At 42.0% G+C, this 144,179-nt stretch overlaps 2 protein-coding genes across 4 annotated transcripts in view; both read left to right on the top strand.

Moving 5' to 3' along the window:
• PLCXD2 (phosphatidylinositol specific phospholipase C X domain containing 2) overlaps positions 1-9,386 on the top strand; it is an 18,685-nt gene extending 9,299 nt beyond the window's left edge. The window contains 4 exon segments of the mRNA XM_050915112.1: positions 3,263-3,549; positions 3,551-3,724; positions 5,502-5,743; positions 8,492-9,386. Coding sequence (XP_050771069.1) covers positions 3,263-3,549; positions 3,551-3,724; positions 5,502-5,743; positions 8,492-8,654 — 866 coding nt within the window. The 3' untranslated portion in view covers positions 8,655-9,386.
• A 70,737-nt stretch (positions 9,387-80,123) lies between these two features.
• On the top strand, positions 80,124-140,887 carry PHLDB2 (pleckstrin homology like domain family B member 2). Of its 3 annotated transcripts, XM_050896736.1 has the most exons (18): positions 80,124-80,215; positions 83,623-84,971; positions 94,038-94,421; positions 96,753-96,896; positions 97,770-97,907; positions 108,332-108,460; positions 112,862-113,017; positions 113,778-113,888; positions 114,646-114,735; positions 118,243-118,386; positions 120,093-120,233; positions 120,823-120,922; positions 128,346-128,553; positions 131,724-131,814; positions 132,261-132,407; positions 134,936-135,155; positions 138,233-138,318; positions 139,060-140,887. In XM_050896736.1, the coding sequence occupies exons 1-18, from the start codon at positions 80,167-80,169 to the stop codon at positions 139,198-139,200; spliced, it is 3,828 nt and encodes a 1,275-aa protein (XP_050752693.1). In that variant the 5' UTR covers positions 80,124-80,166; the 3' UTR covers positions 139,201-140,887. The 3 variants fall into 3 exon arrangements, with proteins under 3 accessions (XP_050752693.1, XP_050752702.1, XP_050752711.1); XM_050896745.1 differs by lacking the exon at positions 108,332-108,460; XM_050896754.1 differs by lacking the exon at positions 118,243-118,386.
• The last annotated feature ends 3,292 nt before the right edge of the window (positions 140,888-144,179 follow it).

Raw genomic sequence — 144,179 nt, 5'->3', positions numbered from 1 at the left:
CTAGCTCTTACCTCTCAGCCCAACAAGTATCCAATGCTGTTGCTTCAGGTTTTCAGTTTGTGTTTCTCTCTTACTGGAGTAAAAATGTTCTGGGTCCAGATTTGGCCTAGATATTTCTCACAGTTGGTGGCTGGCCTTCTGTAAATGACCACTGAAAATCTAATTGAACTTCTGCTGTGTCTTTCCAGCCTCAATATTGATGATGATCCCCTGTCCTTCTTAGGAGGTGGTCTTCTACCAACTGTGAAAAGGAGAGCTTGTTTTTTAGATGCTCCAGCTCATGTTCTGCTTGGTTATATTTAGGTATACATGTTGACTTCACTGTAAATGAGAAGTCCAATTTCCTAGGCTTTTAAGCAGAGGCACAGGGCAGGAGTTTTAAGGATCTTCTCTAACTATAGAAGCATGTCACATAGTTCAGTTTCTCAAATAGCTGCCCTGTTAAGGAGCACAGTTCTTGAAGTATGTGTTGAAAAAGTTGCAGTGTGCATGTGGCTTGTTTTCTTTCTTGTTGCTTTCTAGAGCTATAAATAGAATTTGGTTTGTGATAGTGCAAGGAGAAATTTGCTCTTTGTATCCTTAAATGTGCCTTGTATGTGCCAATCTGCAGAGGAAAGGCTTTTGTAGCTGTAAAGTATGTGATCAGGCTTAGGAGAACAAGCTGTTTCTTGGCTCAGATTTGCTTAGGCAACTCTGAGTTGACAACAATATATTTGATGCCAGGTAAAATTGTCATTCCTTCATAAGGCAGATTTATCAGTGACACTGTCTGAGGGAGCATAATGGTGCGAGTGACTTCTGTAGACAGCTTGCTAGAGGCTGCTGCATGATCTTAGTTAAAACGAAAAGAAAATGTTTCTCATGGCCTTGTAGCATGTTAAACAATTTTCTACAGTGACCTAAATAGAGGAAGAAATTAAAATGGATAGAATTGAGAACTTAACCCAAACAAACACCCACACAAAGAAAAACAAAAACACCCATGACTTCTTTGTGCAAAGTGAGTCATTCAGAGGCAGAAGACAAGCCCATTGCGATTGAAGTCTACTTTCCATATATTGTAGAAGCTTGAAAGGCTCATTCTGCTGTATGGGGAGGTGTGTGAACCTCAAATGGCTGTGAGTTGCAGCTTGCAGTATGAGCCAGGCCTTATATGGCTTCTTCTGAAATGTCTTTGCTAGATATTTGATCCTGTATTTTGTTTGGGGTTACACATTTGGAGGTGGGAAAAAATCTAGGTGTCATTCCAAAACTGACAGCTACTTTTTGATGTAGTTTACTGATAGGTACTAAATAGCTTCTTAAGCTGACCTATTTTAAAAACAGCTTTTTTGTTACTTGTCACTTCTTTCCAGAAGACTAAATGGAAAGCCACATAAGAAGCACGCTTTTACAAAAGCTGTGAAGAATTCATGAAGAGTTGATCAGAATTAGTTTTAGTGTTCATTTGTAAAGCCTGAAAACTAACCTTCATGGTTCCTTTTCAGTACTTTTGAACTAGTTGAAATTCATGGAGAAAGAGTGCATTTAAGGTTGTTATGAACTGATGTTTGGTTTGTGCACAGTCTCTTCTTCCATCTGGATTAAAAAATCCTGACAAGATAATCCAATAGAGATCATAATCTTGTTTATAGCTCTGACCTTGCATCACAGGAAATGTATCAGTCTTCAAGTGAGCACTGGTATGCAAATAAAAGGTTTGGGTGAAGGAGGCTGTGGACACCTCAAATGTCGTCTTAAAACTGGAAATGACAAATCAGGGTGGTTGTTTTTTAACAGAGTTGCAGACTGAGGTAGAGGAGGAAATTCTGGAGAAGTATAGTCCCAGAAGCAGGGACAAGAACCCTGGGGCATGCAGGAAGGGAAAATGTAGATGCTGGCAGCATGGTGCAGGGTCACTGTAGCCCTGAGGCAGCTGGAAAAGGAGCTGCTTGTGGTGACTGGGGGTGAAGATGCTTTCCCTGTACTTCAGCGAAGCGGGGGTGCAGGAATCGGGTGGGGTTTGGCTCAGTAGGGAACCTCTCATCTGCTGTCCTGCAGAAAAAAGGGAAGCGGGGCTGTTACAGCTCCCGTAGTGTTTTTTCTAGCTGGGGCTTCGCAGGGAAGTCATGCCTGGAGTGGTTGCAGCTTCTTGGCCAGAATGCTGGTGCCTGGTGTAAATGGTTAGAAATCCCTGGTGAACCTCAATCTGTGGTAGATCAGCTTCTGCCCGTCTTTGCTTTATGCTGCTCTGGTACAGTGTAAGCTGAGATATACTGCCCTATTACTCTTTGTTCTGTTATTGACTTGGCTCAGCTAGGGATCTTTCATTGACTCTGAAGCTGTTATTTTGAAGGAGTTTTGTTATTTCTCAGTTTTGTTTCCAATTACTACTGAATTTCAGTTGGAGGTTTTTTCCCTAGTAAGCACAAATTTTATACTGGAGATGCAGTTTCTCTGCCAAGGTACAGGTTATGTTACAGGAGCTTTGTCGGACGTGCATTATTTTGGCAGGGACTGGCAATTTTGATTGTTGGTTGTCTTTTTTGGTGAATTTTATATTCACCATATCTGTGGTGACTCAAAGGCACTGCCAGGTAAAAGACACATTCATGAACTTGTTTAATGTGAGCTTGGTATCGAACCACACAGTAACTGGTGGTGTACTCAATTGTTCCACCTCTAAGTTCAGCCAGTCGTTGCCCACTGTTCAAACTACTAATCGTTTATTTACCATCTTGGGGCTAAAGAGATGTGCTGGTAAGACACATGCATGTACAGATCCCTCTGTCCGTCACATGAATAATGATATCTGTTCCAAGAATTTTGGTGCATTAGGTCACAATTGGATTTATCAGGTAGAATGAAAATAAAGCCTCAGCTTCTTTCAACAAAGCTGGAGTCTCATCTCAAATCAGTGATGTACCAGGCTCTGGGAAAGCTTTGGAGGTAGATTGATAGTTTGTAAATGAAGGAAGGTTAGAAGGAAGTTTCCTTTACCACTGATGATTATCTTATGGTCATGATTTTCAGAGTGCATTGAACTTGGGAGCTCACACAAGAAGACAGTTCAAACCGAGAACTTTGAGCATAGCTCTTGTTGTACAGTTAGGGAAAATTAAGGTGTAAAGGATAGTCTGAAAGACCCACACTTGAGCATAACTCTTCTGCGACCATGCCATGCATGTTGCACTTTTTTCAGTTTACAGGGCGCATGGGTGTGTGTGTGTGTTTTGGGGCAGTCAGTTTTCTAAAACTAAATATTTTTGGCTTTTGTTTCTAGGGTCACATGATTCTTTCAGTTACTGGGTTGATGAGAAATCTCCTGTGGGACCAGACCAAGCCACAGCCATCAAACGTTTGGCCAGAATTTCTTTGGTTAAAAAGATCATGAAGAAATGGTCAGTGACTCAAAATCTGACTTTCAAAGAGCAGTTGGAAGGTGGGATCCGCTACTTTGATCTTCGTGTATCTTCCAAACCTGGGGAAACAGGACAAGAGATTTACTTCATACACGGTTTGTTTGGCATCAAAGTATGGGATGGGCTGAAGGAGATTAACACTTTTCTTCGAGCAGCACCCCAAGGAAGTAATCTTCTTGGATTTCAATCACTTCTATGCCATGGACGACAGCCATCACCACTTCTTGATCAACAGGATCCACTCAGCCTTTGGATCCAAACTTTGTTCCGTTGAATGTGTAGAATCTGTGACTTTACGGTACATGTGGGAGAAGAAACACCAGGTAGGGAAAGGATGTGTAATGTTTTTTCAAACCTGAAAGGTTAAGATTTAAATAGAGAGGCCAGATGTGGTTCCCATTCAGAGCTGTTGGCCCAAGGACACTGCTGACAGCCAATTTAAAGCCCACTAGGGCCGCCTTTATGTAGCGTGCATGTTGCCCTCCATTTATTTGCAGCTGTGTAGCTCCTCCATCCATGGTGTGGCTAGACTGTGTCCTGCTCCCAGGCATGTTCCTTAAATCATTAAATGATAGTATGCTCAGGCCCTTGTGCTCCTTACAAATGGTTTTCTTTTCTGGAAGAGCATGTTGTGCTGACTTGTGGTGAGGATTTGATAAATTGTTGCCTTTTTGGCAAGTGTGAAGCGCATAAGCTTTAACATGCCTAAGTGTTGTGGTTTAACCCCAGCCAGCAACTAAGCACCACACAGCCGCTCCCCCCTCCCAGTGGGATGGGGAGGAGGATCAGGGAAGAAAGTAGTAAAACTTGTGGGTTGAGATAAGAACAGTTGAATAACTAAAGTAAAATAAAATATAGTACTACTACTAATAATATAATAATAATGGTAATGAAAAGGAATGTAACAAAAAAAAAGAAATAAAACCCAAGAAAAGACAAGTGATGCACAATGCAGTTGCTTACCACCTGCTGACCAATGCCTCAGTGGCAATCTGCCCCTCCCGGCCAACTCTGCCCCCAGTTTATATACTGGGCATGACATTCCATGGTATGGAATATCCCTTTGGCTAGTTTGGGTCACCTGTCCTGGCTATGCTCCCTCCCAGCTTCTTGTACACCTGCTTGCTGGTAGAGCATGGGAAACTGAAAAATCTTTACCTTAGGATAAGCACTACTTAGTAACAACTAAAACATCAGCATGCTACCAACATTATTGTCCCACTAAATCCAAAACACAGCACTGTACCAGCTACTAAGAAGAAAATTAACTCTATCCTGGCTGAAACCAGGACACTAAAGTACCTACAGAATTTCTTAGCTCCTTTGCAGCCATCCAGATCTATAGTGGCAGGATTAAATGCTGCTTCTCTGTGGTAACCACTCACATGTACAGACACAAACTGAGAACAGGATTTCAGTGATGGCACGTAATTTGTAAACTGTAAAATAGGTGAGGCTTTGAGGAATTCCTCTGAGCTGATGCTGTCAGTGCTAGGGTCCAAAATGAATCACTTGTAAGTTTGGGTGTTAATAAGTGTTGCAACTTTATGTGCTGCCCTCTGATAGAGAACCACCTCACAAGGCATAAAATACAGACCTCTGATTTAGAGAAGATTTTGCTGACAGCAAGACTGGCTTTGGCATCTCATACAGTAAGTGTGAGTGGAATGCGGTTATGCCAGTCAGCCTGGTAAGCTTTAGCCACTTAGTAGGAGTTATGCAGAAGATGGCAAGACAGCTAAAATCTTTAACTTCAAGTACAGATGGTAATGTTCTCTGACAGTGCTTTGAAATGCTCTTAAGCTGAATGCTTTGAATGACGTTTTGGTATACTCCTGGCAACTTTTTAATTTTAAACTGATGGCCCTTAAAGCTCATAGCTAACCAAAATGATCTCAGTCTCCTTTGTTGGCAATAGTGCAACAAATTTACTGACACTCATGACTCAGGAGCAGCTTCTTTTTCTTGGTCCTCTTTTCACTGCTATGCTAGCTGCAGCAGTACTGTATAAGCATAAACCAGTGCAACTTCCTGTTTAAATATAAGTAACATAGTTGTGAATATTTGTTTATTTTTTCTCCTTTTTCTTTGTTCTGTTAGGTTCTCATATTCTACCACTACCCTTTGTATCGGGAATACCCCTTCCTGTGGCCAGGGAATAAAATGCCGGCACCATGGGCTAATACAACCAATGTGCACAAACTGTTACAGTTCCTGGAGACCACTCTTGAGGAACGAAGTCGTTATGGGACTTTTCATGTTTCTCAAGCAATTCTCACGCCTCGAGTGAAAACTATTGCACGGCATCTAATTCGTGGTCTGAAGAACACACTTGTTCATAGGTAAGGACTTGTCTTGATTTCTCAGTTCTTTACTTACCACGTTTCATGTTCAAAGAGGCACTGAGTAAGCAAGAAACTGCGAAATGTTTGCTTAGAAGTAAGACTTGGTGAAAGCATGCAGTTTTGCTTCATTACTATTGCTTGTGAGAGATATTTGCAGTCATTAAAAATAAAGAATTATTGAAAATAATAAAGTAACAGGGTGTATATATATAAGTGTGTTTCCTGGTAACTGGAGCTCTTTCTGAATGTGGTGTGATTTCATAAAACGGGCCAGACATGTTGTTTCAAACCAGTAATTCATTCCAAATTGGCTGAACTTGAATTTGGGGGGGGAAAGCTTGTGCCACAGGGGAAGATTGCGTATTTGTGGGCTCAGTTTTGCATTTGTCTGTACAAATCTGTCTCAGTAATTTCAGTAATGGCCAAAGATGTATGACATAGGGCAGTATTTTATCTTGGGGTTTTTTACCAAAAATTAGATTAACAATTTGACTTTTTTTATACCACTGACTGTTGCACAAATAATTTGCCCATGAGTAAGATCATTAGAAGAGGGTTTTGCTTTGAGTAGTGCAGAGTGCCAGTGATTTTTATTAGTGTTAACAACATGACCAGGATAGGATCCATGTGACTTTGTTTTATGGCATTATCACCTTGTAGCCTGTTTGCTAAAAATTGCTAGAACTGTAACAGTCCTGGTGGGATCTGGTCTCCTGGCTCACTGTTTAATATTGCCTGTTTGATGTCACTAACAGTTTATCTTACCATAATGATATTAAGTTCTAAATTACACTTGTGTAGGTGATCACAACTGGTCTAATTTGATCAGCAACTGAGCTTAATATTAAGCAGTGAGATAAACATGCACCTTCAGCAGCCAGTTCATGTTCCCTTTGGGAGAATCACTGGTCACTTTAGAAGTAATTACAGTATTGTTATTTTGAAGCCAAAGTCAATATAACTTATTTTTTTTAAAAAATCCTTTCTAAAAAGAGCAAGCGTTGTGCTTTTTCAGTCACAAAAATTGTTGATAGAAGTAAGGAAATTCCAAGTGAAGTATAAATCATGAAGTTTTCAGTCTCTTTCCTGTTCACAGACATTAATCTGGCAAAAGATAATTAAATCCAAATGATGTTTGCCACAATATATTCAGGTCTCCACTCTGGCTTGCTCTTTGCCCGCGTCTGTGCAGTCAGCATTAGACACTAGATGGTGCTCAGGTGCTTTAAGACTGGCGTTTGCTGTCACAAGTTACACAAATGTAAATGTGTATGGTTGGTGGGGATACCTAACAGAAAGCACAGATGTAACTTATGTCTGCATACTGTATATTGAATGTACTGTTGTCTCATGATTAAAGGAAAGATCATGCTGAATTTCTATTTTTAAACTATAAAGAATCATCTAATTTCATGGAATGGGCAAGCAGTTTTGTTTCAAGCGAGTCCTGGCACAGGTCTGGGCTGTAAGCCACTGGTAGGCTGGAAGCCTGCCTTTGCTCCATCCCTTTCCCTTGGCCCCATCATTGCCACTTACTGGTTTGAAAGTAAACTGTGAACATTTAAAATAGATGCCACTGTTTGCTAAAGCATGATTGCTTGTATACATTTACACGTGCTAGCTGACTTGTATGTGTAAATCTGTCTTTGCAGTTCTGTGTAGATGTCTGCCTTCTCATATGGAAATTTTTCCCTGAATATGAATATTTAAGTGTTCTTGAGCTCTTGCTAAAGGAGAAATGTGCAACATTCACACTTAGCTGGCTAAAGTCTGGTTTGTCCCTTGATAGGGACAGTAATTATGCCTTTACTCAAGTTCTCTCTTCTGTTGGTTCTTGACAAGAATTTTTTACTGGAACAAGAGCTGTGGGGTGTCTTTAGGTTTTCTGGTTTTTTGTTCTCCATCCTGTTAGCTAATTTGCTCGCCTACCATCTTCTTATGTAATTTTGTATGCATATTATGGCACTAATTTAAATAATTCTAATATATTTAGTCATTTGTCTCTAACTGTGCTGAAAACCCTGGGGTTTGCATGTTAGAGTGCAAAAAAGCTGTGCAGACTCCTGACTTGCACTCTGACCAAGAAATGACTGAAACTTCTCCCCCTGTAGAATTTCTAACTCCATTTAACTCAGTTCCTGACAGACCTCACCTTTCTCTGGTTAGTGATGTATGGTGGGATGCTCAAGCATTACAGAGCTGAGGGCTTGATTCTGGGTTTGGTGTCCCTGGTCCTGTTGCTCTGGGTGGGTCTAGAGGCTGAAAGAAGTTTGGTAGAAATGCAGTGTGCTGCCCCCAACAACTTCTCCTCCCCACCCCAAGGCAGTGGGCAGGGGAGCATCTCTGGCCCGATATAGCCTTGCCTTGTGCTACACTGAAGCATGCTGTGAAGTTAAGCTTTCGGTTCAACATGTTCTTGGGCAAAACCAAACCAGGATGGAAGAAGTTGTAGTGCAGCATTAAATGCTGAAGCACAGTCTACTTGGTGAACATAGAGTTCACAAATGTTATTTTGTATGCATGGTAGTTTGTTTGACCGATATTTCTATTTGATAGCTAATGACCGCATGCTATGCTAAGCACTTTTCTCATCGGGCTAGCTGCATTTTGGGTGGCGGTTAGGACCTGATCACAAATGTGAGATAATAACATAATTTGCAGACAGCATGTTGTATTTAAAGTAGAGTGTGTATAGAGGAGAGTCTCTTTTAAAATGTTTAATTTTCTTTATTTCACTTTCTTTAGGAACCTGCCCATGATATTAAATTGGGTGAAAGCACAGAAACCAGGTGTTATGGGTGTTAACATAATTACATCAGACTTTGTGGAGCTGGTTGACTTTGCTGCTACAGTTATTGCATTAAACGACCTTCTTTTAGAAGAGGATGAATCTGCAACTACATCCTGATCGCTGTGTCCCACTTGTGCTCCTTAGCGGACATCGTCGAACTATGCTAAATGTTCTATTTATTAAGTGAAACCTATTGTAATCTCTGTTTATTTAAAAAAAAAAAAGCTTTCTAGCGGAAATGTGGTTAAACATCACATATGGGCGGGTCCCTTCTCCCAGTGATGTGTGGATCTGAGTGGAACAGAAAGTGCTGTCTGAGTGCTGCTGCCTGTCCGTCTGTGGCTACGTGTTTGACTAAGTTATGCACACATCTGCTGCAGTCTGGCGCGGTGTCTGCCTGCCAACAAGCGGCTGGCCTCCGGAGCAGATGTACCCGATTATGGCGCGCGTCTCCCTGGTGACTGGACTCACCGTGCCCTTGTGCGCGCATCCTGCTTATTTCTCAACACCAGGGCTCAAACCGAGGATTGCTGCTGATCCCTTAGCAGCAGTGTGACCAGGCCAGCTGAGATGGTATTGTTCTTGGGCCACCTCAGGCGTAGCTGGGCTCAGCTGGAGGCTGCTGCTGTGTTCATTACGCTGTTTTAGACACTACCTCTGACTTACTTGAAGAAACAATATTGCTGTTGTTCAGGGCGAAGTTGTTACACTGTGTTGAATATCCAAACTGTCCTTTGGGCCTGAGAGGCGAAGGCTTGGCACACTCTGCCTCTTTGGACTCCAAACTCTTCTTCTGGACCTCTGTATTTTACTTTAATACTTTAATACACTTATTGCAACCACGTTTAAGTGTGTTTTATTTGGCATTAATTTGGAGAATATTTCAGTTTTCAAATATGAGGATCATAACTCACAAGTCTGAATTCCTGTTGTGAGACACTTGAGAAACCACGGCACAACCTTTCTCTTTCTCTTTCGCTTGCTGGGCACTTGTTTTTTTCCGTCCATTGAGTTTTCTCTGGGGAAGGTCTCTCACCCAGATGGCCTTTCTCTGGAAGGAGGTGGGCTAAGTGGGAGTTTGCTTGGTATTCAAAGAACTGGAGCTGAGAGGGGCTGCTCAAAATGCAAATATTGAATCTCTGTGATTTGCAATGTGACAGCGAATTCCAAAATCAGACCCAAAAGTTGTGTTTGTCATCAGAGAGCCACAGCTATGGGGGAGAAACTTCCCCAGCCTGTACCCGCTTGTGACAAAGTAAGCCATAGTCACACAAGCACAGGCAGGCGTCAGTGCTGCTTCTTTCTGTAGTCATACTCATTTTTATGTTGATTCACAACAGGATGTGACCATGTGTGCTTGAGCCAATGCAGTCACATGTTGGTAGTTATCAGCACTTAATTGACTAGCTGATAGCAGTCCTACAGTCTGATTTATATTTGGTTTAAAAAAAAAAAAAAACAAAACACAAGTGACTGATTAGCAGATACTTCTCTGCTCAGTCATCTTCCTAAAGCAACTGTTGGTGCACTAATTATTCGGTGATTATGGATTTGTATTAATCTCTAAGCTATTTATAATAGAATGGATCATCTTTATTTTATTCAAAAGAAAAGTGAATCTCCAAATTTATTTATTTGGTTACCATATCCTGTGTCTGCCATCATGGTCTGACAGCCCAGAAAAATCCAAAACCTCTTTGCTTGCTTGTCACAAACTCTGAAGTCAGGACAAGTTTATCTAAAGGTTTGCAAACCTTCTCTGTGAACCTTGGCCGAGTTCTGAGCAGACTGTAATCTGATTTATCTGTTTGTTACATGGTTTTCATTAGAGTTCCTTGAATTTTTTTAACTGAATCCTTTTTCTAAGGGAGTTGGGGGGGAGATCTGTCTCTCAAGCTGTCTTTTTCCTTTCCTCTTGTGTTTCAGTGACAGGGGGTAACACATGAAAATCAGTTTTTGGGAACTAAACCGTGGATTTCTAGTTTAAAACTTCGGTTGAAAACCCCAGCAGAAGGTTTTTATTATTTTTGGTATTTTTTTTCTTGTTGATGAAACTGTTGGAACCTGTTTTGAACAGCAGTATTTTGTTTGCAAAGTTATTTTAAAATACCCAGATTTTCCTTAGCTGAATTTTGTGTTAACCTACTTTTCTCATAGCCCCAACTGAAACTCCATGATAGTGTTAAATGTATGTGTTTGGTTTCAGTGGTCTTCTAGCTGCAAATTGTCTTAGAGCTCAGAAAAACTTGGTTTGAATGCTGATGAGGCAGAAATAATCCATTTGCAATGTTTCCTGCAGAACTGGAGGACAAGGTGAGAAGGTGAAGTGAGTATGATGTTTGCATTCGACCCTTAATATATTTTGTACTGTATATATCTACCTCAAAAGAGATTTATTGGGCTTAACCAGTGTTTGTATTGTGTGTGCAGAGTAATGACTGTTGTTAGTCCTGTTGTATTTATTTGAATAGAGATGTGATGGTTGTAACTCAGGGCTTTGGTTAGGTATTTTTAAGTACAAACTCAGAATTTTCTTGTAACATACTTGCTGTTAGCTGTTGCCTCTTGAAATAGGACAAAGGCATGCTAGGTGTTAAGACTGTTAGCAGAGGGAGAAGAAATGGAAAATAGCTTTAGGATTAATGAAGTGTGTGTGGGGAGGAAACCATTTCTGTAAGTTTGGCCTGTCTGAAGAGACTCGTGTCATTTCAGAGCAGTGCTTGGTGTTACGCCTCTCTGAGGAACCCGACAGTCTCAATAGTGAGTTGGGCAATTGGCAGATACAATTGCCTGCGACAGGATATCTCCTGTGGCTACTCTGGGCAACATTAATGCTGATGTTTTGAATTGGTTTTAGGGTAGTCCTTAAACCATCCTAAGCAATATGAACTACTGTTCTTCTGTTACACATTATAGCCCATAACAAAGCTATGTGTATAATAGGCTTATCTCTGGCACAGTGCCATAACATATCCAGATTCCCTCACACTTTGCAAAACGGAGCTCATCTGGACTTGGACTTTGGGCTGTGGACTCTATTTTTCCGGCATTAATAAACATAAGAAGGTGAGCTAGGCAGGAAGGTAGAATCAAGGAAGTAGGGTAGTAGTTTGCATCCAGTGCCCACATTGAAGGTGTGGCAGTGTTTAGCCAGGTTTCAGGCAGCGGCGTGGAGCAGGTCTGGCAGATGAGTGACAGTGGCTGCAGCTCGTACTGAGAAACTCTGCTGAGAGTCTGACCTCTGAGTGGACTGCAGCTGGATAGAGTATGGAGCAACTAACAGCCTGCAAGGTCGTGTACGTATGAGCCTGAGGAAAATAGAGATTGGCATGAATGCAGGAGAAGGCTGGGGGTTCCTTGCTGTTGATGTAGACCTGCATCTGTTGAATACAGTGATTGTCTTGCTTCTATCATCCCCAAGCAGTAGGGTTCACTTTTAAACAGTTTAGGTGGAAAACTCCCGCAGAAGAATTGTTCTGAGGACTTGACCATTCTGTAGGTTCTGGGAGAGGAGAAGCCAGGAAATTAGTAGCTGCTTGAGGCAAAGTACTTATTTGAATTGCATATTCTTGAATAATTACTTGTATGGTTTGTTATTACAGATTCAGGTTACTTATACGTCGTTTTATGACTGTTTGTTTCTTTTCCTAATGTGCAATCACTGAATGCCGAGCGCGCTGGTGGTATGCCCATTATCCTGGCACTGATCGCTGCCATGTGCAATTCAAGGGCATACCTGAGGCACAGGAGACCTCTGTATGTATCCCTGATGGGAAGCAGCAGGGAGAAGGTTGTTAGGAAGCATATATGAGTCTTTAGCATCTTACTGTATGCTTGTAGGTAAAAACAAAGGGGAGTTGCTGTTAGATTTTGCAGACTATCAATCGCTCCGCTCCTTATTTGGGAACTACTGTCCTAGTATATTTAACAACTGCGGAGCTGGGCATCGTAATGTTGATTTTTTTTTTTTTTTTGAGAACAAAAGACAGATTCCTACTGTCCCAATTTTATCCCAAGAACTGAAGGGACACCAGCTTGCATATGCTTTGCTGTCTGTGATGGAGAGGGTCCCACTGGAGACGGTGCTGGCCTGGCAAGTTTCAGGGGTGCTGTGGTCAGTGAGAGGTGTCAGACTAGGAGTCTTTAGAGCAGAAATGCTGACCCTGTTCTGCTAAACAGACTCTTTGGAGTAGAAAGAAATAACAGGAAAATGGTATCTTTGCTCCTGACAAATGCTGTTTTCTGCTGTGTTGGTACTGAGTTAGTATGTTGGAGTTTAGAAAGCACCTGTGCTGTAAAGCTGAAGAAGCACTTTTGAGCAGGGATTTTGGCTCAAACAAAAGTAGGGCATCTGCCAAGATGCTTATCTATTGTTCTCATCTGGCTATGCCTTTGGAAATATTTTCTTTGTGTACCTGTCTCAGGTGTCAGAGTTCATTGTTGTATCATCTAGCAGACCAGGGTTTAGGACTTCTGTAGATAAATAGAGGACATGGCTGTTTTGATTTAAAATCGGGTTACCCATGGGAGTCTGACAGAGCATGTGTGACCTGAAGTTTACTTGAATATACAATATGTAACAGAGTCCATATGCAGTTTTAGTAAGACTTTCATCTAGACTTGAGCATATTGTTACAAGTCTGTAATAAGCAAATTCTTTGGTCAGAGGACCACTGTTTGGGACAAAACTTCAGGCAAATTTTCAGTGGTTGTTTAAGCACAGAGAAATTGTCTAATGTGAAGAACAGAACTGACCCAAAATTTCATTCAAAATTCAAATCAGGTCAAGATGTAGTCCTTTCAGCAGCGGAGAAGATGATTTTTTTGCTTTTCTGTGTCTGACAAATTCTTAATCCAGCTTTGGTTTTTGACTCAACAGACGGGTAGAAGAGCCAGAGCATATGCTGAAGAGCAAATAAATTTTATGCGAAGGACATGTATGTTGGGCTAACTGTGGTACGAGTATAGTGATTTACTTAGTCACACCTTCCAATGATAATCCTATTAGCTGTTTGGTTTAAGTTGTTAAATCAGTCTCTATTTTGTATTAAAAAAATCAGTCCCACTGATTCAATACGTGTATCTTGTTGAAGAAATGTGTATATTTCTGTAAGCGTATTTATTTCTCTACAAGTCTTACCAAGTAAACAAGCTTTAAATTTTAATTGTAGGGACTGGAATAGGCATGTCAGCTTTAGAACTGTTTGCTGAATCTAATTATATTTTATGTTTCTGAATATTTATGTATTGTGTGTTGTTCATTGAAACGGTACTTCTCTTACCCCTTGTTAGACCTGTGATAACTTCTTCTGTATCTCACTTAAATTGACCTGCAATGTATTCTTAATTCTGAAAAAGGTATTGATCAGTACATCTTATATAAAAATAATTTTGATGGTTCTTTGATTTTGCTCAATGTCAAACGTATTTTGCAGTTGGATTTTTTTATTTGTGCTATTTATACTGTGGAAGGGGGTAGAGGGAGCCAGGTGAAGAGGAGTTGCCTATTCTCAATTTATATTTTGTGCAGTTTCTCTTCTTGGCAGTTTGTGCTTTACCCATCTGTCCAATTCAGTTTTGTGAAACCAGGAAGCCTCATTTGAACTGCAGATAAACTTGGGTTGACATCTGTTTCTTTCTGCTTTAATCTGCATCTATATCATTGGGGTTTTTAATCCTGAAAATAAAAGTACACCTTGAGTTAATCACCTTTACTGCGTGTTCTGTACTGCTGATTGTTTTGATACATGATGATTACATTGTGAGTCAACATCAGTTGAGCTCAGTTACTTTTCTGATGCAGAATGGTGTCATTGAAGGTTGTTTTTTGAGGTGCCACATCTTGCTGCACTTGTGTCCCTCCGGTCAGACCTGGACAACATGCTTATTTTTAGGATGTGCTGAGAACTTCTCTGTGGAAGTAGTAGTGCGAAGTGATTAGAAAACTGTGTGTGCTTGCACTCGCATGCATGCACAGTTGCATCTCTGCCTGAACACACTGGGATAAAAGCATGCTAATGTATGGATCCAGTTGTATCTTGAAAGGCAAGTAAAATTTTTGTGCAGCCTCTACTGCTGTAATACAGGTGATGAAGCTCCATGGTAACACTTGTCAGGAAACAAAATATTGATAATGATTCCCAGAGCCTGGGCTAATGTTGGATGCTTGTAACACAGTAAGATTAACAAGACCCTTTTGGGTTACTTTCAGCTTGCCTGTCTTGAGAATGTGGAGTATTGGGGCAGGGAGAAGGGGAGAATGGATGACCCTGATTTCCTCGTGTTTTCAGACACTGGCAACTGATGGATGCTGTGTTTGTAGATTTTTTTTTTTTTTTTTAATCCTAAAGCTAGAGCTGGGAGTTCAGAGCCTAATCACTGCTGTCCCTACCTGTAGTCTCAGACCTTGAGGTAAGGGTTTACAAGACGGACTAGATTAACAGTGACTCATGTACATAGCTAGCCAATGGTTTCAGTAGTCTGTCTGAAATGTGCTGTAGGCAGGGAGTGTGCCACTAGTTTTTACAGAATATATACCTATGCAGCATAAGTCTAATGTGAACAGCATAAGCTGCCAGTGTGTGTGTGTGTGTGTGTGTAAAAAAAAAAAAAAAAAAAAAAAAAAAGTTGATGGTTAAATAGCTTGCAGTAGCAGTGTTACTTCCCCCCGCCCCCTCCAGATACTGTTTCCCCAGGCTGGGAATCATATACCTTAGAGGGGACTTTGGGCACAAGAGTGAGCATGATTTCATCATACTGCTTCCCTAGGGGGTTTAATAGATTTTTTTTTTTTAGTCTGTGTGCCTTTCAGCAATGCTGCACAAGGACACACATGCATATACGTGCACGTATATGCACAAAGTAGATACCTTTTATGAAGCATATAATGAGACTGCAAAAATTAGACACGTGTTCTGCAACAAATTTATGCATGCCCTTTATACCTAGTTTCGCTGTTGCCACAAACCTATGATTAGCTGTTCAAACAGAATCATTCCTGAATTGCACATGGCTTAGTATTTGCTTCTTAGGAGGTACTGCTGAACTTGCATGCAGATTTTTAGCAGTGGAGGATAAACTCTCCCATGCTGTCTGAAGGAAAGCCAACTTGAAACCCGATGTATGCTGCCAACGGCTCTCACTGCACGTGTAGCTGGAAGGTGAGCAAAATGCTGGCAGGCTCTGGAGCTGAGCAATGGTAATGTCACCGATTCTTCTGATCAGTTAGGTGACACATCAGTCATTTGCATAGACTAGAAAAGCATTTGACAAAAAAGCCTCTCTCCAGTTGGAATGTAGTAAGCAGGGTCAGTTTATTGAGTTCTCAGGTGAACAAATGCTGGAAAAAGAAACCAAGTGATTTTTGAACTGCTGCTGGTTACTGAGTCTAACTGCTCTTCTCGGGGATCCAGAGTTTGATGCTTGTTTCTGCTCTGCACAGCTGATAGCAGTGCCACCACTGCCTGAGTCCAGACAAAGCGGAATCTTCTGGAGAAGATGGTGAGAGTGACCAGGATCATTAACTTGCTGTACGGATAAACTGTTAAGATAATCATGCTTAAAATCAACTTTCCCTCAATTTAGAAATTTGCTTTAAATTAAAAGCAAAGGTTGCTCAGAGTAGAAAATGGCTGGTTGTTTTTATGTCCTTTCTCTTATATCTCTTATCTGCAGTAGAAATAAATATACCTTGGGGGAAGAACTGCAGGATGATGCAGGGTCTGCTTGAGGGAGAAGCTACTGTCAGACACCTAGCTGTGTAGGTTTATATCTGTAGGTTCAACAAGAATTTGGCCTCAGTGAGTAGGTACCGTTCCTTTCAGCGACCAGTGAGAACATGTGCCTGTGGCAGAACTGTTTACATGGCTGAATTCATGAATTAAAAAGTTTTCAGCATAATAATGTATGGGCTGAAATTGCATACAGTTGTGAATTAGTAGTATTTCAGAGAGGTGAATGCCTTTCTTGTCCACTTTGTAATTTTTTTTTCTTTTCAGTAGTTTAAAAATAAACCAAACTTGTTTGTTGCAAGATACCATTGCTTTGCCTGGTATCTAATTTAGAAATAGAATTGGTACAGGGGTGATTTTGTGCTGCCATATCTGTAGTGAGCAGTTTCTTGGTGGAAGAAAGGAAGTGACCGGCAGTACCTTAGGCACTAGGGCATCAAGGTAGCTAGCCGGTAGTTGCATGAAGTGGAAACTGTGTGACACAATGTCAGCGCAGACTGTCCCTTTATAATTGAGGCAGACAGCTGCTGGATGAACTTTTGAAAGAGTTCTGGTGACTCAGGAGATGCTGAACAACGAATGAGTTGGTCTTCATGCAAAGACTTGCAGGTTTCACTCAAATGGCCTGAAAGCTTGACTAAAGCCCAGATGGTATCTCATGCTTGGGTTTGCAAGGGTAATTTCTGTGTTTGATCAGAGTTGTAGATGTCTTTGGTGTTTCATCTCTGTTATAATCACGAGGAAGTTTTGATGCTGTTAGTGGCAGATACTGTTTGGGTTGTTCAGCAGAGGGGCAGACAAAACAGGCCCAGCCATGTCCCCCCAGCCCCTCACTTTGTACTGCAAACAGCACCTTGGCACTTCAGATGTTTTTGTAACTATAAGACCAATTCCTCTTGGGTTGAAAATTTGGGAATGCAAAGTACAGAAGAAATTGAGAGCTGAGTTGTTTTCTATCGTGTTGCTTCTTGCAAATATGCTTTAAGAAAAGGGAAATAAAAGACTGCCTGAGGGGGATGTTCCTCCCTGCATCAAAGTCGTCATCTGGCAGACTGGGTGGAGAAAAACATACATTGTTTGTTTGGTGAGCTCTGTGTAAATGAGAATGAAAGATGGTAAAATTTTTTTTTAACTTTCTGCTACTGAGCGTTCACTCTTCTTTTTGCTCGTACCAACTGAGCAAAGGGTTGGCTTTCGGTATTCCTGGGTTTTCTTCCAGCTTGAAATTGCAAAAACTAAAATCATGAGTGCGAGAGAAACAAAAAGCATCCTCAGAAAGAGAGGCTGGAGCAGTGGAAAGGGAGGAGGAAAGGTATGCAGTAGAGATGGTGCTGCAACTTGCCCTTTGGAACAGAAAATAAAGCTCTTTTGGTTTGGGGCTTTTTTTGTTTGAGACAGAACAAATTATTACACGAAGTTCACTCTTTGAATCGTATCCAGTACAAAGTTCATCTGATATGCTAAATGCAGTTCCACGTTTACAAAAGTGCTGAATTTGACTTGATTGCATCCTTTGAAAGACTACACTGGCAGCAAATAAAATACAATGTGCCAGGCATTTCTCCTGAGAAAAATAAGTTGCTAGTATTTCAGCCTAAATATCTCAAATGCCAACAGTTTTTTCTCTAATTTTGCATTTCTTAGAGGAATCATGATTTGAACTCTGAAGCATTAGAAGCGGCCAACTCGTCCTGTGTGATAATGCTGGAAAATGTGGTCATTGCCAAAACAAATAAAAGCGTGTATCACGAAGATAATCCTCTTCTGGCCCTCCATAAATCTGTCTTGAAAACTGCACTTAGTAACAGGATTGTCTGAGGATGAATGACACAAGCTGTCTCACCACATTGCCTTCTTTATAAACATGTTTGCAGTGTGCAACAGTGATGAACTGGTATTTCTTAAGACTGATTTTTTTTTTTTCCCCTGTATGCTGGATATGTTCACTGTGCAGCCATGCACAATGTTGACAATAACACTTGAAACCAGACAAATCTTTACAGGCTTTAAGATTCAAAATGAATCCAAAACTCAGCATAGGTTTGCTGAAATGGTATGTCCACAAGGGAAGAGCAAGGCTGCTGCAAGGATAGCTTACACTAGTAACAGCTAATGCAATTTAGAGGATGCTAGTAACTCCTACCAGGTAATAATTTGTTTTCATAGTACTACATCTGGAAAGAGATTTGGCAGTGCCATCTTCATGCCACCTTCATTTTGTTCACAAGGGGAATTTCGTTCTCAGATGGTTATTTGACTGCCATCTCCTGGAAAGAATTACTAAAAACTAGACTACTAAAATTCTTTGTTTATGGCAATAAACTAGATAATTACAATCTTTTCTTCTTGCATTTATTGCCAAGAACAAGGACTTTTGAGTAGCTTAATTTCCCTTCTTCATTTAGTTCCTTCCTCCTGTCTTGGGGCTAGGTTTGTTCCCTTTCCAAGGCTGAAGGATAATGGAGGCAGTGTTAGTGACATACACCAGGGAACTGGCTTCTCAAGATCATGATTATAGTGAAATTCTGTTTACCCAAAAGTGAAATGAAAGAATTGGCCAGTGAATTTGTTCTCTGCTGTGTTACTATACAGCAACTCTCAGAGCAGAAGAGGCTGTAGAAGCTGTAACAGCAATGCTTTTAGCAGAGAATGAGGGGAAACTGGCTGAAAATCAAGCCTCCAGAGGACACTGGAGCTCCCACTAAATGCATGTGCTTCTGTAGATGGCTAACAAGCAGTCAACTTGAAATCTTTGTTTTCCTGCCCCACTGGCTCTGAGTAATTGGTTAGGGCGCTTCAGAAAAGATAAGAAGGAAAATCCTTTTTGCTGTTCTTATGCCCATTGAAATGTAATGTGTAATGGACAGGTATGTACTGCTGTCCCCCCCCGCCTCCCAAGGGCCACTGGTCAGTAGATCCAGAGGCTCACCAGTGTGGTGTCCCAAGTCTCTACCACATGCTTTCTCATTGTTAGAGATGTGCGGTTGCCCTGTCCCATTCCCAGGATCTTGCTTTGCTTGGGTCTGTGTGGTTTTAATGGTCTTCATGCACCCTTAGGGCCTGTGGAACTGATAGGTGGGGTTTCCTTTGTGGGTTTCAAGCCTTGCCAAAACTAAGAAAAGTTCTGAAAGTGACAAACTGAAATAACTTGTGTTTGTTGTTTGTTTAGAAGAAAAATATGACTGCCTTTTAATATGCTGAAAATTACAGTGGTGATCGTTATACCTGCCCAGATCACAGAGGTGTTACACTACATTCATTAAAGCTTGAGAGACGCTCCTGCTGTTGTACTGAGAACTGCGAATATGTAGACCGACACGGGCTCTAGGCTAAGCAGACCGAAACCCAACTCCCACGTACAGACTCAAGAATGCCTTCTGCAAAGTGCAGGGGTGCACGTCCCACGTGGCTCTTCCTGCGGGTGTGAGTGTGACACACCTCCCTGGGGAATGTGGACCCCCAGGGTCAAAGTTAGGCTCAAGCATATACTCAGAGATACCATCTCTAACATTTTAGGGCACCACACCTTATTCTTCTCTTCTTGAAGACTCCCGTGCGTGGTAGGACAGGAGAAGAGAGGCAAGTTGGTAGCTTCTCATGTTAGGAATCTCAAGCCCGTGCTCAGGCCTCTCTCTTGTCTCTGTCTTGCTGGATTCCTGTTGGTCAGGACGTGTCTGCTCTGCAGTGAGTCTCATCATTAATGCTGGTGCTGTTGTTTTCCTAACTCAGAGGTAGCTGGCGCGTGTAGTCGTGTTCCCCAAGAGAGTTTAATTAGATTAGGTATGGCTTTCTGGCTCCAGGTTGAGACAGTGTTCAGACTGACTATTTTTTTTCCAGAGCTGATTGGTCTAGGACTAGTGTTGAAAGCTGCCTTTTAGTTTCAAAAGCACTTAACAGTCCTACTGAATTATTAGCATTGGCGAGATGCCACCGAATGGGACAGAGTCCAGTTCCAGGGAGGTGGTAGAGCTGTTCTCTTACTTTGTTGTTGTTCTTGAATAACAACCACAAAAGACCACCTAAAACTCATCAAAGTTTTACCTCCTGATCTGATGGGAGCAGGATGTATTAGCATTGAGTCTGAGGGAAATGTGGGCTCTTGCTTCCTGTGTTTTTCTTTTGTGTGTGTGTCAAGTAAAGGAAAAGAAGAATTCAGAAAATGCAAGGAATTCTCATGTCACTTTTCTCCCTGCTTGTTTTTAAGTGCCTGAGAATGAGAAGCCGATACCTTAGCAGGCTTTCCAGACATCTATTCAGAATATAATTACTCCATGACAGATTTCATGCTGGTTTTGGTACCTGGGGAGGAGGCATCCTCCCCCAGGGGTATTTTGGACTCCTGTTATCATCCTGCTGGATGAGTGGATTTGCTGGTGTTTGTAAAACTCCATTTGCTGTCCTGTCTGTTAGCTGTTCTGTTTCAACACACCTTTAGCTGACCTGTGCTCTAGACCACTGTTAAACATTGCAGGCATGCCAAAGGAAGGAAAACAATCTGTCTTTTAACTTGGAGTGCAGCACTTAAACTCACTGGCGTGGCAGAAGGAGCAGTAGATGCACTGTGGGAGGTGCTAAACTGGTTTGGAGAACTGGGAATGGCATGAAATGTGGAACTATGAACTTTATACCATGGTAGGATGGATAAGTTAGCATCTACCTGCTGGCAGACCTTTTTTTTTTTTTTTTTTGGGGGGTGGGGGTGGTATTTAGAGCTTTAAAAGTATTGTGGGTTACAGAAGGAGCACTTGGAAAGAGTTTGAGATTGACCTCCAGTGTTGCCTTTGCCTTGCTCAAGGAGAAGGTCACCAGAGATGGTTGTTAAAGCTTTAGCTGCTGAGCTCACTAAACATTCTTCCAGTTCAATGGCCTATACAGAATGATGTGTTTAGTCAATGTTTAATTCCTAAGCAACAAATGGTGATTGTCATACTAGAAGGCACTTGTGGTGTTGACTGAAGCAATGGAGGCCAAGGATTAAAAAGGTCGTGCAGGGAGATCTCTTCTGCAGCCTCAAAGCTCTCTCCTCTAGGTCAGGTCCCTTCACAGTGGGAGAAAATGGGGAGAAGTTCATGCTGCCTTAAGGCCAAAAAAGGCTTTCCAATTAGAAAACAAACTAGCCCTTGTTTAAAAATAAATAAATAAATAATTGGCTGTAAGGAAAAAACAAAAGGAAATGTTAACTGTGGGATGATTGAGAGAAGGTAGGGGAAAGCAGTAAATCGGGAGATATTGACCCTTGCCCTGATGACAGGAGAGGAGCATGTAGCTGCTGCTTTGGTGGGCAGGAGAGGCAGGCTGTGACTGACAGCAGGAGGGGAAAGGTGCAGCAGCTAATGTGGCAGCAGTTGTCGAGGAGGCTGAGGACTGCCTGTACAGCTCAGATCTGGAGAGGAGATGCAGAGAGAACTGCAAACAGTGCCCTCACGGAGCGGAGGAGACCTGGGTGGGATGTCAGGTAGAAAACTCAACAAGCTTTCTTGTTGGATGGATCAGAAATGAGAAGAGCCCTCTCTCCTCTCAGCTGAGAGCCTCTAACCCTGCCTCACCCTTCTCCAAGATCTGCCTGCTCCTAAATGGATATCCTACCTGCCCTTTTAGCAAATACCGTGCTCTTAAAGAGTCACAGCCCTTGTGTCTGCACAAAGCACAGACTTCAATGCATGTGCAATGCTTCCTGCAGAAGGTAACTCAACATTACTACCACACATGCCAGAGTGCTTATCTTGTGTTGGATGACTTAGTACTGAAGAAGGACTGTCATGGCCAGGCCCGTGGGCTCTGAGCAGTCACCAGGGCTGCTTATCCTTAAGTCTGGCCTGTTTTTGTCTGAAGCTGCTTTTTCCAAGGACTCTGTTAGCTCAGGCTTCATGTGGGGGTATGACACTCCCACCTCCTATGAAACCGGCTCAAAGATTTGAAGTTTACAAGTCTGTGTATAAAGTTTGGCCCAGGTCAATGGGACTGGCTTGGCTGTTTTGGCACATGTGCCAAGAGGATCTACAGGGGTTCACTTCTGCCTAGGTGCTAGGAGGATCAGTGTGATTTGTCCTTTATTTTCTGTGTTTTATACATCAACATGTATAACAGTAACTATTCTGTGTTCTTCTAATTCTGCTGGGTGAAGTACACTAGGATTTTGTGGTACAGACAAAGAGCAAGTGCCGTTCAAACCACTGCACCTTCCAGATTGTGACTCAGTATTTGGGATGGCTTTGTCTTAAAGGCAGATAGAGCTATTACCAATTTTTTTTTTTGTAGGCTGTTACCAAGCCTGGACATGTGTAATACAGACCAGAGTTCTGCTTCAGTTTTAGAAGATTAAGGCAAGACTGACTAGATTATTTTTGATCTACAAAGACTTCCACAGCTTAACTACTAAGAGCAAGACTGCAAGCTAATGGCAGGGCTTACTTGTGGCCAGGACACACTACCCCTTCCATCCTAGATATTGACTTCAGCAGTAATTTAGTGGGCACCAGGAATAAATTTTCACCCATGCAATTTCCAGCTGCAAGGTAGGTTTAGTACTAGATTACTGATCTGTGAGTATTTCAGTTGTGGTGGTGATTTATTTTGCTGATGAGTTGATGCTCTTGTAAACATGTAGGACAGCTGTGCAAAAGTCATTGTTTGAGGTCTTTGCTTTATATTTTTTTAAATTTCATGCTGTTTACCTTGAGAATGAAGAACGAATGCTGTATAAAAGTGGCATGTCCTATGAACCAGTATTACTTCGCTCAGTGTATCAGCAGGAGCAAGCTGTTCCAGCAGCCAGGGTGCACATTCCAAAGCAATTAGAACAGTTTCATGAGTAAATACTGCTCAGCAGCTGATAAAATGCCTTTCAGATGTCTTCGTAAAACAGATTCAGGTGACCAGCAAAGAACTACTTTCTTTAATATTTGCAATCAAATGTGAAAATACTTACTTTGATTTTAACAACTTCTTAATTTTAAAACTGCTGTGAATTGAAAGTAGTTCATTTGTTTTGTTAGAATAGCCTGCAACTGAGTCACAGGGAAAAGAAAAGGTGATGATCAGATTCACCAGGGTCCCTGCCCTCTCTGAGCATAACTACACATGCAACTCATTTGATGCTTGACTCAACTGGGAGGATGAAAACTTACAAGGAGGAGGAACAAGTCGGGGGATGGAAACCATAAAAGGAGGATTTCCTCTGCCTATAAACTGGCATGTACGTAACTGCAATTCATCTGGGAAGCTCCGCAAACTCTAAAGCATGCCTGTTTGCTGCTCAGAAGGAGCATGGCAGCAAGCTGCAGCGCTGCTTCCCAAACTTTTGACCAGCAAACCCCTTTAGTCCTCAGCTTTTCCCCATGTTGTCCCTTGTCATAGGGCTTTGAATTCCCAACCTCACAACTGTGGTGTGGTCTCCTCACAAGCTCACCAGCTCTATGTATTCCCCAGCTGTGAGAACCCCTGACCCAGAGTACCCTTTGGGTATAAATGTACGGAGTTGGCAATTATGTACTCCAAGCTGAAAGCTAAAGATCTTTTTTCCAGAAACATGCTTTCAGAAACTAAACAAAACAGTCTTTTAGATGTGGGTTGTTTTTTTTTTTTTTTCTTTTGTCTCCCCTGTTTCCCTGGTTTTCTTTCTTTCCTATCCTTCATACCTCTTGGCTAGTGTTACTACTTTCTCTGGATTGATTCCTTTCTCCACATTGCCTCTTTGTGAAGGATGGATAGAAACCTATGGCAGGATAGGTTTTTTTCAAACACTTTTGCTTCTGGAGAGTGTTGCTGTGATGAGTTGCACGAGAAGGCAGGCAGTGGGGAAGTTATCTGGGGCACCCCCTGGAAACTCCCAACGCAAGGACGAAGGAGGCCAAGCATGTGAAGAGAGAGGAGCACAAACCCTGTGAGGGAGGCTGAGCGCTGAGCCTGGAGAGAAATAGGGAATGGAGGTGGGCCTCGAGCAAAGCCAGCTGAAGTTCAGCCTGGACAGTGTGTGAAGCCAAACCCCAACTCTGTTTGCTTTGACTGGGTAAATTAAGACCTGCACTTGGATGCTGTGGTCCAGACCCTGGCCAAGCGCATAGAGCATTAGCCTGCCTGAGTATGGGGAAGAAGTCGTCATATTGGTCAATCTACAGTCCAAGCCTGCCATATGAGCACGCCCTGAACTTCAAGCATGTGTGTAGCCCTGGTCCTAGTACAGCATTTGAAAATGTGTCTTCACTCCAGTCCTTCATCCTGATGAAGAGAACAGGATTTATAGAGAAGATTTTAAGCATAAAGTTGCCTTTTTGTTCTGCGCTGTACTGAAGCACACAGATAGAAAATGTACACAAAGCTCTGTTTAATTTCATTCACTCCAGCTAGCAGAAGTAGGACTAGCATTGGTTTGGGGGTTTTTTGTGTTGGTCTTGTTCTGTTTTGATGTGGCTTTCCTGGGGAGGGTTGATTGTGATGTGGTAGCATGAGAAATGTAAGTCAAAGAACTGGGCTTGGCAGTTTTCTGTGGACATCCCGTGGGGTTGCTGGTGGCACATACCTGGCAAGGTTCCAGACATGACCAGCTATAGGAAGATATTTCTGCTGCCTCTTGCCTAAACGCTTTCCACCCCCCTTCAATCCTGCTTCCAGAACAGCAGCTCATGGTTGCACTTGGTGGAGCCTGGTTCTGCTGGAAACCGTGGCCAGCTCTGTCCTGGACCTAGAGCCTGATGTGGCATCCGGATAAGTCCAAGCCACTTTTTCTCTCCATGTCTCCCAAGTCTATATATAGAACCCATATTTCCACATGGCCTTTTTTTTTTTTTTTAAATCCTGAGTTAGACTAAATAGAGAAACAACTGTTGATTATGTTATGAAGCCTTATTTATGGCATGGTTGTCTTCCTCAGCTTGACTCAGTTTAAAAAAAACAAAAAACAAAACCAAATGCTTCCAGAATATGAGATGACTGTGGCTAAAGCTTTCCAACACCTCTGGGGCCTTCAGTTCACAAGAAGTGTCCTGGGTTTGGTTTGCTGTGAGTTGAAACCTAAACAAAATCATGAGCTCAACCTTATTTCCACCCCTGAGCTCCACTACATTACAGGCAAATGTACAAATTTTACCCAGATGATTTGAAGAGCTTTTTACAGGACCTCGCTCAGTTTTAAAACCTTGTGGAAAAGCAAGAGGAAGGTTCTATAGTGTTACATTTAGTTTCAAGCTGCAGTCAGAGCCTCTGTAGTATTTCCTTGCTTTGGCTTGGAGAGGGAGCTGCCTTGGCCGTCAGCCAGCTGGCGGAGGTCTAGCTTTCAGGCCTCCCCATGGAGCCCTGCTCTCTGCAGGTCAGCAGCCCAGCCGTGGGCAGGAGGGTTGGGTCCTGGCCAATTTGGCATGCTATGTCCCTGCGGGGTGAGGATGCAGCAGGCCAAGACCCTAAGCTCCCAGAAACAGGGAGAGGGTCTGTATGACCCTTGGGACCTGGTGCTTCATACCAGCATTAGCTCTCCATCACGCAGGACTGGATGGGGGGGATTTCTATGTCTCTGTTTTCTAATCCCACACTGAGTGGAACAGGGCTGAAATCTGCTGCAAAGTTAGCTCTGAGCCCGTCAACTCTCAAAGTAATATTCAGACTCATAGCTTTATCAAAATCATTATAGTAATTCTCACCTAGAGAGCATTACAGTACTCTTCAAACTGAGAAGTGTTTTGGCTGAGGAAGGCCCCAAAATCAGGCAGTGTTCAGATGGAGGCCTTTCTCTGTTTTCACAATTTTGACTATTTAAAAAAAAAAAAAAAAATCACCTGTCATGCTTCTTAAAAATCTGTTCCTACCTACTCCAAAACTCTTGTGTTGGCATGACCAACAAGTCAGGCAAGTGGGCCCACATGACGTTCAATGTAGTTTGCCCATAGAGGAAGAACTTCTGAATTCCTCTTATGTTGACTTATCCAAAATTCATGAGTTTGGATTAGAGTTTTCTCTCGAATCTTTTAATCATTTGAAACCTGGATAGTACTGCTGCATCAAGACAGCTGTTTGGGTCATTGCTGTAGGCCACGGTCCTGGCTTCAGGTACAAAACAGTATGATGAAGTCTGCAGTTTTGGGAGTCTGAACCCAGTGACCCTGGATAAACCTGGCCTATGTCCCCTGGTGTCTTGTATGCTACGTGGAAAAAGGTACATCTTTCTCACTTTTAAACTTGTTGGTTTTCCACTTTGCCAAATTTCATTTTGAATCATTTCCTGGAAAAGAGAACCTTTAAAGCTGCTCTTTCACCTTTAATTTGAGCAAGTAGGCTGAGTGCTGCTAATATGACAATGCTTAAAGGGATTAGTTAGCACATTAACAGTTTCAGTCGCTAATCTCCTGTAGAACATGGGGGTTTGGAAGTGAATAACTGCTTCTTTTCCCTAATGACCTTCAACTGCTTGTTCTGCATGGATACAGGGTATTTTCTCAATATCTGCATGAGATCAGCAAGCAGTGTGCTGAGAACTCAAATGGTATGGTTCCTCCACAAAAATTAGTAGTCAGCTGAGGTGCTGAGTCAGCATTAAAGTCACCTTATGGAAGACTATACTGATGATGATCAAAAAAAGAAAATGCTTCATGGTATGACCGTGTCTTCATTTCTCAGGGAAGCCAAGAGAAGCTTCTCAGTCACACAATGCCCACAATGCCTAATCACTTCTCATAACTCCTCACTAAGTTAGAACAAGTAGCAAAAATCAATTTTTCTGAGTTTCTGCTTTCACTTCCAGTTTTGTGGAGAAATTTATGCTCCTTCCACCACCTTGAATGAGGATTTGGTCCAGGTATTATTGTCTCCATGGTGGTTTTCTTGCACTTGTATGTAAAGCTAAGTAACTCCAGCATACATGTACTTCAGCTGGAATGGTAGGATGCTGCTTGCTTTTCCCATGTCCCAGATGCTTGTAGTTTCGATGCACGTTCATAATAGGGATCTCGATCTCTGGGTTCCCATGAAACAGCTGTATGCTTCTCAGATGTGGCAGGTTGTGAAGCGTAGAGTGCTGGAGGACAAGAGGTAATGTATTCGTGGTTGAAGAAGCACAGAGGAAAACCAAGTCAGAGTTCCTCCTTAGGAAATGTTTGCAAAGATATTTCACATGTAGTCACAGAATATTCATCCTATCTTTTCTCCTGTAAATGCTGACTAGTTTGTCCCATTAGAGAGACAGACATCTCTGGCTACTCCTTCAGAAGGAAAGTAGTGAAGTTCAACGAGAGGCTAGAATTAAAATCCTCAGGGATATTCAATATGTTACATAGCCTACTGGATTCCCTCCTGTGTGCATTTCAGAAGAGTGCTTACCTCTTATCTGGAGAATGTCCTTTCAGTATCTGTTGGCAAATCACACCATTTTTATTTCGGGTGAAGCTTTAACATTGTTTTCTTCAGTATCACTTCCCATTGCTGCTCTCAGCCTTGATCTCCCACCACTTCATCTCCTTAAAGCTCACTTGTGTTCTAAAATATTTTTTTGGAAGTTAGGTATTCAGGGCAAAGTAATAAAAAGAAGGCTTTGCAGCATCCTCTGTTAAGCAAAAGGTTAACAAATTCAAAAATAGCTCCTCAAAGCTGTGGGCGATTTCAGGCCAGGTTTGCATTTTTCAAATTCTTGCTTTACCTTATTTGGCCATGCAAAATGGGATCCAGCGGTCCCTGGGGACTCGGCTGCGAGGAGATGGGGCTTTGTTAACATGAAAGTATGTGCTTTTTACTTTGGAGACACATGGCTAAATATGGGCTGTGTTAATAACAAATGAGTCTGTTTTCTGGCAGAGTTACAGCTTCCCAATGTCCCTCAAGTTAAAAAGGCAAATGCATAGCAGCCCTTCAGCATCAAGCTTTGTGACTTTGACAGCAACTGTATTGGAAGGTCGAGGGGAACGGAGGGATGTGCCAACACTGACAGTGACGAAGCTTATTTTGATTTCAGTGAGTAGTTTGGGTACAGGATAGCTGGAGTTGTCTAAAACAACAACTTGAAACCAAGCGGGCCAGAGAATGAGTCGAGTATTTTTTGTGAGCCAAGACTGTATGTCTTCTTTTTTATTTTTTGCTATATTTTTCCTTTTTTTTCCCCAGTCCTTTTCCTGTGAACAACTACTCTCCATCTGAAAAATACAAGGAGACAAACCATAAGATGGCCAAATAATATGCATACTTTTAGGGAATAAATATTGACTTAGGATCTGATATTGGTCAAGTGATACAATTGAGGTGTGTCTTATAAAATGTAGCTCTTGGGAAAGGAGCGGTATCAGATTAAAAAACCTCTTCTGGCTGCTCACTTTATTTACCTGTTCACAAGTGTTGTCTAAAATATTGCCCCTCAGTGCTTTGTTAGGTATGAAACCTGTTGATGCTTGGGCCGAGGTGAAGAGCATAAAGTGGATAGTACGGATGTATTAAAGCATGTGTTGCATAAAGCATTAATTGTATAACCACTTTTTAAAATCTAACAACAAGGTTGGGTAATTATTGCAGGAGCAAGGGGAGGATATAGCCAGAAGCTGTCAGGGAGCCGTCAGGCCCAGAGCAGATGTTAGAAAAAAGGTGTAGGTAGTGAAACAGCTCCTACTGCTTGCTTGGGCACTGCTGATGGGACAATATAAGCTAGATCCTCATGCTAGTTAACAAAGAGATTTAGCTGCTCAGAAATAATTGCAGGCCAAAATCCTTGTAGATGGTTCTCTGCCCAAAAAAACCCCAAAAACCAACAACAAAAAAACCCAAAAAACAAACAGCAAAAGTTTAACTTTTCCATTAAGTGGGACTTCAGGTGAATCTAGGAGGAAAGGCTGAGAGGGTAGGTCCCAGTGAGACTTTGATTAGGAACACATTACATCTCAAGCTCAGTTGCTTCATGAGCTTACTATGCAGGTGATGAAAATGTGAATTGTCCGAAATGGTTTTTGGAGATGTTGAAAACAAGACAGCCACAAGAGCTTGCAGGCATGCCAATGACATGGTGCCTGTCAGTGCAGCTGCATCATGAGTAGAAGCAGATGGGGGGCTAGTTGCACCATGGCTGTAACCCTGTGTTGTTATCTGTTCTTGAGAAAGTAATTTTAAACTTGCCACAGTCTCCTCGTGTATTTATATATTACCACCTGGATTGTACAAATATTTTTGAGTAGAGCTGATTGAAATTTTCTTGTGAGAAGAGTCTTACAGAAAAGGATTTTACTGAAAAAGAAGAATTTCACATGAAAAAGGAAAACTCTTCCTGGACAGTTACTTTGGGGTTTTCTTGCTCTCTCTGTTCAAAATATTTTCCATGAAAAGAAGAGAAGGATTTTAAAGTTAAGGAGTCTTGCTTTCAGACTTCCTGTGAATATTTGTACTTTGTGGTGGATAGAGGAGAATATTGGTTCCCATAAGTGTTGTGCGGATTAAAGCCTCGGCAGTCCTCTGAATATGTGAAGTGTTACAAAACCTCTGTTATTTTTTATGTGAATGACATTCTCAGTCTTTTCGTAAATGGTTTTGAAAGCCAGAGAGCAAAGAGCTTCAAAAAAGCCAAGTGCTGGCATTCTTACTCTAATGCGTTTGCATGTCCAAGGGCAACATATCTTTACTGACCACTGATTTTTTTTTTTTTTTTTAAGTGCCCAGGTTTGTACCTGAATATTTGTAGGAGTGAATGACTTTGGTTGGAGTTGCAGGTGGTTCAGGACTATCTCAAGTTACGCTCGAGGCCTCTCAGGCTCCGTACCAGGATTAGGGGCTTTCTCCTGGAAGTTTTGCTGCAACTTTTTGTCACAGCTGGTGCTGTTTTTACCCCACTGTTGCATGATGATGAGCTGATATTAGGAGAAAGTGACTGCTGAGGACTGATTTCACTTGTCTGTATGATGGTTATAACTTTGAAATGTGTGACCTGTTCAGGAGCCTTCTAGACTGAAGTCCTGAGGTTGCTGGAGAAGGGGCAAGTGAAGGACTGAGAGCTGAATATAATCGAAGTCCCCTTAAAATGGTGGCTTGTTTTACTCCCTATGGCCAGGTACCCAAGGCTAGTGATTTGAACTAGTTCTTCTGCACTGTATCTAAAGACAAGCTATAGGATTTTGATCGGGTGTATCTTCTCATGCACTCGGAGACTGTCAAACTATATATCTGTGCAAAGGTGGGGATGCAGCAGGCTTGTAGCATTTCACAAGAGAAAGATCTGGGTAGGAGCCAATCTGTTCCTCTAGCTTGGGCAAAGCACGCCACAGAAACGAAACCTCTCCTGCAGCCCCTGTGGGCTTTTTAGTGAGTTTCAGTAACATAGTATTACAGAAATCTGATAACCAATGTTATCGCTGTTCATGCTGCCTCTGTTTTGACTCCGAGCACCGCCTACGTTCTCAGAGCATGGAGATGGTTTGCGAGGCTTTCTCCACGCCAGCTGGCTGTGCCCACGTACCGAGGTACGTTGGGACAAGGCTGGGATTCATGCCTGAAATGCCTGGTGCATACCAACAAACCCACTCCCACTGCCTGTCTGTTTGGAGGAGGCACCGGCAGACCAAAGGGCCCTCATGGCCTCTGATAAGTTAATTACTGGTGGCTTAAATGTTTGTGGGATGGAATGTGCCTCCCATTCAGCATCTGACCTGTGCTGAGAAGCTGCCTTTGACGCATTGTTTTGTGGGTGAATGGTTTAAAGTGTCTGTGCAAAGTCAAAAGTTGGTTGAATGATGTATTATCAGTGCTCCTTTATAACACTGAGGCTTCTTTACTGTCTGTTTTAAAATATTAATAAGCACAGTGCATTGGAGCTGGGCACATAAGCTCATCAGGCACAAGGGTTCCTATGAAGCAACCATGTAGCCCCCTCAAAACCGGTATTTTGTGTGTGTAATTGCACTACTGCTAATTACAAGGTAGTCATTGTTTATAACCTCATGTACCCTTCCAGCTTCCTCTTGGAAGGATGGGCACGGCTTCATCTCCCGAGGCAACCGGAGGCAATGTGCCGCGGCTGACGGTGGTTGGCCACACCAGCCAAAGCATGACACTTGAAAGGGGAATATCTGAGCTGGGACCCAACACTTGCTCTTCAGATAGTCCTAACTGAGAGTAGGACAGGGAGGAACAGCCTGTCATGTGGAAGGGGAGGCTTGCAGGATGAGCAGTAGCTTTAGGGAATGAGATCTTGTCCAACATACAAAAAAAACCCCCTTATTCTGTAGCAAAGTAGAATATGAACTCCAGGCAGAATAGTTCATTTGAAACAACTCCATGGATAAATGAGTGTTAGATTCTTGAATCAGGCAATAGGGTTTTTTTCAGGAAATGAGAAGAAAGAAGGGAAGCATGCTTTTCCTTTGGAAACAATAATGTGGGATTTGGATTATCAGATAGCAGCTGTATTGATACAGACACAATAGCTGTCTGTCAAGAGCGTGCAGACAGCTTAAGGATGAAATTGCAATGCTCCCAGCTCCCCGCAAAGACTGGTATCCACTGTGGGAGGCATTGCTGATGGCCATGGATGAGGCCCTTCCCAAGTGGAAGGTTTCTCCAGCATTACAGCTCGACGTGTGTCGTGGTTTAACCCCAGCCAGCAACTAAGCACCACACAGCTGCTCACTCACTCTCCCACAGTGGGATGGGGGAGAGAATCAGAAGAGTAAAAGTGAGAGAACAGATGGGTTGAGATAAAGACAGTTTAATAGGTAAAGCAAAAGCCACGCATGCAAGCAAAGCAAAACAAGGAATTCATTCACCACTTGTCCATCAGCAGGCAGGCATTCAGCCATCTTCAGGAAAGCAGGGCTCCATCACACCTAACGGTGACTTGGGAAGACAAACGCCATCACTCGGAATGTCCCCCCCTTCCTCCTTATTCCCCCAGCTTTATATGCTGAGCATGATGTCATATGGTCTGGAATATCCCTTTGGTCAGTTGGGCTCAGCTGTCCCGGCTGTGTCCCCTCCCAACTTCTTGTGCACCCCCAGCCTCCTCGCTGGTGGGGTGGGGTGAGAAGCAGCAAAGGCCTTGACTCTATGTAAGCACTGCTCAGCAACAACGAAAACATCCCTATATTATGAACACTGTTTCCAGCACAAATCCAAAACAGAGACCCATACTAGCTACTACGAAGAAAATTAACTCTACCCCAGCCAAAACCAGCATAACATGCTTGGGAAAGTTTTGATGAAAAGGTTTTCTGTAGGATAGAGAATGCAGTTTTATCAAAATTAAAACACTTCCTATGAAATTGTGGATCTTGGGGGGAAAAATATTTGGCAAAAATTGAAGTGATGAGTTTCGTCTATTTGACTTCAGCTGGACAAAATCAGAATATCTCATTTTGAAATGAAACATCTATACCTAATCAATCATGTTATGGGAAGGTATTATGCGTCATTTGGCTTGTTAGAGTATATTTAAACCAAACTGTATCTGATATTTTAAGACACATTTGAAAGAAAGAATGTTTAAGACGACAATAGTTCCATTTACGGAAATCAGAAATTTGCATCTAAAAGATTTTTATTGGTCTTAACTTAAAATAGGGAATTTTTCAGCCTTTCATTCTTGTTAAGACTGAACTATTCTTAAACATCAGAATGTTTTCTGAGAACAGAAACTGATTCTTGACTGGCTTATCTACAATAAGTAAGTAATTCAAATATCTACCTAACTGCTAAAGTGCCTTCAGGACACTCATCTTTTCATTATTTAATTTAGGCTGTTAACTTCTAAACTTCAAATAGCATCCCCCTCTCCAGTCACAGCGTTTCACCAAGAGCTTATCGTACCATGTGGGAAGAAGGAACAAGCAGAGGAGACATAACCAGCCCAACATCACCCAGCACGTCTGAGCTTGACTTGGTTTAGACTCCTAGGAAGAAAAAAAAAAATGGTACACCATTTTTACTGGTGAACCGGTAAGCTGTGCAGGCTCAAAACCCACGTCCATGTTAGTGATCACAGAGAGGCAGATGGCGGGAGCAGCTTTTTGTCAGTGCGGCTGTACTAATGCTTGCATGTCCTGGGCCCTTTGTCTGCCATTGCTAGCGGGTAGATCTGCCCGATGTGCCATGTCTTGTAGGGCTGATTGATGCGGTAGGCATGAAAGAGGGGAAGAGGGAAGGAGGTGGCTGTAAACACTGGAACACCACCCGTGGGAGGCCCTGCGGATCCGTGACCTGCCTTCTCCGCTCTTCTGTGAAAAACGACGTTTGGAACAGGTTGATAGTTATATTACTGTTATTGCAGGGCACCGGCGTACAGACCTCACGGTGCAGCTCACGCTGGGTGGAGCTGTTATTTTGGGCTTTGTGCACATCTTGCTGCTGAAAGCAGGGGGAGCAGCAACCTTAATGGAGAGCAGAGCCTTTTCCAGAGCTGAACCTCGGGGGAGCAATGCAAGCATCTGCCAGAGGTGCTGCTGGGGAAGAGGGAGGAGTGTGAACAGGACTCTCCTTAATAGCTTCCTGCAACATGAGGGAACATACTTCAAAATTATCACTTTTGTGGACACCTCTTGGTCTGCTTGGTAAGCTCGTTGTCTTCAGAATCATAGCCAGGATAGCAAGGACACTGGTGTTGGATTATGCTGTAGTGGTCCGGGAGGATACCAGGGTCGAGTGGAAAAACTATGAGACGGAAAGATTCAAAGTATGTTTTTGATGGGGAAATGAAGTGTGAGAAACAAAGCAGTAGTGGAAATGAGAAATCCCTGACCGGCATACCTTGCTTTAGAAGGAGTCAGCAGAGGCACCTTCCCCGGCAGCGGGGCCACTGGCCTCCAGCAGATTGGAAAATTATTATGGACTGAACATTAAGCAAAACACAGGGCCTGGGAAAGGGCATGTTCTTCAGTGGGGTTTGAGAGCTGTTTCCCTCTGTCTATTCTTGTCTTGCATAAATATTCTAAACTGGCACCAGTCTGTAGCCAGTTGCAGCCAGTGTTGCATATTTTACATGTACCAGCTTTTTGTAAATGTGACTTAGAACTGCTTAGATCTGAAATTTAGGTTTAATTTTAAAATGGGAGGAATGGCTTATAAGCCTTTGCGTGAAAGGAAATGTTTTAGTACACAGTTATTTTTAAACATGTTTTGGCATTACAAAGTGATGCGAATCAAGCACTGATTCTCACGTTGTACCTAGAAATAGGAAAGGCCGTATGGAAGAGTCAAATAACACTGAAATTTAAAAGGTTAAACTAGGAGCAAAAAGAGGGTTAATGTAAGTAAAAAATAACATGATTTCTAAGGACGCAGAGCTGTTTGACCAGACCTGCTACTGTGTCTGTGTGTCTTTTTCCGCCTGAAAAATCTTTCCATCTGTTGTCCAACTTTAGTTAAGCGTTGTAGAGGGAAGAAGGTACTCAACGTAATTAAATTTTGCCAAGGTTTATGAAAGCCAATGAAAGGGTGGAGAAACCATTGCTGTCCCCCAGAGAGAGCTTAGAGGTGATTGCAACCTTTCATAGGCACCAGAGAATCCATGCAGGGGAGTCCTTGTGAACGCCTCCGCTGCAGGGAAGCCACCTTGGGAGGTTGTTATCCCCCCCTCGGGCTTCATCAGCCCCCACTGCTTCGGGAACTGCTTCTAGTATATCTAACAGATCCCTGTGTAGTAAGAGGGGAGCACAGGCAGTGTCTGAAGAGATGTGGAGATGCCATAAGGCTTTGTAAAAAGCAATTTAAAAAAATTAAATAGAAGCAATAAAAAGAAGCAATTAAAAAGCAAGCAGCTATGTGTGTAGTCAGTCTGTCACTATCTCTGCCTGCCTCCCTTGTGTCTGTGGCTAGTGGCTCCGTGCACTTGCCACCACCACTTTGTCACCCCACTGGTCAAGGGAGAGAGAAGCAGCCAGTTGCTTCCACCTTTGTACTGGGGGTAGGCTCTACTCTTTTAGCATATTTATGGAAAATACTTGTAGTGGGATGGTCACACAATGATGTGCTGAGCAGAGCCCTGTTTGTTGGAGAATGGAGATGGTAGAGTGTGGCAATGGTGATGGGCGCTGTCCCCTCCATGCAAGCCCAAAGGTAATACATACTCAAACTACTATGAACACAGAGCTGAGATTACTCAGTTGTCTGAGCTCCTATCAGCAACATGCTGGGGGGGAATTGTGCCTCTAGCAACAAATGTGAAGTCAAGATGTGCAAATTCCCACCCTGGGGATTGTTGCATTAGGGTATGAAGCGGTTATTAAATTGCAGAGAACCTGCTGGACTCTCCACTGCTTGCTGTTTGCAATTTCAGACACACGTTATTAAGTTAATGAAGATTATTAATAGGAATTCTATGGCCCACATTCTGGGGAAGAGGATAGATTTAAGGCTACCTCTCTCTTTAAAAATTCTGTAAATGTGTAAAAAATTGAAAGGAGGGGGGAAAAAGAGAATGTGCCTTTTAGAAGGTTGCATTTCACAGATGCAAATCGTAACATGTTTCTGCATGCTTTTCCTAGTACTGCTTTCCCAGTACTAGATGGTGGAGTTGTTCACTGGACCTGCCAAAGAGAGGTGCAATTTAGAGGTCCTGCATAACTTGACTCTCAAGCATCTCATTGCAGTTCTTGGTTTCAGAGCACTCATTTCTTCTTGCCACAGGGATTGGCTGTGGTTGCTTTCATGAGGCATGTGTGACTGCAGATTTTCAGTGGGAGAGGGTAACTCTTTGGGAAGGGTGAAAAATAACTCCTGCAAGCTTGTGGTGGTTTGTGTGGAGCAGGCTCAGTGCTGGATGATGAGCCTGGTGTTGGTACTTAGTCTTCCTTACAGCTGATCTAAGTCTCGTATTTGTGCTTACAGGGAAGAAACCTGCTCCAAAGCATCCTGCAGCCTGTGTGAGGGTGGGACGTGACAGTGCTGGGACGATGCTCAACAAGAGTGAACTTAAAGTATCCCACACTATGGTGGCTGAGTTATGGAATGGCGTAAAGCCTGCTGTTTAGCAAGCAGAGCTTGCATATTCCTGATGATGGCCAAAATAGGAATATTTTGCTGTGGCAGGAAATCCTGCTAAAGCAGTAGTACAGTGTAAATGGCAGTTTTGCTGCTGACGGTTTTCGCTGTGGAAAAGCTGTGCTCTCTTAAAAGATTCTCATAAAGACCAAATTACTGCTTTATGGTTTGTTTCCTATACTGTGAAAGTGATGTGCTAGCCATATTATTTTATGGAGTAATACGTAATGGTGTTCAATTTTTGGCTTTAGCAAAATAGTAAGATTTATGAAACATTGAAGTTTATAAGTGAAGGAAAAATCACAGGGAATTGCAGTAGGCAGTTTTTAAATCTCTTTGAAACTGTAATGTTCTAGAAGTTTTCATTATGACAAGGTGCCTCTCAATTTCCAGCTTTAAATGCCTTTTGAAGACAAACATAATTGTTTTTCACGCAAATCAAATGACCATGCTCACTTTGGTCTTCAAAGTGAAAGATCCACTGACCAGTGTTAATGAGAAATGATGCTATTAGAGTCAACAAGGAATAGTTTCTGCAATGCCGTGCTTGACTGTAGAAGAGAATAGTACAACTATGAGCAGTAAAAAAGAATTTTGCTGCAAAAGGGTTTAATTTAGCAGTTTTGCAAATCCAGATTTTGCGTTTCTCTGAGACTCGGATGATGGAATTTTTTTGTGTGTGTCAAATAATAATTTTAGATCCAGGCCTCTTAGATCTCTGGTTTCATCATGCTATTGTATTCCCCTTGGAAATTAATGGGAAATCAAACTGAGTATGTGCAGAACATGTTGATCATTGACACTATCAGCTGATGTTTTTCAAATTAAGCTGCACTGTATTTTTGGCACTGTTCCTTTCCTATTCTTTTTATGTTCTTTTTGGATCCTGGCTTTGTTGAAACTGGTTGGACCCTAAGCCTTTACACTTACGGGTGCAATTCTTCTTTCACTCTGCCTTCTGCAGGGCGCAGGAAGCAAAGATATGTTTTTGTTCCATCCAGCACAAACACCAGACATAGCCTGGCTGTGCGTGTGTGAAGGGGAGCGGGACCTGGCGTGCAAAGGAGCGGTGGCTGTCTGTGAGGCTGGCTTATTCCTTGCGAGCACTGCAGGCATGTCCTTGGTCTGCAGTTAGCGTGGGCTTTGCTGTCAGCCAAAATCCCTTGAACTGGGAAAAAAAGGAGTTTTTGTTTGATGCAGCAGCAAATCAAACCTCTCTGGTCCGCTTGAAGAATGATGATTATGATGAGGGTGGTGAGACACAGGAACAGGTTGTCCAGAGAAGCTGTGGATGCCTCATCATTGGAAGTGTTCAAGATCAGGTTGGATGGGGCTTTGAGCAACCTGATCTAGTGAAAGATGTCCCTGCCCATGGCAGGGGGGTTGGCTGTGTGGTGTGAGTTCATGAGGTCCCACTCAGTCTTGTGCTTCTGCGATCAAATGGAGTGGGCGAGGGGGGAACTCTTAACCTGTGGTGATTCAACACTTTGGCCAGTGCTTTCTTCTGCCTTTCTTCAATCCCATGCTTCCAATTCCTGAACTTGAACTCTTCTTCTTTGCTCTGCCTGCTTGTTGACGTAAATTATGCAGCAAGTCCTTTCAGGTAGGGACTGTGTTTACCTGCCTATTTATCTGGCATCAGTGGGGCTCCAGTTTTCACTGGAGCTTCAAGCATAAACAATAACCATTGTCAGAGTAAATTATTCAGAGCAGAGCAATCTGAAGTCATTTGGTTATGAAAGGCTCCCCAGAGCATGAGTGCTTGCTGTGACCCAGAAATGTTGGCATGAAAATCGATTACATGGTAGGATTTATGTGGCATACTTGCAGTTCTTCCTTGTGCAGACAGCACACAGTGTCATGGAGATGGCGCCTATTGTGTGAAATGTATGTGCAGCCTTCCTAAAGGGAACACAAACTCTAGCCATGGGAAAGAGGGCTGAAGGAGCCTGTTTGTCAGGAAAAGGGGTGATGAAGCTGGTGAGAGTGTGTTTGGCGTTTCTGAAGTGAGATGACATGAACAATAATTGCTGGGGAGGGAGTGAGATATAGGGGCCAAAGACGCAGGGTATGAAGTCGAGTGACTCCCTTCAGACACCTTCTCCGAAGGGATGGCAGCTCTGTTGCTTGAGCACTGAATAAACAAAGCACTGAAGAATATACAGCTGTTTGAAATGGGCCAAAAGTCCTTTTCCTCTTCCATTTCTCTGCTCTGCTGCTGTGTGCCTCTGATGAACGTTCCTGCCAATTCCTGCTTTCTTTTTGGTTGGCGGGGAGAAACCGGGCATAATTATTCATATCATCTGCCCTGTTTCAGACAGCTTTGCTGCTGTTACTGCTGCAGCCTGGCAGCAGCTGAAGGTACAGCATCTCTTGAATGGGGATTCAGGCCCTGGAAACCGTGGTTATGTTCCCCACCAAAACTGTGGGAATTGTTGAGAAGGTCTCCAGCTGTTTTACCTAGTGGGTGTCAGAGCTGTTAAGGACAGCCACCTGGGCAGACACACTGTGGGGGCACCATGCAAACAATTCTTAAAACAAAAATTTGGATTTCTCTAAAAATAGTTTTAAAATGCAAAATTTGTGCTTCAAAAAAAAGAAGCAAACAAAAAAAAGCCAACCAAAACCCCCAAAATGGCTAAAGGTCTTAATGGGGACTGTGTTAAGTCTTAATCTGAAACAATAAATCTGCCCCAAAGACTAAATGCAGGAGAATAGCTCTGAAGATGATCAAAGCCACTCTTCTGGTGCATTTTAATTAGCACAGCAAGGGAATTTCCTAGCCAGTCATTATTAGTATGTGAAAGTGCAATGTGTTAAATATCTACAAAGTATGCTCAGCTCAGAGCAACAAAACTGTTGTCTTGATTTCCACTCTGGACAAGTTTCAAAAATACAGAGCTAGCAAAATAAAGCAGCAAGGAGAAGATGTGCATGTCCAGCATCCACGCCTCCAGTCGTGGCAAATACCCAATTCTTGAGACTACAGCAAAGAAACCACTAACAGAGCTATGAACCTGTGTGATAATTTCATATGCAGTGAGACACAGTGTCTTTCCTAATCCATATGGTGATCAGTTTAAACCATGAAGTGTGAAATGTGATTACCCTTGTCCAGTGTTTGAATTAGGGGGCTGTAAGGAAAGGCTCATTGCTCTGGCTTGCATGAGGGAGGGGAAAACAGGCACAGAGACCAAGAGCTGCTTCTGTATGTCTCTCTGAGGCAGCGCAGAAATAGAGTCCTCTTCCATTTACTCACTGAGATTTAAGTATGATGAAATAGAAGTGTTAAAATTCTCTCAGGAGGGGTTTAATGTGGATCTTCGGTATGGACAACAGCTGCTATGGAGGACAAATGAATGACATGTTAGTCTTTCTCCACAAATTAGAAATCAATTCTTGGGAAAAACATGACACTTGGAAATGAACGTTTAGCTAGTGCCAGGCTTTGTGCAGATCATAACCACTTATGCCATAGATATGGTCACAGTCTTATCTTAGCTTCACCTGAACATCTGTTAGTTGGCACAAAAGTCAGAGTGCAGCTGCCTGTGAATTAACCTGCATTCGCAGAGTTTGGTTTTTCCCCCCCCTGGTAACCTCGTCCATTTTGAGTGGGCCTGCTGGTTATATTAGGAGAGAAGTTGATGGGAACTTTTGTTTCATTTTTCAACAGTTGACAAGATACTGTGTCTGCTTTGGCACAGTTGTGACGCTGCTGTATCCGAGTAGGAGCAGTGATGTGGAAAGGCTACCGCTTCTTCTGTCTGCTGTACAACAGAATTGGGGATGCCTTATGGTAACGCTTTGAACTGACAAATAGGTGTCAGTTTTGCACAAAAAAGCATTTTACACCATGTCTAAATGAAACAGATACATGTGTGTCTACAGAAGTACAGAAAATAGTACTGACAGTGGGCTTCGGTTTGCAATGCACTGACTTGGACTGCGCTTCCCCTATCCTGCCCCGAAAGGTTTCTAGTGCTAATTAATAGAAAACCTGGTGTGCTTTGCTGTTGATCTAACACTGGTACTTTTCACACCACGAGGCTGGGAAATTCACTTTGGGGTTGGATAATCTTTCTTTTGAGTCTGTGCTGCCATTTGAGCTGTTAGCTTCATAGAAAAGCCATGGTATCCACTAAACTGTGTATGTCAGGCTAGAACATGTAAATAAGAACAGCTGAAAACTAGCGGTGGTTGTCATTGAAATACCAAGTGAAATTTCCTGTTGCTTCTTCACTTGCTTTGCTTTTCTAGACTGAATTTCCACAGTTATCTAACCAGTTATGGTAGCTTTCTAGAGTCAGAAGAGTTGCTGCCCTGCTCTGGAAGCAGCTGTGTGAAATGTTTTGATTTTAACACTGTGGTTTCATCTTAGTGCACAGGCATCCTGCGATTGCCTTTAGAGAGACAAATCCCATAAATACCAACATTCATAGTTCTGTTTCCTGTAATTGGCTGCTTGGAAGCACTTGACTCTGCTTGCAGTTGCTTGGCCTTGGACGTGTTATAATATTCATGAGATATCGATGGTCCGTATCAAAGGAAAAAAATCCATTTTGCTAGCCAAGCCAGGAAGCTAGACTCAAAGAAATCCACACAGTACAAAAAAAATCTCAGCTTTAGTTTGGTGGGCTGCTAATATGTGGTTGGTCTGAGGACAGAATGGTGTTGTTCACCTGCCTATAAAATGCTCCACAACAAATACATTAGAGTAGTAAAGACTAATAGTCTTTACTCTTATTCTTTCTCTGGTCTTTGAGAACAAACTTTATTTTTATCTTTTCAATATTCACTTCACACAAGCTATTGTGTAGACTACTGGCACGCTACCTACAAAGAGATGCCATTCTGGTCGCATGTCGCCCTTTTCTATCACATTATTGACATATTAATATATTTTCAAGCATAAGTCTGTGCGCTGAGATGTTTCAGGGCTTTTTCTTCCCAGTCTGCTGTGTCCTTGGGGAAATTCTGGAGGAATGTCGGAGAGCTGTTGTCACGCTGGGCAAGTCTCACCACTGAGCGCAGAGATTTTCACTCGTGAGCTGAAGCCTTTGACCTGCCTCCTTGACCCAATTCAGTGGCTTTGCTGCTCAAAAGGAAAAGGCAGTGGAGGAAACGGGGTGGCTTCAGGCTGGAAGCCAGAAGAGGTGGAAAGATCCCTGTGTTTGGCCCACTGTGGATTCAGCTGGGGTTCTGGGGTGCCTTTAGTGAGCCCCCCTATTCAGCAGCAACAGCTTTTTTCATTCATGCCCTGTCCTAGGCTTGAACTGCCAGCATGTAACTGCAAGGCTGTGGATCCCATGCCAGTTAGGCAGTATTTAAAAGGTCCATTATTTATTGTAAAATAAGCAAGTACAGATAGGAATGACATAGCTTGAGCTATGAATCACGTCTGACTCACATTAAACGTTACAAGTCCAATTCTGCTTTCATCTGTATCAAGTGCTGTTCTGCTATTGGTGCTAATACATGCAAAAACAGGCGTTAGTACAAGAAAGCTTTTAATATGAAGTATTCATCTTATCTTGTTTCAGACTAGGTATTTCAAGTGTGTCATCGCTTGTATTTAACAGTTGTCAAAACAGTTGAATACGGCAGAGGGGTTGTTTCTCATCAGCAAACTTTGCAGCCTCCCTGACTTCAGATAACAAATTCCTTCTTAGCATGAAATGTTTTCCTATGGAGAAACCAGTTATTAACTTTTGCCTTCGTCGAAGTTTTAATAATATGTTGCGTATAGGAGATATCTGTGGTTCGGATGGGAGAGAGACAAGGAGAAATGTAGCAATTTATATTTACATATTAGGAAATATGTCTGGGTGATGGGGGATGTGATAGAATTAGTTATGTAGAGCTGCAGTGACAACTAAAAAATGGAGCATACAAATATGGACGTATCTCTTGACTGTTGCTGGTGCTGGCCACCACAAATAATAGTGATTATGAAGTTGCCCTTGCTTGGTTAGTTCATTATTTCAAATTAACTCTAATTTCCTCCAGATGTATGCGGCATTAGTCATTTTTGTATGGTATATATAGTTTGCTTAATAGTTTTTGGATTATTTGCTATTCTTACTCTGGGCTTGGTTTAGTAATCCTGATGATGCTATTTCTGTTCCCCCACTACATGACTGAAACACCCTGGAGAGAGCATTAGGGGAAGAAAGGAAATGTACTTGGGCATTCTAAATTTCATAATCTTGTTAATATTGATCAATGTTTTAGGAGCCACAAACGCTTTTACAAATACTTGGCAATCTCCAAATACTTGCAAGCAATTAATATTCTGGTTGGGTAAATGAACACTAACTAAACTATGGGTTTAATTTTTTTTTTTAATTTGTTCTTTATTTTTAGCTTTCTTTTCTGCTCCCACATTACTGTATTTGATGAAATTGGTGCTAGCCACTGGGGTTGGTTTGTCGCAGGGTATCGTTTTCCGCAGGAAGTTAAAAGCCTTTGGGTTCATGAGGCAGGGAGCTCTCTTACTGCATTGCTGTACAGCACTTCGCTCTGGTGGTCTCTGCCATAAGTAAGGCCATGCTCACAATTGCTTCGCTGGCTTCTTTTCTTTTTTGTTGCTATTACATGAACTCAGCTTAGTGCAAGAAATGCATTTTTTGACATAGGCAGTCACTCTTATGGTCCTGGTCCTCGTGCCTACTGACTGCTGCACAAAGCACAGGAAGCTCCTGACCAGTGCCTCCAGGCAGCTCTCACGCCTAGTATCAGCAAGCACTGCCTTCCCACAGAAATCCTTTATCTTCCTGCTGGAACTCCCTCTGCCCTCCACCATCTCCTAATTGTTCATCGCTGATGCTAGATCTTCACTTAGAAGCGTGGTTCCCAAAACTAGTTTACACCAGTATTGCCACTGGTAACAGCAGCAGCTGGCAGCAGCTCTGGGCTCTGTACTCTGTGCGTGAGCAGAAGGAGGAGTTTCGGTACATGTGAAGTATCTGGCATGCAACTTGTCTGGGAAACCCTAATTAAGACCATTCAGGTCCTGCAGCATTGGTCATCTGTGGCTGGTTGTAGAAAGTTGAGGAGATGTCATGGACCTACCCCTACAGCCTCAGCTGTGAGCTGCCAGAACTCAAAATATTTTCTGCTTTTCTTGCATCCTTGAAAAAAGTTAAAAAACAAGTGACATCTGTCTTGCACATCCCTTCTTGGCATGCAAGTAATGGATCTAATGACTACCAAAGGAGACTTCAAGAGTGGAACGGGCAACAGAGAGGCACAGGCTCAAAACTTTGCAAGAATTTTAACCGTGTAGCTTCTTGGGATGTTTGTTTCGTTTGTGTGGCTTGTAAAATTTAGGGTTAATTATTTGAAATACAGGCTAAGCAGGATATATAAATATATAAGTCCCTTAGTAGCCTCTGGAAATCAAAATTGTTTTGCTGTTAGGTCCTGCTAACCCTGGGGGGGAAAATACAGCTTTATAATATCAGGCAATAAAATGAAACTTTACCCTAGCTGAGACCCTAGCTTTTTGGATATTTGTACAACTGTGCACAATGTTTTGGAAATGTCTGATGTACATAAGCATAATAAATCTCCTGCTGTGTCTCAGCTGTAGGCAAATGGCAGCTCCTCTGAATGGTCCATGCAAATGGTTTGCTATACTTTAGGGGCAAATTGTATGATTAGGCAATTAATAGTAAAAACTTCGCTCTTTCCCGCTGGAGTGCAACAATGTTCAGCTGAATGTATTGCTCATTTTCTCCTTGAAGTTCTTTTTTGCTGCTTAAACAGTCAGCACTGGTTGAGCAATCTTTTCTCATATAAGAAAAACAGCTCTGATTGCAGAGTCACCACTTTCTGTAGTCCCATACTGAATACATTTCAGACTCATTTCTCCTTTTGGGCCTACGTGTAGAGGAGTCATCAATACAAGATACTTAGCAATTACCTCTGCTTGTTCAGAGAAGGCAATTAAGCATGTGATTCTTCATCTTGTAAAGTGATGCTTTCTCTTAATGGATGATTTTGCAAACAAATTTTGATGATGCATTGAGCACACGGGTTAAAGTGCCGCAGTCTCATGCTGAATAGTGCTGCAGCCACAGGTGGTAAATAAGGCAAAGGGATATATAGGCGGTAGCAGTCTTTCCATGAGGGTGTATGATGTGGTTCAGGGAGAAAATATTAGCACTGGGGAAAAAAGTAATCTTCCATCCCTCACAGAGTCACTGGTATCCAGAAGTAATTACATCACTGTCTCAATCTTTCCAGTGTCATCAGTTTTGATAATATGTGCCTGTCTGTAAGGAGCAGTAGCACTTACCTAAAACGGAGCATGTCTCTTTGGCAAGCCATTACTTCTGCTTGGAAAGGATTATGTGTATTTGCTGACTCATTTGGCATAGGTGTGTGATTATTTTACTTTGTTAGATAGTATTTGAAGATGGTTTTTCGAGACTATTTGATTTGTGAGCTTAAAGAGCCCTGCGACTGGCACAGGGAGTAAATAGACTGGAGGAGGATGTTTAATCTGCCATCATTTTTCATTAATAAAGCAAAATCTAAGGAAAAGAGTGAGGAAGGACTCTAGTATGGCTGAATTTGGTCTGGTACTGAGAGGTATTGCCTGCTTACACTGTCTAGCTTGGGCTTCTCTGGTCTAGCATATGTGAGCAGAACCTCTGCCCAGTGCCTCCCAGCTTCTAGGGATGGCTGCTTCTGATCAATTAAAAAATATATGTATTAGTCACGATTAAAGAGTCAGTCAGAAAAACAGTCTTTTCAATTTTATAAGAACTTAAGATACGCCTGCACATAAAGCCTGCAGCCGACTTAGGGTTTGAACCACTAGGAACATTCCTTAGGCTATTTCTGCTAACAGATGATTTTTGTATAGGAACAGTTCTTAGCTTATACAAGATTGGTTTTCAGTTTTGAATCTCATTATTTTAGCCAGCTTTAAACACTGACACTTCTAATACATTTATCTTCTTAATCTGAATCTTCCCACTCCACCTCCTTTCCTTCTCTGCACCTCCAGAAGATATTCCCAATCTTTTCAACATGTCTGACCATACTACTTGGACTCCTGGTTGACATCAGTGAACATGGGAGCCCTGGTATATGGGGGAAATAGAAAAGGATGTGGCTGAATGCCCCCTCTCACCCTGGCTTACAGGGCAGGGATGGTCTGGAGCTGGGAGAAGACACCACATGCATGCACACACCCATGTCCGTGCCTGGCTTCTTTACAGCCCCTCTGTCATTTTGAAGGAGGTGAGCATGCAAGGGCTGTCTGCGAGGACGGGAAGGTAGAACAGATATGAGGGGTGGTGGGAGAGGCTGAGACACCCAGTAAATCCCTGCGCACGTTGGATGCTGTGAAGGTCAATGACTACACTCCTGAAGGCAAATGTCAGCTGGCCAGAAAATCCAAGACTTGGGCTGGATGTCTGCAGGGGTTTTATATCATCCAGCTGAGTGCCAAGGGCACTCGGGCCACCTAAATAGTGGGGCAAAGCTGGGAAAGCCTTTCCTCAGGCAGGCAGCTTGGAGCAGGAGCATTGCTTCAGTGAAGGACCTGGCCATTCCCTACATCCTAGAAGTGGTGGGCAGTCAGTAGCTGTTGTAGCAGCTGGCTAGGGGTGAGTACTCTCACGGCAGCCAGCGGTCCCGCGGGGTTCACGTGTAGGGTTCAGGCCATTGCTGCCCCAGGCAACCTGTGCCATGAATGATCTGCAGAGGCGGCCACCTTATGCTGTTGCTTCCCCCAGGGAATTAAAATTCCCCTTGGACCAGAGCTGCCCCCATCTCATGGCACGGGGCAGTTGGACGGGTATCTGGTAGCTCACGAATGAAGCAAAAAAGGGTTCTTGTGACACAGCTCCCAGGTACTCTGTGGTCCCTTCTCCAAAGGTTTATTGGTGTCACCATTTGCTTATATATCCCTGATGTGAAAGATCAAAGATGAAAGAGGGCGCATGAGGAGACTAATCCTGTAATGTAACCTCCTGTGGTAGGTCCCTCAGTTAGATGGTGCAACTACCCCATCCTTCCCTTGGCAATGAAAACAGCTGTTTAAAATTTACTTTGAGTATTGTGACCAAAACCTGCATGTGGATCATGGGTGACCCACAACGAAGTCCCTGCTGAAGGCACAGGCTGAAATTGCATAGCATGATTTTCTAAAGTGCCTATTGGCATTGTCTTCCCAGTGGTATCTTCTTAAAAGACACCATGTAGGATCTGGGTTTTCAGAGGGGAAGTCCTCAATGTTGTCTGAAAACCAAAGCCTTCTGAGCTGCTCTGTGTGTTGCATATGCAGAATGAAAGAGGTCCAAACTCACAGTTACTTTAGAAAATATGGACTGGAATATTTAAAAATGAATTCTTCATCCTTTAATTTCCAGGAATAATTCTGTTGACATCACGACTGACGTAGAAATTGTCAGTCTTCCAATTTCATTACCGTCGCTGTGGGTACCACAGCAATGGAAGCATTATAATACTTCTAACTCTTATAATGCAGAGAAAATCCCAGCCTTTTCTAAAAAACTTGTTTGGTTTGACTGAATTCAGAGAAAATCCTAGCCTTTGCTTTTGTTTGGTTTGGGTATCATAATTAGAAGTTTGGTTAAATGGTGACTTTTGGCAATGTTTTTCTGCAAATCTAGATTATTTCTTGTATATCACAAATCAAAAACTAAGTGTAGCAAGACTTTAAAATATTAGCTTTTCCAGATGTGACACTTGAGCACAAGATGTTCAAAGAAAAGGCTTTTGGCTTTCTACCAAGATGTCAAAGACATTTGGGATGAATTACAATAAATTTTGTTAATTGCCAAAGACTAAATGGGAAGAAGAAAACATTTTGTGCAGTGATAGAAAATTATTCTGACTCCCTTCCATTACACTGTTGATAAGGTCTAAGTTTCCTATTCAGACTGATACAGATCCATAACAATTCTTCCGAAATCAATACCTAACCCATATTTACACTGCTGTTTGGGCAAGTGAGCTGAATATTGCTCAAGTACTTTCTGCAACTTTGATAAAAGATTCCAGTTCTCTCAGGTGGATCACCTCAGATTAAGCTTTTAAAAGGTTTACATTAGTCTTAAAATGTATGTTTATTGGTTCATAATTTCAAATCGAAAGAAAGTACTGAGCAGTCTGTTCGTGGAATATAAAACCATGTTTTAATTGATACTGGTTACATCCTGATAAAATATTTTCTGAAATTTAACAATAAGTGGAAACCTACATTTAAGAAAAAGAAAGAAAATAAAAGCTGCTTATTTGGAGATACATGGATGTATAGTATACCATGAATTAAATTTGTTTTAACAGCCTAGTTGCAGGCATGGAGCATTAGAAGTAGCAACCAACGAGAAAGAAGACTTTAAAATGGTAATAGTGAAGTCTCATTTTGGATTAATCTCCAAAAGGACAACCTGCTAGTTAAAAACAAATAGAAAATCTGCTATTCTTTTACAAAAAAACCAAAACGAAACAAAAAACCAAGACAGGTAAAATACTGGATGTTTCTCCCATTACAATCCTTACAATGGTTCCTAGAAAATGGGAGTTACTTGCTTCAAGCCAGTCCCTGATTGCGCATACTATCACTTTATCAAATTTCCCAGACCCGGCCGGATACACCTTGAGCTCATGTGCCGAGATAAACGATAACATTTGAAATTCACCTAAACCACATGGGATGTCAGCTCGTGCAAACTGAAGGTACCCTGTTGATGTTAATGTTTCTCTGGGGCCAGTCCTTCGTGGCAGAATCCATGCTTGGTCGATTGCCCCTTTCTGAGCAGCAGCACAGTTGTTTGGGTGGCGTGTGTCAATGCTGTTTGTCCAAATGGTTCCTGCTTAAAGATAATAAAAATCAGAGGGGTTTGCTGCTGGAGATACTAATATGGAACTGCATCCTTCTGAAATGTGACTCTAATGGACTCTGAATGAGCTAGGAACTGTTAAAATGTCATTAATTTGCCTTCTAGAAAGTGAACCTAAAAAGTTTCCATGGTTTGCTTTTCTTTCTAATAGCATGCATTCAGAAGCCATCAAGAGGAGCACACAAAACTAACTTGTTGGTCCTTGTGCTCTTTTGTATTTGGCCTAAAATGGTTTATCAAATTTGATCTGAATTTTTGCTTTTAGTTCCCACAAACCTGTGTATTTCTGCGAATAAATTTGTCACTATGTTACACTAATACTCATTTCTATTGCTAATACTGAGTAAGAAAATAATTTTCTTTGTGCATCAAATTTCATGAAGCAGGACTGCAGAGCATGCTCTGGGGTTAAATTATTAAATATAGTGTGTAATACAAATGACATAAATAGCAGGGTAAAGCACTTCATATATGGTATTTATTGTATATTAAACAAGAAAAAGATTTCAGTCATGATTAATACAGGAGTATTAAATAATAGTTTAAGTTAATGTTAAAGGAATATTAAATTCTTTAAATGCAAATCCTATCTCCTAAATCGCTCCCCCACCCCCCACCCCAGTCAAAGGGACAAATTCAACAATAAAACCTTATCTTGCAAGCAGAAGGTTTAGAGCTCTTCTCACCAGGCCTCCAGTTGTGTTCCTCCAATAACATAGCTATATGCCTACCTTTGCATGGGCGCTTTGAAGGCAGAAAATGCATCACAGACTACTTTAGCTTCCGAAAAAATAATCTAATTGTGCAGAAGAAATGACAGTACTGAGTAAAGAAAAAGATAGAGAAATGTTTTTATTGGCCAGTGAAGCTCATTACACCTTCATTTCAAAATCCGAGTACTTCTGTGATTTTGTGTTTTGACCTCTTTTTGTGGCGCTGAGTCTGGGAACGTGCAAAGTGGAGAACTTCTGTGAGCCTGGTTTGCTATAAGCATTTCTGCCTTTGGCAGTGGCTCTTCTGCTTGCTATTCTCTGCAGCAAAAATAATGGGGCATTTGTTAAAACGGGAATCTGAAAGCAAAAAGCTGATAGGACTTGTACTGGTCACTGGCTGTCACTGGATTTTGAGAAGCCAAAATATGCTACTTAAAATTGTAAATATGCACACTGTAAATTAAATTCTACAATTACGATGCAAAACCCTGATATGAGGAAGAAATATATCTTAGTCTTTCCCATTAAGGTCCAGGTAACTATTTGCAGCAAGGTGAGCAGAATGCATGGTATCTTGTAGGGTGAACTCTAAGACATGCTGATATAGTTTTAATTTTGGTATCATTTCACCTGGGGGCAACATATTATAACATGTTAATAACGTGGTGATTCATAACAACTTTCAGAGGGGGGAATGCACATTTATTAGCATTTCCATCTTGCATTATGAATAGATGGCTGGCTTTTTTGAATGACTGAGGTGACAGCACCTTCTTAGGACGTGTTGACCAAAGTGTGCTCTATTTTTTTGTTATTATTACCTCACTGCTATTGTGTCACTGTTGAATCTGATTAAAAGTTTAAAAAAAAAAAAAAAGGGCAAATGTCTGTGGAATAGGTCATGGTCGGAGAGGAAACCAATAACTGACAATCAATGGCTGACATAGTCTTAAGACTTACAACCTATGGCTCCTGGAGCCCCAGAACTCATCTTTGGAAGGAACAAGTAAGGTCTTTCAGCGAAGCTGTGCTGGGTTCCCTGGGGTCCTAAAGGCTTGAGAGCTTCTGGAAATGTTTCCTGTCTTGGTGCTGTTTGGGTGTCTGTTACTCATGATTAGGTTTCCAGACCACTTTGTCATTATTCATGTTTTGGAGAAATCTGAGAATAAAAACCAAATACCTCATCTTTTGTTTTTCATTTGAAATGTTTTTATAGAAACCAAACGAGCCTGCTTTTCATTTTTAGCTATGGCAGAAGCCGGACTTCTCTGAGGGACAAAATAGGACAGCATGAGAAATGGCATGTTTTAGTATTTGTTTGTTTTACACTAGATAAGGATGACAGATATCACTTGTTTTCACTTAGAAGCCTCCTTCGGTTAGAGCCACCCTTGTTTCAGTGTGGACTTTACCCTTACACAGCAACTTACTGTATGAAATATTAATTCATTTAAAATACACAGTTTGTATTAAGGCTGCACAGAATTTACAGCTTCAGTAGATTTTCCTGTCTTAATGGTTTTTAATCTGAATCTTCAAAGAGTCTTTGACCTGGGCAGTCTATCTCTTTATTCTCCTCTTCTTTATATTCAGTCCAGTTTTCATTCCATTTACCTTGCTGCCTCACATAGATACTAAAACACATACTATTCTTATTTACCTTTGGCTGTGATTTCTGTATCTCTGTGGGTTTTTTTTCCCCACCCTCAACCAGGAAACAAAAAACAGGGTATGCTTTTAAAGGCAGGAAAGTAGCTTTAAATATCCTGATGGCAGAGTTGTGAGATCTTCTTTTTTTTCCCTTAAAAAAAAAAAAAGCATGATTTTCTTGAACACTCTCCAAATTTGTGGCTTTGTGAAGTGTTTATTTTAGAGTCTCTTTCCGAGTCAAGAAGTGAAGCTTCTTCTAACACCACAAGCAGGACTTCCTTTTCTCCTCTCATCCCCCTGCCTTCCCGGGGCCTTACAAATAGCATTTTTCCTGTAGAATAAATAACTTCACCGAAATAGATATATAAACCCTCTGTAAAACTCAGTCTGTTTATAGCTGAAATCCAACTGTTATTTTGCAGCTGGTCTCTGTAGTTTATGCTGAACCTCACAGAAGGTCATTAGCTTCTCTGAGATCTTTGTTTTGCACATCAGTTCCTTTTGAATGAGAAATCAGCCTTGTTCCTGACCTTTCTTAATGCTCATTTCTACAAGCAATAGGTACAGGAAGGCTCAATAAAAATAGCTGGGGCTTTTTGAAGGCTTGCAAACCGTTCACCATGTACGCTTTCCTAACTGGAAGCTGCACCAGACGCAGGAGCTGGTGTCAGGGCTGGATGCGGCTCTGGCAGCCATTGAGGGGAGCAGAGGAAGGTGGTGACCAACGCAACTGCATGACAGGCTGCCCCTGTGGTGGTCCCCAGGAAGGTGGTGTGAGTCCTGCCAGCATACCTCTGCTGCTTCCCTGCCCTTGGCCAGCAAAGGAAACAATTAAAATTGGGTGAGCCAGAGGTCAGAAATCGTGTCAGACGAGAGAGACTTGTGTGGCACCTGTCCATGGCGAAACACCAAGGAGGTGCACATGTCCCCAGGCTGTGTCTCGTGCGGTGAAGATCATTAGTCACGTGCTCAGTAGTGGAGCCCATAAAGAGTATCAGTAGCTCAGTACCAGACTTCCTTTGCAGCTTATTACTTAACTCATTTGAGACAAGTAGCTTAAGCTCATACAATGATACTTGTGTTGCACGGTCTCATTTTGCTACGGAGCATGCGGAAGGGTTCAGCCAAACAGACCTGGTCCCCTGAATGCTCCTTGCCTGTAACAGAGCTGGGGCCTTGCAGTGCTGAGATAATACAAACCAAGCAAAAGCTCCTCGTAATTATCGTTATTCATGCTCTACTAAGCTATGTTGCTTTGCTTTTTGTGTTTTTGAGGTGGGGGAAGAGAGACAAAGACAAGATTTAATGAGGTAATCTGTGCAGGACTTTTTGTGGGTAAGTTCAGGACAGAGCTAGCATCTTCATTTCATAATAAACTGTAATTTCCAAGCTATAGGTCATGATCATAAAAGGTTCATGATCCTGGAGGTGATGTTACGTGCCTAAAAGCACGAATAAGAAATGTATTTACAAAGCAAAAATTTTGGGAAGCAGCCCTCTCTTTTTGTTGGAGCTACTCTTAGGTTCTGACCACAAGAAAGCAAAGTGTGGAGACAACTGGAAAATTTTGTTGCTGTTCCAGTTCAGGTGGTGTTGTCAGAATATGCAAGACCTAACAAGATTAGAGCAGTTTTGCCCTTTAATTTGAACAGATGCAAGTTGGAGTCACTAGTAGATTTGCATCATAACTCTGGTTCAACCCTGAGTCATGGGATTATTTCATTCTGCTATATTCATTTTTGATGAACCACTTTGCTCCTTTTTTTTGTGAGGGTGGGTTAAACAAATGCTAATTCCTCAATGAAATACTTCTCCCTTGTTGAAACTTGAATGGGATATTTTCCAGAGTGCAAGATCAGAAACCACCCTTCACATAACAGCTGTGCCAGAAATGGCTTACCAGGAAAGCAGATTGCCGAGGGGTGGGTAACATTAATGAAATGGGCAAGGGAGGGCTTTTCAAGGAGTATTTGTATTTTAATGTTTCTTGTCTTGTGACATTAATCTGATTTTTTTGCACCGAATCAAGTTGGATGTCACACATTTCTTTGATCCAAGTTGTTAAAATTCCCAGCTCTTGCTCAAGCAGACTGTCGTTCCTGCTTTTCATTAAGGTTGTTTGACTATTTTATGTCATAGAAAAAGTGGCTATTCAGATCATAGCTTTCCTAGTTGTGAACAGCAGATGGGATCGTATCTATCTGACTGCTAAAGCAAGTCCAGGACCAGGTAGTGACTTTGGGATTTTTAGAGGAACCCACGTGTTCAGATGCCTACAAGGCAAAATGGGCAGGAGTGCGGAAGCGCAGCACCTACCTCACCCCAGCTGAGGAGGAGGCTCAGGGCATTTGCAAAAAATGAGTCATCTGTGCAGTTCCAGATTGCAGCTGCTACAGCATCATAGTAAAGCACTAAACTGGAGCTTAAAAACGAGGGGAAGGGACAAACTCAGTGCAGAAAGAAACTACAAGCTAGCTGAAGGATGCAGAGAGGATTTTAAGAGACCTGTAAAATTTCTCGTAACTCCAACCCTTTAATGAAGAGAAGCATTTGTCCCAGTATGGAAAACAAGATACAGCTACATGTATAGTCAAGCTAGGCTTGACTGTGGTTGCTAACATAAATGGAGAATGGATTTTTTTTTTCAAGAAAGTGTATTTAAACCAGAGTTAAAATGTCTGAAGAAAAAAGATCATTCTTGCCTAGCACTGATTTTCCTTTTACGTTTTACCTATGTTTAAATCTGTTTTGCTTTTTCCCCTAGAAATTCGATCCTCCCCAAAGCAGACTATGTAGCTATAGGAGCAAGACTGCACTGCTCTTGGAAAAATCTGCATGCCTTTGTGCTTAGATTTCCTTGCTTTTGCGTCTGAGCTGAGCCCCTGACAATTGAAAATATTTAAAGAAGGAAAACTAAACCCTAATGAATGTGAAAGGCATTTGCACAAAAACACAAGCCTTCTTCCCTCTGTCTTAATTGAAATACCTTAAAAGGCTTGCGTAGGCTATACAAATAAATACAGCTACTCATTCCCTCTATGCTCTTGTGCGCCAGTTTTGAAGGTCTTTGTTTCTATTTTTGTCTCTTTATTCTTTACCCTAATAAAGATCCGTAAGTAAAATTTCTGTCTGTGTCTAAGCTCAGCAGCTACGTGGTCACATCTCCTCCGTATCATTTTTCCTGTGAACTTTCAATTCCTTCTCCTTGGAATAAAATCAAGCACTCTGTTAATGGCCAGAAGCCTGCAGCAGGAGGGCCGTACCACAGCTCATCTGGGCCTGTGGATGCAATAGGTGAAATGCTATCCGTCTACTGGAACGGTGATGAGTATCCTTAAAGTCACTTTCCTATAATAGAAACTTAGTTTAAGAGCAGAAAAAGTGCTGGTCAGCTTCATGACTTCTCAAGACCTGTTTTTGCCATGTAAAGTCAATTGGCTGTGAGCTGCGGACCCAGCTTGGCTTCAAAGTGCGCCTGGCTCTTCATTCACAAACTAAATGCTCTAGAGAGCTGCCAAATTGGGGAGATTATTCTGTCTTGTTTTCTGGCAAGCTGCGACTGCGTGTATCACTTCATTTATATGCTAATTGAGGCCAAGCCTCCAAATAGACTCCATACAATATCAGTGTGACTTGGCTCTGTCTGTATGGTTATTCTGCCTTCCAGCAGCCTCAGTGTGTGTGCTCTGAGCCGGACAGGGTTTAGTATGTCTTCATCAATGAAGTCCTGCATCCTGACCCCAGCTTTCAGAAAGTGACGATTAAACTCGAGGAGCGCAGGTCACTCGCGCCAAGGATTACCACGTCGCTGTGAAGGTGAGTTCATGCCATTTCTTGACTGGGACTCTCCACATTTCAGCTCTGAAGAGATCCTGATATTTCTTCGGCCAGCTGGCCTAATAAGAGGTTGCAGAGGGCACGGCTAATTATGGGGACAATGTGTTGATGAGCCAGCTAGGTAGAACAGCCAGTTTTGTTACCTCCTCTTCTCTGCCAGCTCGTGCCTGACTGATTGGCAAAAGCTCGCTCTCCTATAGACTGCCCATTTTTAAAGTGTAGCGAGGATCCATGCTTTGTCAGCCATTCCTTGAGGAGCACTGTATTGTTATAGAAAGAGCAGGTAAAATATATGCATTCAGGGCTACTTTAAAATACATACATTAAGGGGTCCATTTGATTGTTTAGGGTGTTATGAATTTCAAAAGCCAAGGATGAACTATTCAGTAAGTGGACGCATGCCTCATGCTGAATTTTATGGGACGTTTCACCGAAGGCTACTGAACTTAGGTTGGGAAATGCACATGCTTGTGATACAAATTCTCTGAACCTTTTCAGAGGGAAGTATTAGTACCTCATGTTTTAAAGCAGAGATGTGACATTGGCTCACAAGTGTATTTTACCATTAACCCCAGGGATTAGCGGTCCGTACTAAGTTCTGAAGTTTCTATGTGATATCATTTCCACACTTCTTTAAACTTTCTTTTAGAAACATATCAAGGTGTGGTTTTAAAATCTTGTTAAAAGAGAACTGAGCACTTGAAAGTTAGAAAATTCCCAGCTGGCAGTCACCTGTGCAAATGCTTTGCAGGTCTGCACTGCAGCGCAAGCTGTTACAGAGAACAGCAACTCAGGCGTGGGAACGCTGAGTTGCAACATGCCTAACTTTTAAAAACCCAGGGCTTGTACTGCAATTCCCAGTCCTGGTCCAGGTGCCCAAAAAGGGGCTTCATAGCTTACTGGAGAGAGCAAATGGCCAAGGAAAGGCTATTGACAAGAACAAAAATGTGTCAAAAATTCCTGTGCTCTCCCAGGCTGAGTGCATGCTCACAGCTTTGAAATAAGGGATTATTTGAAATCAGGATTCATGGCTTGGGCTCAGGCATGTGCCTTGTCTCTTCATACACAGGGGATTTGCTGTTCTCTTCTGAGTTGTGGCAGTGCCCACCTCTCATCTGGGAAGCGAGGGCTATCAATTCAGCATGAGCTTCCTCCCCTGCCTGAGGCAGCTCAAATTTACACTTCGTGTGCAGGATAATTGGCTTATCCAGTGAACAAATTGGCACAGAGACACTCTCCACCTCACCTGTGGATGTGGAGTCATGATCTGGCCAGGAAAGGAAGGAAGACTCATCAAGCCACAGAGAAAAAAGCAAGAGGTAGCCTAATGATGAAGCAATTTCCTGGGATGGAGCAGTTATGGGATCTGGTACTTCCCAGAAGTACTTAAGCGTTTTTACAATCTGCTCATCACTCATCAGAAAAAACTTTCATGGGATTTCCAAAGCCTGCCCATGCATTCAGTTTTCTTTGTTTCTGTGAACAGCTTGTGTCTGTTCTCAACAGCGTGTTGCCTCCGGGTTATGACCTGTTGGTTGACAAAAATAGGTGCCAGGTGAGGTTCCTGCCAGGGCATGACCGCCAGGCTGAACAATACCACCGCGCTTGTGCAAGGCAGCGGCTCATTTATTTCCATGACACTGTGCTCCTTTGTGTGCTCCGTGGAGCAGGTCTTGGCAAGCGGCGTTCACACAAGTCTCTCTGTTTTAAGTGGAAAAGCTCCAAAGCTGATAAATTTCCTGTGTCAAATGGGTCAGAGAAAAGACATCCCTGTTCTAGGCCAGGATGGTGTCGTTAGGTAAACGGGGATTGTTCCTCAGCCTGGGAACTGGCCCAGTCTAGACGTGAGCCTTAGGAAGCTGTGCTAAAGGAGACGACTGCAAAGGGCAGGATGGCGGTGGGGGATCAGCCGCACTACAAGGGCATGTGGCCCAGGGAGGAGAGCTTGCTGCCACGCTCAGAGCACCACCCTGCGCTTTGCAAAGCTCTGCAAGGGGCAGCAGTCCTCGTTCCATCACCCGTCGGCCTCTGCCCAGGAAGCAAAGGCAGTAAAAAAACCTGAACAAGCTGGGGAGCGCCAAGTTGGCACAAGTCAGTTCCTAGGAGACTCGTATCCGAAGCACCATCCAGAAGTCTGGAAATACCATATGAACAGCGGAAGCCTAAAGGTTTCTGCCTGGACTCTGTTGCTATCAGCGCTGCAGTTCTGTTACTGCTGGAGTACGATGCTTGCTCCTTAGCAGCGCTGGAGGTTTGAAATTTGTTTATTCTGTGCTGGAGTGAAAGAAGAACTGTTTGAAATGTTACTCTTTTTTACATATATTTTTTTCTTGTTAACTCATTTGTGTTAACGTCTGCTTTTGGATGCTAATGGGATGTTTTAATTTGTGAACGTTTGTTTTGTGGTACCAGATACCAACCTGACACAAGATGCATCCCACTTTAAAGTGGTAGTTCTGCCTAACTTGGAGCAGAGGTTTTTAACTCCAGACCTTCTCAGATGAACACAGCAGGAACTTGAACGTGGGTGTCCCATTGTCAAGAGCTCTCCAGGGTATGAAAACAGCGTCTGCTCATTGCCAAAAATGCCAACTTTGACTGAAAGGTAAAAATTCCTTCCCCCCGCCCCAAGATATTCTGGCTACGCTGTGTCTTACCACATTGAGGCTAGCTGGCAATACAGCTTAATTTTGAAATGTGTAGAGTTGTGTTTCACAAAGTTATGAATCTACAGTAAGGGAAAATCCAGCTCTTGCAGCAAAGAGAACAGCCCATTGGCAGATTTAATTGGAAAAGGGAATTAGCTGGGGAGAGGAGAGTGATTTAAAGTGCAGGAGGAAGAGTGGAACAGGCCGTTTTCCTGTAGTACTCAGATTCTACCTTTGTCAAGGAAAAGGGAGCTGCTGCATTTAAATACAGGGCTTCTTTATTGTAGGAAGATAGAAGGTGGTCTGCAGCTCCAGAAGTTTTATGGGAAGAGATTTGTGTGTCTGAGAAAACTTGTTGTCAGTGTTTAGTGTCCTGTTGAGTAGTTCTGAGGGACATAAATGCAATGGCTTGCCTGGGTACTGAAAATGCACATCTTGTGATGCTGGCAGTTGCGTGAAGTCTTGCTGAAGGTAGTGGGTGTAACAACCACCCTTCATTTGAGCCAACTGCAAAGTGCAATTAAGCTTTATGGAATAGATAGCTGAAACAATAGGAGTCACCACCCCAAAAGTGAGGGTATGTACAAAGCTCTTTAAGAATGTGTTGTGTAGGTGGAGGGTTTGATAACAGGCTGAGTTCACATGCAGGTGGCTGAATATTGTTCATGTGGAATAGAAACCAGAAAAACATCAGAGCAGGACGCAGAGAAGGCATCAAGAAGTCCCAGCAAAATAAATACTTGCTGCCTGACTGAATAAAAGCTGAGTTTTCAGCAGTCAGGCACCTGGAGCTCCAAGCAAGCAAGGTGTTACCTGCTCTGAAGTTCTCACTGCTATGTGAGAACTTGTGTTTAAGGAGTTGCTCTGAAATCAGAAGGCTTTGTATCAGAAAAATGCAGTACCAGGTTCCAACATCTGTCCATCTACCAGAGAGAAATCATGCAGAAGTATTGACCAGCTCAGAACATGGTAACACTCTGATGGATCTCCTCATTATTGCAGTGGCAAAGAAGCAGGTATCTCTGTTTCTAGCTGTAGTTAAGCAAGGGAATGCAACTTCAGATTTCAGTGTGGAAAATGTAAATGAACATCAATTAGAAGGGAAAGGCCACGTCAGAATAAAACACAAACCAGGCCCACCTGGCCTACATAGATTCTACTGGAGCTTTCCATGTAGGAATATTTACTTGCTACAGAGCTGAATTTGGCAAAGTGAGACTTGCACTTGGGTTTGGAAGTTTGCTTTTTCTCTTTATTGTATGGTCAGCTTGATCACAGTTAACCTTTACTCATCTGTCTGATTACTACAGTGTCCCACACGTTCTCCTTCTTGAATGAGCTTTACTTCATTATTCACCTATCTCATCGCTTAGAAAAAAACAGATTTTTTGCACAATGTTTGCATTGTTGACTAGATTTAGCATGTGAATGGGTTGTCTGGCTGTGACAGAAAGGTTGTCCCTTATGTCTTTATTCGAAAAAGACTTTTGACAGTCTATTTATAAGCATGACCTTAAGAGATTTCTAACATTATGAGTTTGGGCTGCAACTGAGACAAAGTTCAGGACCATCTAAACAGTACCTTCGACAGATAGTTCCTCTGCTTTTAAAGTGTCTGCAGGCTCCATGTAATTTCCTGTACAACTGAGTCTGACTTTTATTAAAGCACTGTCTGAATCTGACTTTCATTAGTCCCATGAATGATCACTAAGTGTAGATTTAGATTCTTCTTATGCTTACATTGCAGAAAATGCAAAGCGAATGAGCTTAAGGTAAAACTGAAGCAAGGCTGTACATAATTCTGCTGCATTCTTCTGGACCCCAGCTAGCTCTCTGGCAATGCACTGGCCAAGTACGGCCTTTTCTGAGCTTTCCAGAATACATTACCCAGAGTTCAACCTCTAGACTTTTGTATGCAAAAATCCTTTAATGTATAATAAAGAAGTTTTTAATCAACTTTCAAAGTGAGAATACAATGAAGGCAATTATTTGTTTCTCACAAAAGAGTGATCAGTGTGAGATACCACACATCCTACATGGAATAAGCCACCAGGGTCATCCAATCCAGTGCCTCACAAGCACAGGGGTAATAGCTGGTTAGACCCAAAAGGTCTACAAATCACCCATTCTGCATATACCACAAGCCACAAAACACTCCCCAATGCTCTATAACAGCTTGAAGATGTAGACTACAACCCATTCAAAGCCACAGACTGTTGTTCGCCACAGTCGGGCTGTTGCAATCATGGCGATCTAACATCTCTTATAACGTACCACAAGAGGATAGCAAAGAAATCTAAGGCATTTTCAACAGCCTAAGCACCAAACACCCTGAAGACCTCTAAACGAAAACACACTAAGCAATATATCCTACCACATTCTTTAGCCAGACTTTTGCACTCTGCTGATACATATGCTCAATATAGCATGCACACCTTGTACTTGAGCATGCATGCGCATAAACACATTCCCTGGTGATCTTCCAGAAATTACTTTTCTGTCTTTACGGCACAATTGTGTTGTGTCTTCTGGCCTCTGCGGAGCCAGAGAAGAGAGGTGGCACCTCTGTCCTTCCCAAGCACTTCCAAAGCCTGTCAGCAAGCCGCCTGGGGGCTCGGCAGCCTTGGCCATGATCCAGCCCAGAGGCTAAAGGTTTACTGGTCTCTTTGGTCGCTGGGGAAAGACAAAAGCTGTAATTTGTGTTTGAGATGAAGCAAGTTTTGGGTCCCAACCATCTGAGCAGACACATCTCCTGGGACTTTTGCTGCTCAGATGCAGAGCTTTTTTTCCTCCCATGTCCTGCTAGTGGCTTTCATTTCCATGAATAATTAGGTGTGAATTGCCAGGAAGATTTCCCCTCTCATGAAAAACCACTTTCTGTAATTTCAGAAACAGCGGCATATGTTTAATATCACCATATCTGGATGCTTCTGGCAGAGTTGCTGTGCCCTGCTCTCTGTACATGTGCAGAAGAGATACGGAGTATTCTCACTTGCTTTTCTCCCCCTTTCACACCAAAATATCAAATACAGTAACCAAAAAGATATGTGCTATGCAGGACCCTATAGAAAGTACATATGTTTTCAAAATGTTTGATGTTTGGTTTTAGTTTTGAGATTTAGTCCAGTTTAGGTCGTCTTTTACCCAAAACAGTTGCATCCATCTTAATTTAATACATGGAAATAGCAGCTCTGCTAGGGACCAGAAAGCTAATTCTCTAAAGCTAGTTCCAAATAAAATGGATCAGGAAAAAAAAATAATCTGAGGGGAGTACTATTCTGATAGCAGGTAGATGAGAGCTTTGTTTCACATGGAGGATAGACTTGGTCTATTGGCATCCAAACAGATCAGCAGTGTGACATTTGTTTCTCACAGGAAAATCCTTTCCCTAGGGTGCAGACAGGAAATCCAAAATGAGAGGAGGTAAATACCAAAGGACCGCTGAGGAAAGGGGAGGAGAAAAGAACAGTGTTCGCTTGTTGTGTCGGCTAAGGAAAGGCTCAGGAAAGAAAACTGCGTGAGAAATAAGTGCTTATTTTGACATTATATGAAGTGCTCTGGAAGTGCTCTGATTGCAGGATGAACCACTTCTGTGCTGCAAAGCCATAGTGCAGATTGCTGTACCGCCTGGTGAAGTCTTTATTTACTGTGTTTTTTATTTCCTTAAAAAGCACTGAATTCCTTTGAGGAAAAAATTTTAAAATTCATCTTAGCCAACTAACGCATGAGATAGATCCTTAAGTTTGTTCGCAGCACCTGTTTTTGTGACTGCCGACCACTGTGAACCAGCAGCTTCTGTGAAGTCCTTGACTCTTTCGTGTTAGAAATTTTGGTGCAAACTCAGTGATCCGGTAGTAGGCTAGGACTTACAGCAGCACATGCATATTTAACTCGGGGACCTTTTGCTGACAGTACATTGTCTAGGCTAACACAGCCCTCTCAAGCTGCTTCCCTCTGAGTACGGGATGCCACGTTACAGGCATAACGAGGGGTGGGAGAGACAGGAGCTGATCCACTGAGCCTTGCAACCCACTGATGGGAGCTCCGTTTTGGACAGATGCTGTCACATCAGCCTCCCCCAGAGCTCAGCGGGCAAACTCTGGGCAGCAACGGGTGGGTAACGAGAGCTAATTACTTAAGCACAAGGAACAGAGTAAGGGTGATTCACCTTGTAAGGAAGGGCCATGCAAGGCTCTTCTGTGTGGTGCTATTGAGATGCTCCGTGACAGGGAGACTGTGAAACGGGGGCTCTGAAAAGGACATTCCTCCCGTTGGATTTGCTGACTTGAGGTTTGAGGTTTTTGTCAGCTGGATCTTTGGGCTTCTTGCCAGCCCAGAAAAAACTAACAAAGGCCGTTTCTTCAGTTGCGTATGATCAGGGAAAAAGGAGAGGAGGAAGAAAAGAAATGAGGGACTGTAATATTTTTAAAAGAGAAACATTTTTTCCAGAGAAGTGAAAATGTCTTATTTATATAGATACTCAGCCTCTGGTTACTGTGAGCCCCAGCATAATTCTTAAATCTCTGCAAAGTGGCATGGATCACATTGCTTTATGCAGTACAGATGCCATTTGGCTCTACATGGAAAGTTAGGACAGTCTTGAAACTGAACCTACAGTCCTACTGTGGTCAAAAATTAGAAAAGAAAAGATGCAACATTAAGACTGAGAGGGAATTGTTTGAACTGGATTTGTCCATCAAAGGCAAATTTATAGTGTGAGATATCAAATTATAAATTAAAGGCTTATTTCCACTTACTCAATATTTTTTCACTCAGCTTCCTAGGTTCTTCGGAGTGTTCGTGCTCTTAAGACAATGTTTATCAAGGTTGGGTGATTTCTGTGCCTTCAAATAAAGAAATAAATAGGGTATTCATATATCCCTATTTTTCAAAACTCCTATTTCAGTTTTTCAGTCATTTAAAAGCTGTCCAACTGAGCCCAGTGATTTCATGGTGCTCATAGCCCCTGGCCACGGCATATTTGACGAAAGTTGAGCTGTTAGATAGCCTTTCCCGAACAAATTCCAGTACAGCTACATTTTCACATTCTCTTCCTGAGCTGCAACCAGATACAAGTGGCACCATTTTAAGCATTGCCAAATTCTATCCAACTTCTCTTAAAAAAAAAAAAAGAGAGGTGAAAACAACATTTTTAATAGTGAAGTATAACTAACTATTGCTGTCCTTTCTCTGTATGAGCTGTTATCAAGTCTTTGAAGTTCTGCCAGCTTGTTTCCATTACAAGGAAAACCTGATACCAGCTGGAATTTTTGGAGTACAGAGGGAGCAATGGCAATGGTCCTGTTGACTTAAAAACTGTGCATGATGTCCTGTTTTTTATGAACACAGAATAAAGAAACTAGAAACAGTTTTCTTTTCAGATGTCTCTGCCTTTTCAGCAGTACCGCACCCCTAAGAAGCTCCATCTCTTTAAACTTCTTTCTAATGTGATATCCACAGCAACTTTTCTCATTCTCTCACTTGTTTTCAAGGCTTTTATTTTTCGTCTCTCCTGCCCATCAGTACTTCAAGCTATCAAATGTTCCAGCCCTGTGTTTATCTGCCCCACGAGAAGCCTCCTGGCTCACATAGCATAGCTTCTACTTTGTGTTTTGGGTGTTAGCTTCTGGGGTTTTTCTGCTATCACTGCTCCCGAGCGTCTTTGAGTCTTCCAGTTTGCTTAATGCAAGCCTGGGACCGATGAAAATGGTTATTAACACTTTCGGTCTAACAGCTGCCTGCAGCTAGTGGCATAAAAACCAGCTGCCATGTTCTGTTGATTGCACGCATCAGTAGGCAGGTAAAGCTTTATAATCAAGATAATCTGTGGTAAGGATCCTTCCTAGTATACACAGCATGCACAAACAAGCTATAGCCCTGCTTTATCTGCAAAACAGGGTTCAATTTCAGCATGTGTACTGTATTAAGCTTTCTTTGCATCAATGTAAAAAAACTCTTCTGCAATATGTTGTGATTTGAGCCATATGGCGTGTGAGAAACAGGTGAAGCAAAGGCTGAGCAAAAAGCATGAAAGGAGGAAAAAAAGTATTTTTAATAGTCAAGATAAAGTACCACACTTGTGGCCATCACCCTCCCAACAATTATTATCAGAATAAATAGCCAAGCCCTTCCTAATAAGAACTTATCCAGAGAATGGAGGCCGAATATAAGAAGTTATCCACCAGCATGCTGCATGCTCAAGAGAGGTGCTGCTAACAGTTCTTCAGTGTATGTTATATATGGCCGTGAACTGCTACAGGACTGTTGTCTCAGACTTACGCGTTGAGTGTGTGCATTCTGCTCTTTTTGCTATGATTTTTTTTTTACCTCCATCAGGGAGTTTTATTTCAACGTCCCGATTGCGTGATTCTCAAACCCGCTAAGACTCTTTTCAAAGTGGTTGCTGGAGCACTTCCCAAGTAAATATTTGTGGAAGTGCTTATTAGCAAGACGATTTCCTTGTATATTTTCTGTTTCCATGAACATTCTTATTAGAAATGTTAACAGAAACGAGAGGCAATTTGCAAAATGTGTCGATATTTCTAGCATAGTTGAATAGGATGGTTTAATCAGGGTATGTACAATTGCAAGCCTTCTTTTTATTTTGCCTTTTGCTTGACGTCTGTTTTGTTTTTATAGCAAAAAAAAAAAAGGTATGCAGTTGCATGTTCCTATGGCAAGTAAAAGCCAAAGCAGTCATCCAGCTGTTAAAATTAGTGTTAGATCTGAATTTTCTATGGATTTCCCACTGCATGGCAGGAAATCAGCTTTCATTGCTGCTTCCCCCTCCTCCCCATCTAGCCTCCTATTAGATTAATACCAGAAGCATGAAGTAACGTTTAACAGAAAGTTGTTGCTTTTAGCTCTGGGAAAACTTGGCAGCCTCTCCAGCAATGAAGGGGGGAGGGGGAACCTGAAACCTCCATTAACTAAAGAGGAGATCTGAGGCATAAAGAAACATTTTTCTCCTGTTAAACTTCTGAGGTTTAAAAAAGCACGCTAATGACAAACTGTTCCTAAGTCTAATGAGGATCTGGTGTCAGCCCTTTCCTCTCTTTATGCATTAATCGCCTGGCTCCTACGGGCTACTTTCGTGTCCCCATTTCATATTGCTACCTAATTTATGTCCTGTCAGCAAAGTGTTCACTAAGACAGTGCATTTCTCTTCTTGGTTAGAATGGGTCTCTAGTTTACAGGACGGTCAGGGGAGCTGGCAACCAAAATGAAGGTTGTTGCTTACGAATGCTGGGATGCCTCCCCAACTGTTTTAAGATTTCAGTAGTACAAAGAGGAAGGAAAAAAAATGCAATGTGCAAACAAGGCATTATAAAAAAGAAGCGAGACCACCCCCAGGTTTCTATCTCAGATTTCACAGTGGTCTTCAAACTACAGTACAAAATTACAATTTATTAAAACAATGTGTTAAAGATTGTCATATGTTAATTTCCTGTGATACTCTGGGATCAGCAAACATATTTTATTGCTTCCTGTGGGTCTAATCCTACATCAGTCAGTGGGAATTTTCATTGGAAGCGCGTGGTGTGGTGGCCACAGCGGTGCAAGCCCAGACTGAAGAGCATGTCTAGGGCTTCTTCGCAAACAGGCTACTCAGGCTGCCGGGAGCAGTGCTGCAGGATGGAGACGGATGCTCTCAGGTGAGCAAGGTAGACAAGAATACGTGCATAAATCAGCAGGCTTTACATGGTCCAGCTCCTGTAAAATAGCATCTCCAAACTTCTCATATTCCCTGACTAACTGAGTGAGTTTGCTTTTCAGTTTACCATCATACCATTAGCTGAGGTGTTGCCCCGTAAAGCTTCAGCTTCTGGTTAAAACGCAGGGGCACTAGCCACCGCAGGCTGGGCAGGTGGAGAGAGGTGGAGCTTTGAATCTCAAGTACCCAAGTGCTTTACTTGCTTTAGAGTAAGCTCAGGGTGCCAACAGCTCTTCCAGCAGTTTGCAGCCTCCCTGCAGGCGCAGAGGGGGAGGTCATCTGGAGCCCTCCCATGGTTTTCACCCCCTGCCCTGCCTGCTGGAGGCCGATCCTGTTACTGGCATGCTGACAGACCCCGTGAGGAAGGTGGCATATCCCACAGCAGGTACAGGGAAACAGCATTACCAGTAGGATGGTCCCCCATTATTCCCCAGGGTAACCCAAAATGGGCCTGACATAAGGGGAAAAGGGAAGAATGGGATATGGATTAATCTGGCAGTGGGCCTATGCAAGGTGTATGTGCCGTATCATGCCTTGCACGCCAACAAGCTGTCTGGTACAGAAGCTGTCCTGGCCTCAGGAGCCAGATTCCTACAGCACACATCAGTTAAAAAACCTGTGGGGAGATGCTGGTCTGTCTTCCCGCTTCCCCTGCACGTTCTGACAGGAGCCGAATGTATTCGATTCTGCAACCCTTTCCCCTACCCTGCTACATTTTTAGGATTTTGTTGAAGGGATGCAAGTGCAGTGGGGACGTTAGATGGTGGGTTGACACTTGCGTACTATTTTGGTTTAGGTTGATTTTGCATTGGGCATTAGTGCATCTTCAGGATGTCTGTCTTGGGTTTTGTATATTTTGTCTAAGTACATAAGGTAGTTTTGAGTAAGGGCTACATAGGGAGAAAATGGTTATAATCTATGTTTTTCAGTTGCTTTTAGTCCCATCTCTATTTGGAGAAAAATCTAAAAAGCTGAGGCTAAAATAGATCTCTGCATCTTATTCTGCCCCTATTAGTGCAGGGAAGTAGTAGCTATATTGTGTCATTCTTCGTGCTGCTAATGGGACTTAATTTCACATGTGGAGGCCGTCTGCTGAGAAAAAACCTCTACAACCCTTCTCAATGCACATATAAAAACTTGTCAGCAAAGGCAGCTTCATGAACTGGTTGTGAGGATATATTTTATCTAAACTTTGTTAGGCAGAGCTTTTTCCTTTATGAAAGCCACTACCTCAATTCCAACCCAAATGACTCTGAACAGAATGAAGTAAGTTTTGGGAACCATCTTTGCTTTTGGTAGAAATGCGGTTTTTTACCTCTTCTGACTCTGTACTAATTGGGTTTCACCTGAAGGGGAAGAATATTTTTTGCAGGAGGAAGAAACTAAATGAGTATTTATTTCAACACAGAGATCTATCTTTACACAGATTAACTGTGAAATTAAAGTAGTATCTTGGGTTCTTGCGTTCCACACCTTGCTCCCATTGAGATTTCTTGTGTAACCTTGGACAAGTGGCTTAAATGCTTTTAGATTTCTATTAATTTCCCACTAAAGAAAGTACTATCTCACTGACATGACCCACCACATATTGTTAGATATATAAAAGATTTCTGCATCCAGATTTGATAAATAAGGATAGAGACCAAAGGAGAACAGAGAACTTCCCTGGCTTGGCACCAGAGGCAAATCATAAGGCCCCAAACAAAGGTGTGTATGGGAACTTACGAATCAGCTTAATTGATTAGCCTACTGACTTAACGTCTATGAGGAGCATGGACCAAGGTTTTGCCTGTAGACCTAGCGCTTGCAGTTTTCAACACGTTTGCTCACAGATCATATATCAAAAATGTACTCGTGTACAGAAAAAACTCTAGTAACACTGTAGTGATCTTAACTGCAGTATCAGAGTTGGCTAATTAAGCCCTGAGCCACCCCCGTTCACAGAAGCATGCTGATTCTAGCAAAGGGAAGTAATTAATCAGCTCTAAAGACAGATAGCCATACACAAGCTAATAGGGTAGTGCTCTTGTGATTTGAAGCAGAGTCATGTCTGGCCTGTGTTAGCAAAATCCTTTGGATTACTAAAATGTTCTCTTTAAAGAAGAAATAGCATGATCTTTTCTTGCACTAAATAGTCCAATTGCTTTAATAAAAATGGTTACCTTTCCAAAAAATCTTGCCTTGTTTATATCTTTAGGCTATTATGGTTACAACGTTGCTACTACTTAAATGAATCATTATGAGTTGTGCAATTTATCGATAGAGACATTTTTAAGGTAACTACTTACTATTAACAGAAAACCAACCACGTAAATTAGTTGAGTCCTCACTTTAATGGTAGTTCTGCAAAGCAGCCATACTCTGAGCTAGGCAGGCAGCATCAAAGGAAGAGCAGACCTCACAACTGCACTGCAAATCTAGGCAAAGCCTCATGGAAGTGCAACAAAACCCGCGTACCAGACCTGTCCCTTAAGCTCTGAATTCAGCTGCAAAAGCAGCCAGCACTTGATGATTCAGAGGAATGTAAAACCTAACCGCTTTCTTGCCTTGCAATTACAACCTAGTTAATTGTGTACAACTGTGCAAAGGAAGAGAGTGAGGAAATTCCTTTCTTGACCCTTCCAGCAATTGACTTGTGCCCTGGAGCATGAGATTTGATTACTCATGTAACTTATTTTCCCCAGGCAGTTTCTTCTTGATAGTTCTTGTGTGACAATTTAAGAAAGTTTCAGGCCAAGTCACAAGAACACTCCACTGGTTGAACCTCAGCTTACATTATTTTATTATTGTTTGATATACCTCTCTACTGTGTGGTGCATTAACAGATGTTTAGATTTTTAACTTGGATGACCAGTGTAGCTATTGGGCATTATTTTTTCACCAGAATGGTACTGATGAATGCAGTCATGCTCCAGGTTGCCTTTTTATTTTGCAGAGATTCCCAACGACCCTTAAAAATCAAGTTTCTTTCAGTACCTAGAATCCAGCCTGCTACACTGCCTCAAAATGTCTTTGAGGAAGTTACAACAGAAGAATCACCACTTGCTTTGAAGTTTCACCAGAAGTTCTGGTTGTAACCATTTGTATTATTTTCAAGATATAAACAATTGTGTAGTTTTATTCTGCAATGGCAAGCAACAGCTGGGTTTCTTCAGTGAGGCAGTGGTTCAAAATGTTCTGGTTACATGCTGGAAAGCACTGAATCCTTACGACTTCTTTTGTTGCAACATGTTTGTTCAAAAAGGGTGCAATTTAATAATCCAGTGGTGTATTGGTGACACCGGTTCAAGAAACAGAGGCTCAGTCTCGAGCACAGCTGCTCAGATCTGTGTTGTTCCTCTTCTCATCAATCACTCTAATGCAAGTACTTCTTGGACCTTTTTCAGAAGGGGGAGAGGTGCAGGGAAGGAAGAGGTTTCACCTGGATCATTTTCTTGATCTGGTTTTCACCAATAACTGCATCAGCCCACCAAAGAAGGTCACAAACTATAGATTGGGAACCCAAATGAATAGTTAATTCAGGAAACGGAAGAAACCAGACCAGTTTTGCCACCAAAGAAAAGACTGAGTGTAACTACACCCAGTCATCAATGGGTAGCTTTATCTCAAATGATTTTGTCAGGCTGGGTATCCTCTCTCTTCCTGCAGGTAGCATAAAGCCTGAACCAGCTGCCAGCTGTGGGCTCTGGCTCATTTGTCAGAAATGCAGTCATGTCCACACCTGATGTGGATAAAATCTGTGAAGGTAAGGGAGCAGGTAATGCAGAGGTTGTGATTGCAGGTGCCTGCTCAGAGGTGACTTCAGTTCTGAAGGGATCTCTCCTTCCCTGTTACAGAAGCATGGCACTGAGGTATTTTATTACCATTTTCAATGCTCCTGATTAAAGCATACTTTTTGCAAACATTCCAACGTTTGATTTCTACTTATATGAATTACCATGGAAACTAAACTTTTATTGGGCATGCTTGCATACTCAGGGGTGGAGAATTTTAAAAGCCTCTATGATATGCAGTACAGTTGATGGAGCTGTGCAACTGCCATGAAAACAGTTAAAGCTAGCTAGGTGGACTGTTGAACCCATCTACAACTTGTAGCTCTTGTGCAAGTTTCCATACCCTTTTTCCTGACTTTCTTTAATGGTAATATTGCTGCTTTTGTTCCAACAAGAGTTTTCAACTCTTTAGTTTTTGGAGTTTCACTTGTTTGCTAATTTTTAAGTATTTCCTACTCATAAAATGTCCAAGAGAGTATTTTTTTTGTTTTAAATTGCCAGACTCTTGCCTGTTAGACGTTCCAACTTATCGAGTTATTTTAGGGCCTTAGCTATGGCTGGGTTTGAGTACCTCTTGTTATTTTAGAAATAAGCTTTATTCCTTATTTTTCTCTCCTTTGCTGCCAAGAAACAGATGACACTGACTCGGATAAAATTTTCCCAGCGTACATCTAGGAGAGGAAACACATGCTCTGCTTGACCCGGCTTTGCTGCCACCTCACCTACTGTGTAGGAACTAACTAAAGGAACATTTCAGCCAGCATATTGAAAGTCCTTCAGAGTAACAGTTTAACTGCAAATGCAAAGTTACTCCTTTCCGTACTATTAGGCACCATTTTCCCTGGGGAGATTTTTGCAGACTATTACCTACAGTTTTCCCACTTAAAAGGAAAAGGATGATCACATGAGATGAAGGGAAGGCTGGCTGCTTTTGGCTTTGGCTGTGGCAAGGTTAAAAGTCATTCTTGCCTCTTCCAGCTGTGAGCATGTCCTTAACTCTGCATTCGTTACACACATATGCCTTTATTTTTTTAACTGCATGCACTCCTCCTTGCTTGTTCAATGAACAAAAGAGAAGAGCCAGATTCAACACTAGTAGTAAATGAAGCACTAAGAGGTTTGTGAAGGCATCCCAGAAGAAGAGCTCATCTAGGTTCTGGCCTATTAGAGTAACTAGTCTCAAAAGCTTGTCAGCAAAGGCCATTTTTTTTTTTTTTTTAATATTCTCTGATACTGTGGGTGTTACTGTACAGATTCCAGATCTTAATGAGTTATTACAAAGTTTATATTGTAGTAAGTAACGGTTTTAGCCAAGTAAAATATTCCCTGCAATATGCAAGGCAGGAACTGGATCACAACGAACCCCGTTTCCCCACGGCAGATGGGAACAGTCAGTGACTGCAGTAGCAGTTTACATCTGTTGAGTGCCGTGTGAGCTTCAACTCATCCCGCAGGACCCCTGCGCAGCAGGTACGTGCTGCAATCCCCAAATTTCCTCTTTGGGAAAGAAATGGGGAAAGGTAGAGTGACGAGGCCACACAGCACGAAACAAGATCGCTATGCAGGATACTCTGGCTCGCTGCCCTGAGCACAGTCCTCCAGACTGGCTCGCATCTCTCATCGCTGGAGTTTTCCTTACCAAGCTAACACTATACGTGCGCTTGGAAAGCAAAGGTTCATTATGCGTCCTGGGCTCCCAGCACCCACCGATCCCAGGGGTGGGACAACACCTCCCCGGAGGCTCTTCGCCCTTTTTGTTTTCTTCCGTAACAGCTGCAACCCAGCAGTTAGCCTCGCTGCCTCTCACTGAGCAGCCTCCTGAGCGGGGACCTCTGAAGGGGTCTAGAGCTGCGCCCCCAGCCACTCGCCAAACACGGGACAGGCGAGGCGCGCTGCTTGGGCAAATACGCTTTGCAGAGCCGTCGTTGGTTTGTACGCTTGCTTTGGTTTGAAAGCCCCGCCAGCGAGGCCCGGCTGGGCTCACCGGCCCTCTCTCCACTTTGGGACAGCGAAATGCTGGTGGTGGCAGCTGCCACCTGCATGCATCCTTCGCTGACGCATGGGGCCTGGACGGGGGTCTTTTGGGGGCCCTGTGTGTGTATACACATATATATATGAATACACACATACATGCACGTGTGTATTTTTTTTTAGGTAAGACTAAATTGCAGGAAGGCTTCTGGCAGGTGGCAGCAGGGTGTGACCCCCGGGCTGGGGTGAGCGGCAGGGATGCCCCACCAGGGCACGGAGGCAACGCGGCTCCCCTCCGGAGTTGGGAGGGCAGCCCCCTCTCCACAGGGGATGAGGAGGAGGGAGATGACGAGGAGGGAGGGCGCAGGTAAAGGCACCCCCAGCCCCAGGCAAGGAAAACCGGGCCCGCGCCCTCCCGGAGCCGCCCTGTTTGCTCAGCTAATCTCGCGGGCAGGAAATTGCCTCACGATTCATATTTATGGATCGTGAAGCGCCGGCGGCGGCCCCTCCGCCCGCTGTCCCCCGGGGCGGCCCCGGCAAGACCCCGCCGCCTCGTCGGCCGAGCCCCCGCCCCCCGCGCTATGTGCGCGTTTCCCCCCCTTTTCGCCCGTCCACCTTCCGCCCCCCCACCCCCATTCCGGCTCCCCTTCGGCCGACCCGCTCCCGCGACCCCGGCCTGAGGGGAACGAACCATTCCGCCCCGCGGGGGTGCCCCACGCCCCAGCCCCGCCGGGGGGCGGGCGCGCCCCTGCGCGGGGCGGCGCTGGCTGCCGCGCGGGGGGCGGCTCCCGGTGGCGGCGGCGGCGGGGGAGGCGGGAGGCGGCGGCGCTGGCAGCAGCGGCCGGGCGGGCAGCGGGATGCGCGGGGGGCAGCGGCGGCAGGAGGCGGCGGTGGCGGTGGTGAGTGCGGGGCCGGGGGAAGCGCCGTCCCGCGGGGTGGGTGTAGCGCTCCCGGGTCGCGGAGGCTCCGCTCTCGGCGGCGGAGCCCCGCGGGGCTGCCCCCGGGGATGGGGAGAGGGTCCCTCCCGGGCGTGCAGAGCCCGGGCTGACGCCGGCTCAGCCGCTCACAGCTGTCCCCGGGTTTTGGCTACTTTTAGGGGAGTTTGTGCCAAACCGCTCCCCCCCCCCCCCCCCCCCCCCCGCCCCCGGCCCCTTCGCGTTTCTGACGGGTGGGGGCGGCGGGATCCCCCCCTTGCCGCCCCGGCTCGGCAGAGACCCTGCAGCTAAAAGGGACGGGGCTCCCCCCGTGTCCCTTTCGGCGCCAGTCGCCTCTCCCTCTTTGTGCGGGTGTTTCCCCCCGGTGCTGGCGGGCGCTGCCGCGTCCCTGCCGGCGAACAAAGCCTCTGCCCCGGCCGGCGGCGGGGGCGTCCGTCCCCGCGCGTCCGTGGGCCGAGGAGGCAAGGGAGGAACCGCGGGGCTTGGCTTGGTTTGGTTTTCCATCGTCAATAACCTACCTGGTGGAGGCGAAGACGTAGGACAGGACTCTTTGTCCGCGCTTCTTTGTTAGGCTGGTGGCTTTTAAAGCCTCCTGCGGCTGTGCGAAGGCTGCTGTGCCCAGCGGAGATGGGTTTCTCCCAGGGCTCAGCCGGTGATGGATGCCGTCTCGGCATCGCTGGAGTTTAGCAACAGGAATCCGGCATTACGTCTGATTGGCTTGCGGAAACCAAGGATTTGGGGCTCGGTCTCCCCTGACAGATTTGGAGCTCGTAAGTCACCCCTCGTGTAGCCCTGTCAGCAGCCGGGGCCGGGGTGCGCTTCGGTGACGCCTGGAGCGGCACGCTCGGTGGTGAATTCAGCTTGGAGATCAGAGCCTTTTCGGAAAGCTACCTGCTGCCCACCAGCAAAAGGAGGAACGGGCTGGAAACGAACAGTCCCCGCTCCTTCTCCTCCTGCGCCAAAGCTGCCTGAGGAATTTCCTCATGTGCAGAAGTGTAAATAGACTGGCTGCGCTTACATAAAGGCTCAAGAGATGGGCTCTCTGCTCCTGCCTCTGAGTGCTTGTGTGATCTTAAACACATGGCTTTTGTCACCAGTTCCTTTTCTCCCAAATGCTAATCTTGTCAACGCGTCATCTTGTCTGCACGCCTTGACTCTGCACGTGCCCGAATCCTCCATGTCTGCATCTCCAGGGCAGATGGGTGGACATGTTGCCAGTCAGAACATGGTGAATATTGCATGTTTGCGCTGCACATTCCCTCTCTTTTGGGGAAAGAGGGAGATGAGAGAGGCAGTTTTGCAAGTTCTTGCATTTGGTGAACTTCCCAATTTTTCCTTTCTCTGTATTCTCATAGATAAGGTCCCCAAAGATAAGGTATTAACATGGGAAAGGAAGAGAGATGGGAGGAGGTAAGGCATGGTAGTGCCAAACAGAATTGCAATGGGCGAGAGTGTTGCTTTCCCGCAGCAGAAGGAAGCGATGTAGGAGAGAAAGGAGATGAAGTCATCAGAAGATGGAAGAGTGCCTACCTTTGCTGTCAAGGGGAGGGGGTAGGCTGAACTAAGAGCATAACAGAGAAAGAGATACTTTTAGGGCAGACAAATAGTAACACTGTATCATTTCCAGAGCCAATAGTACCATTTTTGTTTGTTTTACACAGTTCCTTTTCCACACCAGAAATTTATTTCCCTTCCATTTTGACAAATGCTAAATTGACTCTTGTGTGTGTCCATGTTTTTACTGAGGGAATGGAAATCTTTGGCAGCAACCAGGACAGGAAGAGTAGTCTTTTTTTCCATTTTTTCCCTATCAGTTACTGTCTATGCTTATCAGGTACAATTAGCAACCAGCTCCTTGAAAGTATGCAAAGACACCAGTTGACCATTGTTGGGAAGGAACAAAGTCCATCATGAAAAATTTGGAGTATTTTGTTTTTAGATAGGAAGCAGAGGATGGGTGAGGTAAAGATTGCAGATCCACCTTGAGGCTGGAGTTGGATCAGAAGGACTAAAAGGGTTTGGATGGGAAGATCTTGTCTGTCTTTTCCACTTGAAGATCCAGAGAAAAGCTGAAATACTGAAAGTGGGTGGGGGGAAGTGCTGGTGACTGTTTATGAAGGAATTAATGCTGTGTTCACTGCACGTGGAGTGTATTCTCTCCATTTTCATTTGTTAAAACAAACTGTTAATTCTGATGTGTAGTAACTGCCAGTATAGCAAACAGTGCTTCCCATTGAATTAACTAAACAGCTGTAAGACGATGCCCTGTTTTGGGTGTTCAGAGCAGATGCTGTTCATTGAGGTTTTGTTTTAGACCGGTGGGGTACGTCGAGGATGCCACGGAAATCCAAGAGGAGTTTTCCCCTGTAGAAGGTCCTCCAGAGACTGCGATATAGCAGTGAACTCCATAAATGTGACCAGGCTTGGTTTTTCTGACTCAAATCTCATGCAGGTGTGATCAGTTTTTAAGTGAACCATTTTATTTAACTTCCTTAGCTACATTAAATGGTGTAACTGCAGGTATAGTACCTGTATTCCTTGCTTGAGGGAACGCAGTCCTGCAACTTGCTGATAAACGCTGCCCTGTATTTGTGCAGGCAGACCCACGGCTTGGTAGCACACCAGCCACGGCGGCCGCCACTTGAGCTGTCGCTGTCATGATGTGGTTTGCCAAGCAAGTGTGATGAGAAGCATTTAGTCTGGGGGCATGCTCGCTGCCCTGAAAGTGCTGGAAAATGAAGAAGCGTTAAAGAGCTAGAGGGGACGTTTGGAAATATGGGGCAAGCATCTCGGGAAGGAGACAAATTGAGGAGAAATGGACAAACGAAATAAGAGAGACAGAAACTGTCAGAATAAGTGGGCACTGGAGGGAACTGATTAACGAAAGGAAGTGACAGGCACAAAGTGGCAGTGAAAGGAATCAGCACAGAGGAAGGCAGATCGTGGGCAAAGGTTGCCTGAGAGAGTGGGAAAACGCAATGGACAGGAAAAAAATGGTAAGGACATCCAAGAAGGCCAAAAAAAAAAAAAAAAGAAAGAAAAAGGGAGTAGATGATATTTGAAGCTGTTCTGATTAGTTTTTCTAGCTGCTTAGACTTTCTGGGACTTACCTACCTGCTGTGTACGGCAAGCTCTCATTGAATTTGTTAGGGGCATCCTAGAGGCAATTTTATCATGTCAGGTAGGATGGGAAAGGAGAAACTTTTCTTTAGGGTCTTTTTGCTCTTGTACAGTGAGAATTTCTGCTTCTGTACGGTATGAATTTGGATTCATAATTGTTTTTCACTCAGCCCCCTTCCTGAAATTTTAGATGAAGAAAGTCTGTATTTCCTGGGCTTCAGGAGTGAGAATTATATTGGTCTAGAATATTTATGTACATTTATTACTACACCAGCTATGTTGTTTGTTTTGGGTGTTGTTAGTCTGCACAATGAGATAGAAGCAATCACAGTCCACCAGCCACCACCAGAGCTTTCTATTTGCCATGTCTCTGAATTTTTTAACTCTTGATTTGCAAATCTTTTGAGCACACTCAAATTTTCAATAGGAAAGGAGTTAATGAAATAGCGTCAGAATAATACCAGGGAGCTCATCGTTACTGGCATGAGACGAATCAGCCATTGGATCAGATAACTGACTCTGAAGCTTAACTACCAGAAAGGTACCAAGATAGAAGAGAGGAGTATGACTTGAGGTTGGCCTGTCCTCTGCCGGCCCTGGTTTTCTGCATGAAGAAAGGAGTTCATTGTTTTAACAGAAATCTCTTCCAATACATTTCCACCTGTTGGTAGCTTTTGTTTGGGCAGAAAAGAATTAACTCTCCTTCTCACCTCAACTTATCTCAGTGAACTAGTCCAGATGAAACAGTGGTTTGTGTGACTGCAAAATAAGGAGGCGGCAGCGACATCTACTAAAATAAAGCGGTTTGAGTAGGTGGTCTAATCTCTTGTCCTACCAAATGCATAGGAATGAGATTAGATTCACTGAAATGTGTACTTTAACAGTTTCAATTTCAGGTAAGAGTAGCTATTATAGCACAAAAGGTATAAAGGTTCAACACTTTCACTGTCATTTTTTTTGGACGTGCTCAGCAGTCGGTATCTCTTATGTCAATAGTTTAAATCTCAATTTGTAGTCACCAAACTGTAGTATTTACATGGTAATGAATGTTTTCATTTTTGATGCACATTTGAAATTGTGAGTTATCATGACCTGATTAAAATGATTATGTCTGTCTACTGGAAAAAGCAATTGATTTGACAATGCCTACAACATCAATCCTTATCAAGTAGGAGAGAATCGTGCTTATACAGTAGGACAGAATAATTAAAAATGTTGTATTTAGTGCAATTTTTTGAGTAGTTATTTCAGTAAAATAGACGCAGTTTATGAGGAGAATAAAGTTATTTAGGGTGTTTTCTGTTGTTGTTGCATTGCCCTTTTTCTCGTCCTTCTCCAATATCCAACACGATAGGTTCTCGGAGGAAGAGATAAGCTGTAAGAGCGACTTCCTCTGCCGCTCCCTTTTCCACATCGGAAACCTGCAGGATTACGAGGGAGTGACTTAGTCAAATCTGATTCACAGATATTTGATTTTTAATTTATTTAGTGTTGGTGAAGGTGCCAAGCTGTGAGCTTTGGGAACTTAAGCACCCTATGCCTGTAACCAGACCTTGTGCTCACTTGCACCACGGGGACCAATGTATTGCAGGACCTATATCATGAAAAGCCAGGGACTGAGCAGATTTCAGGGCTGTGCTGGCAGGAAATTAGCTGTAGCTTAGGGTCTAGTATATTGTGTTGTGGGGGAGGAGGAGGAGGAAATGAAGAAGGATGTTTAAGGCGACCTTTAGATAACAGCCTTGCCGAGTTGCCAAGTTTTTGGCAGAGATGGCTGTGCTCTCTCTTAAGAATGTGTCCATTTGCTAGTTTATGGGTGCAGAATCTCCACCAAATTATGCAGGTGCCTTTCTGTGAATATATTGTTTTAGTATGACAGCAGGTTTTAAGGGGTTGGGGAAAGATGGATTTACACTTAAGTGTTTTTGGAGGTAAACTATAGATCCTGGTGAGTTTTACTTTCCCATCAATTTGAGCCTATCAAGACTTTTGTTTGTAAACAAGCAAAGTCAGTCAGGGGAAAAAAGACAGGCTTGATTTAATCAGGAGCAAGTGCATTGTCCTCAGATTATGCAGGAAAAAGGTAGATCAACTTGGTAATGGAGCAGTCCATTTATGCACGTAGGTGTGCTATACCGTGGGAAAGTTAAATCTCCAGGCACCAAAGCCATCAGCACTCATTCACCAAATTTTGTTCAGGGTGTAAAAATTTAAGAGGCTTTCTTGTTTCCAAAACAGTGTGTGTTTTATTGGAATAGTTGAAACAGATCCTAATCATTTGAAAACCTTCTTGTTTCAGAACAAATTAAACTCTAATGATGTTGTGCGGACGGTGGCAATGATGGGTTTTTGTCTTCGCCCTCCATCTCTTGGGGTTTCATCTGTTTTCCATGGGTGGCTGTACACTGCTGTAGGGGTTTTTGAAGAGAAGTGTCAGAGACAGGAGAAGGGGACAGGAGCTGCCGGGAACCACTGGTAATGTTTTGCGAGAAACTGAAAATGAAGAAACAATGAAGAGCAGAAAAGCCTTAAAGGAGAGATGGCCAAATTTGAGAGCTTTGTTTAAAATTGACTGTTTATTTTCAGTCAGAGGAGCACTTTAGCAATGCCTGAGGCATTGCAACCCACTTGGTTGGTAATGTAAGGGCAAAGTGGGTGCCATAGCAGGCTCTGCTAAAGGGAGCTCGGTATCAGTCCAGGCAGAAGTAAAGGAAGGGGCGAGAAACTATGTGCTGAGTAAACATCACCCTAAATCTATGGACTAAATGCTGGGTAGAGCTGTACCTGTGGCTTGATTGAGGTGCAGCTCTAGGCTCCTATGCCAAGGGAAAGGAGTTTTTACTGTAAAGCCACTCTGTGTTATGCTACCTTAAAATTGGAATCCTTTGTTTGACTTGCCGCCTGTTTGAGTTGTGAATCACTGTTTCTTCTGGTCATTAGTGAAACAAAACTTAATTTGGCCTGGGCACTGTAGAGATGAAACATGATTGGTAATGCTGTATACATGCACTTCAGATGACTTTATAAATCCCAGATGAAATAATTTTGCTTCGTTCCAGCCAAGGCAGAACGTGGCATGTGCTCTGTAACACGAGTCAGCCTTGCTGGTTGTTGGATGAGGCCCTGCGTAACCCTCATCTGAAAGAATATGATTTCATGAGAGCAGATAAACTGTGGATTTTGAGCTGTCCATTTCCTTAGCTGATTAATTCATTAATTGTTTCTTGTTTATGTTCACAGTGGAGAGTTTTAGAAAGTTCTCCCCCCCCCCCCCATCCAATTATTGCTAGGTGACGACTTATCTGATCTCTCATCCTCTAAGAAGAGAGATGTGTAATGAGTTCTCAAACTTGAACTGAAACCTTATAAATATTTAACCTTAAAAAAGACATTTTTCCTTTCAGCTATTAGCAAACCCAGATATTCACCAAACTGAATTGAAGATTGAATTTTCAATTACATAGAAACCCTTCCCTCTCAGCTGTTCTCTCCTTAATGTTTGTCACATTGATTAAGTGGTAGCCATCATCTTGTGAGATAGAAAGGATGGGGTTTTTGGTGATCTAAGCAATGATTTTAACCATAAAGCAGCAATGTCAGAGACATAGGAAATCCAATTATACCTTTCTCTTTCTTTTAAAGCAACCCTTTCTTCTGTCTCTTAATTTCAAGTTATCCACATTTCAGTTTTCTGTTCAATGATATACTTCTGTTACGGAATAGTGTGAAATGTTGAGAGTCACTAGTTTTCTGTGTCGAGTTGAACACGTCCTGAAAAGTTAAATTTTTGGTTCTTTTCTAGGGAGCTCTGGGCTTGAAGTGCAGTATTTCTAATAGAGATTACACAAGCGATATGCCAAGATGGCAATGTAGTGGCAGTTTAAACAGGATTTCTGTCCAAGTCCTTCACCTTTTGTAGGCAGGCAAAAGGCGGAGAGCCAGTTCAGCAAGTGGGAGAACCGCTGTTAACTCTTGCCGGGGTCAGCTGCCTGTTGGCTGCAGCCCTGCTGGGGGGTCCGCAGGCAGCCCCCCAGTCCCGTTCCTGACAAGGAAGGCACCTGGGATGCTACACAGGTTTCAAGTTTGGAGGCAAGCTGGAAGGAATTAGGGAAGGGGTGTCTCCACGGAGTGGAAGACCCAGTGGGGTGAAAAGGATGGTAAATGTTTCATGTCAACAAAATAACCTGTTGAGCATGAAACTTGGGTTGAAAAAGCTATCTGCTGTCCAGGCTGTTTCCCACCAGCTGCTCTGGAGAACTTCAGTCCGGTGGTGCTGGAGAAGGCAGATGTGGTGGGTGAGTCCCCCCAGGAGGTACGGCACTCTGAGGGTCTCCTTCCTCACCCTGGCTCCTTGGAGAGCAGCACCGTTTTCGGGGAACAGTAGATTGTGTGCTCCTGGAGGAGGCTGTCAGGGTGAAGCCCACCTCTCGCTGTGAGGGGGAGAGAGGTGCCCGACGGGGTGGAAACTCTCTCCTTAGGAGTGAGAAATGACCTCTGCAGAGAAAGAAAAAGCACTGCAAAGTGAGACCCACGCAGGGGGATTCCTGGGGGAGCAGAGAGGAGGGACAGGGCCTGGCCCCCTGTGGGAGAGCATGCTGGGGGGGAGCAGGTGAGGGAGAAGCTAGAGGTCATGGCGAAGGAGCCTCCCTCTGCGGGGATTAGCAGCCAGCTCCCTTCTTCCAGGGCCATCCTCCCAGGAGAATAATGTGAAAAAGCATGGCACAGAAAGTCTGTGCAACGGAGACCTGAAACATTGTGGCTGTGACGACTGCGGTTAATTAAATAGGTGGCTTCTCTCTAGACAGCCACAGACATCTGTCTCCATTGTTCACTTGTTTTTCTGCTGCGTTTCTATTTGCTTGTCCAGAGTCAAAGCCCAGAGGACCTACAGATGGTCACCATTAATTTTGTCACTTGATGCAATTTTTTTTAAAGCTTTTTTGTTGATCTTTTAAAAACAGATGTGTGTATAAAAAAAAAGAAAGTAAATCTTTTAATAGAGCAACTCACTAGAGATCTATTTGAATTTAGATTTAATTTTAGTCTTTAGTGGCTGGAATTTAATTTTGGCATTTCTTTTAAGCCAAGTCTCTCTTGTAGCCATATCAACTTTTTTGTATTTTTTTTAATAAACTTTAAAGAATTTCTTTGCATTCCTAGTCTGGCTTCTTTGGAGCCTCAGAAATCACTGCATGCCAAAACATTTTCTGTGTTTTGGATCGCATACCTGTTTTTGCATAGGTTTCTTCGTGATTGCAGGATCCTGGTGTTGCGTGGGCTGAAATTGGGCTATGGGCTTGCAAAAATAAAATCTTCAGCAGAAAAGTCCAACCTTGTTAATGGTTTCTTAAGGAAGCCACAGGATTGCAGACAAAACTCGGGAGCTGTGACTAGTAACTGCCTGCACAGAGTCAGGATCATAGATAATAGCTGATTATCAAATCAAATTATATGGTCTTTTAAACTGATAAAACAACTGCAGACAGTTTTTTTCACAGTCTCCACATTAAACATGGAGTGCCCTTTCCAAATATCTTTTAACATATTTCTTTTTGAGTTGTCTCTGGAAATTTTACCATAAGAAAAGCCAATTTTGGTCTATATTATACACTTGAAAAATGTTCTCAGAATACGCTTCTTAATATTTTTTTCTTTTGTTACTTTATTTGCAGGTCAAAATTTATCTGGTTCACTCAAATTAGCGTTGTTTTAACCATCCTGTAGAAGACGAATATGATGCCGAACAGAAGTAACCTCTCCTCCTTTCAGAATGTTGGATCAGGTAATCAATTAATAAAAATGAAGTTTCTTTGTAAATATACTGAGATCTTTCAGAATTTGTTATTGATTTTGGTCCTTTAATTCTCCTGACACACGGATAAGATCAGCGCTCTGTTCTTATTCCATGTCTAACTCCATTTACCAGCCAAAATAAGGCCACAGCTGGATACGCTGCAGACAGACAGCCCTCCCCCATCAGTTTAATGCCTGGCTGGAATAGATATCAGTGACCCCCAGCTAAACAACTGGGGAAAGGAAGAAAAGGAATGAGTGGAAAAAAAAAGAAAATTAAAAAAAATGGAAGAATTTCCTTCTGTATAGCTCCAGGCAGCAAATACTTTGCTAAACAGAGGAGCCTTGCGCTGTGTGCTGAAGGTTACCAAGCGAAAGCTGGGGCAGACCTGGATGGAGGATGGGTTCAGGGCACACCACGTGCCGGAGCTCCCGGCCTCAGTCCCTATAGCTGCATGCACAGGCAGTGTCAGCCTGGATGTGTAACGCATCCTGGCATATTCATAAAGTCTCATCCCAAACATTACCCTAAAAATAAACAAAACAAACAAGATCTGGTTTGTGGAAAGCAGCTACGGTTCAGCTAAACATGTGCTGTCGTCCAGTTGGGATTTAACCGTATGATTGCGGGCACTGTGGTTCTGGAACCAAAAACGCAGAAGAATTGGCATAAGGTATAGTAGAGAAAAGTTGAATCCGAGTGGCTACACGAAGGTATTGTGACCTTTTCTTACTGTACTTCTTTGGATTTCAAGTACAATGAACCCTTCATTGCTGTGGTGAACGGGCCTGAAAGTTTCCATGAGCTAACTTGTTTTTTGGCAAAAGCATCCAGTCTTTGTAGGATTAAATGTGCCCTACTGGTGTTGCAAGGGAGTAATAAACAATTATTAATGTCCCATTAATGTGGCTGCTAAACTATTTATATAGGAGCCAGTGGAATTAATGCAAAAACATTTGAACTTCAGCTGTGTTCAAGTTATGATTTGGACAGTACAATTTTGATATGAGATTAACTTTCAATTTTAAGAGAGATTTGGAAGAGGGAAAGAAAAAGGGAGACGAGGATGGAAATTAGGTTCCATTCCACAATGGAAGGCTAAGTATATAAGGCATATACATTGTGCTTTATATCTGTGCTCTTAAATAACTTTTACGTCTTGTTCTTCTTCCTTATAACACTACTAATATGATGAATGCTTGATCTTTTACAGATGATTTTGTCTTGTCCTGACAAAAGTTCTGTTGAACATGGGTCACGTTCCTCCTTTTGTTCATTTGAACTTCATCATTGCTGTTGATCAAAAGTTTTGAAAATAGCTAAAAAATGTCAAGTAAAATGTCAAATTATAAGAAACTGCAGTTTCACTGCTCACAGGGGTGATGGTCTGATGGAGAGCTCTGTGAACTTACTGGTTCAAAGGCAACTTAGATAGTTGTATCATCATAAAAAATGTGTTAAAATTACAGCAAATAAAATCACAGTCAGCATAAAAATACTAAATTCTGTGTGGTAGTAAACCTGAGGCTTGGTTTTGAAGCTGCAAATTAATGTTTTTGGCCACTACCAGAGCTTGTAATTAACACATGCTTAGCCGGGTCCACTATGCTTAAGAAGGTGTTTGATTTTTTTTTTTTAGTTGGTGTTTTGTTTGTTTGTTTGTTTGTTTCCCCCACTGTAATGCTGACTCCTTTTCTCTTCTGCCTATTCAATTACATTATTAATGATGGTTACCTTTGTTGTTAAACTTACGGGTTTGTTTCTTAAGAATTGAGGAGAACGTGTTGTTACACACTTAGACTTACCCCAGTTTGCGTAGAGGAAGCCTGTGCAACAGAGGTCTATTGAATGATGCCCTGGACAGTAATGAGTTCCAGGGTTTTTTGCCTTGTTAGCAAGGAAGGCCTCAGAAACAAGAACCTGCTCAAAGAATGCATTGCCACCTTCCACTAGGTATCTGAACCTAGTGATCCTCAATGAAACTGGATCATATCAGCTCTGGTGAGGGGCGATCATCAAAGTTTTGTGTCTAGGTTCATATAATTGCCTGAAGTGGTACTTGGAAGAGGATTAAAGTATTGCCTCTGAGGATTTTAAAGGCACTTTACACGTTTGGATGTTAGGTCTTCCTGCCAAGTGACAAGCTGAAATTAGGTTTCTCAAGAGGTGGCTGAGGTCACAGGTGAAATGTGACTGAGCCAAGAGCAAATCCCAGATTTGACCCTTATTTTCAGAAGCAACATGCACTGGCACTGCAGGAACTGACACTGAAGAGTGCTTTGTTAGTTTGAAGCACAGCCTAGCACATCCAAGGAGCTGCTGTAAATGTTAATGGTGCCATTTCTACATCAGCTGAGATCTAAGTGCAAGCCTGCTGGGGGTCCTGTTTAACTCCTGCAGTGACTGACACTGCCAGGAGCTGAATTCCTTTCTTTGCTTTTGGCAAACTGAGAACTGTAGGCTGGAGCTTGACACATCGTTGAACAATAACATCCACCACAGCAAAGGCTTTTTTGGTCGGTGTCCTCTTCCAGAATATAAATTATAATTCTGAACAAGCGTTAGGACCTGGAACCTTAAACCCCTGTCAGTGTTTTTAACAGTCATGTGTTTTTGTTGTTGTTTTGAATGAAGTCATGGAGCCTAGCATTATGCTTCCTTAAGACTATCTTTTAACTGAAGTGCTCTTTGCAGATGTAGTTACAGCTTTGTATTTTAAGAGCACTGAGCTGAAACACGTTGGAAAAACAGGCCTCGGTTTTGTATTTTTCCATGAAGCTCTGCATGACAATCCACAGAGTAAGCAGAAAGGTGACAAACTCCTATTGAGCTTTGAATTGAGCTCATTAGTATATTGGGGCTCGGATGCACTAGCTGCACAGGTTAAAAGAAGAGGTGGTCCAGAGCAGTATCTTATGTTCTGTATCCTGAGCCCTGGGAGACCTGTGTTCAGTTCTTTACTCTGCTGTCTGCTTTGCATCTTCTCCCTGCACCTCAGTTCCTCAGCTGTAAAACATCAGGACAGCAATGCTTCCTTACTTCATGGGCATCTTAGGAGGCTCAGGATTATAAAGGCTGAGCCACAGACTCCTGCAATGGATAGAACACCAAAGAACACGAAGAATGGATAGGACACACTCTTTCCAACTGTGTTGCTGATTTGTAGCATGAATTTGGTGATGTCCCTCTACCCCTTCTTTTTTAGTCTCCATCTTTTGCAAAAACAGAGATGGGAAAGTTGTGCATCCCCTCCTTTGCTTAATAATGAGACACATTTATTACAAGCACAGCAATTATTACAAAATTGTTCTTTTCAAGTTAACGTGCAGGCATGCACATGCAAGAAGCTACTTACTTGCTAAAAACTTTTTTTCCTTGTTTTCTCTTCCTTACAGATGCCAGTAAGATTATGGCAGAGTATAGCCACACACAAAACCAGATGGAATTACAAAATGCTAGTTTGGGAAAGGGTTCTGTGGCGAATTCCCTTGAAAATGGTCTCCAGGATATTATGGAAAACCTCAACCCGAAGAAATATTCATCAAGTCTCAAATTTAAAACAAACGGGGACTATGCTGGCTCGTATTTAACCCTTTCACAACCTATGCCAGTTAAACCTAATCCTTCCTCCAGTGTTAAAAATACACACTCTATTACCAAAATTCAGGGAGGCAAGCAGTTCCCCTGTGAAAGCCCATATCTTCCAGATAAAAGCATCTCTGTAAAGCATTTGGGTTCTGTATCGGGCACGTCTCCATCCCTCAGTGGGTACAGTTTAGGAAGGACAGACTTTGATATTCATGCCAGCAGAGAAAATGAAAAATCCCTTGGACACATGGATAAGTTTCACTACTCAAAGTACAGTCAGAAAAACAAATCGTATGACAATGTCTACTTCCCAGGAATGCTGGAGACGAAGAAGATCTCGGGTTCTCTTATGTCCATGTGGAATGGAAGCTCGGGGAACGAGCTGATGTTTTCACCTGCTAGCAATTCGGGGGCAGCCAGCATGCCTTCTAGCCCAAAGCAAGGCAGGAGGATGAATATTGAAGACAGCCTGGCCCTTCACATAAAACCAGTTAAGCACAAGGATGTGATGATGGAGACTCTGGGTTCACGGCCTAGGAAATACTCTGGTGGATCTCTAAGTCATATGGGAATGTACAGTCGTTCCCTACCCAGACTTTATAAATCAACAGAAAGCCAGCTGGTGCCATTAAGTTTGCCCCCCAGAAGCTCTCTGGGTAATACTAAAAGGAAAAAAGTTGGAGAAAAAGATCTACCTCAGAATGCTTTAGATGCTGATAATTACCTGAATTTTTCTTCTTGCAGCTCAGGGGTTTCACCACATGCAAACTCTGTCTCTGGGAATAATCCCTACGTCAGTTCAACTCTTAGCGTTCCTGCAAGCCCTCGAATTGCTAAAAAAATGCTTTTAGCACCTTCTTCCCCATATCTTTCCGATGATTTCGATAGACTTGGACTCTCAGGAACCAGTCCCAGTAGTTCTTTCTCCCCAGTGGATTTTGACAAGTCGTTCTCTGTCCGAAGAAACCTTTCCACCAGTTCCATGGAATTTGATGACCCAGATCTGGAAAATTACAGACAGACGCCAAACTCACTCCAAATGTCCATGAGAGAGCGGAAGAACAGCATTAGCTCCATTTCAGGAAGAGAAGACCTCATGGACTACCACAGGAGGCAGAGGGAGGAGCGGCTTCGGGAGCAGGAGATGGAACGGCTGGTAATTTTTTCCTCTTCCTCTTAGTTTTTTGTGGCAGTTAGCATTTGCAAAATGTCCATCCCAGATCTAGCCATCAGGAGGGTACAGCAAAGCATAAGCTGCTGTGTTTTGAAATTCAAATGTTGCCTGCTTCAGATGCCTTGTTTATTATCGCAGTCCATGAAGCTAATGCTTAAATAGCATGCTGCTGTAACAGCTCGAATAGACAGTACCGTTCAGCCATCTTAAAAAAATGTTGGAACCCATGTAAATTGCGTTCAGTCATCCTGCGGGCTCTGTTAAAATGTCTATGTACATAAAACCCACAAATTGCACTGCAGGGATCCAGCACTTTTTGTTTTAGATGATGGCACTGTTTTGTGGTGAGTAAAAAAAAAAAAAGAGAGTCCGCTATAAGCTGCTCAGCTGTGTGTGCTGCGGAGTCAGGTATACATTGGTGTGGGTTCAACATCCATCATCAGAGCTTTCTCTGCTTGGTTGTGGTTTTTCCTTCTGAGTATTTTCATTAAATTATAGGCCTCCTTGCTTCTCCCCCTCCCAAAATGGAGAGTAGCAGAGGGGAACAGAGTTTCTCTCTTTGTCTCTAGTCAACATAAAGCAGTGCATACTGCTTCAGCTTGGGATTAAACTTGGTAGTAAAATGTAATTCATGTATTATTGAAACAACTTTTGAGTAGGAAAAAAAAAAAGGTCTTCAGAACACACAAAGATGGTTGAAACAGCGTCTTATTGAAACTGTCTCTGAAAGGATACTTAGTATTTCTTTGAAAAAAGTTTTCTCAGTGACTACAAAAGTCTCTGACGCTATTAACAGGCATTCATATTGTACGGATTTTATTGTCCACATAGAAACCGAGGTCATTAGATGGGCCAATTTGTATTACTGAGTCTTGGATTTGAGACATTAACTTTATATTTGTGTGCTTTAATTCAAATCTTTACGGATTTGAGTAAAATGGGCACAGGATACTCTTAAGCCTGTCTAGTTTGCATAGAGACAGCGAGCCTGCAGGGGAGTTTGCTTCCCAGGCAGGCCAGGGTGAAAAGCCATGGGGAGCAGTGGGATGCGGGAGCAGGGGCTGCCCATCAGGGACCACTAGTAATGGCCTGGCACCTGTGCAGGGCCACTGCTCCCATTTCGAGCTGCACCTGTGAGCAGGTTCAGCTGAAGGATTGTAACCTGTTCAGATGTCTCCCTCCTGTCTCACCTACGTCGATGCAATTTGGTGAGGAACCTGTTATGCGGGCAGGAGCCTGCCTTTTCACCCCTAATCCGCTCAGCACTGTAGTCTATAAGATACATGCTGTTGGTTTGCAAGATGTGAAATTGTTCATCGTTGCCTGCTTAGAGCCAGGGCTGTGGAGTCAAGGTGCAGGTGTGAAGGGGAGGCAGGTGCTGCCCCTCTTCCCCCTTGGTGAGCAGCAGGGCATGTGCGCCCCTGCCCTGCCTTGTCCCTTTTGCCCCCCAAAACCTCCGCCGTCTCCCCTTGAAGCTGCAGCTTCTCGGGAGCAGGGGCCGGGCTCACTGGGGTGAGAGTGGAAATGACTGGGCAGCTTAGGAAAGGTTGTTACACTTGCGCACGCAAAAGTGGGAAGCATCAGCAGAAATGCTGGTGGGTTGTTTCTCTTCTTGCTGCCTTCTCCCTGCCGTTCCTCCACTTCTTTCAGAAATCCCCTCCCTTCTCCCTAGTCCTGGTGTTTTGTGTGTGCAAAGTGGTGTTTGCTTCTTATCAGAGGGTTTTCCAGACAGTCATGCTGTAAAACCTGAGATAATCAGTCATAAAAGACAACATAGTAGAGCGCATTTGTATTTCAAAGAGAACAGCTTTTTTTTTTTTTTTTTTGTGGTGAGTGATGGAAGATATGGGGTTGTTTCAATGTTCAGTAATGCTAAAAATTGTTCTGGTTTTATATTTGGATGTAATGACTACATTTCCGCCCCCTCCCCCCATTTCTTTTCTTGCCGGACAATACTTCCTTCAAGTCCTGATTCTTTAAAAAGAGAATTTGCCTACTGTTTTTCCAAGCATGTTAAAGTTTTTGAAAAAAGAACATGTTGTGTGTTGCATGTAATTTGAATACGAAGGAACTTCCTCCTGCTTGAGCTCATCTTCTGTTCAAGATCCTGCTCAATATTTTTTTTTCTCCTTGTTAGAGTTGTCTGGTGGAAGAGTTGAATATCACGAGAGTGCCTCCTTCCAATGGTTTGAGAGTCTGAAAAATGCCATAAATAAGTTTTCAGATCTCTGAGAAGAAAGAATGTATTTTAAAAAAAAAAAAAAAAAATCCGCACATCAGCTCTCTGTACATTAGGGCCTGTCTTGTTTTGGTTTTGTTTTATTTTTGTCCTTCTGTGTGGATCTAGTCATGGGTCTATCCAAACAGGTTCTTTATATATCTAGCCTGAGCTTCCAAAGAGCAGTTTTGTCTGACTTCGTGTACCGTGAGATGGACAAAGGTTAGAGATCCAGGTCTCTTTTTTGGGGGGTGGAGGAAGGTGTGAATAAAAAAACCCAACTAAACAAGCACCCATGGATAGCAAAACTGTGTGCTTTGCATTTTCAGTGCTGGGTAAAAGTTCAGATTGAGTAGCTGGCAGGTAAATGGCAGGGGAAACGTAGTCCCTCTATGCACAAGTGTCAGACTCTTCCATACTGTGTTTTTGAAGTAAGGTAGGCAGAAGAAAAATGTAGGACCACTCAGAGAACTTCATCAGAAACATAAGCCTCCTTTTTAGAGGATTAGACTGCTCTGTCGCCTAGGTATGAAGTGGAGAGCATCTTTGTTTGCACCAGTACTGCCCCTGTAGCTGTCCTGCTGGCACAGAGTGGTTTTGGGGTGTTGTGTTTGATAGCTGCTATTCACTTCTGGATTTTTATTTTTTTTTTTTTAAGTAAAATCTATGCACACATTGTAATCTGACCTAGTATCTGCCCTTGGTCTCTTCTATTTACTTTCACTTTTTTTCTTTTTCTTTTTCATATAAATTATTCCATGGGTTTTACTTACGCTTAGTTTGCTTGTGACAGAGGCTCCTCTGGAAGTTTGCATTTTGAACTGGTGCTACGGCCTGCGTGTGAAACCAAATGATCTGCTGTCATTGCCCAAAAAAATAAACAGAGAATTAAAAAAAAAAAAAGGTACAAATAGTGAAAATACACATTGCAGGTTTGTTTTTTTTTAATGATTTAAACATCTGAGTTTTAATTTGTTCCCGTGCACCAAACAGAAAAGACATGTATGTACTTGTGTAGGATTTGGTGTTTCTCCCTCTCTCTTTCTTTTGATTTGCCTTTTATGGCTGGGTTCACCCGAACTGGCTGAAGACTGGTGCCACTTCTGTTTTGCCAGCCTGTTCCTCTGTGACTTGAGGACCGGGAGGAACTGGAGTTCCCGTTGCTGCCATCCCTCCGGTGTTGCTGCTGAGCACTGGGGACTGGTGGGCTGTGGGAGTAGGTGGGATGGCGTGAGGTTGCTGCTGGAGCTTGCACAGGCAGCGGGCTGGTGGGTCACAATCTGCTTCTGCTTCCTCTCCAGCCCAGCTGACCGGACATTGCATCTTGGCGCAGGGATGTTTATAAAAGCTTTACACAAGTAGAAGTCAGAGTTAGCTATTGGTGAAGCTCACCCAGGAGCCTTATAAACAAGGAAAAAAAATATCACTGTGATCTAAGAATATTCAATGAGATTCAGTTATTCAGATTGAATTTATTTTTTATTTTTTTTTTTTTTTTTTTTAAAGAGGGGATCTCACTCTTTTCTTCCTATCTGAGATAAAAACCCAGTTGTGGTAGCTGCTGGAACTGAAAGGCAGTCTTTCTTTTCAGCCCATGGGGAGGTTGGGGATGGAACAGCACAGGCAACATAGATATTAAGGCCATCTGTTTTGTTTGATACCTGCTCATTTGAATAGCACTGAACTTGATTTTTCTACTGCTGGTTTTTAGGCAGTACAATGTGTTTCCTCTAGATGGTGGTAGGTACTTAAAAATTACATGTGCAGTATCTGCATGATACCTTCCATAGTCCAGCTGTCTGTACGGATCTGTAAACATATGCTTGTTAATGCAGTTTTACTAGATGCATGAATTGTGCTGGGAGAGATTTCAGCTTAATGACCGATGCCCAAATGAGCAATAATAAAATTCAAGGAGCTTATTCCATAGTCCTTTTTTCACAGTCAGAAGAGCACTGAATTTCATTTAAGTTTATTGAGCAAGTAGGAAATAATACAGAATATCCCTGTGCCTGGTTTGCATTGATGTATTACAATTTAGTAAGATGTGCTCACGTGAGGGGAAAATGAAATGAAAATATTTTGGAATTTTCACGGTCGTACTGCTTTAAAATTATGGTTAATAGAGCTTATGTGAATCTCCCATACGGCTTGGAAAAACCTCATATACATGTTTTATAAATTTATATTGGCACTGTGTCTTTTTATAGACCCTTTAAACATAAAGTACCCAAGCTGTATGTAAAAGTGTAAGTGACTTCCCTCTTACAGGAACCCCAGCCAAGTAGACAAAGGCTAGATCAAGGTAATTTTTCCCACCACTAGTATTTGACAGTCTCTATAGTGTTACAGAATAGCTACTTAACATCAATTTAGTTTAGTAAATGAACACGTGCCGTATAATAGGATAAAAAAAGCCTGCAGAACAGAAAACTGACGACTCAGTAAATTTTCAGGAACATTCAGTTTTAATTGTCTTCCAAAACATTTCTGTGGGATCTTTAGCAATCCAAAGTGTGGATTACATATACTTAATTTTTGCAGCTATATGTTTTATGCAAATGAACAGTATGGGCCAGGATGAAATCAATTTCAGGAGACCTGTTCTCATTTACAGAACTTAAGTATTGCACTGGAGCTCTAGTCTTCAGGCTCCTGCCCTCAGCATGATTTGAAAAGGAGCGTCTGCGTAGGTACTGTAGGGGCAAAAGGGCACTGGTCTGAACAACGTTGTTATTTTGGAAGCCGACGGCATTTCCTCAGGAGCCGAATACATGCCTGCAGATACAGGAGCTAATTCTGCAGAAAGTCATCTGCTCAGTTCTTCCCCGGAGGCTGGCTCTACTCTGTGCCACTGATCTCTTCTGCTTTTACCCGCCTGTTTCTTCTATGCCTGTACTGGGAAAGTAAGGACGAGGCATGCCAGCCTGGTCCCTGCACCCGCTCCTCTGCTCTGAGCTGAAGTGGTCCCTCTGCAGTGCTTCTCCGTGCAGGTGCCTCTGCTGTGAAAGGCTGCCTGCGCATCGCCTGTGAGAGACGGACATGAAATACAGGCGCTTTTTCTGAATTCTGCGCTGCCAGTGGTAACCTCAGAGCCCAAAGACTCACTATAGCAAAACAAGGACTGAAAATGAGAAAATAAATGAGGCTGGAGTGAGAAACTGGTGCAAACTGGAGGGAAGGGTAAGAACAGTTGGCAAGCTGTTCCCAGACCCAGTTAAAGTCTAGCTTTGAAATAAGCTTCTCGGTACCTGACAGGTGTGAAATCACCAGCTCCTTAGAAATGCAGGAAGGAAAGAGAAACCTTTCTCCTGCCTCTTGTCTGTGGGGTACTGAATGTATTTGTAAGAAAGAACGTTTGTGGAGTTTCTACTGCTTTCTTCCCCAGTACCTCTGCCTCTTTCCCTGCCATCCTTTTTGACTAGCTGCTGCTCCAAGCTTTTGCTGTGAAGCTGGTTGTTTGCCTGCCCGTGAGGTTTTAAAGAGCAACAGTGGAAAAGTGCTGTTCTTTGGTAGCTGAAAAGAGCCACAGCCTCTTCTTCAGGCAAAGGGAGCCCTGGCTGCACGGACTAGCCATAATTCTTGTTAGCGTTGGTCACAAAGGAGAGACTGCACATGTATTTTTAATGAAATCTGGGGTTATCCAGTTGCTAATGGCACTTATCTAAAAAGCTTCCTGCTTGCCACAGCTGATTAACCAAGTCTTGCCTTGATATGTAGATACAGCATCACCTCTACACATTGGTAAAAGTCATATATGTGATGTGCAGCAGATGAACAAATCCAGGAATTACTGACATGGTTGCTGTTAAAAAAGTGGGAGGTATTTATCTCTGCTATTTTGGAATATTTTTCTTTACAATGTGCCAGGGATGTCACTTAATGTCATTGTTAATCAATAACAGAGGACGGTTACTATCCCCTTATCCCACCCTTCTCCTTCAGCACCTAGATTTGCAGCCATCCATAGGTGGTGTGTAGCTTTGTCAACGCTAGGAGTGGTGAAACAACAGCTCAGGCAGAAAGTGCACAAGACCTGTGTACTCCTTTTTGTAGCAGGTAAGAGATCCACAGAAAACACGTGGAGATGTTTTAGTCTGTTAGAAAGGACATTTTATGGAGAAATACACTGAAAGGCTTACAAGGCTTGATTCAACACCCTCCCTCCCGCCAGAGCCGATTTTAAACCAATTTCCTTCTTTTGACATACCTTTTTTCCCTCTGCTGTGTTCAGTGCCACAAATAACTTGTGTGGTATTTCTTGCAAAATTATTGACTGGATTTTCCATGTGCTACTGTTTTTGCACTTTTCATTGCAGGGGTGCTTTCCTAGCTTGCTGCTTGACTCAGAAATTTATTCTGGAAACAGTTAAATGCAGGTGTGCTGGAGCTGGAATGAGTTGGCCAAGATGAAATGATGAGAATAGAGCGTATAAAATAACCACAGAGCTTCCTGTCCATAAGCCTCTTGGCACATGTCAAAATAGAAGTGAGAGATATCGGTATTTCTGTAATGTGTCTGAAAGTTCATCAGGAATTTTTTGAAGACTGGCAGAGGTTTTCCTGCAATTTTTAAGCTTTCCTGAGCATCTGAGACTTGGGGAAAAAAGAATCCTTTTTTTTTTTTTTTCTCCTGACTGCTCAGCAAAGGGCAGGTTTGCAGTGAGAGCCCCTTACCTGAGCACTTAGGCTAGGATGAACAGCGGCTGCGCTTTGAAATTTGCCATTTCCTATTATTATTGAAGGGATGGAGGCTTGGCACCGGGTAACCTGATATACCCTGTTGTTGCAGGGAAGGATGGGACTTCATGTCCTGATGCCGAGTTTCCCATCTATAACCATTATGATGACTGTATGAAAGGGCCAGGCCCGGTGCCGTCACAACAGGGAGAGCTGCATAATTACCGGCGATCCCAGCCAGCACTTGCACAGCGCTTTAGGAATTGGGTTGCGTGGCCAAAAGACTTAGTAAGAGGGAGGATAGCGGCGTTGGAGGGGTAAGGGAAGAGGCTTAGGGTCTGGCAGTGGTTGCCTGGAGGGAACAAGGCTTTAGGGAGTTATAATTATGTCGATCATTTGGGGTTGAAGGATGTCTGCAGAATCTGCTGGACCCATTTTGTGGAAAATAGAAGCTTGCAATTGCTGCCCCGCAGCTGCCCCGGGCTCCATTATTTCAGCGGCTCGTCTCTGCCGGTGCCGTTACAGGAGGCTTCAGAGGACAGCTGCAGTGGAAACCTGGGAACAAGCTACCTGAAGGCAAAATTTCTGTCTCGTGGTGCTCTCTCGGTTGGGTAGTGCTTGGAAACGGACGGGTTCAGATGGGTTCTCCAGCTCAGAAATGCAGCTCTTAACTGCGGGTGATGTGGGATGATGTGAACATGTAGTGCGTGCAACCGGGTAATCTCTTGGTAGCTGTATAAAAAGCTGGGTGCTTGCAAACTGGTGTTAAATTTTCATAAAACTCCAATGGCTTGCTGCAGGGAAAGGGCAGGCAATGAATGCATTGCCCGAACTGCTTTGCTTGATCCTTGTTATCACTTGCTGTTGGGCATAGGGAGTGTTAGGACCGTCAGAAATAGCTGCTTTGCAAATCCCGTTTGCAAACGTAATGCCAGGTAGAGCTTGGAAAGTGAATACGTCTGCAGTGGTTCCTGGGGAAGGAGGCTGAGGATTTGGGGTTTTCTGGCTTTCTTCTTAAATACTACCAAAAATAAGAAGGATTTCCTAGAAATCAGAAATGAGATCATTAGTGCAGGTATTAATGCCAAGCATGGAACTCTCACAGTGGTCTTTTTTCCAGCAGAATTTTCAATAGGCTTATGGTAAGCAATTTTTTATTTACATTATTTTTCTTCTTTAGCAAAAGCAACATGAAACTACATAAAAGCATTACCTCTTAAAAATGAAAAGGTAAAAAATTTCATCCGAAGTAAAGTTACAGGAAGCTATGCATACAGTAAAATAAAACAAATATAGCTTTCTGATACTTTATAAAAAGTATTATAGAGATCTAGAAATCCTTCGGGAATTAAATGTTTATAGCAACTTGAAGCATGTCAGGTCAAACTGACACAGCTATTCAGATTCTCAAGTTTGAAATGTTAGTATAAATCCATAGGGAATTTGAGTTAACTGGTAAATAAACATTTCCCCCACTTCTGTGCATTTGACATCTGTTGTATTTTAGATGTGATGCCTTATTTTTCTGTTAATGCTCCTAAAACTGTGTGTTACAAAACGTGGACTAATTCTCTCCCAAAAAAGGGAATCAAAGTTAACAAAACAGAAAATCCAAAAAAGTCAGGAATGAGTGAGTTCATGGAAAATCTGTGCAATATTTTGCGGCTTGGTAGGAGTATAGCATAAGTGTAAAGTGGAACAATTAGTGATTTATACAGTGACCTCACTGGACATGTGTACATACAAATGGGGTATGGTTACAACAACCTGAATAAACAATACTAATATTAAAATTTTCTACATTGGAAAGATAAATAGGTGTTAGGACATCTTATTTAAGTAGCTATTCATTTCTGTGAAATGTACTTTTAATTTTTTGAGTTCTTCCATGTTAACTTTGATTCTTCATCTTGCACTGTAATTTATTTATGTATATCTGTTTATTATCTCTAAGTGCTAGAGACATACATGCAACTGGAGGACTTTAATCCTTCACTCTTTAAAAAAACCAAAAACAAACAAACAAAGACACGAAAAAAAACCCCAAAACCAACCAACCAACCAAAAAAAACGCCCAGCAAACTTTTTTAACTTCATCTTTACTTTAGCTCACATGTGATGCTTAGCGCTATTATCTTTTTTTAAACTAGGAACGACAGCGGCTGGAGACAATCCTCAATCTGTGTGCAGAATACTCTAAATCTGACAGCGACCCCGCTGCAGCTACAACAGTTGCTGATGTTCAAAAAATTAACAAAGAACTCGAAAAACTTCAGCTCTCCGACGAGGATTCGGTGTTCGAAGACTCCCAGATGAATCTGGAAACGAGGTTCAGAAGCCACTTGAAATCATCTGCAAGCGATTCGGATTTCTCGGAGCTGAGCAGCCACAGTCGCGGCACTGCTGCTTTCCTCTCCTCTAGAGGGTTGAGAGCCGACGAGCACTTCAACGAAAGCACGAAGGCTCCACCTTTCTCTGCTCCCGGCTTCCTGAAGGATGCCACCGAATCGTCCTACCTAAGCATCACACCAAAGGTAACGCTCTGTAGGAGGAAAGAGTACAATCCAGGTTCGACTGCTTGAAATCCTCCTCTAGGAGTCGGCTGTCCTGGCAGGGGCCACAGTTAGGATGGCTTAGGTGTCAGAAGTAATCTCAGAGCTCATACAACTTAGCAGCCAGCAAATGATTATTTCATTTTCTGTGGAAGCTATTGGTACTGGAAGGTTTTTTTTTTTTTCAGAGGAATGTACAGTTCAGGAAGAGTTTTAAGATTTTCTGAGGGAGACGGATTTGCTTGAACAATTATAGCTACTTAAATAAGGAAGGTTTCAGGAACCCTGCTTAGCACCGTGCTGGGATGTAGGAGGGAAGGGAAGCTCTGCCGTCTTCTCCCAGCCTGAGGCTCCTGTCTTCTGTAAGAGGAGGATGTTTTCTCGTGGGCAAAGCAGAACAGTCACACGGGAGGTGAAGAGGAGTTGCCTGAGCCGAATTTACTGGGGTTGGACCTGAGCCACTTGTCAAATCAGCTGTTGCCTCTCATGGGGCGCGTGGCGGCAGCCAGCCTCCTGCCTCTCTAACCCAACTCCTGCGTTTAATAAGCTGCAGCTCCTTTCCTGTGTACTTCATGCTGCTGTTTCATTACTGAAGGGAAATTGTCCTTTAAAAAATGAGCTAACTGCATTCCTAACAATTTCCTTCAGCTAGGGCAGCAGCAGCCTCCTCCGGGCTGGGGCAGGGGCCTTTGGGCTGGGGCAGGGGCCTTTCGTCGTCTTGGGCCACTGCCTAGGCTCTGGTGTGCCAGACCAGCAGTGCAGCAAATCCTGGTGACAGGTGGTGCGTTAAATAACTATATTCAAGAGTTAGAATCAGGAACATAATAAGACCAAGCAAAGCCATAAAATCAGGTTTCTGTTTAACAAATTCACACCTTCAAAATACTTTGTGTCTCTCCTTTTTACTGTTATTTACACACTCTATGAGCTTCAGCACTGTTATATGCCTAACATGAATTGTATTTAACCTCTGCGTAACTAACTTACATTTTTACAGTCAATAGAAGTGTGTATGTGTAGAAGAAGAAGAAGAGAAGAATGTGATAGAAAAACATCTTATCTTATAAAGGGGTGCCTCTCTGGAAATCTGTCTGCTGAGTCTTTTGGTGTGAAATTATGTTGAACAGAAACGTGCTATTATGGCTGTATTTGGTGTTTCCGTGTTGAAAAGGTAGTAAGACATTTCACTTAGAAGTTACTGTGGTCTTGCATTTCTTTCCCATTTGTTGCTTTCTTCATGCAAGTCAGAGATCCTATTTTAAATCCTTATTAGGAAGTTGAAATCGAAGATGTTATGTCAGCATTATCCGAACAGGATACCGGACAAAAAGAGGCTTTCCTGCTAGGATTACTAATGCTAATCAAGGAATACCATTCATTCATTCACTGTAAAGGGTGTTCTGCTAAGCCCTGAGAAAAGCAATAACAAGCAACTGTGTTAATGAAACACAGCTCATTGTTTTAAAATATCAAGATCAGATTTGTTCAGGATAAAATGCCTGTTCTCAGAATAGCCATTCAGTAGCTGAGCTGAGCCTCTTTTGAGCAAGGCTGTGTGGTCCAGTGGTTAACGCAAAGCCCTGCACGCAGACCACTTCGAATTCTGATCGGGGACAATGAGCGAGCAGCCTTACCAGAGTAATTGGATCGCAAGCCCCTGCTGTCAGATAGACATGAAGAATACATTTGAAACTCAATACTCTTTGATCTAGCCTCTGCTGGTATAAGATCACAGGTATTTTCTTAATAACGTTGTTTCGTTCTTGGCACAGTTATCTAGTAAGTAAATGGCAATGAAAAGAGCAATGTTAAGCGTACTACTTCCTCAGTGCTAACTAGGGAGACAGAAGCAACTTTTGTCCTTATTTTACAGAAGCTCCCCATCTTAATGGCTGGTTACAAAAATGTGCTATCCTGCCTCCTGGCTTTTATTACATGAACAGCTGAAATTTACATAAAAAGCATCTTCACCTAGCTGTGTTATTTTTATAAGGGAAAAATTGGATTTTTACAACCTAAATAGCACAGCATGTAAAGTATTCTCAAAGGTTAGGTTTTAATAATTCCTGTAGAATGAATAGTATTTACTGTTAAGTATAGTATTTACTTCTAATGCCTGGAAGTAAAGTATCATGTTTGTTTCTCTTGTACACCTTCTAAATATAGAAATAGCAATATAGTAGATGTGAAATGTGTAACGAATTCAAAACCAGCAGTACCGTACTTGTCTAAAATGAACACAATATGAAAGGGGGAAGGAAAGACAGTGTTTAAGTCTTTTTATAACGAACCTCTTGTAACGTGCAACTGCAGATACCAGAATGCACAAGTGATGAGCAAAGAGGGCAGGAGCTTGGTCGACTGGAGGAGGAGCGCATAGTAATACTAAATAACTTGGAAGAACTTGAGCAGAAGATCAAAGACTTAAATGACCAGATGGATGAATCCTCGAGAGAGGTATGAAATATGTTTTGGTTTTAAATGTCTTGCTTGTTAGGTATGTCTACATAGCATAAGTCTGATGGGTTCAGCAAGTACATAGGGAACTCATGGATGTAAGTAGCCTTCATATTCTGTGCTTTTTCACCAGGATTAGGCACAGGATCACGGACCTGGCAGTCTCCTACTATGAAGGTTGTTTTTCCCCAGCTGGGAGATGGATGTGATGCTCGGATTAGCCTTTCCCAGCTGTAACCATTATACTCCTAAGTGGAATTAGAACAATCTTGCTTGTTTAATGGTCACTCCATTGATCGAAATACCTTGTGTCACTTGGGAGTTTTATGGTGGTATCTCCTGTGACCGTTTAAAGAGAAAGGAAGTGAGACAACTTCCTTTCAAACCTCCTTGGCTTTACCGTGGCAAGGGTATGTTGGCACCCTCTTGACTTCTGGAATCTCACAGTTGCAGACTAAGCTGGCCAGGCATTTGGGTTGAGCTTGCTCCAATTATCAGCGACAGGAAAGAAACAGCTGTTCCAGAAGGGTTTCCTACGGAGCCTGGGCACAGAGAGTCGGTACAGTATCATAACAGGAGGAAGCACAGAGAACAGATAGAAAAGAAAAAGTTTTGGAAAAAAGAATCTTCAAACTAAAGTTCGTTTGGACTTTATTTTGCAGTATTTTATGTTGCAGTTTTACTTTTTCTCAGATTTGTGATCTCTTTTTAACTTCTGTGGCAGTAAAACTTACTTTTTTTTTTCTTTCCTCTTTTAAAAATGTTTCTCTCTTGTGAGTAATCACCAACTCACTCCCCTTCCCCCAGAAAATAATGTGTATCAAGATTTCTTCTTAATCTGGACTGCTTCTGAAAAATGTTTTGTGTTCCTAGTTGGATATGGAATGTGCCCTTTTGGATGGGGAACAGAAATCTGAAACAACAGAGCTGCTGAAAGAGAAGGAAATATTGGATCATCTAAACAGAAAAATAGCTGAGCTGGAGAGAAATGTTATTGGTGAAAAGACAAAGGTAATTGAGTTATCTTAGCTAGCTGTGTGCTCTGTCCCCCTTGATCTTCAAAATACATTTATATGATTAACATATTGATGGAGGTTATTTTATGAAGTACTGTCTATGAGTAAATTTACTTGATAAATATGGAAGAAAAAAAATAGTTGTCGCACCATCACCTCCCTATAACAATCTTGTTTCCAAAGGTATGCTTGACAAGCAAAATATAGTACACTTAAGTAAGAAGACCTGACATACTGTGACGATATTTTTGATTAATAAAAAAATCCATGAAGGGCTTGGACTTGGATTATCTGTTGTTTAAAAGAACAGTATTAATTGAACTGTTCCACTACCTTCCATTGTAGGTTATATTTTGAGTTAAAAAAAAAAAAAAACATCCTTTCTCAGCAAAGGCACAGAATGAAAGAAGGCTGCGATTTCAGAAGATGGATTTATCTATTATTATATAGAATGATATATAAGACATCTGTCAAGTACGTAATTTTAAAGCAATTATGTTGGTTTATTTTGTTTGCTGACTGACTGACAATTTTAGTACTGTAGAACATTCTGTGATTAAGTCCAAGGAATTAATTAGTTCTATAGTCAGATACATAATTGCTCTCAAATACACAGTGAATATACATAAGCATATATTTGCAAAATAGGACAGCACTATAATAGGGTTTTAAGTACAGAAATGGAAAGGGCCTGCAAGATGAAGCTGTCCCCCTCAAAGCAGGGAGCGCTGGTCCCCTCCAGCAGGCTGTCCGCTGGCCTCTCCAGGCGGGCAGTTCCCTTCTCCAGGGGCGATGTGCCACGGCCAATAATATCTCAAGGTCAGGAAGTTTTTCCAGGGCTTTCAGCCAGTAATGTTTCCTTTTTAAATTTCATCCTCTACCTCATAATTTAAACCTGTCACTTGTGGAAATACTCTAGCTAGTCTCTCCCCCTCTTTTTTTAAGCTTTCCAGAAATACCTGGAAGTCTTCTGCATTATTTGCTTTTGCTTAGACAAGCTGCACATTTTTAGTTGTTTCACAGTTCCCGTTTACTTCACGCCTTACAGCTTGCATTGTTTTATTCTGAGCTTTTTGTCTTCAATTTCTGCCTACTCTTTCATGAGCCTGAATGCGGTTTTGCGGCTGTACTCATCAAGCCTGTGTCCGAGGAAGAGAATGGTGCTCCCACCTCTCTGCCCTGCGGAGTGACAGCGCACAGCCAGCTTAAGCTTGAACTTCTGTGGACCTTCCTGCCTGCGCTTTTCCTTGTTCTTGTGTCCCCCTCAGTGATCCTTCAGCTTTCGGTGTTGCCTGTGGTCATGTTTTAAGTTGACCATGGAACGTGTTTCATACTTGCTTTTTAGTATACAGATGAGTTTAAAGTTGGTAACAGCAGATAGGGTGGTGCAAGCAGATACCCTCCAAAAGGATGCTGCTAGAAGTTTTGGTTGGTACGTGGTAACAAATAACATATCCAGAAATTCAAGAGATCTTTTGCCTTTTATATTTGTTCTTTAGTAGCCTCAAAGTTCAAGGAAACTAATGGAAATTATTCTAAAACCTGTAGGTTGTTTAAATTTCCTTGCAATCATATGATTAATGAACATTAGTGTGTAGCAGTCAGAAAATTAAAATGCCAGGTCTAGTTTAAATTTTCAGTTGAACTGAAACATGGAAAGTAGCGTAGAAAAAGCACTTTTGTTCTTTAAAAGGCAAGTTCACTCAAAACATTTTTTTTCAGTATGAAGCACGCCACTAGTCAGATCAGTTACAATATTTTAGTTGTCTTTTCTTTTGTGTTCCTTTTTTTTTTTTTTTTTTAAATAAACAAACAAAAAACCCAGCTGTGAGTGTGTGCTCTAGACTTAAAGCCATGGCTCAGTTAATACTGAAATTATCTTTGTAGAAATAAACTCTAGGAGACCCCACAGGTTTTGTTCTGGAAGATATCTGAAAGCGTTGCATAAAAGTGAAAGTTTAAAAAAGAAATGAGAGACAAGCTTCTGCGAACAGGCAAAATATAAAGTGACAGCTGAAGTGTTCTGAAGAAAGTAGCGTCAGCCAGCAAAACAGATGGCACTGATCATGTCAACAAATTAAAGTTCTGGCTGACTTGAAACAACAGCCTTTTTTAAAGCTTGATTTGTGTGTCTGTACATTTAATGTTGCAGCCCTGCAGAAGTGATGCAAGATAGGCAATATCTTGGCTCTGTAATAGTACAGGATCAACCCCCCCAGAAAAGGGGTGCTTGGGCGGAGGCGGTAGGTGGTCCTTTTTGCTGAAATAATTTGAAACTTATGACCTCCTCAACAGAATTAAGGCTCAGGTTTTGGCCAGTAGTTGCCACCCTGCTGATGATACTTCTTGTGTTGTTTCTTGCAAGAACAAGTGTTCCAGTGTCCAGACGGTGGTCGCGGTTTCTTCTAGTTGCCTGAATATTTCACTCCTAATAATACGAGTGGTCTTGGGTTTGGTGATGCTTCCTGGCAAGAAGCTGTCGGGTCCCATCGCTCAGACCGTGGTTACATTTCTGTCAGGGTATGGCAGTGATATCTGAATACCACCGCATGGTGTCGTCCTGAGGTGAGAGGGAGAGCTAATTTCACTCACGAAACGATGGTGGGGTGTTAGTGCCATACATGATGGCACTTGTCTCTGGAGTGACTTGAGTGTCTCCCGGAATTTGCCACTGAGCTCGGCACCTGTTTGACAGGAAACTGCTGCCTGGTTGTGTTTCATCCTTACCCATGCACCTGTTTGAAAAACTTGTGAAATTCTTAAAAAGAGAGATCATAAACTACAACCTAATTATTGGGCTATGTTATGTACTTGAAATAGACTGTAGGTGGAAGCTCTTGTACTACTTTCTACCCAACTCTTGGATTTTTTTTTTTTCTTTAATGCCCTGTGCACAATTCATTTAGCTGAGAACACAAAGTTTTGCCAACTTTTGCACAGTTTTAAAGCCACAGTTTCTAGCCCTTGTGAGGCAAGAGAATCGACTGGAAAACATACTTGAAGGCAGAAGGCAGGAGAGTTGTAAGTTCAGTTTTGGGCTGTGCCAGTGTGCTCTTTGCTGTGCTATGATGTCTCTGTGTCCCAGCACCTTGCTTGTACATCAGAAACAGATTTTGCAAGCGGGTTTGTACGTGTTATGGTATGCTGCATTCTGATCTCGTTCGAGTCCTGTGCTCAGCCCGACCTGAACACGTGGCAGGACTAATGGTGAGGAAGAACGAATGAATCAGTGGGGAAGATAATGTAGCGCACACCCTGTGGTGAGTAGAAAGTGTTTCCCTTGCTTTTGTGAGTATGGCACCACACACATTGTAAGGAATGAAGCAATTAGTGTTGATTTACTTAGGTTTTGGAAATAAGAGTTATGAGCGGTTCCTGTTTTGAAAAGATGATGACAGAGCCTTTCAGCACCGTTGCGGGACTCAGCGTAGTTCTGGCTGTGGTGCATCTCTGCCAGGTCCAAGTGCTGCCAGGACTCAGTTGTCCTGGCTGGGGTAGCTACTTCCAGAGCTGTTTGGCATGGCCTGTGCTTTCAGCTATGCTGGAAATTGTGCTAGTGTATGGAGGAAGGTCCGGCCTTGCCTCCATGGCCATGCTTCTTGAGCACACAATCATCTCATTCTTTGTTATTTTTTTTTTTTTAACTGCCATGCGCTACATATTTGGTTTTATCCACAGAAGAAGATGACCAACTACATATTTGAAGAGCAGCATTTAAGCTATTAATTGCAAGTTCCAGTTATGCAAGGACAGCCCTGATAAGTCACGAGTAACACAATTTGACAGATGTAGCTTGAAGCCTTCCAGGAAAGAGCTTTGCTACAGATACTGACAAAATTACTTTGAGCGCAGCCTGCTCTGGAGAGAGCTGAGCTGGGCAGTACCCAGCAACAAGCAAGCAGGTGGGCCAGCCTCCCTCTTCCCTGCCATCTGGGCCCGGCTCCCTGTAATTACTGCAGCAGTCATTCATGTTACTGTACTGTAGGTGTGCAATAATGCTGCTATTGTTTCAAGTGGAATAGCACCTCAGGTCCCTGGCGCTATTTACAATTATGACTTCCTCCCGATGACCCTTTGCTCACAAGACTTAGTTCAGGATTGACGTTTGTCTATAAGGAAGCTGGAGGAAATTGTATTTGCCTGATTGGATGTAACCCAGATTTGCAAAGTACTTTCTTTTCATACAGTGCTTCCTCTGTCTGTGTAGCTTTAAAACATGCAGTCCAGCGTATGTGGAGAAGGATGCTTAATGACTTGACATGCCTGATGTCTCCAAGTTAAAGCATGAGGTTGAAAGTAACAATATAGCCGGGGAAAGAAAGAATGGATCAGCAAGAATGAATAAACAGGAATAACTGAGAATGAGTAATGAATTCAGCAGAAGTGCTGTGGGAGGTAATCATAGCTAAATGGGAGTTTTGGCAGAGAGTTTCAAAACAATTATTTATGCAGAAGTTTAGACTGTGTTTTAAGAGAGGGAGGTTATTCATTTTCTTCTGGAGGACCTTTGCCTTATGTCATGGTGGAAATACGTACTCTGGGACTCTCTTGTCAAACTGGGTTTCCTGTCCCTTTTCAAGAGCAGAAATCAGGAGCAGCTGGCAGCAGATAACTCATCCTTTTTTGGAATACATTTAATTTTGTCCGCACACTTTTGTGGAAATATTTTTCGGTCATTAACAGAATATCGCAGACATGCCAAAACGTTTGAAGCTCGGCCTCTTTGCTGAATTAGTACTGCAAAGACTTGCAAGAATTGAGCCAAGGAAAGAGCAGCTGTCTGATGAGCTATGTGAAGGGGGACACCAGCAATCCAAGTTAAATATACTGGTGGTCTCTCCTCAGTTCTTTCTCTTCTGGATTCAAAATTCCTGCTGTTGTTTTTTATCCTGATGAATCTGGCAAATTTATGCCTCATAGCATAGCCTTTTAAATCTTTTCCAGTCAGATTCCATTTCAGCAAGGTGTAAGCAAGTATTTTAAATGGATGCGTTATCGTGTCTATAACATTATTAACTTCCTTAAGACAAGATACACAAGATTAAGTATTCTGAGGAATACTTGTATCCACTGGATATATCCACATAAGGATATCCCGTAGAGAGAACACTAATGAGGAAAAAGGTGATTATGAAGACTCAAGGAGAAAAATCTGAATTCACAAGCTTTCTTTTAAAACAGTCATGAGGGAAACAGCAGAATGGGTTGTACCATTAAGGGAAATCCTCTTATTGTCATCTAGCTGTTGAAGACTATACAGAATTTTAATTTTCTCACTTGAAATTTTTTTTCTTCTGGTTTGGATGATTACTTCCTTTTCTTCTACATTCATGAAGGAACAGTGCTCTATAATCAGGAGTTTTCTTTTGCCTCCCCAACTGTTCACTAGAGCAACACATTGTAATGGTCAGAGAATGACCTTAGAAATTAAAAAAAAACTTGAGTTGTCTTAGGAGCAAGTTAATGTGTCCAACTATTGTGATTTTTTTACTTACAGCAGAGGGATTGCTTACTCTGATTTAAAATGCTTTTTAATGTTAGCTTTATACATGCATGTGAAACAAAACTGTTGAGATCTCTCATACAGATGCCATCACTGTATGCAGTCTGTTATGATGCATATAATAAATTAGTTACCACTCATACAGTAAAAAGAACTATCGTGAAATACCTTCTTCTATCATATTACACTCCTTTTCATATGCCTGGCATACTTTTTTTTTTTTTCTCTCCCCCCCCCCCCCCCCCCCCCCCCCCAATGGCTTCTTTCATGAAACCCACAGGGATTTAGTGACAAATAACTAAATCGTGACAAGTTTTATGCTTCTGTCCTGAAAGAGATCAAGGAATGCAGGAAGGAGTAGTCTGAAAAATATAGAAGAGGAGCACGTATAGTTTGTGCACAGGAGGATCTGTTTCATTTCAACAGTATGTTTTTAATCAGATTTGTATGTGGTCTGAGTTGTATCAGCCATAGCATTGGAAATGCTTTCAATTTGCAAGAGTGCTGGAAGAGTTGGTAGACCTCAGGTTTAACACTTTCCCTAAATGTACCATTTGACCCTTTCAGCGAGTAACCACTGAAGAGCAGATAACATTTCCTAGCCTGCTTTCTGTTAAGGACTAGACTATTTTCTCACAAATTCATGGCAAGGGTTAGGCCAGTTTCGTCAGTGAGTTGTAAGTCAAATTTTCTTGCTCTTCCACTTATTCTCCAAAATGTTTTACTGAATGGACAAACTCTGTAGCATCACACCACTTCCAAGTGGAAAGGAATAATTTCTGTAGTCTGTTCTTTCTCCTCCACTTCTAGCTTTTGCAGTCCTTCTGTTTGCTGTAGATTATTTTGAAGAAGGGGAGGGATGTTCTTTTGGAGTGTAAAAGAATAAATTTTGGCTAGAGGTGAAAGCATGAAGATGAGATGGAGAAGCTTTTCAGAACAAAGACCTGCACGTGCTTCTCCTTACTTCTCAGAAACCTGTGAGAGTTGTGAGACTAGCCAATTCCATACTGAGAGACTGAGCGTGCATGTCTGAAGCTTGGTGTGGGTAATGAGATGTTGCTACCTTAAAACATGATGAGTTGCAGGTGAGTTGGACTGAGGAAGATCCTGGAGTACTTCAGACTGGAACATTTAAAGTATAAGAGCCTGTTGGATGGGAAGACATTCAGTATTTTTTTCCTTCGTTTACGGCTTGTAGGTTTCTTTGCAGTTTTTCTTTCTTTCTGAAAATAACACGTACCTTCATTTTTTGTTGATTTGGGGGAGGGATGGGGGTTGGAAGGTTGTAGAGTGAGCCCAATTCACCTAGCCATGCAATCCATTTCACAGTGATCTGGTAAAAATGATAGGTTTCTTGCTTTGGTTTTTTCCAATTTTTACCTGGATTTTTGAGAAGCTGTCTCTGTTTCATCCACGTTTACTGTGACTCATTTCTGCAGAGTCTACCAGTTTAAGCAGGAAGGTTGGTTCAGAAGGCACATACACATGCCGCTCTACAATTTTAGCCTGCCTGCCTGCAGTAGCAGAATGTGATGAACGACAAATTGAAAAGTAGGATGTCTTCTCTGCAGAAGGGGTGTGGGGACATGCCGGGGTTTTAAGTAGCAGTATTGATGAGGCATAGGGCATCCTTAACCACAGGAGACAGCTCTGAAGCAATTGGTCTCTCTCTTTCTTTCTGTTGTTCCCATTCTTCTAGGGGCTATGATTGTCTTTAATACTGTCCTCTATCTCCTCTGTGTCCTCATTGTCTATGAGAGGTGTTGGATATATATTCTTTTTTTTTCCTCTCTCTTTGCCCTAAAATCAGTTCTACCAGATCTGAAGGCTGATTTCCTTTTGTGACCCATGTTGATCACTTATGGTCTGCGTTCATACTATGGGTGCTCTGCTGACATCCTGTGTCTGTGCTCCTGGGGGACAGTGTCACACATCAATTCTTTCTACTGCTATCCTTCACAATATTCAGATATCCTCCAAAACTGATCCAAGCTGTGCCCCAGCGTCATCAAAAACCAAGTCAGTCCTGCTCTGTATCCCGGCTGACCCCAAGTTCATTTAACATGTATCTAGAGGCAGACCACAGGGCAAGTTGGGCAGTAGGCTAAGACCAGATGTTACGCTTTACTGAGCTGTACTTCTTTTCTCTGGGAACAGGATGTTAAGAATTCAGCCAGACTGCAGTTAATGCGACTCTCGAGTCAACGCTGGGGCTGGAAAGTGGTTGTCTGCAGAGAAATGTTTAACAAGTACAAGCTCATGCGGTTGAATGAGGATGAGCAGCTGGAGCACATCGGTTCTGTTCACACCTCTGCCACTGGCTGCTCTTGAGCAAACAGCTCGCGGAGCCAGCCGCAGGCCTGCCTCAGCTGCATCTTGCACTTAGCTTGCAAAGTTATTAATCTTTTCCCTTCTAAAAGAACTTGCCTTGATCCATTTATGGAAGAGACTGTATGAAAAAATTCTGATTATTCATTTATTTATCAAATTACTTTTTGTGAATTAAATGGACTTTACCAACGCACAGCCAGACATGTCAGCGGACTTAACTCCACAGCTGCAAAACATATAATGCCTCTCATTGCTGAAAGTGATATTTCCTGTTAAGACTGCACATTTTGAAGGGAGCCAGTTTGGTGGGATGTTAGTACTTCCTATGCTATAAATAGACCAGATGAGTATCACTTTCAATCTCAAAGGAATACATTTCTAATTTCTTGAGGGAAGTAACAGTATCTCTGGCAGGATTCTCAGGGAGTTTTATACTTGCTGGTGATGTCTCCTCACACTCGAAATTTGACTTGCTTGTTAATGAATGAGCATGCTTGTTGCAACGCATAGACATTTAGAGAGCTATTAATAGCTTCAGAGGCACGATACTGCAGCTAGGGTCAGAGAAGTCCTTGCTGCTTTAGATTGCTAGGTGGGCAGAAAAGGAAAGTGAGAAACAATGTGGCAGACCGTAGGATGAATGTTAAATGGACAGCAAGGTTTGTGAGGCGGGGAACTACCAGTTCATTCATAGATTTCCTTCCGTGTTGGTAGTAAGGATGATTCAGCAAATGGGGTTCCTTGAGGACAGAGGTCTAGAGGTGACCTCTCAACAGTTGCATGCTTCTCCTTCATTGTGCATCTTGCGTGTGCTACATCCTCCATATTTCTGAGCCCTGCTGCTGCTGTTGTGAGACAGAAGCTAGTACAGGAAGTCCAGGTAATTGGATATGCTGGCTCAGTTGCTCATTTTTCAAGCTTAAAAAAAAATAAAATAATCTTTTGTGTTCAGCATTTTGCTCATCTGATTGTATGAGCTGAGAAGCTGCACGTGTAAATGAAAATAACAGAGCTGGGAATGTGGTTGACATTGGGCCTGAATGAGAATGCTTCCTGTTGTTGTTTTTTAAATACTGGGAAAATGAAATCCCAGCCCCTGATCCCACTCAGATTTAGAGATAAAACCATAAAGAAAGCAGGCAGCTAATACATGTTTGTTATTGTGCTTCCACCGTGCGTGAGGGTTTGAGAACCTTGTCAGGAACAACAAAGAGAAGGTTTTGGGGAAAGACCATCCCACAATTTGAAATGGCAAATACTGTATACCACCAGAAGTTCCTTCTCTATGGCATGTGCCATAAGGGTGCCGCAGAGTGTCTGATCATACAGCGCCTGCTGAGCCACGCGTTTGATATTCAAATTAAATAATAGCTGGGACCAGAAAGAGGACAAATGAGTGGATGCTGTGACAGAATTCAGCTGTTCTTGGAGCATCCAAAAGAAGAAGCTGAAATTTTGGGGCTGATACTGTTGATTTTTGAGTATTAAGGAGAGTTAGAGATCATCTGAGAAGAGATGCATAACTACAGAACAAGAAGTAGGAAAAGGGAACTATACCACTGTGACTCTAGAAGGTAGCAGAGAGCTGGGCTTCAGGGACTTAATTATTTGTGCCTGGCATATCAGGCATATTGGGTTTTCCAGTCATTAATCGCTCAGTTGAAGAAACTGCATCTGCTATGTTGGCCAGTGTAGATGCAAGTAAAAGGCATTGAAAAAATTCTCTGCACTCTGATTTATTGGTTCCCAAACTTTGATCCATAGATAAATAATAGTCTACAAGGTAGCTTTAAGTGATCTGCAGCCAGTCTTCGGAGCAGTGCTGCACAGTAAATCATGTAGTATTTTATTACAAAGATTTTAAGGTTAAAGGCTTTTGAGGGTGAGAAGCAGTGTGTTGAGTACTGTTACTCGAGTGGAACGAGAGGAAAGCTGAACTAGTTGGGAGGAGACCAGGGAGGTCGAGCAGTGCCCTTTGATCCCCAAGAACAGGTTACAGTTCCTGCATCCTGAAGCAAATTTGCTAAATCACTTGGTGTTTCTGCTGCAACAGGATTTCCTGGCCTAGAGTTATTTCTTTATAAAGCTCTGTCTCGTTCTGGTTTTTCACTGCTCACTAAATGTACTTATCTGTACAGAGGCACATAGGCATGTAATTCATTCTCCTGGGAAGATCCATTTTCCCCTCACTGCCAGACTACAGTCATTTTCCATCCATTTTGCTTTCTAAAAGCTACTCTTTTCGCTCTCCTTCATCAGTTACCTCACTAACATGGCTACCATTTCCTCATGATTTTTTTTTTTTCATTAGGTGAGACAAGTGTTTGGGCAGTGGGCTTTAACGGCATCATCCAGGCACGGGTACAAAACAGTGACAAGGGAGAGAATTAGTCACTGCACTAAAATCATTAATGTTTTGTTTTGATCATTTTGCATCCCACCATTGCATTTCAACTAACAAGACGTTTCTGTCTTTGACCTACGTGCTTCAACTGTTCGTTAAGGTTTTGCCACACACTGTCATAATCACTAACAACTGCTTGAGTTTGAAGGTAATTGTCTTTGTTTTCTGGTTCATGCTTCAGGAAAAATTAAAACTTGATGCTGAGAGGGAAAAACTAGAGAGGCTTCAGGAGCTTTACTCCGAGCAGAAGACGCAGCTTGATAATTGCCCTGAGTCCATGAGGGAACAATTACAGCAGCAGCTGAAGAGGGTCAGTAGCAAGTTTCAAGATTGCACTAACTTTTTTTTTGGTTGATTTTTTTTTTTTTTTTTTGAGTTAAGTGTAACGTATTCTGTTTCAAATATCCAGTGTCTAAACATATTTGCAACTTATAATTGTTAATAGTCACAAGGGTTATGTTTTTTTGCGGAATGCTTGTCATAGGTAATGTACACGGTGGCAAATGAGTAGAGTGCAAACGGGCAGATCAGAAATCATTTTGTGTTGAATGTTTTTAAAGCTTTGGTCTACTTGCCTGTAATTAGCATCTTAGGCCTGCTGGGTGGTGTGGAAGCTGTTGTGATGTTTAGATGGATGGTGGAGCATCGCTCTTTACCTGTGTGAGCAAAGACAGGAATTGAACTTTGGTCAGTGGGATCAGCCATTTTAGCAGCACTTTCCTGCCGCTATTGTTTGATCCTGTTGTGTACTCCTCCTTTGCAGTGCTGTAAACGGCTGTCTCAGTGAATCCATGGATAACTTCTTTTTTTAAGTATATCACTTAGCTGTTAGCCTAAACTGTGCTTTGGAAAATTCATTTTGAAGATTATACCACTTATTAAAATAGCTTTATTTTTTCCTACATTTTCAACGGTTGCACATTGGTATAATAACCTTTGCATAAAGTCTAATTGCAACTTGATTTTATTTTGTATTATTTGTAACTGAAGAAGCTACAATATTGTCTGTGAAGGTACAGTTATCTTCTGTGGAAAGATTATAGTATTCATTAATGTTAAGTGGGTTCTACAGCACATATAGTTAGCTTTAGGGGGGAGAATAATTTTCAAAGCATCAGTATGGCAAGCTCAAGAGGCCATCTCAAAGTCAAACTTCTCCCCCCCCCCTCCCCCGGCTTGAGTGTTTATATCAGGAATAAGGTCTGTAATAGCAGTGACCAAAAAAGGGCTTTTCTGCATTATAGGAAATATTCTTTAGATTTTGGTTTATTTGCAGAATTCTATTTTGTTTTTTTCAAAGAGCAAAAAGTAAAAAAGTCCAGCTTTGGAAGTAACAATGTTAAATTCTTCTGTAGTAACTGAGCAGTTTGCTGTTTTTGAAACACTTAAGGATTTTTGTAAGTTACCGTTTTTTAAAAAAAAAAAAAGGCAGTATTATGTATATCTCATACATATTAAAAGGAAAGGAAGCCTTTCCTGTGCAGTCACATACTTGAAAGTATTAATTCATGAGAAGTTGCAGCCTTGTTGCTGTGGGATGGTAGTAAATCCTTTTTCACTATTGACCACCAAGAGGCTTCTAGAAATCTATTTGGTTAAATTTTTTAAATTTTTTTGTTCCTTCCAAGTTGGCTTAATAATGATTTTGGATTTCAAAGTGGGACAAAACTTGAAATGTGGGGGTGCAGTTAAATGTCCAGTTAGTCCTATTGCATATTATTCCAGGCTAATTGTAGCGAAAGTTAGCTGTGGCTGCTGCGGTCGAAGCAGTAGAAGTTATCATCGAATTGCTGCGCAGTAGCTCTCAAGCAGATATCAAGTGCGAGAGCAGTTATGCAATTACTGTAAGTATTGTTCCCAAAATAGAGGAAATATCTTCTTCCCCCAAAATAAGCCCAGTACAGGATTAAATACCTGAGTCTGCAGCAGGTTATGTTGTGCTACTTGACTGCCAGCGCCGGAGGTGTGAAGGTGATGAATTCCCTTACTGCTTCATCTCTGGGACTTCAGTAACTTGGTAATTTGTGCCCAGAGGAGCGAGCAGCCAATTTCACTGTAGCAGCTGGCTGCAGGGTGGGTCTGGAGTTTGGGTTGGGGTCAGCAGTGGGCAGCTGGCACACTTTGTATGCTTCCCGCTGTCCGTAATGAATATATGCTCTCCCCGTTGGGCAGGAAGGACACTTCATCAGAGACTGGTGAAACCTGAGGGCTTGTGGAAGGCACTGAGGGAAAGCATTGATCTTCCTGATGGCTTACTTAAAGTTAATTAGCACGCTTCATCCTTCACTGTTAGTATGAAAGCACCAAAGCTTGTTTGTTCTTGTGTGCATGGGTTTATAGAGATTCCTGCAGAGATCTGAAAAGACACTGTCCATTGCTAGGAAATACCTTACTGTTCAGATAAAACTCTCCTAATTTTTACAGATGGTGTATGGAGCTCCCACCACATCCTGAAGTAAGGGCCAGGTTCTCTCCCATTGAATTTTCTCCAGTGCCATTACTGAAGCAATAGAGATGCAGGAGAAATTTATGGTTTGGAAATCCAATAAGGAAACATTGTGTCTGTTGCTTGTTAACAGATTATAAGTTACAATACTTTGATGTCAATTATTTTAATAAAAGGGAGGGAGTACACTTGCTACTCGGTTCAGGAAGCCATTACCTACGGCAAGAACAATTATCCTCCTACAAATCCTACACTGCCAAGTAGGATCCCTGTGAAGGTTACGGCAAGAACTCTGTGGGCGCATCTCAGAGCCAGATCTCGTGCCCCTGCCGCTGTGCCCTGCTCCCGCAGGCTGCCCAGGGTCTCGGTCCCCGTGGGCCTGCCTGGCTGGTGATCTCGCTGCAGTGTGCTTGCAACCACTGGTAGAGCTAAGCTACTGCCACTTACCCTTTGGAGGGTCCATTTGAAAATGGACTTGGTTTCGAATTAGGTACGTTTATTTTTCCCCAGTGGACACAGTGGTACAGAATGTGGTGAAATTCTTGTTCCATAGCACATCTCACAATGCATATAGCATTTTGTGAGCTCAACTGGCTACCAGTTGCCTTTCTGGCTATCGGTTGCCTTCTCTGAAGTCTGTTCTTCTGCCTCAGTAACAATTAATGTGGTATGAAATAGGCTGAATTTGTTGACTTTCATGGCCTAGGCAAAGCCCTTATGTTTGTTTTGAATGCTGAAGATGGCTGACTGGTTTGAATGAAGCATTTCTGTATTGTAGGTAATTGCTTTCTTGTAATTTTTAGCCCACGCCTTTGCTTTTTATCTCTTCACTATTTCCTACAAGTGAAAGGTACATCTTTGGAGAATAATGGGAAGATGTTGGTATTTCATATAGTAACTTGGATTCTTCGGTTTCTGCATCCCATGTCTTTCCCTGGTACATTGGAAGCTGGTTTTGAATGCCTTTATAGAGACCTATCTGCTTATCTCAGTCACTAACCTTTGCCTTAGGTCGAAATAAGAAAAGGAGTAAGTTTGCATTTCTCTAAAATGATAAATTACTTACAGGATGTAGGTTTTCTTGCATAACAAGTTATGTACAATGTGCCTATTTTAGAGAGCCTTAGCATTTAATAATACTGCAATTATTAAAAACACCCTTTTCTTCAGAACTCTGGAACTTGTAAGTAGGAATTCGTGTTATGAATACACAAATGTTGCAGGAGAAAGATTAGCATTCAGTTCTTGTGCTGAAAAGCACCGTAAGTTTTATCTGATCATCCTGAAGCGGAAGGCAGATGTGTTCTTATTTCTTGGGTCTTTTCTGCAGCATTCAACCACTTTTTCCTGACAAAACCTGGCGTTGGTCCAGGGGAATGCATAAACGTGGGCTGATACCTTTTCTGAAGTAATACACCTACTGGCTAGGGTGGGTGACTAGAGTCCTTAATTGTGTGTTTGCACAGGGAGCAATTGTCAGCTCCAATTCGGTGGTCCATGGTCAGCCTCTGGCTGAGCAACTTGCATGGTTGGGCGTCACTGCTGAGGTGATGGCAGTGTGCTGATGGCACACAGCTCCACATATCTTTTGTCTTATCTGACTGTATGTCTGTTAATAAAAACAGTGCTGGTACTTGGGCTAGACCTGAAGAAATTCTAACTGTGGTCCTTCGTTTGAGTGTGTATTCCCATAATTAGTTAATTCCGGGTGCAGTTCTCCCTTGTTACTGGGATGATACTTCTGTCCTTTTTGGTTGGTAAGCAGGTGCTCTCCCAGTTTGGCATGTGACAACCTCACCAAATGGGTTCAGGCTTTGGTGGTGTCACAGCTAGGCTACAGCAGAGTGATCTGCCCAGCCAGGGTGTGCTCAGTGCTTCGGAGGCTCCAGCTTGCTCTGAATGCTGCAAACCAGCTCCCTCACCATGCAGGTGCTTTGTCTTTCTTGGAGGGGGACACACACACACAACGACAGGACAGTAGAAGCGATGGAGAAAGCAACATCAAAATAATGATTAGCCCTATTTGCTCTCTTATTATGACAGTAGGTCATTAAAAGCATTGAGCTCCTGTTTCAACACGTTGTATGAGATATGTAAATACTGTTTTAGACTGATTTTTGTGTTTGTTTGTAAGTATCTCTACTCTGGTGTCAGTGAAAGCATGATTACTTTTTTTTTTGCCCCCCCCCCCCCCCCCCCCCCCCCCCCCCCCCCCCCCCCCCCCCCCCCCCCCCCCCCCCCCCCCCTTTTTTTTTTTTGCTTAAGGATGCTGATCTTTTGGACATAGAAAGCAAACACTTCGAAGATTTGGAATTTCAGCAGCTTGAACATGAAAGCAGGTTAGATGAAGAGAAAGAAAATCTGACACAACAGCTCCTGCGTGAAGTAGCTGAATATCAGCGCAGCATTGTCAGTAGAAAGGTAAAAGCACCAACACTCGATTCATTTGTTCTTTGTTGTTGAGCATAAAGGAGATGAAATGGATCTACAGCCTGCCCATCTGTAAGAAATAATGCAAAACTTTCCCTTTGAAAAAGCTTTTGAAGCAGAGCAAAGATGATGGCACAGTAACATCCCACACAGATCAAATCATGCGCTTCTCCAAAAGGAAATAAATCAATAAAATTCCATGCCCTGTTTGTATATTTGCATATGAAAATTAAACCCATTAATTTGCTACAAAAAGTACCAAAGCTTTGGTTTTTTCTCCTTTAAGAAAGGAGACTTGTACACTCTGGGCAAAACTACAGTTATTTTATGCTCATGATTGATGTTGATGTTAAATGATTTTGTTAAAATAATAATAGAACACCAAATTAAGAAAATACCTTAATTTTTAATATCAGTTGTAAAGGTCCTATCCCAACCAATTAAATGCCAGTTTTTCAGAGGTAGAAGTTGCATCTCTAAACCAGTTCTGTTCAGTACATGGATGCCAGTCACCATATTATCAAAGAATATGTGCAATTGTTCTTTTGTCTCTTGAATAAATTGTCTCTTTACTGTCTACGTCTTATTTAATTATCTCCTTCAGAGCAGTGAGCTGTCTTGTAAAAACTTCTTTTCCTACTGTTTCACTCATATGCATGAGTGAACTCTCATGAATAGGATCCTTGCTGCAGGATGTCTTGTGCTTTGAAAATAAAACATGTAAATTGTGATTATTTTCTTTTTATATTAGGAAAAGATTTCTGCTCTCAAGAAACAAGCCAATCATATTGTCCAACAAGCTCAAAGAGAACAAGACCATTTTGTAAAAGAGAAAAACAACTTAATAATGATGCTGCAAAGGGTAAGTATTTATTGTCTTTCAAATATTTTTAGCGTGTAATGAAAGAGCATTTCATAGAATAAAAGAACATAGAGCACAAGAAAAGCATCAGTTGTGCAGAAGCTAGCAAGTAGGTAATAATGTGATAGACATAATTTTTATCTGTTAACCTTTACAAAAAAAAAAAAAGAAATCTTTTGTAATTAATCAGCAGATTTCCTAAGAGAAAACGCTAGTGGCATTTGATAATCAAGAGGGTTTTAGAGGTGTCCCCCTTCCAGAGGACACAACCAGAGGCACCCACCCGAGTGCTGAAGCTAGAAGCCTGTGCTCCCTGTGTCGCTGCTGGAACTGTGCACAGAGTGCTCAGAGTTTTGGCTTGTAATAGTCCATACTAGGCCACAAGATGAGCTCCTTAACATCAGCTGTCATCTGGTTAATAGAAGTTGGCATGAACACTTCGTATCCATTTTATGTTTTGCTTTTAATCATGAGAGAAATCATGTTTAGTTCATTAAGCAGAATCAGCACTTTCAAAATGGTGAAGGAAGACCTGTTCGATTTGGCTGTGGTTATTAAATAAAACCTTTCGCTAGCTTTTCGTTCTGTACCTCCATTTTTTGTTCAGTTCTGCTGTGAATGGATGAAGTTGAAGCTCTGCTGTGCAGATTCTAGCCTTCTATCGCAGTGTGTTCCTTTACACGGTTAAGAAAATGGATAGCATTGTTTTTTACTACATGGCTGTTGGTATTTAACATAAAATGTCTGTTTTTAACAGGAAAAAGAGAATCTCTGTAATCTGGAAAAGAAATATTCCACACTTTCCGGAGGAAAGGGATTTCCTGTCAGTCCCAATAGTCTAAAAGAGGTAAAGAGATGCACTGCTTTTGACTTTAGCATAAGTAACTTTTAATAAAGCACTTTAGTATTTATTGAAGTCCTATTCATACAATTTTTTTTGAGATGTGATGAAATTACTTTGTAAAGCTATTCATGGAAGTCCAAATGCATGGGTGAGCAAAAATAGCTTCTCTTGACATTTTCCCAGATGTGACTGGTATCGCCTTAATCTCTTGCTCTGGAAAAATAATCGTGTTTTTGTGTGTGTGTGTGTGGTGTCTAATTTTCTCAAAATAGACAATTAAACCCCATTGAAGTGAAGAAGAATGAGGTCCAGGAATAACTCTGTTCAAGTAGGAATACAGTTCAGTCTTATTTTTGCACTGTAGATTTTATCATTGCCTCCCCTCCCTTTATTCTAAGGCTCTGCAGTAAAGCATGACAAGTGTACATTTTGATCTTTTTAAAACACACTGAATTGAAGACCGCAAGCTATTGTGGTTGTAAGATACCTATTGAGCTATTTATTTAACTGTTTTGAATAGTTAGAGTAAAGGTGTCAAATATTTTTTGCTGAAAACTGAGTTAGTTTGGGTAATGCACAATGAGACCTAGAGCTTACCTGCAGCTGCCAAGACTTCATAGCTTTGAGGGTACCGCTTTAAGCCTCAAGGTCCGTGAGCAAGGTCAGTGTAAGGTAAGCCACAGCCCATTGCAAAGATTCAGTCAGCACGTATGATATTAGCATTAACTCCCCATATTTATCTTCTTGACTTGATGAATCTGCAAATAGCAGATAAACGTGAAGTTATAAATGGAGAAGCGGAAAATCTAGCATTTAAAATACACTGATGGGTGTCTAGGGCTGCTTCATTAACTTCTGTGTAAGAGGTCTGACTGGACTTGCTGGATCTGCTGGTATCGAAGCCCTGAACAAGGTCTGCCACATCTAATGACATAGGTGTCACTGTGGGAAGTTGGGCTCTTTAAGTCTAAAGCAACCATGTGTCCTTCCAGCACCTGTGAAATGTGATCTTGCTTATTTGGTCTCCAAGTTCCTGGTGAACCCGGGTGGCCTCCAGCACATGCCAGTGGGGCTGAGCACCCTTCCTCGCTGCAAGCCATGTTGCAGATGCTTAGACTTTCAGTGTTCTAGGTTGTGTTCTGACCTGGACATCTGACCTCCCACCAGGACATCTGGCATGTCTAAGCTTCATTTGTTTCATTTTGAGATGGATCTGTTCATACTCTCACTACAGAGTGGGTGCTATCTCTGATTTTTAGCTTCGTATCCACATAGTGGTTTGTTTAATAATAGACATTTCAAAATGCAACTACATTAAGTGAGCTTGACACTTTTTATTGAAAAGGATTATTCAGCGGTGTCATTCTGTTCACTGCAGTGAAGTCAGTTAGGACTTACTCCAAGGCAAATGAGAGAAGGAACAGCATGGGTTATCTGTTTCATGCCCAGTGTCCCCATAGGCTCTGTCCTATAAAAGAAATGCCTTTCCTTGCCAGATGTTATGTTTGTCTCAGTCCAGTTTAATTTTTCTCTGACTGTTCCGGCACCTTTAAAAATCAGGCACCAAATGGTACACAGGCTTAAATAGGCTGCCTGCACACAGAAGTTAACTTCACCATGCGGTTGCTCACATACCAGTCGAGTCTGCAGTCCAACGTTTCCCAGCCCCTCCTCACCAAAGCACACATTTGTAACTCTCTTCCATCCATTGTGAAGCTCACTCCCTGCGTGCACAGCAATAGAGTAACACGGCCTCACGTAAAGAGGCAGGATGCTTATCCCAGTACTTAAATGAGTGCAGAAAATCAATGCTGTTTAAAAGTTCAGCGCTGACAACATGACTTGGATGCCCACTCTGTCTTGAAACCATTTATTTAATCTAATGTAATAGGGGCCTGAGCTAATGCAGAGCACAGTCATTTGTTGTTTGCCTTTTTTTTTTAACCCCATGGTGAATCCCCATAGGGGTTGTGAGTCTGAACTGAATGTTTTTCATATAATGGTGACAGTGCTTTTATCCTCTATAAAATGAATACAATATTGCATTCATAGACTTGCCAAGTTTTGGTTACTGATATACTGCTACTACAAGATGGTTAAGCAAGTTTTGTGTTTATTCATACTGGACTCTTTTACTGTAATATGGCCACATGTTTTAAGAGGTAAACTTCAGTATCTTACCCAATCTCCTTCTCATTTAGTAGTTCATCAAATAATATCAGAGTTAAGATTTGCCTCCTATTTCTATAGTGCTGTGTTCAGAGTATGATACTTAATTTCTAGAATTGTGTATCTGCTTGAAATAACTGATAAAATACATTGAAAATTATGCTAATAGAGTGTAGGGTTGGTATTTTTTTTTTCAACTTGCCTTCTATGATCATTGCTAAATTTATGCATTTAAAAAAAAAAAGAAATAGTGCAGCAGTCTGTGGCTTCTCTTACTGAATTGCTGAAGTATACATACTGGCATGTCATTGTGCTGGTACAGTAATAGAAACATAGCCCCTTCGACACCTTCTCAATTTAAAAGCAGCTTACCATCTTGATTTAAAAAATAAGCATATTTCTGTCTCATTTTTATGACATTGCTTCAACAGTGATTTATTATTCCTTTTGCATAGCCTTGTTTACTATGGATAAGAAGTTAGGACATTTGACTTTTTACATCGTGGCATCCTAAACACCATGGATTAGAATCCATATTTTATTTTTTAAATAACATTTGTTCAGTTAACACCAAAACACATGCAATAATTGTATTCTGCCATTATGTCTCAAATCTGCTTGCATAAACCTCTGCAGGCAGAAGCACACTCTGATGTGCGTGCCTTTCCTCAGTCTGTCACCTCCTGTATGATTATTTAAAAAAAAAAAAAAAAAAAGAGGCAAATTGTAATGGCTATGGGGCTAACACTAACAGCATCTTACCTGAGTCTCCTGGTAACACCTAAAAGTTAGAAGCGACTTCCAGACAATGCAAATGGAAGGTGGTGTGTCAGTGTAATTTACAGAGTAGCAATGGCTTGTCCTTATGTAAGTTCTTCCCACTTCTGTTAGTCATCTGGTTTACTCAAACTAGCTTAATAGTTAGGCAAGAAACAAATCGGGGTAAGTTGTTTTATTAAAACATGGACAAAAAACCCCTAAGAAATAAAAAGATGGTGAATAAGATTTGTTCTTCCTTTTCCCCCAATCTGCTTTCCCTAGAAAGAGCTGCATAATTTCTAGAGGGTATTTACATTTTAGTAAAGTCTTTTGGTCGCTTAATGCACATTTGCTTTTTAATTACACAAATTTTTTGGAATTAAATGAAGAACAATTTCAGAATCCAAGTATTCAACATTTGAAAAGCTTGATGATAACTATTTTATTTATGATGAAGTATTTCAATGATAACAAATATTTGGCTGTATCACTCTAAACTAACTTTCATCGTACTGGATACATTAATACTCTTGCACGTCTTTTGGCTTTTGCTCCTTTTAACTTCTGAATTCCTCCTTTTAGGGCTATATCAGTGTAAGTGAAATTAGTGAGCTGTATGGCAATTCCACGAATATATCCCCTTCCACTCAGCCCCCCACAGATGCTGAAGCAGTTGCCACTGAGCCTTCCACGGCTGTGCTGACGAGCCAGCCACAAAATAAAGAGGTTTGTTTGAGAGACATTTCCCTTTGTTTGCATTGTTCTTTCATGGCTGCCTTTTTATTTTCTTTAATTTTTTTTTTATTTTTTGGTAATTCAACATGTAACAAATTGACCCTAAGGCACACTGCCGTCTGCCAGTTACCGAGTCAGATAACAGTTTAATAGTAAAGCTGAAGGACTGCTCCAGTTGTAAAGTGTCTTTGATGATGTAGATGGGCCTTTGAAGGCCAAAAAACCTGAATGCTTATGACCCAAGCAGCAATAAGTGACAATCTTTGCCTGTCAAACACGATAATGTAATGCACCTTTGGTAAACAGTCTGTGGACACACTTAATGATTACTTGATCAATGGTGCTTAGGTGTTCATTTTGTATGTTTTGTAGCTTTTTTTTTTTTCCTGTGAGGTGGTAGAAGTATATCTTGAATATTTATGGGAGGTGGGTAGCTTCCACTTATCTTAGCTCTTCCATGGAGTCTGTCCAGTCTGTGTCTTCTAGCTTACTCTCTCTTTTCCTCATTCTTTGTGATGTTTTTGCCTTTGTAATGACCACAGCAAATTTTGAATAAATCCCCTTTTAAAGGAATGGAATAACCTTATGAGTGTAAATCCACCTACCTTTGTGTTGCAATAAGGCAGCAACTGGTTTAGAATTTGGCATTTCTGTGCTGCTTCTGGTAGTTCAATATGCCTTGAGAGTTGCAATACAACACATCTCCTTTTCTGCTAAACGCTCCAACAAACACAGTGCTAAAACTGCAGCTTGTATGTGCCGTATCTTCTGAGCAATTCCAAAAAGAAAACTCTGTGTGTAATTTCTCTTTTTTCTATAAAGCTAAGATCACCTCTCTGTTCTGGATTTGTGTTTCCTCACTCTCTTTCTCCTCGCTCTATTGCTCAACTTCCATCAGTCCATTGGCCTGAGGTCATGGCTACTCATGTAGATCCTATTCCTTTATCTGATACACCTCCACCTCTGCCAGCTAAGAAACACCGCAGGCAACAACAGGTAACAGATTCAAAGCTGATAACTTGGGATTATTTTGTTTGGTTGGTTTTGTTACGGTGGCCATGAAGTTGATTTACGTGTGAAGTTCTTAGAGTTATATGATAGATCATAAGTTGATCGTGCTTGCAGAGTGTTGTACTTAAAGGCATTGCTCATTTAAAAATCAACACAATGCATTATAGAATGTTACTGAACAAAAATTCTCCTTATATAAACAATCCAGAAGCAAATACTAATATTTAGGAGCCACTGTAACTGTCAGAAGACTTGCAGCAATAAAGCACAAGTGGCTACATTTGAAATCCTAAATTAATTTTTCATATACATTTGAACAATGCCTCTCAAAAGCTGTATTGGTTTTAAGCCACCAATTCATTAGACTAACTTGTAAATAAATGTTTTTCTTTGTAATTGGATTCCACTTGTACACTAGAGTTGAGGTTTTCTTAAAAAAACCCAGGTACAGGGACATGTACAGAAAATGTGCACATGAATTTAATGTATTTTCTTAAGCAGCATGATTTTAATGTGATATTTGTAGAAATCCTGGAAAGCACTGTGAAACAGGAGGTACTCTGTATTTTAGATTTCACTTCCAAGTGAAGTTCCCAGACTATCACCTTCAGTATATTCCATGTAGAGCATAACTGAGCAAGTAGGTCAATTCATTTTGTCAAAACTGTAACAAATTACATTTGAAGCATTTCAGAAATCTGGAAGAGCGAAAGAAGCAGCACAGGGAATGCATGTACATGAGTGATACTTTACCTCGCAAGAAAACAACTCCGTCTGTATCACCACACTTCAATAGCGCTACGCTTGGACGAAGCGTTGCATCTAAAGTACGTAGTTGCATGCTATTAATAGCCTTCCAGTGTCTATATAAAAACCTGTACTATGTTAGAGGTAAGGTTGGGTAGCACTGTAAGCATTATGTAATCCCCCAAATTCACATCTGAAACTGACTTTGAAAGAACTTCAGGTTTATTAACATATGGGAATATACATGAAGCCTTCCGTAATTTCAGCCTTTATTCTGACCTCTGGAAATGCTGTGCTGTAGTACGTTAATTATAAATGCATGATTACTATCTCAAGCATTGTATTTTCAGGGTAGTTTAAATTGATTCTAGAGACACAACAGGTTGCTTTCCTTGCTACCTAAGGCCTCTAAATGGTAAAGATAAGGTTATGTATAAAGTGAAAATACTTTTTATTTGTGATATGGTAAATCAGCAAACAGCAGGAAGGCGGAGATACTACTTCGAAAACATTTTGGCCTAATAGGGACTGTGCACAACTAAAATATCCATGGCTGATATGACGTAATGTTGATACCCATGATAAAGCAAGTTATTCTACCATTAGTTGCTGATACAAAAAAAATCTTGAAGTGTAGTTTTAAGTACTTATTTACAAAATTTCCTGCAGGGACATTTACCATTAGGACAGAGCAACAGCTGTGGCAGTGTACTTCCTCACTGCCTGGCAACCATGACCAAAGAGTCAGAATCAAGAAGGATGCACAAAGGTAAGACCTTTTTATTTGATTCATTTCTGTTTAAAGTCAGTGTTCAATTTTTCAGGAAATAAGCCTGAAACTGACGTTGCTATAATCAACAGGGCTGTAAAATAAAAGTTTACTTCTTGGTGAAAAAAGCAAGCTCTAAATGTAATTTTCAGATATCGGCAAAATAAGATGTTAAGATTATGATGTAGGTGCACATGTAGTTTTGAAGTACGTGGTCACCAAATATAATCCAGTAAACAAGAAAAGTATATTGAAAAATACACATTGGGTTAACTGGGTAACTTCTGTGAGTGATTTTTTGAGGCAATATAGTACACGTTGCTTTCTTTTTTCTCACCCCCCCCCCCCCCTTTTTTTTTAAATAATTCTTTTCATGTTGTGATCTTAAAAATTGTTTTTCACAAGCATATATTTTTGCCTGGACAAACTCCCCAGACAGAGATACCTTTGAGAATCTGTAAGTGCAGTATTATAAGTGGTCTTAAATATTTGGGCTACAAAATAGGAAAGGAGAGAGGTGTTTTACCGTGGATAGATAGCTGTATTTTTGTAATAGGGACACAGCAATTCTGGATCCAAAAGAAAGTTACATCTTTGAAACATGATCTTGTAGGCTATGGGATTCTGTGCCTGTTGTTTGTCAGCTTGAGTCGATACACTTAATTTCTGCTTTAACGAGATGCATTATTCATAAGTGTTCCATCTTCAAATAGAGTTGCTCCTCAGTGCCATCTGTCAGTTTGTTTTCTTTCCGGCATCTGCATCATTGTTATCAATATAAGTGCAGAGGTCCTTATGTAGAATTGCACTGGCTAAGCCTGAGCTGAGATAGGATCCATCCTGCTGTTACAGGACTTGTCAGAGCTAGCAGCTGTTAAAGGTCAAAGAGGATGGCTGAGGTCAGCCAGACACACCAAGATGACTCAATACAGGGACAGAACAAGCTTGCTGAGAAAGGATCATGACTTATTACATTCACTTTATAGAGCTGATCCAGTTGTAATTTGTTGGGTTTGAGCTTTAGCAGGCCTTCCACAAACCTACCGTGTTGTGGCTAACTTATCTTGAAGTATTTCAGATGCGATACAAAAGGAGCTTCATACTCAGCTTGGAAAGCTTCTTTGACGTAATGTGTGTGCAAGCGTGGAATAGTTTGCAAGTATGTTCAGACTCATCATTGTGCTGTTGTGCAGAAAACACTTTGCTTCAGTTTGAAAATCAGTAAGGATGTTTTGGCTAAACTTTGATGACAAGAGATCAAGTGTTTAAAATTGGAAATATTTCTGCAAAATGGTTGCAAAAGAGCATTAGTGTGCGACCTAAAACACAATTACAAAGTATTACCAAACCTAATACAGTCAAAGATAAGAGTTTTAAAAAGAAATCGATCAGTTTTAATTTTTTGTCACCATGCAACTAAGACAATTCGAAGAGTAGAGTCAGATTTTTTTGTCCTCAGCCTGAGAAAAAAAGAAACCTCACAAACCAAAACTGAATTACGGCCTGACAAAGAAGAGAGGCAGGGAAGAATGAGAGATGCATTTGTTAAGGCACTTGGCACAGTACTTGTCATATGCTGTGAGGAATCGTGTGCTGTACTGCCTGCCATACTAGTTGACCATTATTTTGTGAAAGATCCAACAGTTTGAATGCAAATACTAAATTATGAAGAGAGCCTTAAGGGATTAATTTGTACTGGGAAAGAGGACAGTTCTTGATGTCCTTTTCTGAAACATCAGCTTTGCCAAAGGGAAATAATGTTGCTGACAGGTGCTTTACTTGAACTGTCATGGGATTTGCAAAGTAAGAGACAGAGTCAAAACACCAAGGATATGGGAATACAAGGATTGTTTGTGGCTTGACTACCTCTCTTAGTGAAGGGCTTATTCCCTTTGCGTTCAACATGGAGCTCCCTGAATTTATTGCCATTGGAGGAGCTTGAAGAGTATAACTGCCTTCTCTTGCCCTGAAGTGCCGTGTTTCTAGGTTGGAGAAAGCTCCTTTGTCTTGGTAACACACCACAAAAGTTTTTGCAGGGCCCTTTCTGCACTGCAGTGCAGAACTCAGCAAGGACAGAGATGTCCAAGTCAGGTGGCTAGAGTCAGATCCTGGAGTATTTCTACCCAGTTATACAGAAGGGCCAGAGAAACAGACTTCAGGCACCATTCATTCAGCCTTATAGGCATAGCCTTAATCAATGTCGTGGTACAAGCAGGGAAGGAACTGTGTTCAACGTAGTGTGATTTCTGATTTCCCCTAGCACCTCATACCCGCGCTCAGCACGTGGAGGAAAAACAAGCTTTTCTTCAAAGTCATGAGTAAGGAAATTGCATTCCTGTGGGACAGTTGGATTTGGGAAATGTTTTGAACATGGTGTAGTATTTAAACATACCACGCAGTACGACTGAAATGGAATACTATTGCCAATTGAAATTCTGAAATCTTATGTGGCTTTCACTAAAATCAGCGGGACTTGAGTTTGTGTAACTAAGATTAATTTCAGCAGACATCCTTAAATACATCATTGAAAACCAAGCCAAATGCAATGTCAGTAGACATCCTTGGCAATGTTCTTTTATTCCACCACTCTGTGATAAATGTTTATTATATAATAAATACACTGTATTTCTTACAAAAACATTCTTGAGGTAGACCAGGTTTGCCTTTTCGGACTAAGTGAATATTTTGGAGGAGTAAGATTTTTCTACCAAATCAGTGGAAGTCTGCAAATGTATAGATACTGCTTATACTGGTAAATATGCGCTCACTCCTCTTTCCGCTCCAAAAATTAGCTGTTCACCTAAAACAGGTGATGAATAGATAAAAAGTGTTCTTGACCTGTCATGTGTACTGAGCCACTGCTTGCTTTCCTTGCATTTCTTTTCCCATTTGACAGGTTTTTCACTCCGTCAGTTTTCTGTGTTCAAGGTGATGTATTGCAAACGACGTGGGGGTCTCGGGTTACTGATACCTTGAGCATACAGCTGCACCAAGTGCATTGGAGCTGGGTGTGCTCAGCTCACTGGAGAGCCAGGGTCTCACGTGATAAATGCCGCTTCATCCACTCACTTTGGAGCACTGGCTATCATGCAGCATCCCACAAACTGCTATACAAAGAGGATGATGCGCTCCTGAAGCGGTATTAGTAGCTTACCACGTTCCTCAGGGCTCAAAAGCATTGAGCGAACTTCTAGACCAGATGTTTTTGCGTGTTCGTATAGATCTGAAAACAAGTATATTCAACGGTGCCTGGAGGAAGTGGCAGCTCAGCTAGTTTAAAGATATTATCTGAGAATTATCACCAAACTAGTAATGGTCTAAAATGAGTTTTCTCTAATATGCTTTCTCCAGTTTTTCTTATTTCAGTCCAAGAAGGTAAAAGTAAAAGTCTGAGATGAAAAATTCAAAGTTAAAAATGAAGTCAGGAAATGAAGAACAGCCACTTGAGTTTGAACATGGAATTTAATCTCATTTTCTTTGTGCAGGAACAAGTAATGTCTATGAATAAATTTTAGGCTGGATCCAGTAGGAAATACTTTCATAGATTTTTAAGTACTAAATAGTCTTTATTCCAGGATTACCAAAACTGTGTTTAGTCAGTCATGTGAGTTCAAGAATTGTTCTTGAAAGAAACAGTCACTGTCAGTAATCATAGCCTGAGTTAAGAGCAACTTATAAAATGTTCAAGAGGACGCATCTTTGATATAAATCATTAGTGGAAAAAGCTATTTCTTAGCAGCCATTCATGAGGTATTTTTTAAGGACTGTATTAATAAGTTCACCTCCTGTGTACATGCCTTTGCGAGCAAACCATGTGCAAAAAAAAAAAAAAAATGAAGAAGCTGCTATATGGTACCATCTAGAGACCTCACTCTGCACAGCTCAAAACCTGGCCCCAGGAAGCTCCCATGGGGTGCTGGGTGCCAGAATCCTGCGCAAGGACAGGCAGGAGCAAGGAGGGAGGGTTAGCCAATTCAGTCCCATTGATTGCAGGATGGATTCCAGAAGGGAAGGGGGAATGGTTAGCTGGGAGTTAAGATGTGAGACCAGACACGGCACTGGGAACAAAACTGTTGGGACAGAGAAGTTAGGTACCAGCAAGATGATTATTTGCATTCTTTCTAAGCTGTACAGAAAAACAGTACACTGACGGCAAGGTATATATGTACAGACAAATTATAAGCTTTTCAAAGCAGTTTGCCTTTTTTTTTTTTTTAACTCTTTCTCTTAACGAACTCAGGAAAAGCCAGAAAAGGTATGAAAACATCCCTTTACCTGGCTGTATCTATCATTGTCACGTTTTGGCAAAAGTACCGATTGCATCAGCACTGTCAAGTAGTTCCCAAAATCTTGGAAAACTTCTAAATAATTGTTAAATAATGATAGCACTTCAAAAATTCTTTTTTTCCTCCTGTCAAATAACCTGTCACAACAAAACTTCTGATTAATGCTAATATCTGCAGAGCTATAGCTTTGTGCAGGCCTAATTTTTTGCTTCTTTGCTCATAGCCACACAAGTAGAGCAGAAAATTTAGAAATCTTTACAGATCTGTGGGTGACAATGACAAGGTAGACAGACTTGGGCTTCCTACTTTGGCATGTTTCCATACAAAAAATGTATCTTGACATGTTAATGTCAATCTTTAAAAAAAAAAAAAAAAAAAAAAAAAAAAAAAAAGTACTGTGATCTTTTTTATGAAATACTGGGTTTTTTTGAACGTACTTGACAGTGCCACTTTCAATAACAGCTTTCACCTGTAGTTCTGACCTCACCATAACTTTGTGGTGGTATATCTGGTTTCTGTGATTCTGCAATAACTCCTTTGGAATATTTTTTTTCATGATATGGCTTTATGGATATTTGCAATATTTTGCTCAACAGTATGGCTGTTAACAGTGTTAAGTTTACTGTTTTACTACAGAGAATACAAGCCAATGCAACAAGAAACATTTTAGCTCTTGTACCAGCTTAGACTTGGCTGATACAAGTCTTGGCTTGTGGGAAACTTTTAGTGAAGTGCTGGATCTTACGAGGAGTCTAATATTTTTAAGTGCATGCTCTGTGAATAGGCACCTGAGCAGTTAAAAATTCTTTAAGCAACAGATTGTGCCTGTGCAATGTGTAAGTGGGGCTGTAATGGAGGCAGATGGGTTGTGAGACTTCGCGGTGTCGGTACGCAGCTGATCCTGAGCTTTGAACTGCCTGTTGCTTACGGCATGAGGAGAAGATGAGAACATCACGTCATGCTTTTTTTTCTGTGAATGTGTCTCATTTTGCGACCTAACAACTGTATATTTCTTGCAGTGTTTAGTTACATTTGCATGATTACATAAATTTAACTGATGTATGTTTTACTTAGAAAGGGGTTCTTCATCTTCATGGAAAGTTGACTTTCCTTTAGGAAAGCATTTGTAAAACTGCTGTTTCTCTATGCCTTTTAGATGGGTTTATTTTTTGGTGAAATATAAGATACAGAATTAAAATTTCTGAGTAGGCAAGGTTTTGTAAAGGGCTCAATAGAAAAACATGCATTTGAATGAAGTTCTTTCAGTAATTTATTTTTTCTCTCTTTCCATAATGAATAATTGATAACCATTTCACAGGAGCAATTAGTCATTCCAAAGGTTCGAGTATGAAAGGTAATTGCTTATCTGCAATAACAGCAGCATTTGCCATAATAATGGGAAAAAACCCAAACCGCATATGTGAATCAGTAACACCTGTGTTGTGTGATGCTATTATCTATGACTGCTGAGGTGTATTTGTGTCCCTTTTGTTTCTTTTACTAATCAGTGCAATTGAACTTTTATTGAAATTTAGTGTTCTTTCAAATGGCAAATAAAGTCCTATTAGTTCCTTAGAAACCAGCTTTAATTTTCTGCGAGAAACCTTTGTATGGTACAGAGGGAAGTGAGGAGGAAAGAGGAAACTATCTGCCTTGGAAATGCTTGTAGGGCATGATTTCCTTAATAATATGCTTTAATTATTCAGCTTCAGTCATGCTTTTCAGATACCTTTTGGAGAATATTACAGCCTTTCCAAGGTAGAGCTGCAGTTGTTGGCTCCCTGAACTGGGACTCTCTCCACTCCGGCACAGCAAAAAATACCAGACAGTAACCTTGTATGTGCAGATAGAGAACGAGCATAAGGCAGGAAAATATTCCCACTTTAAGCATGTTTTCCTAACATCAGTGTCTTAATGGTGTCTAGTAAAAATTTTTATCTGGACTTTGCTGCATTTGTACATTCGTCTGCATTCTTCCTATGTCTGTTTATCTTAAATATGTGGAATGTCAGTGGCTGCCTTCCTGTATGAATGGGAGGTTTTCATGCAGCCTAACAGTCCTTCCTAATCTCCAACTCTGCCACCAGCTCAGATTTTGGGTCAGGACTTGACTGAGTATCAGAACTGTGAGAAAATCTCACTTCTTGCATTGATTGAAGGAAAAGATGAGCAGTGCAGTTGCATTTGTAATCACATAGATTAAACAAACCTTAAAAGGGCACTGTAAAATAACTTCAGCAGTTAAAACGACAACTGTCATTATACTCTCCTCTTCATCAGACAAGCTCAACAACCTCTCAGTAAGTCTGTATAAATGCTGCTGCATTATTTACAAAGAGCAGTGGAGACATGAGATAAAAATAATTCTGAAGAAATATTTTTTTTAAAGGAGACGTAGCCAAACAAAGTTTCCTGTGTTCAAGAAGGATGGCTTTTCAGAAAGGATGATTTTGTGGAAAAATAACAGCACAAAGAACTTAAATGTTGCATAAACCTGATTTTTCTTTACAGTCATTGAGCTATAGGGATCTGCTTCAATCATGTAGGGTGAACTGCAGTTTCAAAACTCCAGGAAAGTACCTCTACACTAGTAACTATGATGATGTGACATGTGGCCTATATTATTTCAGCTGAAAAAAAAAAAGCCCAACTTGCAGTTACCAGAAGGCAAAGTTCCCCAAACAGACAAAAAATAATCCACATTCAGTAAAATCAACCAAACAAGTACTCAAGACCATTGAATATCAGGACTTTTTTTTTTTTCTTTAATTTAATCACTGACAATTCTTCTAGATCTCTGAATTTAGCTGCATTACTTTCCAGATTAGGCCTAATGTTCATTTTAAAATGAAAACTTCATTCATTCAAATTAGATTTTCATAATGTACATACAAGAATATATATTGAAAAGTCAGCCATACTAATCTGCATATATTTGCGTCCATCATAGATAGAACAGGTATTTAAAGGTTTTATTTCAGTTATGATCAACTTGTGAAATTAACCGTAATATTGTAGTACCTTGGTCACAGTACAGTTAAGACTGAGGTGATGTTCAAAATGCTTGCGCTGCTAACACGTTATGTTTGCGTCACAAAATTTCTGTGTAAAGTAAATGTTTCCTCTGTACTCTGTAGGGTATAACCATCAGCGTATCTGCGAAAACCAAAGGCAGAAGTCTCCTGAATTCTACAGCAGAACAGCATCCGAATCGAATGTGTATTTGAATAGTTTCCATTACCCAGACCGTAGTTACAAGGACCACGCCTTTGATACATTAAGCTTAGACAGTTCTGACAGTATGGAGACAAGCATATCGGCATGCTCACCAGATAACATTTCCAGGTAAATCATCTTTCTTTCTGATGTTGTAATGGTCATAGGGTTATAACGAAAAAAGAGAATATGTACATGTTGATGCTATGGTAATGTGAATGCTGCTAACTGGTTAAGAAAATATGAGCTCATTAGACAGGCATAACACTTAGTATTTGTGTAGCCCTTCATAATCAGGTTTAACTATCGTCTCACCTATTTATTTAAAGATGGAAAGTAAAAATATGGAGAGGATAAGTGATAATGTTGAAGACCACAGAGAAATCAGTGTCAGTCCTGAACTGAAATTATGAAGTTGTTGATGCTCTTTTCAGAGCGTGTAATACCTGAGCTTCCTTCCCTGGTCACTACAGGGAAGAAACTTCCTGTGATAGGAAATTTCTTGAAGACATCTGCTGGCAATGAAGTACACTTGTTCTGCAAGTCCAGCATGTTAACTTACTAGAGCCTTATGCTGAAACACTTAGGGCTTCTCCAGCGGTCTTTTTTGCCCTTTCCTCTCCCTTTTCTGGGTCAGTAAAAACAAAGAGATGACACTGAAAGGCTTAGTGCCCTCGGCTGCTTTTCTCATCCTCAGAGGCTGTCAGCTCAGACACCGCTCCTCAGATAAAAGGAACATCAATGATCTGTGTTAAAAGTCCAGCTGAGTCTCAAAATTGTGTGCAAACAATTTTCTTCTGACAGTCTGTTTTTAATGATTGTGCTTTCATTTCCGCTCACAGTCCTACCCCAGCAGTTTCAGAAGCATAAGTGGAGCCTGATAATTAAGTACAATGTTGTCACAGGATTAAGAATCCCTTGTGAACACAAGGACAGCTTTTTTGGCTAGCATGTTGTGTTTTATTCAGCATCTGTTTCCTGTAACAGAGTATCAGCCCACTGATTTCCTCTTGTAGTCTTTATCACTGCAATGTTAAGACTTTCAGAAAATACCAGTGGCACTCATTCTGCTGGCTGGTTTTCTTTGTTTGGTTTTCTTTTTTTTAAAGTAAAAACATTAGCAGTGATCTAACATGGCAGTGGTATGAAATCTGTCTCTCTTTGACTTGCTGCTCTGACCACTTTGGAGGAAGATGGAGTGTGTCTGAGCTACCTCAGGGCCATCTCTTAAGTGGAATCTCCAGCCCAGGACGGGGGAGCCCCGACAGCTGTTGAATTTCACTGGTGCTGTTTGCCCTTCTGCCTCCCTCTGGCTCTTCTGCAGCTTCCAGCCAATGCTGGAAGAAGAAAAAAAACAAAAAAAAACCCCAGACAAATCCAAAAAACCAGAAAAGGATCCATTACAATAGATCTTTCAGTTTCTCACCAGGCAAACTTTGGTGAGGGAAGAAAAGAGTGTGGGCTGATTTTGTTGATAAAACTTGGAAGATAGGCAGTTAACTTTCCTTGACAAAACTTCCCTAAAGCAAAATTAATTCAGATTGTTTTAGATGGTGTTTGAGAATCTTTTCTAGCCATATCAGACTTTAAAGGAAAACAATTTATGATGCTTTGCTCTGACATATTTAAAATATGAGTTATACGTTACCTTGTATATGGCGAGAGAGAGGTTTTTTTTTTTATGGAAATGCATAAAATCTGTCTGTGCTCAAAGTACAGAAGAAACAGAACCACTGTCATCATTCATCAACTCGCCAAACAGTAGTTGTTCCAAGGTTCTTTAGCAACTTATTTTTCATGGCTGAGGTTTCAGAGATTGTGATCTTCTGCTATGCGGTAATTTCTGTGAGCGGGATAAGGAAATCAAGGATGAAAGAATTTAACTAAGCTGAAGTGTTAACCAGTTTAATATGGGAAAACCTACTGGAATTAACTATCTTCCAGGTTGCTCAAATGACTTTTAATTTACGGCCCCGTTGCTTTTACTGCAGTTATTTGACCCAGGTTCTCTTGGCCCGTCAACTAAACATAGTTTGGCCAAACAAGGCTTAGGCATCTAAGTCAGTACTGTCATTTTTTTCCAGAGACAGTAAGCTTTTAGAGTTCAGATAGATTTCAGATGGATTATACCTTTTCTGCAAGCTTGGGTTAAATGAGGTATGTTATTTTTATATTGTATTTTATCCTCTCATGAAACATATCCCCAGTGTCAGAAGACATTTCTCTGTCTGAAGACTGTTACACTTCTGACAAAAATTCTGGTCTTACAGACATAAGCATCAGAGGCGTGCTCAGAAAGCGAAGGATGTTGTTCTTACTTTTTTCTCTTCCTTGCCCTTGACACATATTTGGGCTACTTCCATTCTACCTGTGTCCCTTCACAGTTGGTCTGTATGCTATTAAGTAGCATGAACAAATCTGTCATCTGCAACCCACTTCCACTTGAGTGGTCAGATAGCGTTTGCAGTACAATCCCAAGTCAAGTTTCTCTCTGCCCTAAACATTTGAATCCATTCTATTTCCTTGCATTGTGCTTTAGTCTAATGGCATCATTAATGGTAATACAGTAATATTTAACATCAGCTGTTCTTCTCGAACAGCGTAAGATGAAAAATAAAATAGAGAGCACACCATGGAAATGCCACAGTTGAAATGGCTGTTAAATTGAGATGAAACAAAGAAATTGTATTGGAGAAAAGAAACAAAAGAAAAAAAGGACAGGCAGAGGCGACAACTGTGTTGTGCTGGGCCAGGATCTAGCGCTCTTTGTGATTACCCTTGTTTCTTTGGCTTGCCAGTTACTTTAACTATTAGATCCTTCCTGACACTGCTCTGTCACTGAATGGCCTTTATGCATACCACTTAATCCTCCTTATTTTTATCGAGCATTTTCTGATGATGAGCTCAGTGAGACACACAACAGAGACAGTCTACAGCCAGACAGACTGGTATATTCAGATGGCTACTAATGCCAGCTCTGAGGATTGGTAGCATATTCTGTTAGGACATGGTAACCACCTCCATCCATATGCTGTTATCTGGGAGCTGACGACAGATCACAGGGGACTGACAAGATGCATTTTTAGGTACTTGAGCCTGCATTTTTCACAACTCTGCATGGGGAATGTATACATTGAGAGCGTACCATATACTTTATACATCATTTTGTGTTAGTGCCTACTGCACTGAATTGGATCAGAACAGTATCAGCTCCATTCTTAAACTGTCTAATGTTGGACTGTAAAATATGTCTTTAAATACCAAGTATTATTTTAAATAACTCTGATTTTTTTGTGCAGTGCTAGCACTTCAAATGTTGCAAGAATAGAAGAGATGGAGAGACTTCTGAAACAAGCGCATGCTGAAAAGACTAGGCTGCTTGAGACCAGGGTAAGCATAATTTTATGAGTAAAATCAGGAGTGGGCACGTTAGATAATATCCTCCCAAATGCAGCATTGGACCCTAAATAGTTTACACCTAATAGACACTTAAAAAATTACCTCTCCCCGCCTTAGTTTGGTCTGGTTTCACCCTCATACTACATCTTTGAGACCATATGCAATAGCTGCTATCTCAATGAGTGAGTTGATGGCAAAATCCCATCAGAAGCTAGGTCAGCATTGCTCCTACACATGCTAGGAGAGCTGCTTAGGAAGAACCTTCATTTCTAGAGTGGTACTATTTGCAATTCTGATTCCAATTCTCGGTGCGCTTTGCTGGATATATATTTCTGCCTACTTAAGAGGCAAAAAGGGATTTAGTCCTAGCCTAGAAATTACATTACCAACTATAGTTTCACATATAATTGAAGTTCTGCATGTGCTGCGGTATTTAGGAACGGGAGATGGAAGCTAAAAAACGAGCTCTGGAAGAAGAAAAGCGCCGCAGAGAGCAACTGGAGAAAAGACTGGAAGAAGAAACTAGCCAGAGGCAAAAATTAATTGAAAAGGAAGTGAAAATACGTGAGAAACAAAGAGCACAGGTGAGATACGTTGACACAAAATGGTTTTTAAGTGCAAGATGTCTCCTTGATATACAGAAGGGACTAAGTGTATTTCTGCCAATGGTAAACAGAACTGCTTTCAGTTGAATAGATGGATTTAGTATTTCTGAGGTGTAACTGTGCTGCTAAAAGTATGTTTGGGCTCTTGGAGCCTTAGGTAGATGTCCAAGTATTCATTTAAAGTTAAATAATAGCATAGATATCTATTTAGCATCTTGTATCTAAAGTATAGCTATTAATCCTATAAGGTTTGTTACTGAGTATGGGCAGAGCAGAATTTTTTTACCCTGAACAACAGGAATTTGTGAGTGTGTTAATTTTATAAACCATTGGTGTTGGGTTTTTTTTCTTTCTTGTAATACATAAAATATCTTGGAATGTGAATTGTCACTTCCAAATATTTGGCTGAAAACAAAACCACATAAAGAAGCTTTTCCAGCTCCACATCTACTGTAGAGAGGAAATTGTATTTTTTTCTAATGTTACTGGGACTATACAACATGCAAAACATTATTTAATTAAAACACTCTTACCTCCTTCATCTTCTTGCTTCTTGTTAGGATTTAGAGGTATCTTGAGCTTTCTTTAGGCTTAGAGGTCTTACCTATTTGTTTATTCCACCACAAATAATAGGATCAACATGCTACAGCAGATAGACTAGGCATTTTATCGTTAGTACAGTATAGCAAGACAATGTCTCCATCTTAATATATGTATCTGAGTGCAGAAGATTCCCTGTCATATTTGAATATCTTTCTGCTTTTATCTGTGCTACCTTTGCTAAATCTCTGTTTCATGAGTTACTACTATATTTTTCTACGAACATTCCTACATAACTTGCCTTTCTCATTGATAACACTAAATCAGAACAATAGGACAACCCCAGATGAACTTTAAGCTGCTTCTGGTTAAATATATCCATTCCTTTGTTTTTATATAAAATTTAATTACCAAATGTTAAATTTTATGTGTACTTTACTTGAATGCCTTCTTTTTTTCTGAGAAATTTTAATGACAACTCAAGTATGGCATAAACAACGATGCCATGCTTATATCTTTATCCCAAATTGGAGCGTGCATGTGTTGTAATAGAATGCCCTATCAGTTACTGCTAACTGGCAGACTTGGCAGAGAGGCTGAAGACTGAATTGGCAGGAAGACAATGTATCTGTGAAAAATAACTACGATTTTTTGTTAACTTTTTTCTTTCCTTTGTACACTGAGACTTTTTTTTTTTTTTTGGCACTTCCTGACACTTGGAAACATAAACAAGGGGAAGGAACTCCACCTTTGCACTTGCCAGAGCTGGTGCTAGCTTGTATCATACAGGACTGCATAATTTTAGGAGCGTGCCAAGAGTTCTCGCAGGCAACACAGCTCCCACTGCACCAAGAGGCTCTTGAGAATGCAGTGAGGGAAAGTCCCTTCGATTTGTGATTCACAGTGGGATTTAACAAGCTAACTTTAGGGATGGAGCAGGGGCAGATTAGATTCTCCAGGTCACTGACTTCTCTGGAGTCAGGGGCAAGAGAGAGAGGGAGATGCTCCTTTCACGGGCCATTCAAAGCACCTAAATTCAGCTTCTGTTCTGAATCGCCCTGTGACGTAGCCTCTGTCTGCCTTGACTGCAGCAGGAGCCTTGGGAGACTTGTCTTCTGTGTTTAAAATGAGGGGGGAGTTTTGTGCACAGACCCTTCAGGCACAGAAAACAAGCATATTCCCTCAGCTGACAGAGGTCCCGAATCACTGCCTCCTCCTGCTTGTTCTCCCAACTGATACTATCCAGGCTCCATGCAGAGTCTGGAACTGCAAGCAAGAATGAGGCACCATTTCCTGTGCTGCTTTGCAGTCTCTTGCAGAGGGGTGCACTTCAGGTCTCTATACCATATTGCCGGCTGTGAACTAGATACCACATTTAATTCATTCAGAAGAAAACAATTCTATTTTGTTCACAGCAATCTCTGTGAAACTCACTAGCTATTACAGTTCACTCTCATTATTAATTTTTCCTGTAATAGCATGTTCTTATTATTTATATTATACTTTGCATGAAAATACCTGTAGCAGTAAAATATTAATGAGTGAGATTACAATGGGTAGTGAGTATCTAGCCCAGAGAAATAAAGGATTTGCTTAACATCATGCAAATGAAGTTCTGAGACTTCATCTAAAGCAGCAACACACCTTTACATTTAATTAATGTTTTAATTCTAAAACAACCTTTCTATGCTGTGGCCCCTGTTTTACCAGCTTATCAACTGATGATTTCAGGAAACTCCTATGCTCTAATCTGGCTTTTATAAAGTTATCCAACACTCTGTAAAGTTACAAGTTTTAAGGATTTTTCTTCTAGAGAAAATTAGGGCTGCAGCAAAAGCTCTTTATTTTTCTTACGTTCGTTCTTAGAATCTATGGGCAGTTTGCAGTTATGTCCTTGCAGCAGAAAGAGTGAAGGAGAAGTTAAGACTTCTGTTAGAAATAATATGACTTTCTTTTCTTTACTGTAGGCCCGTCCCTTGACTCGCTATTTGCCCATTAGAAAGGAAGACTTTGACCTACGAAGTCACATTGAAACTGCTGGTCACAACATAGAGACCTGTTACCATGTCTCCCTCACGGAGAAGACCTGCCGAGGCTTTCTGATTAAAATGGGAGGAAAAATTAAAACATGGAAAAAACGATGGTTTGTTTTTGACAGAAACAAGAGAACTTTTACTTATTATGCAGGTAAGTTGCAGGATTACTACTAGGGTACACCTGTCCCTCTATTTTCCTATCAACCTCAGCTGAGTTATGATTATGTTGGGAGTCCTGAATAAAACTTACATTCCCATTTCATCAGGTGTTTTGCATGTACACTTAGAGCTCGTGCAATCCTTTCCCTATAGTGTTCAATCCTAACGCCAGGTAAGGCAGAAATGAGCACAACAGACAAAGGGAGAGATGTGGATAGGCAAGAGGAAAAAATGGAAAATCATCAGGTTCCTAGTACACAGAATAATGGCTCCACATTATTTTTAAATATTATATACTTCGCCCAATGACAGAATGATTTCTTGTACCCTTCATACAAAAATATAATTTATTATACTTACCATGAAAATTAAATGGAATGCTTCTGCAGTCCCATTGCTTAATGTGCTGAAAAGTCTTTCAGGAAATTAAATATACAGGAGTAGACTTTTTGAGTTTGCCATATTTTGAGAGTCTAAAGAATTTCAAATGAACAACATGCAAGAAAAGAGGTTTCTGTACACTAAATTGTGTTATACGATATCTGGAGCCATTATAAGCATTACGTTAATTTGTTATCTTGGGGTAAACCCAGAAATTTGGAATTTAAGAACATATATGTCTCTCCGATTGCTGTGCAAATCTACACATGGTTTGACTTTGAAGGTTCAGAGGAAGCCAGAAAAATGACCTTGTGTTCTGAATAGTTATTGTTAGGAGAGGCCAGACAGGGGCTTATGTAGGATGGTCATTGCTAAGAAGCAGAAGAAAACATCAAGTACAAAAAACACCCAAACAGTTCCATTTCCTTTTATGACATTACTGCTTTCCAGCAACTCACAAGGAACTTAAAATTGATGGTAGAGTTATGCATTGCTCAGACCATCTTTCTTAAAACACATATTTGAAATCATTACATTGATTCATTACATACCCACTGAATATTTCTTACTAGTTTGCAGTAATAGTATGAAGAATGTGACAAATTTTTTTTTTATTTTGTTCTTAGCATCTGGTTTATTGGTTAGCAAGGCCTGTAACATACAGTAGTGTTCCCATCTGGTACTGATTTTTTTTTTTTTTTTAGTAGCTATTTTAATAGTTAACAGTTTCGGTTTTGAATGCAGTACAGTTGCCATAATGCAATTTCAATTACCAAAGAAAACTTTTTATAATGTCTCAAGGACTCCAGCCAACAAACATAGTTTCATGAGAATTCTGTACCAGTTGCACAAAAATGCAGCTGCTTGTATGAGTGAGGATCCGTCTAGATCTTTAAATATATAGTAGACTTCCAAAATAAATATTGATGCTGTAAATTCAGAGTAATTGAACTCTAAGTGAATATACTGGTATATTGTTTTAGTTCTGCAAGTGTACTGAACAAAGAACTTACCCTGACAATTCAGTGCAGCGACTGAAGCATCTGCACTTTCTGTCCTGAAGCATACAGGGAACTCTACAAAGACTGTTGTGATGGGAGCTTGTGGGTACCTGAAATGCTCTTATAACCAAGACCCCAGGTGGGGCTTGAAAGGAGAGTGGATCACTGTTTACTTGTACTGCATAGACAGTATACTTTGTATAGTATTGCATTTAGCTTAGTATAATGCGTGCTATAATGTCGTAATCTTATACCTCAGTACTTCTACTGGTCCCCTGGGGGCTGGCAGGGAGATTCCCAACACTGTATCATTTGGTTTCTGGGATTTCTTTTTGCCATCATTATGAAGCTTTTGAAACTGCCTGCAGCCACCAATAGGATGCAAGCTGAGTTTCGTGAGTGTTCAAAATGACAGCACAATCTCTCACGGGACTGATAAAGATGTTCTGCATGACTGTTCAGTGTTAAGGTGATACTAACTTGGGGTCAGAAGGCATTATATTCCCCTAATATAAAAGTACTGGGAGTGGAAGGAAGTTTGCCCTTCAGTGTCACATGCAGTTGTGATACTTCTTAACACTCTCTGGGATTATTTAACAGTTTCTCTTCCTTTGCAGGAAAATGGAGGGTACTGTAGCTGCTGGGACAGAAGGCAATATCCCAAGATCTCTAAAATAGTTTAGAATTGACCCCCTGCAAGTGTCTGCGTCTTTCCATTGCCTTTAAAGGGAGATTAAGTCAGCTGTGTCTCCATTGTAGATATCAAAACTTAAGTGAGAAGACTCCCACCCTGTATTTCAGCTTTGCTGCAGTGGGATATTGGTACCAGAAACACAGTACCACTGGATAACAACCTACTCCTTGTTAGCAGCCTCCCTGGAGTAACTATCCACTCAGGCGTTCTTACCTCGGGCGCTCTGAAGCAAATGGGGAGTTCCCTTTCGCAACAGGGGCCAACTGCATCTAATTAATTTGGCTTTTACCTTGAGTGTCAGAGTAGGAGAGTGCAAACAGACAATTATGATGCTACAGCTGGTGCCCAGGAACTTTTAACCTCCTGTAAACTTTTCCGTGTGTCGGAGCTCATAGAAACTTGCCTACAATCTGCTAACCTCACATTTGAATAATAAATATTAGCTTGAGACTGAGAGAGATTATTATAAACGGGAAGAAGCATTTTTTTTTTTTAGTAAGTACAAGCACAGATTATGTTCTAATGTAAAGCTTTCGCTATCAAATTGTATTTCAAATTTGCTTATCATAACAGTTTTCCTTTGAAGGCAAACTGTAGGTCTTAGCCTGCGAGCTATGTGAAGTCTGGCTGACTTTCATGGAATTGGAAGATTGGATGTATCTCAGAGACATCTGTCCTTCTGTTGGCTAGTATCAGCCATAATGTTTAGACACTTCAGTGAAGGGAGTGACTTGCAAATAGATAAGGAAATTGCAAAAGCTTTATTTCCTTGGAAACCAAGTGGAAAATAAAACATACTAAAGTAGGAAATGCATCTCTCAACAAAACCGCCCAACTAGTAAGAAAGGTTGAAGATTTCTGTGGGATTTCACAAGCAGAAGCGTTAATCCAGTTACTTATCAGCTGAACATATATGGAAATGCAAATTAAGATTTTGCTTCTTAAAGTACTGTTCATTTCAGTTCTCAAGTCATTCTCTCTTTTCCATTTTAGACAAACATGAAACTAAATTAAAAGGTGTAATATATTTTCAAGCTATTGAAGAAGTCTATTATGATCATCTAAAGAATGCATATAAGGTAAACTTTGTTATTGTTTTAACTGAGTATCATATAGCAGTACCCAAAGTATGGTAGCTGCTGTAAAGTCAAAGGGAGAGCTGACATTATTAGAAAAAAAAGAAAGAAACAAACAAAACCCGGAGGGGAGGAAAAGGAAGATGAAGCCAGATCAGTGATTAGCACTGGTTTTGTTTTTTTTTTATACTGATGAAAGCAGAGATAAGAGTGTCTACCTGCCAAGTGGGATTTGCTGCGAGGAATTCCTTAGTTCAGTGGCAAGACCACTGAAATCAGTGGCTTTGGCAAGTCAAGGAATGGCTGTATGCGTCTGTCACAGGGAGGGAGTTAACTGGTGCCAGCAGCCCATGGCACCCCCTGCCTCTCATCTGTAATTTCACTGAGCTGTGAACAAGCTGAAGATATCCTTGGCATGTGGATTTGTGAAAGCCAAGGTGGTTTTGACCACTGGACAGAGTGGGGAAGTTAGCCATTTGGGCCCGAAACAACAGTTTGGAGCCCTGTACTACTGTGTAATAGTCTAGTGGAAGTATGTTGTAAAAAGTGTTTATGTTGGATACAAACACTTTAAACACATCTCTGCTTCCAGTGCAGCAATGTAGGATGCAGTGGAACAGCATTTTGCATTTTATCTTTCTCCTTAACCCTATTGTAAATCTCCCTGTAAGTAATTTCACTTCTGGTACCAATAAATGGCTTTGATTTCATTCTTTTGATATCCTTCTTTCTATTTTATTTCAGAGTCCCAACCCGTTGCTCACTTTCAGTGTTAAGACACATGACCGGATATACTATATGGTTGCTCCTTCGCCAGAAGCCATGAGGATATGGATGGATGTTATTGTTACAGGCGCAGAAGGCTACACCCACTTCATGTTATAATAAAAGGGGGCCATAGGGCATACTGCAATAACGTAACATATGAAGTTAGCCATATGTAGTGAAATCTGAAAAGCCAGTGAATACTCTGAAATGTCCTCCTTATGATGTGCACCCGAAACCTCAGAATGAGAGGGGTTTACAAATGCATTGAAAAGGAGGGGTTGTTACTTGTTTTAGTTGATCTTTATAGGAATGAAAGAGCTAAAGCTGTTGAGAGAATCGTAGTGCTCCAAAATGGATAATCAGGCAATTTTAATTACAGCATCTTGATTTAATGATAACTTTCAATAAATTCTCTTATATGGAGAATGTCTTCATAAACTCATACTAAACAGTTTACAAATGTGTGTGTTCTCATCAGTATGCAAAAATTCTAGTAATGGAACAAAAAGGTGTAATAAGCATATATTTTAATATGCAGCATTTGACATTTATAGATGATTAGGTGACTTTTTAAAACTTTTAGTCAAGTATTTTATAAAAGTATAAACAAAAAAGCAACCCTAAGGTACACACAGTTTTTGCCTTAGTAGTTAAGTATTACAACAGAGCCAAAGAGTTATAAGATTCCCTTATCACAATGTTTTCATATTGTTAGTTGTACCTAACTTTCTGTGAGGGGACAGTGCCAAAACTCTTCATGACTTTTAATGTAATTGAATTGTTACGATATTGCGTGTGTTCAAACACTCAGTGACACCAACTGTATGTTCAGACTGTATGCATCTATGGAGCTCAACAAAAAGAGAGGATAGCTTTATAAAGATGCATTTTTCCACAAGGATATGAAATGGAAACACATGTATTAACTTCCTCATAAGGAGGGGTTTTTTTTAATCTTCCCTGTTGGATAGAATGAGCTGATTCTAGACCCTACAGCAATTTTCTTTTATGTAGTAAGGTCCCAGCGTGGTTGTAACCTTACTCTGTGCCAAGTGATTGCTCTACTGAAATCTCTCAAACATTGGTCCCCTTGAAGCCAGCATCAAAATCTCTACGTATCTAAATTCTTTGGAGCCAAGTTTTCAGCCCCATAGAGTTTTTTTAAAATGCATATCTGCACAGAATAATGCTGTCAAATAGAATAAAAAGAGAGAGGCAAGTTCAAAGAGTTTACACTAAGCAGTGTATGAATAAAAAACCCTGAAAATTTTAAGAAGCAGAGACTGAGATTCCTAAATCAACAAAAAAATACTGAGGGTGCAGTGGTTTCCCATTTTAAAATCGCTTCCAAGTCCCTGAGTAATATTGCAAAAACCTAAATTATTTAACTGAACTGAACTTCAAGAAAGTCTCTTACAATTTGACTTTAAAGAGGTTCTATTTCAGTAATCAAAACTTATGTGCTATGTGGTTCGTGTAGTAGGAGCAAGCACATAAGCCTTTTTTTTCCTTGATGAAAAGTTAATGGCTTTTGATGGAACAAATAGAAAACTGAAAGCAGAATAGAAGTATGCTGGCAGAATATTTTTGTTATACTTTTTAACGCTGTATCTGTAATGAACGGGTTGAATTTTTTGTGGTATACACAGGTGATACGGTTGCTCTAGCACGACAAACATCAGTTTCGACTTGAATCATGAAAGGGACTGCTACCGCAAGATAATTGTTATCATCTGTGCAGATCACAGCTTGTAATCTAATGATTTAAAACCCTATCAGAAATAAATTGCTTTGGTTTATATAATTATTATTTTTCCCTGATGTATCTTGATTTTACTCCTAAGTATGGTTATAAAGGTTTTCTAATGATTTTTGTATCCTGCATGATGCAATGAAGGCATTTCAATAAACATTTTTAAAAATACACTTGTTTTAAATATTCACTTGCTGCTTCATCTTGAGACATTTCTGCTTGTCTTTTAAATAGTCGTATACAGTTGTGCAAGCAATTTTGTATTTCTTAGTAATGCTTAATCTAACCATTCCATGTGTTTCCCCATAAAAGAGCTATGGAAAATAATCTTTCAGATGGCAGTGAAATTAGGAGCATAGTCTGTTTACTGTGTGTACATAATATACTACCTTTCTTATTTTTTATGACCCTGTTTGAAAAATTTATCACCAGCCTTGGATTTAGACAAATTTTTTATTTAACTGCAAAAAAGAAATTGCTGAAGTTTAAGGGTTTCCTAGTTTTCCCAATATTTTACTTAGACATGACTTGAATTGCAGGAAGCATTAGCTCATTGTAGAAGCCCATGTGGTTTTATTATTTTTTTTTTTCCCTAAGTTTGCTATCATCATCACAAAGTGCTGTGGGTTTTGCAGTGGTGGACATCAAGATAATGTAAGCAAAGCATGGCAATAGGCACCATCTTTTATGGTCAGTCTGCAAGCCCTCCAAACTTACCCCCATGGGAGCCAAGTACCTGCTTACCCTGAAGGATCTCGGGCACCACATAGGCTGTGTCTTGAAAAAACTCAGCCGCTGCGTCCCTTCACCTACAGCTGCTGACGGGCTGGCCTGGCGCTTGCCTGGGAAAACACCCTTACCTTCACAGGCACTGACCTGTCTTAGCATTATTTTCTTCCTTTCTGGGTGGCTGCCATGGCCTGTATGTAGAAGGTAGAGCGCACAAAGACCTTGCTTTGGCTACCGCGCCCATACAAGTAAGGCCGAGAGAGATGGGTAAGGAGGTATGAGCTGGTTCAAATGCCCTGCAGGCCAAGAACCAGATAAGCCCTGATGCCGCTGGAGAGGCGACGGAGGGAGGGATGACGGGTTTTGGAATGTCCTTTCTGGCCATCTGTATGGCCCAGGTAATTATGTGCATTTTATATATATGTATATATATATGTATATATATAAAAAAACCAAAATGTATACTCTGTAACAGTTTATACTGATATATATACGGCAACCGGAAGTACGGGGGTTTCCAGAGTGGGTCTTACCAGCCTTCTCTGGCACAGAGAGGCCTTCAAGGAGGGTCCCCTCTCCAGCATACACACGCGCTTCGGGAAACGCTCATTAAGTGTTTTTATTGACAAAACTTTGTTTTCTACCTCACAAATAAGCACACGGCATTAGTTACACTGACCAACTCCCGCCTGCAGCCCCACGCCGCACCCGCTACCCACTGACGGGACGCCGAACCCGCCCTCCTCCCCGCCCGGGACGCCGGCACGGGCAACGGCGCATGCGCGCTCCTACCCCCTCCCCGCCGGCCACGGGCGACGGCCGGTTCACGCGCACGGCGGCGCCACGCCAGCCCGGGGAGGCGGGAGGCCGGGCGGCGCATGCGCCTGGCTACTGCGCCGCCGGTGGCGCGTGCGCAGTGAGGCGCCTGCCCGCCGCCAGCCGTGCGGGGCGTGTGCGGCGCGGGGCAGCGGCCATGGCGGCGGCGGGTGCGCTGCGGGGGTTGGTGCGGGGCGGCGGCCGCCGTCGTGCCTCGGGCATGGGGATATTGCTGTCGCCGCTGAGGGCGGCCCTGGGGCTCCCGGGTAAGGGAAGGGCCCCGGGCACACCCTGCTGGTGCTCCGGTGCTGTTCCTCCGCCGCCGGCCTGGGAGCCCGGGGGAGAAGGGGGTGTCAGTTAGTCAGAGGAAAGAGGATACGTGTCCGTGGCGGGTGTATATACCGTGTGTAATGGCCGTCGGGAGGTGTGTTTGCTCTCGGCAGAGCGCGGGGCGGGCAGCAGGAGGTGACAATCCCCCCCCCCCCCCCCCCCCCCCCCCCCAATCCCCTTCAGCGCCGTCTCGGTCGGGAACGGCCAGGGCGCCTACCCTGGGGTGGGGATGGGGATGTTAAACTCTGCTCCTCTCCGAGGGACGGGGTTTCTGACAGGCTTTTCCCCCCCTCCCAAGCCTGGGGTGGGGGTGGGGGGGGTGTGTTCGGTGTCTGCGCACAGGGGAGGGCGGGTGCTGCGCAAGCCTGCGCGTGCCTACCGAGCAGCTTTCCCACGTGTGTCTCGGTCGCTGTAAGCTCTTCCGGCGGCTGCTGTTCTCTGGGGAGCTGGAAATCGGAGGAGGTGGGCCAGTTGGCTTGCTTGGATGTGAAACATGCCTACGTGTGAGGCTTCACCAGGCACCCGAAAAACTTTGCTGGCATCCACTTCTGAGTGAGGTGATCCTCTGCCTAAACACGTAGTGCCCCTTGCAATTCCAGACTCGGTGCTTGTCTGACTTGTTGAGTTTATTCATTGCCTTAAATTTGACAGGCAACTGCTCTTCTTGATGAGGTAGTGAACCTCATCTGAGGTTGCTCGATGTAGAATTGAGTAAAACTTACTTGCTACTGAGGGTGCACATTTTGTATCTGCATAAAAACATGAATACAGTGGGGTTTTGTTGATGTTCTTTCTCTCTGTGTGTTTAGAGTGATAGTGCGATCAGAATGGCTGGTTATTGAGCGTGCCCTTAGGTGCTCTGAGACTGGGCTAAGCAGCAGTTCCTGCTGGCGGAACTGGTGGCCTTCTTACTCCTGTAGCGTAGGTGATTGCATGAAACGAGGTGTGGACAATGTTGCATCCATTATCTACCAGAGCTGCGTTAATCTGCTGCTGCTGTTGGCAGTGGGTAGGTCAGAGTGGTGGAGCATTCCCAAGGTTGTTGGGAGGATTTCTTTCGCTTTGACATGTAGCACTGGTCTCAATCACAGTTTCTGTTGGTCATAACACAATTAAAATTGCACAATGGTTCTGATAAGAAGAGAATTCCGTAGTATCAGGCAAGGGTCCTGTGGTCTTCCTGTAGCTAGCTCCTTCTGTCTGTAACTTGCTTTTATAAATACTAAGTACCACCTCGCACCGTTCAGATGTGCTTCCCTGTTCTTACCAAGGTCTTTCACTGAAATCAGGAGGAGAAATTACTGGGTAGCTGCTCAGTTACTGATGTTTTTGTCTGTCTAAGGGGAAGTCTGAGAGTGTCACTCCAGTGAGACTTGCTTTTGGATTGGCTGGGGTGGTTGCTTTAGGGTTTTGCATTATTCAGGTTAGGATTGCTGCTGGTGCACTTACAGTAACTTGTTAAATGCGG

The sequence above is a fragment of the Gymnogyps californianus genome, chromosome 1, assembly GCF_018139145.2.
Source record: "Gymnogyps californianus isolate 813 chromosome 1, ASM1813914v2, whole genome shotgun sequence".
Taxonomy (NCBI): Eukaryota; Metazoa; Chordata; class Aves; order Accipitriformes; family Cathartidae; genus Gymnogyps; species Gymnogyps californianus.
Note: the sequence above shows the minus strand (reverse complement) of the source record. Positions and strands in the feature narration are given on the sequence as shown.

Coding starts and splice junctions, on each gene's coding strand:
- PHLDB2 (XM_050896736.1), top strand. CDS start 80,167: ATGATGCCGAACAGAAGTAACCTCTCCTCCTTTCAGAATGTTGGATCA. Junction 84,972..94,037: donor AGCAGGAGATGGAACGGCTG/GTAATTTTTTCC, acceptor TTTTTAAACTAG/GAACGACAGCGGCTGGAGAC. Junction 138,319..139,059: donor ATCTAAAGAATGCATATAAG/GTAAACTTTGTT, acceptor ATTTTATTTCAG/AGTCCCAACCCGTTGCTCAC.